The sequence below is a fragment of the Dendropsophus ebraccatus genome, chromosome 10 (assembly GCF_027789765.1).
Source record: "Dendropsophus ebraccatus isolate aDenEbr1 chromosome 10, aDenEbr1.pat, whole genome shotgun sequence".
NCBI lineage: Eukaryota > Metazoa > Chordata > Amphibia > Anura > Hylidae > Dendropsophus > Dendropsophus ebraccatus.
Window position 1 is genome coordinate 58,035,761 of NC_091463.1, and position 144,179 is coordinate 58,179,939.

General features: G+C 43.9%; 3 protein-coding genes across 3 annotated transcripts; 1 reads left to right on the plus strand and 2 right to left on the minus strand.

Moving 5' to 3' along the window:
- Positions 1-324: 324 nt before the first annotated feature.
- Positions 325-7,439, plus strand: NKRF (NFKB repressing factor). Its single transcript, XM_069942851.1, has 3 exons — positions 325-731; positions 3,317-3,438; positions 5,271-7,439. Exons 1-3 carry the CDS (start codon positions 529-531, stop codon positions 7,325-7,327), a joined length of 2,382 nt encoding a protein of 793 aa, XP_069798952.1. The 5' UTR covers positions 325-528; the 3' UTR covers positions 7,328-7,439.
- A 34,978-nt stretch (positions 7,440-42,417) lies between these two features.
- UBE2A (ubiquitin conjugating enzyme E2 A) lies at positions 42,418-63,831 on the minus strand. The gene is made up of 6 exons (XM_069942854.1): positions 63,566-63,831; positions 63,375-63,455; positions 54,725-54,750; positions 45,552-45,641; positions 44,086-44,174; positions 42,418-43,992 (listed from the first exon to the last, which is right to left on the minus strand). Exons 1-6 carry the CDS (start codon positions 63,607-63,609, stop codon positions 43,864-43,866), a joined length of 459 nt encoding a protein of 152 aa, XP_069798955.1. The 5' UTR covers positions 63,610-63,831; the 3' UTR covers positions 42,418-43,863.
- A 16,933-nt stretch (positions 63,832-80,764) lies between these two features.
- Positions 80,765-119,838, minus strand: LOC138802608 (uncharacterized). The gene is made up of 20 exons (XM_069986094.1): positions 119,638-119,838; positions 116,586-116,646; positions 112,875-113,097; positions 111,993-112,126; positions 109,973-110,156; positions 109,087-109,133; positions 107,872-107,975; positions 106,901-107,005; positions 105,517-105,639; positions 101,746-101,856; positions 100,162-100,272; positions 99,149-99,269; positions 97,344-97,411; positions 93,959-94,073; positions 93,266-93,327; positions 92,962-93,175; positions 90,866-90,902; positions 85,801-85,982; positions 82,759-82,856; positions 80,765-81,369 (listed from the first exon to the last, which is right to left on the minus strand). The coding sequence occupies exons 1-20, from the start codon at positions 119,806-119,808 to the stop codon at positions 81,298-81,300; spliced, it is 2,343 nt and encodes a 780-aa protein (XP_069842195.1). The 5' UTR covers positions 119,809-119,838; the 3' UTR covers positions 80,765-81,297.
- Positions 119,839-144,179: the final 24,341 nt, after the last annotated feature.

Consider the following 144,179-nt stretch of genomic DNA (forward strand, 5'->3'; position numbering starts at 1 on the left):
ATATATATATATATATATACACACAACAATAGCATCACTTGGTCGTGAAAGGAGGGGGGGGGCCCAAGTTGGCCTCTCGCACCAGGGCCCAGGAGACATTAGCTACGCCCCTGCTAGAAGCTGTGTAGTGTAGATGTGAAATCACCATGGCAAATATCTGCGATTGTAACGAAACCCCTGCTGTAAAGAGTTCCATGGCCAGAAGACGCAGTGGCTGCATGTTAGTAGGCTCTGCCCCCTCCAGGCATAGCATGGCAGGATTCTGGAGGAATGACCGCTAGGCGTCGCTGTGGCCTTAGAGCGCCGGGAACACAGAGTGACAGATCCGCTCTCTATGGTTCCTGTGGTGCTCTGCACGCGGTCCCTCTCTATGGTTCGCTCACGGTTCCGCATGAGACGTCAGAGCTGCTCGGTAACATCCTCTATGTGTCCCGGTGTGTATCTGTGAGCAGCTCGGGGCCCGACCGCCAGGGGCCGCTGCGGCTCCGTCCGTACAGAGGGCGTCAATCCTCCTGTGAGGGCCCGGCCATGGCCACTGCATGCAGGGAAGCGCCCGGTGAGGGGTCCCCGGTGTCCCTGGAGGATTTCCGTCAGTACCACGAGAATGACAAGCAGTGGGCCTGTCGGAGGGAGTTCCTGGCCCGGCACATGCATGCCTATCCCGGCCGCAGGATGGACCAGCTCATCGCCCTGTCCGTGGTGTGGAGCAACATTGTCTTCATAGGGAACCGGTGAGTGCGGCGCACGTGTATGCCCGGTGCCATGTCCGGTGTATGAGGGGGTGCCTGCTGTACCCGGTGCCATGTCCGGTGTATAGGGGTGCCTGCTGTACCCGGTGCCATGTCCGGTGTATGAGGGGGTGCCTGCTGTGCCCGGTGCCATGTCCGGTGTATAGGGGTGCCTGCTGTACCCGGTGCCATGTCCGGTGTATGAGGGGGTGCCTGCTGTGCCCGGTGCCATGTCCGGTGTATAGGGGTGCCTGCTGTACCCGGTGCCATGTCCGGTGTATAGGGGTGCCTGCTGTACCCGGTGCCATGTCCGGTGTATAGGGGTGCCTGCTGTACCCGGTGCCATGTCCGGTGTATGAGGGGGTGCCTGCTGTGCCCGGTGCCATGTCCGGTGTATGAGGGGGTGCCTGCTGTACCCGGTGCCATGTCCGGTGTATGAGGGGGTGCCTGCTGTACCCGGTGCCATGTCCGGTGTATAGGGGTGCCTGCTGTACCCGGTGCCATGTCCGGTGTATGAGGGGGTGCCTGCTGTGCCCGGTGCCATGTCCGGTGTATAGGGGTGCCTGCTGTACCCGGTGCCATGTCCGGTGTATGAGGGGGTGCCTGCTGTGCCCGGTGCCATGTCCGGTGTATGAGGGGGTGCCTGCCATGCCATGTCCGGTGTATGGGGGGTGCCTGCCGTGCCATGTCCGGTGTATGGGGGGTGCCTGCTGTGCCATGTTCGGTGCATGAGGGGATGCCTGCTGTGCCTGGTGCTATGTCCTGTGTATGAGAGGGTGCCATCTTTGCCACGTCCGGTGTATGAAGGGGCTGCCTGCCGTGCCATGTCCGGTGTATGGGGGGTGCCTGCCGTGCCATGTCCGGTGTATGGGGGGTGCCTGCCGTGCCATGTCCGGTGTATGGGGGGTGCCTGCCGTGCCATGTCCGGTGTATGGGGGGTGCCTGCCGTGCCATGTCCGGTGTATGGGGGGTGCCTGCCGTGCCATGTCCGGTGTATGGGGGGTGCCTGCCGTGCCATGTCCGGTGTATGGGGGGTGCCTGCCGTGCCATGTCCGGTGTATGGGGGGTGCCTGCCGTGCCATGTCCGGTGTATGGGGGGTGCCTGCCGTGCCATGTCCGGTGTATGGGGGGTGCCTGCCGTGCCATGTCCGGTGTATGGGGGGTGCCTGCCGTGCCATGTCCGGTGTATGGGGGGTGCCTGCCGTGCCATGTCCGGTGTATGGGGGGTGCCTGCCGTGCCATGTCCGGTGTATGGGGGGTGCCTGCCGTGCCATGTCCGGTGTATGGGGGGTGCCTGCCGTGCCATGTCCGGTGTATGGGGGGTGCCTGCCGTGCCATGTCCGGTGTATGGGGGGTGCCTGCCGTGCCATGTCTGGTGTATGGGAGGGTGCCTGCTGTGCCATGTCCGGTGTATGGGGGGTGCCTGCCGTGCCATGTCCGGTGTATTTGGGGGGGGGGGGGGTGCCTGCCGTGCCATGTCTGGTGTATGGGAGGGTGCCTGCTGTGCCATGTCCGGTTTATAGGGGTGCCTGCTGTGCCCAGTGCCATGTCCGCTGTATGGGAGGGTGCCTGCTGGGCCCAGTGGCATCTCCGGTGTATGGGGAAGCCTGCTGTGTCCAGTGCCATCTGATGTGCCCAGTGGCATGCCTGGTGTATGAGGGGTGCTTGCTGTGCTGCCCCCCTCACAGGTCATCTCTGGGTGGTCCCTACGCATAGTAATGATGGGTGATGAATTACATAGAGAAGTAAACACCAGGGTTACAGCTCGCTGTCTGGACATTGGGACCTCGGTTAGTCAGGATCCGTGCGGTTCTGGCAGTCAGGATCCGTGCGGTTCTGGCAGTCAGGATCCGTGCGGTTCTGGCAGTCAGGATCCGTGCGGTTCTGGCAGTCAGGATCCGTGCGGTTCTGGCAGTCAGGATCCGTGCGGTTCTGGCAGTCAGGATCCGTGCGGTTCTGGCAGTCAGGATCCGTGCGGTTCTGGCAGTCCTGATACAGTTTTACTGTTGCACACTTTGCTGCTGAAACCCACCATAAAGCAGTAAGGACCACCAGTATCCTCTGTACAACATCCAGCCTTGTGTCAGTATAGAGAGGTCTCGCTGCAGGTGTGAGCAGAGCAATGCGTCTGAGGAACATGAGGAAGTCATTATGTAACATTATAACTAGTGTTGTGTAATAACCTGGGACCTTGGGCCTCCGGGGATTCCTGGAAACCCTTTGGCACTAATAATAGATATGTTTCTGAAAATTCAGCATAGAGGAGAAATTACTATCTGCCTCTTCAGTAGAGTCGCTCTTGTGTCTATGAGTAATGTTTGGTGAATTGGTTATATGTAAGTGTATGCTTAGGCTATCCGTGCCTGTCAGAGCAGCAAGAGCGTGGATTTCCATGTTGACTGTAAGTGGGATACGAGTTGAAGCTGTATTACTGCAGGCGATAAGCCACCAAGCCACCTCACATCCCTCCCTCACTGTATATAGTGGTGGTGGGAGAAATGAGCCAAATGAACGTTTGTCTGACAATAAGTGTATGACTAAGTGTGGTTCAATAAACTCACCTGATATCCCAATGCTTGTGCCCTCAGGTATGGCGAGCAGTTAACACAGAAGGTTCACCAGATGGCTGACGGAATCGAAATTGACATGCCATCTTATGAGCTTGTGCCAGGGGCCAAAGCAACAAAGAGACCTGCCACCTCAGATGCCAGTAAGTCTCCAGTCATTGCCTTTGTATCTGTTGCAGCTTAAAAACCTTGTCACATTGTACATGCAGTCCTGTGTGTGGGCATTGTGTATAGGTCTGTGGAAAGTGATTCCAGTGGGCAGTCCCACTTGGCGATTTGCAAGCTCTCCCTTATGACTTTCCATACAGAGATAGATGCCAGTCACCATTTAGCCCGACTCAAAGTGTGGAAAGCCAAACCAAGCTGCAGCGGCACAGTGCCAGCACTATACGAAGAGCTGAGGCCATAAAAGCTTTACCCGCTACACTGCAAGTGATAATTCCCTAATGTCAAGGATTCATTCTGTTGGAGCATATTAGCTGCCAGACTCCATACTGACGCCTGACAGAAATAACACTTTGTAAGATAAATGAATTATTAAGGCCTGAAGGGGCTATAAATGATAGCTTGTGATTTAGAAATGTTACCAGGAAGAAGTGGTCAGACATTGCTGGTTGCTAAGTGTATTGAAAAAATAAATAAAAGACTGGAATCTGCCATTAGGATGCAGACAGTGTGTACGAGGGACCAGGAGAAGGTGTTATTGATTGTGGTTATCCCTTGCTGTACATGTGTCCTTTCAGATACAGACAGGGATGACTGGAACAGTAAGGGCTCAGGTATGAGTAGATTCAAATGTATTTCTCCTCCATAAGGTAACCTAGTGAGACAACAATAACACTTGAAGCTGTATGTCCTCTGGGGTCATGCACTCCTGGCTAAAACTCCAGCCAAACTTAAAGGGGTTTTCACACTCAGGAAATTGCTGACTGTGGTGCCCCCACTGGACCAAGGCCTCTCTGGGTTTTTTTTCCTCTGGACAGAGAAGTGTCATCTTGTTGATTGGGAAAGTGCAGCAATACCAGACATAGGGAGGCATTTATTAAGTCTGGCGTTTTTTACGCCGGACGTAAAAATGCCCCCGCAGCTCCGGCGCTACGGAGATTTATGTAGAGGCGGACTGCCTCTACATAAATCCCGTGTGCGCCGTTGCGCACCGCCGAAAACCTACGCCAGCTGAGGACTGGAGTAGGTTTTCGGCGTACATTTTGGCGGAACGGTTGATAAATCGCGCGGACTCTGAGTCTGCACCCTCCGTTCTGCCCACTTTCCGCCCCCTGGCGTACTCGGCGGAGAGTGCCGATTTGCGAATATTTTATTCGCAAATCGGCCATTTGCGTATAAAAAAATACGCAAATCGTCACTTTACGCCGAAAATCATCCGTTCGCCGGATGATACATGTGGCCCATAGTGTCTGATGAAGCCGTACTGTGGTGCTGCCCATTTGTCCCAGTGCTCAGCTCCCTACTGATCACCAACTGATTGCATTAGACATCACTGGTGTGGTTGGGTATACAGGGATAAAAGGACAATGGACGTCAGCTTAGCAGTCCAACCTCTGAGCCCCCCCAGGGATCTCTACAATGGCACTCTGTGTTTTGAAAAAAGACGCAAGTTGGCACATGACCCACCATTCCATTCATTCTATGGAGCTGCTTGCACTTGGCTATCTCTGGCGGTTCCATAGAGAATGAAAGGAGTGGTTTGTCATGCATCAACCTGTGGGCCCCATTCCAAACGAAGGTGTTTGGATGCCGTTCTAGAGATCCCCAGGGGCCCAGAGGTCGGACCCTCGCAATCTCATACCTGTTGATAGGGGACCAAGTAAAAATAACTCTGCAAACCCCTTTAAGCACAGTGATCAATCTTTCTATCATCATGTCCCCAGTTTGTAGTTACATTAAAATATTGAGAACATTGTTAAAGCTTCCAAATATATATGTATGCTTATATATTTTTTTTTTCCACTTGCAGCTGAACCACCCCAAAAGAAGAAGTTTGGCCCCCGTCCACGTTTTGCACCTGTACACTTTGTAGTGAGCACAATAGAGGATGACAAGCAGTTTCAAAGAACAGAAAAAGCAAAGAATGACACAAGCAATGAGGAAAAAACTTTGCTGCCCCATAATTCCAGCGTATCATCCCCTTTTAGTGACCACTCAGAAGGAGAGAAATCATTCAAAATGGAGCTGAATTGCAGCCCTTACGTATATGACCCATACATGGGCGACGAACAAAGCAAAGGTGACTGCACTAACTTCATGACCAAAGTGGAGCAGGATTATTCTGCCAAGTTTGAGTCCCATTATTCAAATGTGTCCAGAGATTTCCGTTCTAACGTCCTAGATGCGTGGAAGGACAAAAACACTCAGGGGAGAAAAGGCATTGGTTTTGTAAAACCACCAAAAAGACCTGGTAAACCTTCAAAGGAAATTGTGTCAAGTTTTCTGGGTCGTACACAGACACAGACTTTGGATAAACCCAGTTTTATTAGCCATCTTTCTGGCATTGTGAAACAAAATATGCAGAATCCTCAATTGATATCTGGCAGCACACGAATAAACTATACCCACATGTTATCCCAGTCTGTTCAGGCATGCAAGACAAATCCAGAATATATCTATGTTTCTCTTAAGGAAATACCTCCAAGCATTTTCCCTAGACCTAAGAACATCCCCTCAGATGGCTTTGCTTGTGAAGTCCGTTGCCAAGATGTTTACTTAGCTACTGGCTATTCGTGGACCAGAATAGGGGCTCGAGACAAAGCGGCTGAGATGGCCATACAGCTCTTGTTAAAGCCTATGGTTAAAGTCATATCTGCAAAGCGAAGGTTTGGTAGTAGTTATCGTGAGGACCTGGTGGCGTGTTCAAGTGACTCACCGAGGACTGAATTCCCACCCGCTCTGAAACAAGACAATGGACATGTGAACGACAGCCTCCTGGCAGGCCAGCAGAGTTCTGAGACAATAAGGGGTGCGTCAACTAAACCATGGACGGAATTTATTCTCACGGAAAATGCATGTGATGCAATAGGCATTTTGAACAATTCTGCCACTTTAAATAAAATGACGGTAGAATATAAGTATGAATTCATGCCCAGTCACACATGGCGATGCAGTGTATATGTGCAAGACCATTGTGTAGCTGAGGCATACGGAAATAAGAAGACCAGCAAACATGCTGCAGCTGAACAGGCTGTTAAGGTCTTTAAGAGTTTACAGCCTAACCAGCAGAGACCCGACTGCACCAGGTCCTCAGGCAACGGTGCCATAACCTCTCTAAAAGACATTGTGATCTGCGAGAATGGTGGCAGCCCTGTCTGCATACTGAATGCTACTGCCCAGTTCAACAAGGTATCTGTGGAATATGTATTTGAGAGAATGGCAGGAGTTAACTGGAAGTGTCAGGTCTTCATTGAGCAAGAGCTTGTAGCAGAAGCCATTGGCATTAAGAAGACTGTAAAGCATGAGGCCGCAGATGCAGCTTTGATGGCCTTAAAGAAGACCCAACCAGTAATTGTCAACAATCTGAAGAAGAGCCCAACAGTAGACGCCATTTCTCGAAACCAGATCAGAGGCTTGTCGAATGAAGAGGCGTTCAAAAAGCAAATCAAAGAGGACAATATCGGAAACCAGCTTCTAAGGAAGATGGGGTGGACTGGTGGAGGACTGGGCAAAGGAGGAGAAGGAATTGCAGAGCCCATATCTGTAAAGGAACAGTTTAGTCGTGAAGGTCTTGGCTTAACAACCACTAACCAAAAGATCACAAAGAGAGACATTGAAAATATTATCGGCAACTATGCGGGGTCTGACAGTCAGGATGATCTGAAGTTTTCTAGAGAACTGAGTAATGAAGAAAGAAAACACATACATCAGATAGCTCAGAAGTATGGCCTCAAGAGCAAGTCTTATGGACAAGGCAACCAGAGGTTTTTGGTAGTTAGCAGAAAACGAAATCGAGAGGATCTCATATACCAGTTACGACAAGAAGGCCAGGTCGGCTCCTACGCTCTAGTTATGCCCAATCAGTGACGGCGAGAGATATTTTGTTAAGGTGTTATTTATTCACAGCACTGTTGTTAGGTTGTCCTTTTTGTGTTACAACTAAATAAATAGTGTTTTTACCCTAGTTTACTGTTCTAAACCTAAGCAGAGTATATTTATATTGGATAGTGCAAGACTACTGTAACATAAGATGAACACTAGGCATAAACTCTTCCGTTCAAAGTATTTACAATGGAAACGAGGCAGGTTTATGATAGCTGTCCATGGTAATCGGAGCACAACCTTATATTTTATTTTTTTTAAGGGAATGTGTCGCCTAGATTTTTATTTTTTTTGCAGGCTGTACCAACAGATCAATGCAGTACATAAGTAGTACTTCAGTATCTGTATGAGCAATTAAATGATTGCTCACACAAGTTCCCTGAGGGGGACCAAAAAAAAGTGTATACACATTTTAAAATGTTTTTAAAAATATGAATCCCTCCTGTAACTCAAATCATCCCCATCTTCTTTTTCTTTATATGCAGATATGGCACCAATAAAAACTACAGATCACAGTGCAAAAATATTAGCTCTTACATGTACCTGCAGACTGAAAAATAAGTTATAAGGATCAGAATGTGACAGTTTTAAGCAGATTTATCTATTTTAAGTTTTCATTTTTTTTAGGTAGTAAGATAAAAGGTACTGACCTAACAAATATAGGTAACATGTCAGTATTACCACATAGTAAACAATGCAAAACTAGATTTCAAAAGTAATTACAAAGTACAACTGGTCCCACAAAAAACAAGCTCTTTTATGGTTCTGTATATGGGGAAAAATAAAGGTTAGGGCACATTCTCCGATCTTTAGTGCACTCTGTAGCTGCGGACAGGACTATTGATGTGCACCAGTGCTGCAACCACAGGCTACACAATGGCTTGTCTTTTATTTTGCGGCACAGATCACAGCCCTAACACAGATTTGTAACACTCAAGAATGAGTGCACGGGGCCATGGAAATCAATGGGTCTGCTCTTAGAAGGCAACAAGGAAAAAAACTGTTAAAACTATAATTCGCTTTGGAATTAAGGGGTTAATTGGTCAGGGCTGGCATCCGAGCTGGAACTGTAGCTAAACCGACTGAGGCCGCATTCATACGTTCCGTGTTCCGCACAGGACACAAACGTGAAAGGCCTGTACCGTAGTCTGTCCCCCGCACGGCAGCATCTCTGACATGCTGCTGGGAGCGGGGAAACTGTACGAGTATGCGCCGCACTGTAATGGCAGAGCCGCGTGGCACATATCCGTATAGTTCCCCCTCTTCCAGCAGCATGTCAGAGATTCTGCTGTGCGGGGGACAGACTCCAGTACAGGCCTTCCACACGGAATGCGTGAACGCGGCCTTAGGGCCCTATTCCATAGGGCAATTATTGTTTAGATAATCGTTAAATTATTCATATTGAAGCGATACTCGTTCGGTTAAATAGCAGTTAATGATTAAACGACGAACGAGAAATCGTTAATCGTTAATCGCTTAATAGGACCTGGACTTAATTTTATCGTTGCTCGTTCGCAAATCGTTCGCAGTAGTGATGAACGGAATAGCAACGACAAGACGACTTCAAAAACGATCATAAGTAACGATCATCGTTCCATGTAGATGAGTGAATGATTTCAGGTCTTTCGCAATAGCTGTCGTTTGAGATCGTTTATTGTTAACGATTATGCAAACGATAATCGTCCCGTGGAATAGGGCCCTTACTCTTTAGGTCCAGAAAAACTCCATCTGGCTTCTGAACTCAGTCAGTGCCCAACAAAGGTGCCAGTTCACTATAGGAGAGGTAAGGGACCATTCATACCTCACCAGAAAAGAGGGGATTATCCTCTAACATCGTTATCTATTTATCAATACATAGAGCAGCTGGGGGATGTGCACTCCAGCTGGATTACATACTGAACGGAGTTTAGATCATGAGGCACGTTCAGGAGTCAGTGCACTGTCCAGTCCCCCTGAAGGGGGTACTGTTACCAAAGGCAGTGGTGGAAGGCTTGCTGGGGGCCTACCCAATGTGCCCAGCAAAACACTATGTTGCATTTTTGGATATCATTAGCCCATAGCTGCACCAGGATGTTACTGAACGTCCTGGTGCCGCTATGGGAGTTCAGAGGGGGGGGTCGCGCGCCGCATGTAGCCCGGGATCGCGGCTATTAGCGGGCACGGTCCGATCGCCGTGCCCGCTAATTAAGTACTTAGAAGCAGCTGTCAAAGTTGACAGCTGCTTCTAAATACTTGCTCATCTCCATACCTGGTGGTCTAGTGGGGGGATCGCCCCCCCTCCCCGCGGCGCGATTGCGCGGGGGGGGGGGGGGGCGATCCCCGCATCCATCCCGGGCCGGGGTCTGCATTCTATTGCTTTCGGCTGCAGCAGCCGAAAGCAATACAACACTGATCTCATGGATTCATGCAGTATAACTATATCAGAGTGCATATATTAGAAGTCCCCCAGGGGGCTTCTAGAATGTGTAAAGTAAAAGAAAAATTTATTTTTAATAACACAAAGCCCCCTCCCCTAATAAAAGTGTGAATCACCCCCCTTTCCCCATTTTATAAATAAAAATAAACAAGCAAACATGTTTGCTATCGCCCCGTGCGTAATCGCCCGAACTATTAATCTATCACATTACTGATCTCACACGGTAAACTGGGTAAGCGTAAAAAAAATCCCAAAGTGCGAAATTGCACATTTTTGGTCGCATCAAATCCAGAATAATTGTAATAAAAAGCGATCAAAAAGTCGTATATGCGCAATAAAGGTACCAATAGAAAGATCACATCATGGCGCAAGAAATGACACCTTACACAGCCCCATAGACCAAAGGATAAAAGCGCTATAAGCCTGGGAATGGAGCGATTTTAAGGAACATATATTTTCTTTAAAAGGTTTTAATTTTTTACAAGCCATCAAATCAAATAAAAGTCATACATGTTACATATCATGGTAATCGTAACAACTTAAGGAACATATATAACAAGTCAGTTTTACCCTAGGGCGAACCCCCCCTCCCCCCCAAATAAAAAAAAAATAATTCTTCAATTTCACCACACATATAATTTTTTTCTGGTTTCCCGGCACATTTTAGGCAAAAATTAAATCTGCCATAGCAAAGTACAATTAGTTGCGCAACAAATAAGGGCTCATTTGGGTCTCTAGGTGGAAAAATACAGGCGCTATGGCCTTATATACGCAAGGAGGAAGAAACGAAAGCGCAAAAATGAAAACTGGCTGTGTCCCCTAAGGGTTAAGGCACGATGCAGCAGTACATTACTTTTTTTTTTTGTTGTTGTTAAGCCTATGGCTTCATAAACAAGGCCTATGGGGAGCTACTTGTCTTATTATGGACCAAACTGCTGGGGAGATATACCTGTCTAATTAGAGCCTAACTAAGCAATGGGGCAATGTGTCTGAATAAAATGTTTCTATATTTGGTGTCTGTTGTTTCTGCCATTTTACTGTCACCGTATGACTTGCACAGCAAAGGACCCCACTGAGGCGCTCTCATCCAAGGGCCCACAAAAACATGTCGCCTTTTTATCTTTTTTTTTTTTTTTTAATTATTTGAACTATGTACTGAAATATGTTCTTTTATTGTAATCTATTTCTATTTTCTGATTGTAATTTTTTTCAATGCCATCTTGCTGGCATCTCGTCTGAGCTATTTTACAGTAGTGTTAATAATTAGAATTTTGCTTTTAGTTCATTGGGCTTGCTGTAAAGCATAAAAAGGGCTTTTGGGCATGCTCAGTGACCTTTTATAGAGGTTATCTTACTTATTGTGTGTACCTCTACCTGTCACTGCACTCCTGTCTGTGGATAAGGACACAGCTGAGAAATGATCTGTACAGAATAGGAAGTCTCAGCAGTTGTTTTGGGCTTAGTGGCCAGAATGGAACGGGGCTCCAACACCTATGTCAGACAAATGTGCAGTCGGCTCTGTAAAGCCTTCCAGGTCTATATGTCTATAGCTAAAACCTCCAAGAATAGGCAGATATTCATGCAGTGACCTGTTTACTTTGCGCCTAATGCGCTCATGAAAGAAAAAACTTTAGTTGGACGAGAATAACCGTGGTACTGTTTGAGAAAAAATAAAAACAGCATCTGGAAAAGGGCATTTAAAAACAGTGAAATCTCTTTTCATGTCCCAAAGTAGGTCAATCATTTTTATTTTACCTAGATCATTGCTGCCTATGTGCAATATGATCGCATTAGGAGTGGGGCCATACAGTCATCATCTTTTTTTATTTCAACTATAACTCTTTACCACCTCATACCTCCAATTCCCAACCACAAACAACTTGGGGCAAAACGTTTTCACCATAAATTCTTCTTGCCGCCCTGTTTTGTGACCAATAAATAAAAGAATGGCCGACTATCCACACTACCAATGGAGAACCTGAAAGATAAAATTATAGCACATGATGAGGTCTAATGTAAAGTTTGAATCTGTTAGACTTCCATTGGCCTATATGTTTAATAGAACAATCATCCAGGCCCATGCACGCCGCCTCTGTGGTGGCACCCACCCTAAAAGAATGTGTAGAGAAATCAGAATGTACTAATCTGTCAGAGAATCTTCCTGTGTAAATGGACCCTTAGACAGCTACTGCCGGGTCAGCTGGTATGAGGGTGTGGTAGCTGAGTGGGTCCAGGGTCACTTGGGCACTTGTCACAGTAGCCTTGGACAGTTTGAGGCCCCGCCAGCAGAGACAGGTTTAGCCCAAGTGTAGGTGCAGGTGTGCAAAAATAAGCCAGAGTCCAACACTTGAAAAGCAGAACAGTTTATTTGGTCCTGGGGGCAGGCAGGGTTCTGGGTGGTCTGGTGTTCTCCCTGCAGCATCGGTGGCTGGCTGGCCTGATGTTACTGGCAACACAGCCACGTGCGTGCTCTTTCCTTCAATTTTTTTCTTTGTTTTCGCCTTTTCCTTTTCTTTAACCAGCAGCGAACCCGTCTGATTTTGTTCGGTTTTGATCTTTTGTTTCTGGCGAATTCCCCTTTTCCAGTCCACGGCTCGCAATCAAATGCCATTATTGTTTGCTCTATGAGGACCTCATCCTCCTCCATTTTTTTGCTGGATTGTGGAGATGATATCACTGCCGCTTATGATACACAATACCCTCAAACTCAAAATGTCTCACTGCCGAAGGGTAAAATAAAACTTAACGTTTAATAAACTTCAGTTAAAATTGTTCACCCAAATGATACAATTCATGAACACAAACCCACACCAAGAAAATCAAAAAAGAAAAAGATATATATACACACAGTTATGACCTCATTGTCAGACTGTGACATGTGACATCGTGCCTGTACGGTGACCGGACTTACTTCACCACGACCTTGTGTATACAAGAGGAAAGAAAAAAAAAACACTATGGATGACGGTTCCTAGTCCTATTAGTGACATGGTAATAAGGGACTCAGGGCAGGTAAGCAGAGGGCGTGTAGGGCATCTAGGGTTGGCGTGCCTAATCAGCCCTAGATCTCGTAGCCTGCCCTAGGCGGAGTTAACGTCCTTAAAAGGACGCCCCCGCACCTGATCCTAAGCCTAACTCCTCGTTCTACCCCTAAGTTAGGAGGCTAACTGTCTCACTGTTGGTCCCTGAGCTGACTAGTTCCACTAGTTACCACGTCACTAATAGGACTAGGAAGCGCCATCCATAGTGTCTCTTTTCTTTCCTCTTGTATACACAAGGTCGTGGTGAAGTAAGTCCGGTCACCGTACTGGCACCATGTCACAGTCTGACAATGAGGTCATAACTGTGTGTATATATATCTTTTTCTTTTTTGATTTTCTTGGTGTGGGTTTGTGTTCATGAATTGTATCATTTGGGTGAACAATTTTAACTGAAGTTTAATAAACGTTAAGTTTTATTTTACCCTTCGGCAGTGGATTGTGGAGATGTCAATAATTTTGGAGGGTTTAGTGATGGTCGTCTCCTCCTCCTTTATGATGTTATCCAAACGTCCATCCTCTCGTTTTTTTTTTTCCTTTTCTGCTGGGACTTCTGTAATGTAAAAGAGAAGACATCTGTGTTATGAGCCTCAACCTGCTGCTCCATAGACAGAATACAGCTAACAAGGGTCAACACTCAGTATAACACGAACAGAAGGTTAAATGTTGGTACCCTCCATTATCCAATAGCATTTTTTTTCTTTCAAATCAAATGGTTAAAGTAAGTCATATAGATTTGTAATTTACCTCTATTTCAAATCTGCAGTCTTTCAGTACTTATTAGCTGCTGTATGTCTTGCACAGAGTGGTGTATTCTTTCCAGGGTGACACAGTGTTCTCTGCCTCTACCTCTGTCTATGTCAGCAACTGTCTAGAGCAGAAGAGGTTTTTTTTAATGGAAATTTGCTACTGTTCTCAACAGTTCCTGACACAGACATAGGTGGCAGCAGAAAGCACTGTGTCACACTGAAAAGAAAAAAAATTCCTGTGTGACATACAGCAGCTGATAAGTACTGGAAGACCAGAGATTATTTTACAAATAATTTACAAATCTGTACAACTTTCTGACGCCAACTGATTTGAAAGAAAAAAATGCCAGAGTACCCCTTTAATACACATCCTCCCCCTTTATGATATAGTAATAATTACCTGGTTTATGGACAATTCTGTGTTTTCTGGCCTCTTGAGATAACAATGCTGGAACCAATAAATAGCACTATGAAATAAAGTAAACTATTTAGATAAACTTATATAGATGCCACAATTCATCCTTATTATCTGTATATAGCTTGGTTGCAATAATTAGAGACTGGAAGGAATACAGAGCTTCCTGCAGGACATCCAGCAGCTGATAAGTACTGGAAGGCTGGAGATTATTAAATAGAAGTATTCTCCAAAGCTTTAGAACTTTCTGACACCAGTTGAAAAAATTCCCATCCCCCTCAAGGCTTCATGTCTGGCTTTGTAGCAAAGATCCCATAAGCTCAGAGCAGTCTGTAGTGAGAGAATATAAGCAGCAGGAACTTACCAGAAGATGATGATAGCCAAAGCCAGGACTGAAGCAGCTCCTAGCCCGATAAGGACTCCGCCTGATAATAAGGACAGATATTCATGGATTATTATTATTATTATTATTATTATTATTATTATTATCTATTTGTATATGAACGTCATAGTGGAAGTGACTACTCACTGTAATGGCCGCCAGCCTGTTGGGTGGGATCCTCCATCCCTGAGGTCACTGTCCAGAAAGGAAAACACAGACATTAGATACATAAATGTAATTTCCAGTTTAAGAATAAAGTTCACCCAGTAAGAAGCCATTTGTGTTACTATCATAGTACTAAACCATCCCCAATGTTACTAATAGTGAGGTCACGATACCAAAATTTTGAGTTCGATACCGATACTAACTTTTTTATTTCGATACTCAATACCGGTTCGATACTTAGTAAAGTATAAAAAAAAAACGAAAAAAACACGGGTAGAAATATAGTCACTAGTCATTATCATTAATACAATTCTGCTCTTCCAAATAGCCTGATCACTAAAACAGCTCTGCTATACCAAGCGATAAGACAGCTCTGCTGCACCACCCATCACTAAGACAGCTCTGCTATACCAAGCGATAAGACAGCTCTGCTGCACCACCCATCACTAAGACAGCTCTGCTGCACCACCCATCACTGAGACAGCTCTGCTGCACCACTCATCACTAAGACAGCTCTGCTGCACCACCCATCACTAAGACAGCTCTGCTGCACCACCCACCACTAAGACAGCTCTGCTGCACCACCCATCACTAAGACAGCTCTGCTGCACCACCCATCACTGAGACAGCTCTGCTATACCAAGCGATAAGACAGCTCTGCTGCACCACCCATCACTAAGACAGCTCTGCTGCACCACCCATCACTAAGACAGCTCTGCTGCACCACCCATCACTAAGACAGCTCTGCTGCACCACCCATCACTAAGACAGCTCTGCTGCACCACCCACCACTAAGACAGCTCTGCTGCACCACACTCCACTAAGACAGCGCTGCTGCACCACACTCCACTAAGACAGCTCTGCTGCACCACCCATCACTAAGACAGCTCTGCTGCACCACCCATCACTAAGATAGCTCTGCTGCACCAGTTACCAAGATTGCGGAGGAAGAGAAGAGGAGGTTACACAGGATCCCACACACTACAGCCGATCTTATCTGCTCCTCTCAGCCCCGGCCACCTCCCCCACCTGCCAGCCGTCTGGATCCTCACATGTGCTGCACTTCCCCCGGCCTCCTCTCCCGGATCTCACAGACCCCCGCTCTCCCTCTTCATCCTCCCCACCTCCAGCCTTCTCCGTCGTCCTCTCTCCGTGACCTCCCGCTCTCCCTCTCCAGCCGCTCTCCTCTGATAGTAGTATCGATATTTCGGTGCATCGTGCATCCCTAGTTACTAACACTTCAGCATAATAAACAGTCATGTTGAGGACATGTTCTCTGTGCGGCCAATTGTATTTGTAATAACCTTCATTGTAATAAATGGGTTCTGTTTCATGATACCTAGCTATTTTGTGTATAGATGATCCACTTATACCAGTGTTAGGTGAGATATATTTAGTGACAAGTGTTACTTATATTTCCCTTTATTACTGAAGGCAAAATCAATACATGTAGTTCATCAATTTCACTACATATATGTATAATGCACAGACAATTTGCTATAATTCCACATAGTTAGTGGAGTATATGAGAAGCACTATTTTAGAAAGTTTTGGGCCAGGTGGGGTAGTGTATCTGTGTGTGAGGGGGGTGTCAGGTGGGGTTGTGAACTTGTGGGGGTGGTCAGGTTGGGTTGTGTGTCTGTGGGGGGGTCAGGTGGGGTAGTGTCTCTGTCGGGGGGGGGGGCAAGTGGGGTAGTGGATCTGTGTGGGGGGTCAGGTGGGGTAGTGGATCTGTGTGTGGGGGGGACGGTCAGGTGGGATAGTGGATCTGTGTGTGGGGGGGGCGGTCAGGTGGGGTTGTGAACTTGGGGTGGTCAGGTTGGGTTGTGTGTCTGTGGGGGGGTCAGGTGGGGTAGTGTCTCTGTCGGGGGGGGCAAGTGGGGTAGTGGATCTGTGTGTGTGTGGGGGGGTCAGGTGGGGTAGTGGATCTGTGTGTGGGGGGGACGGTCGGGTGGGGTAGTGGATCTGTGTTTGGGGGGGGGCGGTCAGGTGGGGTAGTGGATCTGTGTGTGTGGGGGGGGGGGGGTCAGGTGGGGTAGTGGATCTGTGTGGGGGGGGCAGTCAGGTGGGGTAGTGGATCTGTGTGGGGGGGGGGCAGTCAGGTGGGGTAGTGTGTGTGTGGGTCAGGCAGGGCCGGACTGGGACTTAAAACCAGCCCTGGCACACAAACCCCACATACTATATCCTTCCCCATATGTCATAGATAGCGCTGTACTATACATGCTGTAGCAAATTCTGCTTCGATTGCCAATGTCCATCTCTACACTCTAAAATATGTGAACACATAACTATAAAGATGCGTCATCCACTATGGATCCCACATTGTGTATTTATGTATCTGTTTCAACTGATTAAATTAGCAACATCAAGTCCGCAATGGATTAGGTATGAACATGCCCTTAAAGGGAACCTGTGAGGTCCATACCAGGTGCAGAGCTGTAGATCCTGGCATACAGCTGTGGCAGGGGCGTAGCTAGGGGTTCAGCCTAGGGGGGGCGAGTGAGTCTGAGTGGGCCCCCAACCATTGTTACCCATAGGAAACCTCAGCAGGTGACAAGGATTTCTGAATAATAAAGAGCATATTCTTTTCCATTTCTTATAGTGAATAAGGATAAAGAGCAGTGTAAGAGGCTTCTACATCTAACATATAGAACCACAAAAAATGTAAAAGGGCTTAACATATGCCACATATGAACAGTGCCACTTGAAAATGGCGGCTACCCCGTCGAAACGTTGTGCTATGCTGTGCTGCACTTGTTAAATGTCTTGCTCTTTTTGAACAATAAATTGCCACATTTTTCACGCTACTGGTGTGCCGCTGATCATCGTGTATCTTATCTATCTATCTATCTATCTCCTATCTATCTATCTATCTATCTATCTATCTATCTATCTATCTATCTCCTATCTATCTATCTATCTCCTATCTATCTCCTATCTATCTATCTCCTATCTATCTCCTATCTATCTATCTATCTATCTCCTATCTATCTATCTATCTATCTATCTATCTATCTATCTATCTCCTATCTATCTATCTATCTATCTATCTATCTATCTATCTGTCTATCTCCTATCTATCTCCTATCTATCTATCTATCTATCTCCTATCTATCTATCTATCTATCTATCTATCTATCTATCTATCTATCTATCTATCTATGTATACATAGCTAACACACAAACAAATCGCAGCACTCGGTACAATCCAGGTGGGTGCCAGCAAGAGTACCAGGATCCTCTAAGAAAGAAGATTGTCCGGCTCCAGATATCCAGTCCCATAAAAGCAAACTTTTTTTTGAAGATGAAACAGATACTCCTAGTCCAAAGGATCGACATGTTTCAGGCTACATGCCCTTTAAACTTCAAGTTTAAGGGCATGTAGCCCGAAACATGTCAATCCTTTGGACTAGGAGTATCTGTTTCATCTTCAAATAAAAGTTTGCTTTTATGGGACTGGATATCTGGAGCCGGACAATCTTCTTTCTTCGTCTTTGCATTTGCTGTGTGCCGTGCAGCTGTCCCGTGCACCATCCAGGCTTCCCAGCGGAGGTTCAGTGAGCTGCCTTACTTTTACCCCATTTGATACCTTGATCCTCTGGTGCTTGGCTGAATATATGACAAATCGTAGCGGCACTCCAGATGCTTCAGGGAAGATAAAGGTGATTTATTTATTCCATAAACAGAAACAACACAGCAGCAACGTTTCAGTCCTATCAGTAAGGACTTTTTTGAAGCTTGAAAAAAGTCCTTACTGATAGGACTGAAACGTCGCTGCTGTGTTGTTTTTGTTTATGGAATAAATAAATCACCTTTATCTTCACTGAAGCATCTGGAGTGCCGCTACTATTTGTCATATATCTGTATCTATCTATCTATCTATCTATCTATCTATCTATCTATCCATCTTCTATCTATCTATCTATCTATCTATCTTCTATCTATCTTCTATCTATCTGTCTGTCTGTCTGTCTATCTATCTATATTTCTATCATCTATCTCTTATCTATCTATCTCCTATCCAGGGCTGTTTCTAGAGGCGGGCGGGCCGGGCGACCGCACAGGGCGCCGGCAGCTAGGGGCACTGGTGTAACCCCTACACCGCCCGCCCGCCCCATCATCTGCCCCTCCAGCCGCCCCATCATCTGCCCCTCCGTCTCTGAACCCATCACCTGCTCAGACTGAAGGCGCCGCCCACCCGCAGCTCTGCTCAGCTTGTGGTTGGAGGCTGCATTCTGCCTCCGGCCACAAGGGGCTGCTCTCTCCCCTCAGAGCTCAGGCACACGATGACGTCACTCCTGTGCTTGTGCTCAGAGCCGGGAGAGAAGACGCGGGACGCAGGTGAGTATGACTATTTTTGTTTTATACAGAAAGCCTGCAAAGGTGGGAAGGGGTCAGAACAACAGGGGAGATGCCTACATGGGGGGGGGGGGAATCTAACAGGGGAGATGCCTACATGGGGGGGGGGACCTAACTGGGGGGATGTTTACAAAGGGGGGAGGGGGATCTAACATGGGGAGATGGCTACATAGTAGGAATCTAAAAAGGGAGATGCCTACATAGGGGGGGGGGGGATCTAACAGGGGAGATGCCTACATTCGGGGGGGGGGAATCTAACAGGGGAGATGGCTACATAGGGGGGAGATCTAACAGGGGAGATGCTTACAAAGAGGGGAGGGGGATCTAACAGGGGAGATGGCTACATAGGGCCGGGGTATCTAACAGGGGAGATGCCTACATAGGGGGGGAGATCTAACAGGGGGGATGCTTACAAAGGGGGGAGGGGAATCTAACAGGAGATGCCTACATGGGGGGGGGGGGGGATCTAACAGGGGAGATGCCTACATGGGGGGGGGGGATCTAACAGGGGAGATGCCTACATGGGGGGGGGGGAACTAACTGGGGAGATGTTTACAAAGGGGGAGGGGGATCTAACACGGGGAGATGGCTACATAGTAGGGATCTAACAAGGGAGATGCCTACATAGGGGGGGGGATCTAACAGGGGAGATGCCTACATGGGGGGGGGGATCTAACAGGGGAGATGGCTATATAGGGGGGATCTAACAGGGGAAATGCCTACATAGGGGGGGGGGGGCGAATCTAACAGGGGAGATGGCTACATAGGGGGGATCTAACAGGGGAGATGGCTACATAGGGGAAATCGAAAAGGGGGTGGCTGCACAGGGGGGTAAAACTAACAGGGGAGATGCTTACAAAGAGGGGAGGGGGATCTAACAGGGGAGATGGCTACATAGGGCCGGGGTATCTAACAGGGGAGATGCCTACATAGGGGGGGAGATCTAACAGGGGGGATGCTTACAAAGGGGGGAGGGGAATCTAACAGGAGATGACTACATGGGGGGGGGATCTAACAGGGGAGATGCCTACATGGGGGGGGGATCTAACAGGGGAGATGCCTACATGGGGGGGGGGGGACCTAACTGGGGAGATGTTTACAAAGGGGGGAGGGGGATCTAACACGGGGAGATGGCTACATAGTAGGGATCTAACAAGGGAGATGCCTACATAGGGGGGGGGGGATCTAACAGGGGAGATGCCTACATGGGGGGGGATCTAACAGGGGAGATGGCTATATAGGGGGGATCTAACAGGGGAAATGCCTACATAGGGGGGGGGGGTCTAACAGGGGAGATGCCTACATGGGGGGGGGCGAATCTAACAGGGGAGATGGCTACATAGGGGGGATCTAACAGGGGAGATGGCTACATAGGGGAAATCGAAAAGGGGGTGGCTGCACAGGGGGGTAAAACTAACAGGGGAGATGGCTGAAAAGGGGGGATCTAACAGGGGAGATGGCTACATAGGGGGAATCTAATAGTGGAGTGGCCTACATAGGGGGAATCTAACAGGGGGATGGCTACATAGGGGGAATCTAACAGGAGATGACTACATAGGGGGATCTAACGGGAGATGGCTACATAGGGGGAATCTAACAGGGGAGATGGCTACATAGGGGGAATCTAACAGGGGAGATGGCTACATAGGGGGGATCTAACACTGGAGATGGCTACATAGGGGGGATCTAACACTGGAGATGGCTACATAGGGGGAATCTATCTAACAGGGGGATGGCTACATAGGGGGAATCTAACAGGGGGATAGCTAAATAGGGGGAATCTAACAGTGGAGGGGAAACGCGTCGGATGACCTGTGGAATGATTCAAACTGCTGTCTTTGATCTCAGTATCTACCATAATCTATGCTGAACAGACACTGTACAGCCCTGTATTTACACACATTGTACGGACTTATGACCATTACTAACTGATAGGAAGTGACGACAACACCACTCCTAGACTAACTGTTGTGCACTTACCAAAAGAATAGGGACATTTTCCGCTGGGTACTGAGACTGCTTAAGTCCCAGCGGTCTCCTAGAGTGAGGTAGGGTGCAATAGCCACTTCTACTGTGGACATACACCTACCTATTAATCCATATATTGCTCAGTTACTATCTAATATGTATGCTACCTCTCCCTTTAAAGAAAACGAGTCACTGTACATATGAAGCACTGTTATTATTTTTTGTTTACCAAATAAAAATGTATTGCACCATATAACACAGTGTATAGTCTACCACTTATGAGCCTTTGATTGAGTCATTTCCTGTTTGATATACATAAGTGGGGACACTGTAATCACATATTTCTTATCTTTAGGGATCACATATCTTTTCTTAATTTTTGTTTGTCTGTCCAATCGGCTTAACCCCGATATATGTGACCCCCCCCATTATCGATATTAAGTAGGCATGGCGAGTTTCTTGTCGGCAGGGATCGAGACAGATAAATGGGCAGAGGAGGCAAACGAGGTCTTCTCAGAGAGGGAGTTAAGTCTACCTATAACCGCAACACCATCCATCCAAAACACGTTCAGGGACCTTCAGAACGCCTATAGGGACAATATCAAATCATATTGGGAGACTAAGTCCCTCGAGAATTACATCTCACACAAAATAGTTCCCCGGGGACTTCGCATCAATATCGTCCCCGCCGATAGGAGCAAGAACCCAGGCCTCCTTAAGAGGTGGGAACAAGAAGCTACTGCTTCGTCAATAAGGTTCATGAACCTCCTCCTGGATGACGAGCGCATAACCCTAGACAAATCTACCAAGAAATTAGAGGGACATATACAAACAGCCCTGACGTTTAAAGATAACCCAGAATTTACCAAAAGGGAAACAGAATTACAACAACACGTAGACCAGTACAAAAACAAGATCAAGGACAGGAAACACAAACAATTCGTCAGGGACCTTGCAGTATTCAAAGAGGGCAAGGCCTACACATTTCTCCACACCACATCTAATCCAGAGATTGAGACGGACGTATCTTCATCTGACACTGACACGTCCTCATCAGGGAGATCCAGAAGGAAAAACAGAAGAAACTTTAGCCGATCACCGTACAGTACACGACAGAGGGCAAGAGGGGAATGGCAACCACCACCACAAAGCCAAACATATGGACGAGGAAGGGGACGAGGGAGGTACAACACTTACCAAGACAGACAACACTTCAACAACGCATCCCAGGGTACCCAACCCACCACAACTACCTCCGTAGCATCATCATCATCACTGCATACAGCCTCCTCCGCCCAAGAATCAACTGCTACTCCCTCCCCCTCTTTTTTAGCGAGGGGGGTGCCCACAGCGGGCACCTTTTAGGACCACCCAATGGATCCACATCTCCCAACGAACAGATTCACTCCTCCAACCAAATTATCAACCTATCACATCGCACACTAACTAGCGCTGAAGAATCATTACTCATGAAGGGCCTGTCCTTTGTGCCAACAAATAATTTCAAGGTGTTCGACTGGGTGAAAGACATACACCTCTTCGCCCGGAAATTAAAATGGAAGAAATTCTTTGCACTAAATGAGGCCAGAAAATGCCTCGAACTGGGAATACTACCAGAAGACCTTCCTGGGGTAACCACACTCTCCAGTCTCCTGGATGAAAACGAGAGGGAACGAGGCCTGGGACCCTTCTCCACTTGCCAACCTAAGTCCAGAAGGATGCCACCTGTGAGTGATCAAGACAGCATTGACATCTTTATTAGGGTAGTGACACAAGAACTTGAACAACTAGCACAGAATCCATGGTCACAGAAAGCTAACCTTAGTAGGGAAGAACATCTAGCAATGAAGAAATTACAGGACGATCGGACCATCGTAATTAACCTCTTAAGGACATAGGACGTACCGGTACGTCCTATGTCCTCATTAGCACTTCAAAGCGGGGCCGCGCGTTTCCCTGGTGTCTAGTGGGGGAGATCGCTCCTCCGGGACCTTGTCCCGGAGGAGCGATCTCCGTTACTGATGCCGGCCGGGGACGCGTCCAAGATGGCGCCGTCCTCGGCTCGGCACTCGTTTACTTCCGGCTGCAGCAGCCGAAAGCAAACGAGTGCCGATCTCATGGATCTCTGCAGCATATCTATGCTGCAGAGATCTCAATGAGAGATCACAGTGTATATACTAGAAGTCCCCCAGGGGGGCTTCTAGTATATGTGTAAAAAAAAAAAAAACGTGTTGTTAATAGTAAAAATCCCCCTCCCCTAATAAAAGTCTGAATCACCCCCCTTTCCCCAGGTTTTAAATAAAAGTAAACAAATAAATAAATAAATAAACATGTTTGCTATCGCCGCGTGCGTAATCGCCCGAACTATTAATTAATCACATTCCTGATCTCGTACGGTAAACGTCGTCAGCGCAAAAAAAATCCCAAAGTGCAAAATTGCGCATTTTTGGTCGCATCAAATCCAGAAAAAATGTAATAAAAAGCGATCAAAAAGTCATATATGCGCAATCAAGGTACCGATAGAAAGATCACATCATGGCGCAAAAAATGACACCTCGCACAGCCCCATAGACCAAAGGATAAAAGCGCTATAAGCCTGGGAATGGAGCGATTTTAAGGAATGTATATTGGTTAACAACGGTTTGAATTTTTTACAGGCCATCAGATACAATATAAGTTATACATGTTACATATCGTTTTAATCGTAACGACTTGAGGAACATGCATAACAAGTCAGTTTTACCCCAGGGCGAATGGCGTAAAAACACATTTCCCCCAAATAAAAGAAATGCGTTTTTTTTTTCAATTTCACCACACTTTGAATTTTTTTCTGGTTTCGCAGTGTACTTTATGCAAAAATTCAGCCTGTAATTGCAAAGTACAATTAGTGACGCAAGAAATAAGGGGTCATGTGGGTTTCTAGGTGGAAAAATGCAAGTGCTATGACCTTTTAAACACAAGGAGGAAAAACCGAAAACGTAAAAACGAAAATGGGCCATGTCCTTAAAGGGTTAAACCAGCCGACAAAGGGGGCAATCTGGTCATCATGGACCATAACATCTATCGGGACATGTGCCAGATGGTTCTGAGAGACAGAGATGGGTACAAACTCCTGGACTCGGATACCACAGACCTTTTCAGAAAGCAATTAAAAACTATACTGGATGACGCTTTGGCAACGGGCATTATCGACAAAAAGGAATATGCGTTCCTACTACCCACAGCCCCCCGGGTTGCAACATTCTATGGACTACCGAAAGTCCACAAAGGCCTCCACCCCCTCAAATGCCGCCCCATCGTGGCAGGCATTGATAACCTCACACAAAATCTCGGGATATATGTGGATGAGATTCTAAGACCTCTGGTCATAAGTATCCCATCATACATCCGCGACACCATGGACCTCCTGGCGAAACTGGCGGATATCACAACAAAGAAGGAGTGGTACCTTGGAAGTATCGATGTTGAAGCTCTATATAGCTCTATCCCACACTCAAGGGGTCTTCAAGCGGTAGGACACTATCTCCAGACCAGAAGTGTCCATCTCACCAACCACAATGATTTCGTCATTCGCATCTTGGAATGGATTCTCACCCATAACTACTTCCTCTTCAACAACGGGGTGTACCACCAGCTCAGGGGCACAGCGATGGGGAGCCCTATGGCCCCCTCGTACGCTAATCTGTTCCTGGGCTGGTGGGAGGATACCACGGTCTTTAGTGACAAAACCAATACCACCCTTACATCGAATTCTGGGGACGCTATATCGACGATGTTCTCATCCTGTGGTCTGGCACACCCGCCGACTTCAATAGATTCATCAAGGACCTGAACGAGAACGAAATTGGCCTCCGGTTTACATCCGAAATTAACAAGGATCAGATCTGCTTTCTGGACACCATCATAAAGATACAGGACACCGTCATCTCCACAGAAGCCTACCGGAAGCCCACAGCGGGAAACAGCTTGTTGAAGTGGGAAAGTCACCATCCTCTCAACCTTAAGACCGGAATCCCGAAGGGGCAATACCTCCGTATTAGGCGTAACTGCAGTACAACACAATCCTTTGAAAAAGAGGCCAAAGCACTCCAAAGAAGGTTCAAGGAGAGAGGCTATCCTAACTACACTCTCTCAAAGGCGTACCAGATAGCGAAACAAAGCGACCGTCAGGATCTTCTGGTACCCAGGAACAAGGACACCCAAGATGGAACCAATGACCTTAGAATCATAGGGACATATGACAACGCGGCACCACAGGTGAGATCCATCCTAGAAAGAGCATGGCCGATCCTGAGAACGGACCCCCATCTCACCTCGGTAATCCCCAGCCGCCCCCAAGTCACCTACAGAAGAGGACGAAATCTAGGTGACCTTATCACCAACAGTCACTACGTCCCTCCGGTCTCCAAACCTACCACCTGGCTGGACACCCGCATAACCGGCACCTATAGGTGTGGGGACTGCAAAGCATGTCACTATATATCAGTGTCGAAGACATTCTGCTCTGGCTCCAACCCCACAATTTACAAGAATAGGTGCTTTGCGAACTGTAAAACCCAACGCGTTATCTATCTGGCCACATGCGAATGTCCGAAATCCTATGTGGGAAAAACTATAAGGGAATTCAGACGTAGAATCCCCTCCGAACGAAGATGTTCGGAGGGGAGACCATGATAACAAACTCCTGAGAAAAGAAACGGAGTGGATTTACCGCTTAAAGACCTTGGAACCAAGCGGTCTAAATGACCAGATCCTGTTCACACACTTTATCTAAGGATATTCATCCCTTTTCACTATACCCTTGGGCAATCAATCTCATCACATTCCCTAACCGCTTGCCCCGATACAGCACCCTCTGTGACAGAGCACCTCTACTCCTCCTATGTCCTACCTTCTCCACCCTACCTTATGTTAATACCTTGTTTCACATTTTACCTATGTATGATCTCATACTCGCCTGACCAGAAGTATCCCCATCATCCTATAATAGCATCGTTATGTCTAAAACACAACTAGTCTCATCCATACTGGTTGTGCATCTTACACATTCATCTTTCCCCCCCCCCCCCCCCCCCCTTTTGCTTCATTTACTATCTCCCCCCCCTATTGTAAACCCTGTAGTATACTTAACATCTATCAGCTCATTTGATCCATGATTAATCTTGCCCCAACATCCTCCAGCCTACTCCATCCATCCTATATACCTTATTAAAATGACAGATCCTATCCTTCTCCATATTCCCACTTCCCTGTATTCACATCCACATCGCAAACTAAGGGCAGTTTAGAGGTGTGGGCAAGTATCCTCAATCCCCGCATTGCGCATGCGCGGATTCGGCGGAGACAAGACGCACTGACGTCATCACGTCAGCGCGTCCCCTCCACGCCCACACAGCCATGCGTTCTTTAGGACGCGCCGGCCGGCGGTCCCATCAGACGCACATCGGCTATCAGAAGCGCTACATCGGGACTTCCCTCTTCATCAAAACGTGAGTGGTACATCTCCCCTCTTACAACATTGCCCCAGGATTTCTCCCACAGGAGGTCTGATGGTTCATATATGTGTCCACATTTAGGAGGGTCTCCACGTGGCCGGGCTGCTCATCCAACAATCATATTGGAGGGACTCATTATATACCCACGTCTCAGGTATGCGTATTGCACTCACATAATCTCTATACCTACAGACCCATACGCACCTTTAATGACCACCAGGATGGGATCTGTGTTTTTTTTTTTTTTTTTTTTTTTATAGGCACCCGCATCTATACTGATTTGGGGGAATACCTTGCTACCCCATACCGGCATACATCTCCAGTGGCTTAATGACGCCATTAATCATCCTGTCCTATCATCCACATTAATGTTATTGGATCTCTGCATGGAGCTACTACATGGAGCTGACATACATGAGAGGTAGCACTTTTCAATATTTAATATTTTTCTAAACATCTATTTATGACAACACAACAGGGTACTGATACACTGTATATACTTACTTTCACTAGATCTGCTACACGGCTGACCATCCACAAACGAAACATCCCTGATGAACCCAATTATTCCTACCAATAAAAAAAGGGGGAAACGCGTCGGATGACCTGTGGAATGATTCAAACTGCTGTCTTTGATCTCAGTATCTACCATAATCTATGCTGAACAGACACTGTACAGCCCTGTATTTACACACATTGTACGGACTTATGACCATTACTAACTGATAGGAAGTGACGACAACACCACTCCTAGACTAACTGTTGTGCACTTACCAAAAGAATAGGGACATTTTCCGCTGGGTACTGAGACTGCTTAAGTCCCAGCGGTCTCCTAGAGTGAGGTAGGGTGCAATAGCCACTTCTACTGTGGACATACACCTACCTATTAATCCATATATTGCTCAGTTACTATCTAATATGTATGCTACCTCTCCCTTTAAAGAAAACGAGTCACTGTACATATGAAGCACTGTTATTATTTTTTGTTTACCAAATAAAAATGTATTGCACCATATAACACAGTGTATAGTCTACCACTTATGAGCCTTTGATTGAGTCATTTCCTGTTTGATATACATAAGTGGGGACACTGTAATCACATATTTCTTATCTTTAGGGATCACATATCTTTTCTTAATTTTTAACAGTGGAGATGGCAACATAGGGGAAATCTAACAGTGGAGATGGCTACATAGGGGGGATCTAACAGTGGAGATGGCTACATAGGGGGGATCTAACACTGGAGATGGCTACATAGGGGGAATCTAACAGGGGGATGGCTACATAGGGGGAATCTAACAGGGGGATAGCTAAATAGGTGGGGGGCTCTAACGGGAGATGGCTGCATAGGGGGATCTATCAGGGGAGATGGCTGCATAGGGGGAATCTAACAGTGGAGATGGCTACATGGGGCAATCTAACAGGGGAGATGACTACATAGGGGGATCTAACAGGGGAGATGCCTACAAAGGGGGGGGGGAATCTAACGGGAGATGCCTACAAAGGGGGGGGAATCTAACAGGGGAGATGGCTACATAGGGGGGATCTAACAGGGCAGATGCCTACAAAGGGGGGGGGGATCTAACAGGGGAGATGCCTACAAAGGGGGGGGGGTCTAACAGGGGAGATGCCTACATAGGGGGGAATCTAACAGGGAAGATGCCCACATGGGGGGGGGGGGGGGATCTAACAGGGAAGATGGCTGCATAGGGGGGATCTAACAGGGGAGATGGCTACATAGGGGGGGATCTAACAGGGAAGATGGCTGCATAGGGGGGATCTAACAGGGGAGATGGCTACATAGGGGGGATCTAACAGTGGAGATGGCTGCATAGGGGGGATCTAACAGGGGAGATGGCTACATAGGGGGGGATCTAACAGGGGAGATGGCTGCATGGGGGGGGCTAACAGGGGAGATGGGTGAAAAGGGGGGCTCTAACAGGGGAGATGGCTGCATAGGGGCAATCTAACTGGAGATGCTACATAGGTGGAATCTAACAGGGGAGATGGCTGCATAGGGGAAATCTAACAGTGGAGATGGCTACATAGGGGGGATCTAACGGGATATGGCTACATAGGGGGGATCTAACAGGGGAGATGGCTACATAGGGGGGATCTAACATTTTAGGTCTGTGGCATACATTTTTGGGGATACAGGTTAATGAATTTATTTCAGGGTCTGTGGATTCCATTTAATCAGGAGTCTAGGATAATTTATTTAGGAGTGGGGACAGATCCTATGTAATGGTTCTGTATTCTACCTGTGACTGGCTGACCACTGCTGTATTCTCTTCTTCAGGCTATGTTCACACTACGTATATTTGAGGCTGTATGTTTGAGGCTGTATAGCAACCAAAACAAGGAGTGGATTGAAAACACAGAAAGGCTCTGTTCACATAATGTTGTAATTGAGTGGATGGCCGTCATTTAATGGCAAATATTTGCTGTTATTTTAAAAGAACGGCTGTTGTATTGAAATAATGGAAGTTATTTACTGTTATATGGCGGCCATCCACTCAATTACAACATTATGTGAACAGATCCTTTCTGTGTTTTCAATCCACTCCTGGTTTTGGTTGCTATGAGGACCTGACATGAGGACCAAATACAGCCTCAAATATACATAGTTTGAACCCAGCCTATATAGTCTGCAGGGTGTAATACTCTTTAGTATCTGTGTACACTGCCTATCTGATATCACTGCTGTATACTCTTCTAAAGTCTGTGTGGTGTAATACTTTGCAGCATCTGTGTACGCCTGCTATCTAATATCACTGCTATATATTCTTCTATAGTCTGCGGGGAGTAATACTTCACATATGTAAGAAGATGATGTGACATGAGTAAAGCTAAAAAAAATTTCTGCTCGACATAGTTGGTGCAATAGGTGTGTGTGTGCGGGGGGAGATATATGTGGGCTGGTGGGGTTTGTGTGCCAGGGCTGCTTTTCAGCCCAGTCCGACCCTGCACATACCTACTGACTTTTGGCACATGACACAAAAAAGTGGAAGTTGTTGAAAAAGTGCGGAGCCTGAGATGTTTGTCTGGCAGGTTCAGAAGAGACGAATTGTTGCTGCAAGAAATCATCCTGGTAGTCCGGGCCAGAAGGAGAGGAAAAAGAAAGTGATCCCTCAGATCAAAGAAGACGTCACCTGTGAGTCACTGAATGACTTTTTTGCCACAAGTTGAAAAGGGTTGAATAACACTGCTGTATGTCATAATACACACACTGCTTCTCCCTAGCAACAAACGCACCCCCACCCCACCCCCGACATCACTTAAAACACATATAAAAAAGGTGTCAGCAGTAAGGTATTTTACCCATAGCAATTTTTCCATATGGGAGTATGTCTATAAGGTGCACAGAATCTCGTACTGCCCTAGTGTTGCCTCAGTTTCATTCAACATATAGGCAGCCAAAACCAAATGGCCATTATAACATTTAGAGCTTATTGCACCTACCCATGTTGTCCGACACCACACAAGCCGTTCCTACGTACGTTTCGCTGTTGCACGCTTCCTCGGGGAACTCCCTATCTATCTATCTCCTATCTATCTATCTATCTATCTATCTATCTATCTATCTATCTATCTATCTATCTCTTATGGTGCTTTTACACAGGCAGATTTATCTGACCAATTTTGGAAGCCAAAGTCAGGAATGGACTTGAAAAGACAGTGAATCTCAGTCTTACCTTTATGACCTGTACCCTGTTTATAGTCTGTTCCTGGCTTTGGCTTCAGAAATCTGTCAGATAAATCTCTCTGTGTAAACGCACCATCAGATAGATAAGAGATAGATAGATAGATATCTTCTATCTATCTCTTATTTATCTATATATCTATCATCTATCTATCTCTTATTTATCCATATATCTATCACCTATCTATCTATCTATCTATCTATCTCCTATCTATCTATCTATCTATCTATCTATCTATCTATCTATCAATCAATCATCTATTTATCTGTCTGTCTGTCTATCTATCTATCTCTTATCCAGGGGCGTAACTAGAAATGGCTGGGCCCCATAGCAAACTTTTGATTGGGCCCCCCCCCCCCGCCCCCTCTCGATCGACCACTACGCCATCAACACACTCAGCTCTACACAGGTCCTGTACACCATATAAATTACAGTACAGTTATATCAGGTGACTTACAGGGGACGTCTTCTCTGATCGGAGTTCTTCCCTTTTCATTTTCTTCCCCATCTCCTTCTCCGAGCCACAAATCCACAGAATCTGCCAGAAAAACATATTAGTCTCCTCACACTGGCACCATCCTCATCTCTCTATACTGCACATCTGCATTGGCCCCTTTACACCCTCATTTAGTGGGAAGGCTGACTCTATGTGATCCCATTTTATTATATGGCCCTCCTCTCTGTCGCCCCTCCTTATAAATAGCCCCCTTATGTTGCCCCCCTTATAGAAGCCCCCCATGCTGTCCCCCTTATAGATGCCCCCCATGTTGCCCCCCCCTATAGATGGCCCCTCCTATGTTGTCCTCTTATAGATGGCCCCCTCTCCCCCTATATTGTCCCTTTATAGATGTTCCCCTCTCCCCCAATGTTGTCCCTTTATAATATCCCTCTCCCCTATGTTGTCCCCTTATAGATGGCCCCCTCTCCCCCTATGTTGCCCCCCCTTATAGATGCCCCTCTCCCCCCCTTCCTTATAGATGGCCCTCTCTCCCCCCCTCCCTTATAGATGCCCCCTTCTCCCTCCCTTATAGATGTCCCCCTGTCCCCCCCTTCCTTATAGATGGCCCTCTCTCCCCCCTTCCTTATAGATGCCCCCTTCTCCCTCCCTTATAGATGTCCCCCTCTCCCCCCCCTTCCTTATAGATGTCCCCCTCTCCCCCTCCCTTATAGATGTCCCCATCTCTCCCCTTCCTTATAGATGCCCTCCTCTCCCCCCCTTCCTTATAGATGCCCTCCTCTCCCCCCCTTCCTTATAGATGTCCCCCTCCCCCCCCCCCTTCCTTATAGATGCCCTCCTCTCCCCCCCCCTTCCTTATAGATGTCCCCCTCTCCCCCCTTCCTTATAGATGCCCTCCTTTCCCCCCCTTCCTTATAGATGCCCTCCTCTCCCCCCCTTCCTTATAGATGCCCTCCTCTCCCCCCCTTCCTTATAGATGCCCTCCTCTCCCCCCTTCCTTATAGATGCCCTCTTCTCCCCCCCTTCCGTATAGATGTCCCCCTCTCCCCCCTTCCTTATAGATGCCCTCTTCTCCCCATCCCCCTTATAGATGCCCCCTTCTCTCTCCTTCCCAAACTCACCTTACAACGCGCTCCCCCGTTGAGCCTTTTTCCTGTCAGTCCCCCGTCTGATGCGCGGCTGCCGGGGGTGTCGCGTCCTATCCCCGACAGCGCGCGTATCATAGAGCTCTCTGTGGGCTTGTGCTGCGGGCACGACTTCTGGCACACAGAGAGCTGTATGATACGCGCGCTGCCGGGGATAGGACGCGACACCCCCGGCAGCAGCGCATCAGACGGGGGACTGACAGGAGCGCTGTCGGTCGGTCCCGTGCTCCTCCTGGCCCAGTGACTCCTTTTCCCTATGGTTGAGGAAAGGAGTCGCCGGGTCAGGAGGAGCACGGGACCCGCGTCACGGGCCCCCTGATGCAGCGGGGCCCCGTAGCAGCCGCTATGGCTGCTACGGCGGTAGTTCCGCCAGTGGTCTTATCTATCTAGCTGATAAGTATGGGGAGACTTGAGATTTTTAAACAGAGGTAATTTACAAATCTATATAAGTTTCTGAAACCAGTTAATTTCAAAAATAAAAATTGCTGGATTACTCCTTTAACTTACTTTAGCATAAGGTGTATAGATACCTGCAATTACAACTCCATGATGGTGCAGGTACAGCAAGGGGGTCAAATGTGTTGGGGGCGCTTGTGAAAATGTGCAGGGGCTAAGCAGTAGAGGGAGGGAGAGCGTTCACCATGATAGGAGCTCTATAAAGGGCCACAAGTTAGCATGGCCTCTGACAGAGTGTGGGTGCTGCATGAAGCTAGGGATCAGAGTGGATGTGGGGGGCCTTTGGCTTTATGACCCACAAGAGTGACCCACCTTTCCCCCGCTACAGCATGATCCATGCAGACCTGCACTGATTAGTGGCCGTGTGTCTCCTATCCCGGCCACAATTGTGTTGCCCTACCAGCAATGGCAAAAGGGAGGGAAAAGACTCCAAGCGCTCTGACAGGGAAAGGGAGCTGAACTCATTGGAAGTGGCACTATTGGGGCACAGGTGCAGGGCAGTATCTAGGTCATTTTGGCAACAGGGAAGGAAGGGGGGCTTTCATCAAGATTGGGGTTACTAGGAAGAAGTGGTGTGTGTATTACAGCATAGAGCGGTGCAGAGCCCCTACCAAATAATGTTCTACCAAATACAAAAACATCATTCAGTGACTGACAGGAGGCGGCTTCTTTGCATGAATTGCAGGTGATGTTTTTGATATTCAAGGTTGTTCACTTTTCCTTTGGTCTCCATCTGGCTCCGGCCATCATAAAGACTTCTCCGACCATGACTTGTCTCCACAGGATCTGCTAGAGAGACATTTTAGGCTTCTCACTCCATCAATATCCTCATCTCTAGACAAACTCTCCTGTAGTGTATCCCCCTCTATGCAGCCTCTGTGTAGCCTCTGTGGTATTGCCCCCCTCTCTAGAGTGTAGGCTTCTCTATTGTATTGCCCCCCTGTGTAGTACACTCTTCCCTCTTCTGTTTAGTACAGACCCATGTGCAGTCTCCATCATATTGAGTACTATTGCTGGAAAAGCTGGGTGACCTCCATCATACTGACTACAGGATACTGGGAAAGAAGGTGACCTCCATTGTACAGAATACAAGATGATGGGAAAGCTTGGTGACCTCCAATATGCTAAATACAAGATTCTGGAAAGCTGTGTGACCTCCATCTTACTGAGTACAAGATGCTGGAAAGCTGGGTGACCTCCATTACACTGACATACAGGATGCTGGGAAAGCTGTGTGACCTCCATTACACTGACATAGAGGATGCTGGGAAAGCTGGGTGACCTCCATGACACTGACGACAGGATACTGGGAAAGCTGGGTGACCTCCATTATGCTTACTACTATACAAGATACTGGGAAAGTTGGGTGACCTCCATGACACACTGACTACAGCAAGGATGTCACAGTATTACACGGTATAATATATATATTATATATATATAATATGTTTATTATATATATATAATAAACAGAGTTCCGCTGCACTCCTTCAGTGAAAAAATCCAAAAGTGTTTATACCATATCAAAAAAGTTTACATGCTGCAACTCCCAATCCAATCAGTAAAAATCCGCAATGGAGTGCACTCTGCAGGTCGGTGTGTCAGGGTGCCAGCAGCTGAAGACTGAATCCACTTCTTCCCATAAATAATTCTGCTGCACTCCTTCAGTGAAAAAAGTTTACATGCTACATGTAAACTTTTTTGATATGTAATAAACACCTTTGTATTTTTTTACTGAAGGAGTGCAGCGGAACTCTGTTTATTATTTATGGGAAGACGTGGATTCAGTCTTCAGCTGCTGGCACCCTGACACACCGACCTGCATATATATATATATATATATATATATATATATATATATATATATATATATATTTATATGGCTCCTCATGGTCATTTGGTCACTGATCTATCTCACTGCTGTGTCTGGTCAGTGGTGAGGGTGGGTGGTTGTGTCTGTCTGTCTGTCTGTGTATTGTCACCCCTCACACAGTCCTCACTCCTCACTATGTACCTGACAACTTCCAGCACTCGGAAGCCTCACTCACTCTCAGAGCTGCTGCTGGATGTCTTCACAATCCCTCCCTGGCAGCCATGGACGGTGAGAAAGAGGAGGGGGAGGGGCCAGCAGCAGCAGTGTGTGAGGAAGAAGCAGGCAGAAGAACCAGCCCTGACCGGGCTCGGCCTCCAGCGGCTGAGGGGGCCCCTCAGGAGCAGGGGGCCCGCTATTGCCAGGTGCAGTTGCCTTCTTGGGGGCCCCGGCCACTACAGACATGTGTTAAGGCTGTCTGCAAAAGCAATAGCTTTTGCAGACAGGATTAACTGTCTAAGACCTCAGTGGGCCCCTGCCTGAGTGAGCCCAGGAGCGACCTCCCCCCTTGCCCCCACCTAATTTTGCTACTGAGCTGTGGGGAGATATAAGAGACAGGCTCTTAATTCCAGCGTAAAGGTTTATAATCCTCCTTTTTATTTCAAGCAGAAGTGTCAGAGAGGAGGAGCTGAGCCACAGAAGCGCCTCCTGCCCTGACTGACTGTCATACAGAGCCGCGCTGCAGCTGTCACTGTGGCACTTCAGCTGGTAATAAAAAGGATTAGAGAATTTTACACTGGACTTAAGGTCCTGTCAGTGATATCTCCCTGCACTGCATCCCAGTCATGCCACCCCTGCTTTAGGCACAGCACCATAACAATCTTGCAAGGATCATCGGTTCAGCTGCTTAAATGACAATGTACACAGTCCAATGGTGCATCATTAATACTTACAAGTGCATCTCAATAAATTAGAATATCATCAAAAAAATTTTTTTTAGTAATTTAATTCAAAAAATGAAACACCCAAATTATATAGAGTCATTACAAACAGTGAACTTTTTCTAGTGTTCATTTTTGTTGAGGATTATGGCTTACAGCCAAAGAAAACCCAAAGCTCATTGTCTCAGAAAATTGGATTATTATATGAGACCAACTCTGAAAAAAAAAAAAAAAATGTAAACACAAAAATGTTGGCCAAATGAAAAGTTTATACAGTAAATGCAGTCAAAACTTGGTTGGAGTCTCTTTTGCATGAATGACTGCATCAATGCAGCATGGCATGGAGTCGATCAGGTTGTGGCACTGCAGAGGTGTTATGGAAGCCCAGGTTGCTTTGATGGCAGCCTTCAGCTTATCTGCATTGTTGGGTTTACTGTCTCTCATCTACCTCTTGACCAGACCTGGGCATTGTATGGCCCACATCAGAGCGTCTGTGCTATGAGGCATGTACGAGGCAATGCTGTGCTATGAGGCAATACCAGCAACCTCTACTGCTGCGACCAGGACCTGCAACTACATAGACTGATTGCCCAGAGACTACTGCACCCAACATCTCATGAGTAACCTGCTGTATAGAACATGTAATACTATAGAGTACCCCACTCAACATCTCCTGGGTTAACAACTCCTTGAAAAAGACTTCTTGTCGAAACACGCAGAATCGCGAGTGGTTTTATACTTTGTCATTTTGAATAGGGATGTTCCGAACCTGCCGAGGTTCGGGTTTGTATGAACCCGAACGGTCGGCAGCAGATTCCCGCTGTCTGCCCGCTCCATGGAGCGGGGGGATACAGCGGGAGGAACGCCTGGAAAACTGGGATACAGCCTATGGCTCGGACCATCCCTAATTTTGAATAAAAGAAGAATTTTAAGGAAGCTTTGCTTCATATATCATTTTTTCCCTCATTGTATTATTTTTTCATTTTTAAAAGTGCAATTCCCAATCAAGTCCAAATTAGTATTAAAATTCAGTTTTACTTTTTCCGTATTAAATGTTTTCAAATAATAAAAAGGAACAAGACACTCAACACATTTCGGTTGTGCAGGTGTAAGGCACATATATAGAAATACATCCATTCTTTTCTTTTTAATACAATAATAATAAAGAAATAACTGTATTTCATTTCCAACAGGGGACTTGAAAAATAAGAAAACAAAAACTGTTGGTCTGTAGACAGGTGACTTACCCCTATACCACAGCTCCAACAAAGTTTTGTTTGGAGACTCAACTATATCTGATTGCAGATCAGTCCTCTGAAGGCAGTGTATGTCTGTAATCAACAGGCAGAGACAGTGGCTGACAGCTGAGCCAACAAGAGGCTGGACAGCAGAGATTATTCATGAAGAAGAGGAAGAAGTGGTGAGGCATGCCAGAACTCCTCTTTGACTCTTCATTACAGTCGGAGACCCGAGATAGCACATAATGCACTCCACGGACAAATTACCATAATGGTGCGTTTACACAGGCAGATTTATCTGACAGATTTTGGAAGCCAAAGCCAGGAATGGATTTGAAAAGAGGAGAAACCTCAGTCTTTCCTTTATGACCCGTTCCCTGTTTATGGTCTATTTCTGGTTTTGGCTTAAAAAATCTGTCTGATAAATCTTCCTATGTAAACGCACCATTAGGCAACATGCTCACCAGGGGGCTGCAAACTATAGCACACTGTCGGCACCTCATGGAGGGCCTGGGTGCTGACAGATTCCCTTTTAGGGTGCATTCACACTGAGGAATATGCAAGGAATTGAAGAGGATAGTTTTCTGCTTGAAATTCTTCGCCTACTTAGAATTTAAGCCTCCATTGACTTCTATAGGATTCCTCTAGCAGAAGAATCAGTCCAAAGAATTGACATGTCAATTCTTTGAGCAAAGAGGATCTGCGACTGAAAATCCTGCTCGGAAATTCTGCAGTGTGAACAACAGAGCTGAAATTCCATTGACCACAACAGGACATTGTTCTATTTATATTTTACAGGAGGAATTTCAAGCAGACATTAAGAGAAAATTCATCGTCTATTCCTCAGTGTGAACGCATGTTTGTAAAAACTGTAGAGAAAAGTTAAACGTTTTCATTGGTCTGGATCTGAGTGTTCAGACCTGTACTGATCGATAGAACACACTGCAGTGCATTCTCTCAAAGCTCTGTGTAAGGGGGAAAAAGAAAAAGTCCGTCTCCTTAGACTTCCATTATAAACCAGACAAGAGTTTTTAGGTACGACAGGTACACTTTAAACAGTCTCAATCCTTACAAATGACTTTCCTTCATTTCACCAGTCTTTGTCAGGGATGGGAATCATGCAGGCATTGGAGTTGTGGTTTTGCAACAGCTGGAGGGCTGCATGTTCCCCACCCATGCCTGGTCTAGGTAGTTTCTAACATGCAAATCCTTTCATTTACCAAAAAAAAATTAAATAAAAAGACTCCTTACTCCATAAATACAGTTCCAAAGTCTTGGCCACTAGGTGTCTTCCTTTACGATCTGCTGTCCACTGTGTGTTAGAGGAAATATGTCTCCAAATAACAGCAAGATAAGGCCAGAACATAGGAAGTGAGGGTGGTTTGTATTGCTATGTGGACCTACAAGTTGACACAGTGTCTGCTGAGGCTGATCCAAACTTTTCTAAAAATTTTAATTAATGCTTCCCTCTCACCTCCCATAAAGTTCCTGGCAGCTGTCTCTCGTGTTTTACTAGTGCACTGACTCCTGTATACACACAGGGGGAGATTTATTGAAAGGGTGTAAATTAGGGCTGGGCGATACAGCCAAAAAATAAAATCGATTTTTTTTTTTATAAATCTGGACGATCCTCGATTTAAATCTCAATTTTTTTTTATTTTGCTAAATAAACAAAATTTTTCTCGCAGCGTCAGATACAATTTTAATGATGTTTGAGACAACAACTGTATTGCTTCCCAGTGTAACAGTGCTCCCCTGTGACTGAGGGGATTGGGGCAGCTGGGGGTGACTGTGGGGTACTGGAGATGACTGAGGGGGAGCTGGGAGTGACAGAGGGTGGACTGGAGATGACTGAGGGGGACGGGTACTGGAGATAAATGAGGGGGTGACTTGGGCAGCTGTGGGTGACTGGAGGGGGACCGAGGGGGGGCTCGATTTGACTGGAGCAGGAGTGCACATAGCCCTTCTCTCACCCCGGCACACAGCCCTTCTCTCACCTCCTGGACACACTCAGAGCTCCCCGGTCTCTGGAGGAGGCAGCAGGGACTGCAGCACAGTGTGATTCCTGGAGCTGTACATCTCCAGGACCCGCAGCAACACTATCACCCTGCTGTCTCCTCCAGACACTGGGGAGCTCTAAGTGTGGCTAACAGGGGAGCGGGACGCTGTGCTGGAGGACGCCCGCGCCGCATAACTACGGACTGCCTGCCCCTTGCCTCAGTCCAGCGCTCACCAGCCCCATACTGCCCCTCTCCGGACTGCCTGCCCGACACTGTCGCACGCTGCCTGCCAGTTCCACCCCTCTCGGCCCCGCACCGCCGGCCTGCCCTGCACCTCACCACAGCGCTCGCCAGCCCCATACTACCCCTCTCCGGACTGTCCGCCCACCCGCAATGATTTTTTTGTGAAAATCGTATTTACGATTTTCACAAAAAATCTAACCGATTCAAACACTCTGGGCAAATTAATTCGATTAATCGCCCAGCCCTAACGTAAATATACAGCTGTTGTAAACTGCCCACTGCAGCCAATCACAGCTCAGCTTTCAGCTCTGGTAGAATAAAAGAGGAGCTGTGATTGGTTGCTGTGGGCAGTTTACACCAGGTGAATATTTACACCCTTTCATAAATCTCCCCCCCCAATTGCTTTGGCTTCCTAGCAGCAGGACCAGTCTTAGGGGTGTGCGACCTGTGCACAGGGCGCATCACCCCATCAATCAAAGGGGAGGCGCCAACACCTGGCAAACTGCAGCAAGCACCAGGGCCGGATGCTGCCCCACTCCTTTCACCTATAAGCATGTCTAATGACATGCTTCTAGTTGAAAAGAGTGCCCTGAAAAACACCGCGAGAAGACATTGGCTCCTCATGCTGTCAATCACTCTTGTGATTGCAGGCAGCGTAAAGCCTGCAGTCACATGAGACCACTCTGTCTTATATGGTGGCTGCAGAGGAAGGGGGGGGGGGGGTCTGATATGGGACTGCAGGAGGGAAACTAGGAAGGACTGACTATATGAGGAATGCAGGGGGTGGGGAATGATTAACTGGGACTATTGGGGGCTGCAGGAGGGGGAGTAATACTAAATGGTGACTGCAGGAGGGGGCTGATACTAAGTGGTGGCTGCAGGGGAAAATGGATAGCATATGGGGGCTTTGGGGGGGGGGTGTGAGGGAACTGATACAATATGGGGGCTGCAGGGAGGATCTTAAACTACATGGGGCTGCATTGGGAGCAGCTGATTTCATATAGGGGGCTGTAGGGTAGAAAACTATATAAGGCCTGTGGGGGTGAGGGGTGCTGATACTATATGTGGAGGCTGCATAGGGTGGTAGGTTGTAGAGCTGATATCATGTGGTACTACGAGGGCTGCAGAGAAGTAAGCCTGATACTATATTGGGGGGGGGGGGGGGGTCTATACTATTTTTGGGCTGCAGAGAGTTATTTTTTTTAGTGCAGAGCCACTTGACAATATATGGGCACACCCTGCTTTACCTGATCTTATATGGGGGCTGTAGGGGGAAATAGGGAGGACTGACTATATGATGAATGCAGGGGAGTGATACTAAATGGGGGTTGCAGGGAGGCTGATACTAAATGGGAACTGCAGGAGAGACAACACTATATTGAGACTGCACAAAGATGCCTATAATATATAGGGGCCTTACTACTTCTATATAGGGGTACATAGCATACTGAACTACTACACGGGGGACACAGAGGGGTCTGACTACTATAATGTGCTGGATAAAGGGGCCTATAATGTTTCTCTGGCAGATTCTGAAGAGAGCATTCATGGCCATGAGAAGACTTCAAGATAGCCCAGGATGGAGAGAAAGTGGAAAAACAAATGACTCTAATCAGAGAAGACATCCCCTGTGAGTCACTGAATGTAACTGCATTTTGTTATATGGACTGTAGTAGTCATGGTGTGACTTATCTAGATATTATATAGTGATATAACTAGTAATCGTTTTATGTTTGGCACAATAGCAGTATTGAGGCCATGTGGAATCACTGTGCACTGGTAATATTTATTGGCAATAATGTTTTTAGATAACTGGATGTATTGTGAGGGCACCATCTACCCTAAGGCAGTTCACCGTTTAGTGTAAACTTTTCCTTACACTGCTTTAATTTCTGCTCCCTTAGCACCTTGCAAAGCTAGTGCATCACCAATCCCTTCTGCTTCCATGTGCCATCTCTCGTAGCATACGGGACAATCTATACCACGGTACAGATGGGCCTGTTTGTTATATTTTCACCAGCATTATAGGTCATAGTTGAGAGAAATAGTTGCTGTGAATGGTCCCCTGAAATGTATAAAATTAAAAATAGCTGTGCACCCTGTGGAAGACTTTTTTCCATTTTGAAGTAATAAGGTCTCAGGCGAATCAAAAATCAGTTGACGTACTCCATACCATTATAGTCTATGGCCCTCCATAAACAACCCATGCTTGCCTGCCTGTACTCCCACATGCTTCTCCGGGTCCCTGCTCACTGACAGCCCACTCAGCCAATCATTGCATTGTCCTGCTGCAGCCAGTGACTGACTGAGTGGGCTGTCATGAGGACACAGACTCAAGCAGGAGCGAGACAAGGAAGCATGGGCTGTTTATTTTTAACACCACCATGGCTAAGTGAACAAGGCTGTCACTACATTCTCGCAGAATAAAAATCTGCTGTAAGAATAGAGGGCCATAGACTACAATGGTACTGAGTATCGCAGAGGATTTGTGTGAATCCACCCTTAGACTTTGTTTGTTCCCACGCAGTATTTTACAACCAAATCCAGGAGTGGATTGTATGAACATAGCCTTTCTGCGTTTTCACTGTTGAAACTCCTGGTTTTGGTTGCAAAATACTTAGCAAAAATACTGTTTGGGAACATAGCCTAAATATGTATTCTACAGGGAGGGCAAAAAAAAAAAAAAAAAAATAAAAAATAATAATAAATAAATATATATATATATATATATATATATATATATATATATATATATATACATACATACATACATACATACATACAAATCAATAAATAGCCTAGCCACAGGACACCATCAGTTGGATCAATTAGTGTGCCGACAACAAGGCACTGCTCAACACCCGTGCTAAGTAGAGATCAGAGCTGGAGTCCTAAATCCCTGTGCAAATTCCTGGTTGCCTCAGCTCAGATTGAAGTGGATAGAAGCGGTGTCTGAATTATCCCAATAAAGGTGGCCAACAAGTAAGCCATGCAATTCCAATAGGACAGGTCTAATCTAATGTGTATCCAGACACAAGTGTTCCCCAACAGTAGATGTTGGAGAACATTAGGAATGTTGGATTTCAACAAGAAATAAGCTATCACCAGAGGAGCATGGCAGCGGCTTATTTCTCCTCTCCCTATTGTGAATGCTGTGTTGAGCCTCGTATGCATGAGGGTTGGGACATTCAGGTGTAATAATTGATGAGAAATTGGTCTAAAGACAGACAACTCTCAAAATTACCTGGGAAGATTGACACTGTACACCACTGTCTTTTTAATAGCTGGTACACCTTTGTTAAGTATTTTGTATAATTAGTGAAGCTATTACAATATGGCACTGACTTTCTAAACAGAGGTATTTCCATTCCTTAAAGCTTACGTTAATAAACACTAGTGCTATGCAAGTAACTCTTTTCTTCCCTAAGCCAATGAAGTACTGACCTTAGTAGAACACCCGCTTCCAGGAGATATAGATAGATCCAGCCTGCCATCTTTATATAAATTAGATCCACTTGGCCATCAGTGTGTCAGTGCGATTCGACCATGCACAATAGAATACTTTTAATATTGACTCTGTTCCACATTACATATGAAAGCACTCCATTTTATCTTTACTTCACTGATTAATAAAGTTATTATATGATGTGGGGAATTTATCAATGCCTTTACCAAGAAACGTAAAAAGAAAAAAAGAATTCTGCAAAACACTCATTTTTTGTACAAAAAAAAAAAAAAAAAAAAAAAAAAGCAGGAGTCACTGATAGCCATTGATAAGTTTCCTGCACAGTACTAAAATGTCGTGTGGCCACAATACCAGTTGTGTGGACAGACTTGAGCCAGGTAATAAGAACGTCTACAGACAACCATAGAAAAACAGCCAAAAAAGTTAGTTGTCAAACAGCTCATTTCTAGACTTAATTGTTCCCTGGATTCATCATGAGATACGAATGTTTGTAGTTTCAAAGAAGTTCAGAAACTTCCCGACCACTGACACATGTAGGTGTAAACAAGTAACAATGTGCCAGCCCATCAGAGAGAAAAAGAAGATCCCATAATTAGAGTAGGAAAGCTATAGGCCATGACATTACAGATCGGTTACTTTTTTTTTTATTTACAAGTTTAGGATGTACAGTTTTACATGGGTTACTTGTATAAAGTGAAAATATCAGAACTTGCTCTTTTAGTAGAACTAAACTGAATTAGAAAGCAAAATGGAGGACAAACTTTTTTGTACACTCATCAAACTCCATAACAATCTATGAATCTGCTCAATGCGACTCTGCTATGTTATGTAGGGCGCTCACACAGGGGCATCCTCTATGCACACACTACAGACAGTGGACCTTTCATTTCAGTGTTAGATTTTTATCACAAAAGAGTGATCATGTGTTCTTACTCACTTTACAAGGGCTTCTCAAACCTTGGAAACACTTGCCTTCCATTACTGATTAGACGCAAAAACACACTAGAGATTCATCTACACTGGAATAAAAGCAGTTGTCCAATCAGATTCCAGCTCTCATTTTGCAGGTTATTTGGAAAATAAAAGCAGCAACACGATTTGTTACTGTAGGCAGCTCCACCTTTCCCCTTGCAATAGTTCAAAAAAAACTACCTTTAAGATCACCTCCAACATGTATCAAGCACGACCACATAAGACTATGGTAAGACTAAAGGAAATCTGACAGGTCTATAACTTATTAAAGCCAGTGTCGAGGAGGTGTTGCCATTCTGCAGCATGCAAACCTGCATGCATCCTCCCTTCTCCAGCCCTCCCTACTTTGCTTCCAGCACTGAGCCCTGTATGTCAGCCAAGGAAGGAAGGAAGGGGAGAGAGGCTTGCATGCTGCAGCTCAGCAACAGCTCTTTGACAATTGATCTCTAAGCATGATATAGAGCGGACAGATTCCCTTTCATAGCCTTGTGCAAGACAGCAGCATGAAAACAGCTGCCCATGTAGTGAGTTTTTTAAGGGGAGGGAAAAAAAATAAAATTATTTCACCAATTAAGGAAATGGTAACAAACAAGCCTGTTTCAGATCTACAGAGTGGGGACAGAACAGAACACTACTGAATTAAGAACAATGTTTTACCCAACCAGCAAAACCATAATGAGAAGATCATTTAAAATATAAAGCAAGATAAAACCGAGAAAAAAAAAAATAGCATGCACATGAGCAGTGTTACTAGTCCATTGCCTGTGTCTGTTGGCAGACATGTCACTCCTTATTCAGCAGACACACAGACGGTGGTTGATGCTCTTGTTTAAGCTACAACAGTAAGTGACTGGATCAAAGAGAGAAACCTTTTGCAAGTAACCCATGTATGGTACATTTGTTTTCAACACGAATGCTCTCAGGTGTCCGAGGGGGGAGGGAGAAAAGCTTCAGCTGGGGCTAAGGAAGTCAGTGACAGCACAACAGCCATTTTGCAGTTGATGTAAATGTAAAGATTCTAGCAAGAGGAAGATCACTCAAACACTTCATATATATATATATGGTTCCTCTTGATCAGAGTGTTCATGTACAAGGACCAGTGTCAACAGTCACGCCAACTCTGTTCCACTATTGCGGAAACCCTTTTTTCATATTCACGCTTGTTTTCTTGGTAGAGTTGAGCTGCCTGGCTGTTCGCCGGACTGTTTGGATTTGGTTCATCCAGCAATGACTACAAAAGAGGAAGAAATAAAAAAGGAGAATTTTACATTGTGTGCCTTAGTATAAATATGTAAGGTATGCCATCCACACCAACTACACCTACCTGTATAGAGGTTAAAATTGAAGAAACATCATATGTTGGACTCCATCGATTCTGAAGAATGTCCAAACATATACTGCCATCAGCATATACTAAGGGGAAAGTAAAAGCACAAAAAGTAAGAAATGGATAGTCATTGCCAGGTCATTATGCTAGCAACATTTTGGCACCCTCCTTGCACTTTTGTTTCTAAAAAAGGTTAAGCCAACAGTTCTAGTAGGACATTTCAAGGATATAACGGAATTACTACTGAATCTGGACAGAAATTTTTAGTTAAATGATTGTTTTAGAATAGCAGGGCCATATTCAAACACGATGCCCCAATATAAAACTCTTATGTGAAACTGATTGCCCCATCTTATTGTATGTGATCTATTTTTTTTTTTTAAATATCTATTCAAAGATTAGCATACCTGTCCACTTACCAGAAGCATAATACCAAGTACAAGTATACCCCAATGTAGCAGAGACGGGAAACTGCATTGTCATGGTTTGGTGCTGTGGACACTGCTTTGTACCTCTACCACATATCCTTATTACACCCCATGTATCCATAAACTTATAGTGCTTTTATCTTTGCTGGTGGCCAAATGCTTGTGATCCTCAATTTGTGATTTCCCCAATCTCTTGCAGCATTCTCCATACATATGCACGGCTCAGCTCGGTCATGCATGTATAAGAATTCTAGCACCAGTAACATCCCCTAAGAATATAACAGGTTTGGCCAATGTTTAAGGGAAATATTCAAAGACTAAAAATCATAACTGATTTTTCCCCCAGAAGCATTTTTCCCATCATACCCCTTATCCCCATGATGATGCAACAGCATTTGTAGTGAAACATTGTGTGTGTGTGTGTGGGGGGGGGGGGGGGGTAGGGAGAGAAAGGGGACAGCTTTAACTTATGTTTTATTACAGCTCAGTTCCACCTTTGCATACGTAGCAAAAGATTGTCAGTAATATTCCCACTGCTGACTGGAAAAGGCACTGACTGTACAACTACTACATGCAGATGTGGACCCTTGGCTGGGGCTATAACTAGCGACTATGTTAAAATAGAAGTTTTCTTTTTCAAGTTGGTGAATGGGAAATATAGTACTAATTGCTATATGGTAAATTATCAATACATAATACTACACACAACTCTGACTAATGTGGAGCTGTTTTTAGAAGAAAGCAGCTATGTTTTTATAATCTTGGATAACACCTTTAAACTGATGTGTAAGGTCAGCATAGGAAATTACATATTTGGCCTTTCTATCCCTTTTCCTAACAAATTATCGGACCATGAACGGGTAACCTCAGATGTTTCAGCAACCTCACAACTAGTGCTTATATACAGATGAATTTCTGACAGTAGACAGTGGTCACTGTGACATTTCCCTACCATTCAGTGCATTTGGGCAGCTCATTTATACAGTCAGCTACAGAACCCCATAATGTGGAAAGGGATCCTTAGGCAGCACTTACCATTGGGATGAAACATTTTTGATACAAATCGAACTGTGGGTGGTTTATTTGGATATTCTTCTGTGAATTCTATTGTGAGTTTAAATGTTCCTGCAAAGAACAGAAAAATAAATAGCTTTAGGCAACACAGATACATACAACATACATAGGCATGTGTTATTTGCAATGTTACCATGGCAACTAGAAAATCCTTCTTGAAGATGTCTTACAAGACCTGTTTGCACTCATTATCACCTCAGAAGCAATGGTCAGTATCATAACCGGCACCACAGAACATGGCCGTGTGATACACACCAGGTCAATGGGTCACCCAATAACTAGTAGCTATGACATGGAGAATCATATTAGACGCAATTCCAATATAAAGCTATTAGAGCCATTACAAGTGGGAACATAAGAGGATATGTAGGCTCACCAGGCTTGTCTGTATAAGTAAAGAACTGTAAGGGCCCTTGCACACTGAGGAAATTGTGCGGATAAGCTACGGTGGACTGTGCGTGCTCCCGCTTGACTATCCGCCCGTCCCATTGATTCCATTCTATGGCTGGCCAAAGTAGTGACAGGTCACTTCTTTGGGAGGATGATTGAATCTGCCGGGCAATAGAATAAAGTCTATGGGACTGGCGGAATGTCAAGCAGAGCGCAGGGGGGAGAGCGTCGGCAAGTGTGCAAGGGCCCTTTAGGTAGAAAAAAAATTGTGGAGCATCTTCCCTGAGAACTGTGCATTGTACTATTCCTCCAAGACGTTTATGAACTGACAGCTGTCAACTGATGGGGCTGTGCGATTGGTCCCTATAGGACGCTCCCTTTTGATAAGTAGAATAGTAACACCCAGTTGTCAATGCATATTTAGAGCAACATTCTAAATGGCATACCACATGATTCTAAGCATAGATGGCCCATGTGGAATTCACTGAGAGACAACGGCCCCTCTGAGGTGGTAAGAACAAGAAACATACGCGCTGAAGCTGCCCTGTATAGCAGTATGCCGACATGTGACACCCTGATGTAAGGACACACACAACCACATCTGTCCTGTCAGCATGTCCAGTCTGCAGCACAGCTTTGTTGTTCCATAGCTAACATCCCCTGTGGACTATGTATGCACGCACCATCAGGCCACTATAGGCCCAGCTTCACACAGGGCATTCCTCATACAATGGTAAGAAATAGAAATGTACAAGAACATTTCACTAAAAAACTAAATGTTATAAATGCTCATATACCGGAAGAGGTTAGAGTCTGGGTAATACTTAAACCATAAAGGGGTTATTCAGGATTAGAAAAAGCACAGCTACTTTCTTTCAAAAACAGCAAAACCCCTGTCTCCAGGTTACGTGTGGTATTACAATTCAGCGTATTTACTTCTATGGAACTGAGCTACAAAAAAGACAAAAAAAACAAACACCCAAACTGAAGAGAAGATTGGTGCTGTTTCTAGACAGCAGATATTTTTTGAAGTCTGGATAACCCCATTGAAGAAGCACTTTTCTGCCCACATGAGGCACACTTATTCCTGCAGTGTCATCGGATTCATCCCAGCTGCATCTGAATATTTTATTATTACAGCTGAGTCACCGGACCCCCAGTCTGACAGAAAATACACACCCTTCTGTTCAACAGTAAGTGGACTGTCCTGTGCAGCTTTCTGTAAACTACAGGATTCTATCATCACTTGGCAAAACTATCCTTGCATCTCAGCCCCCTCCCTCGTCCTAACTGTACTCCTCAAACCCTGAAGTGTAGAGCGCTGTAAGGGTAACCTATCACACCCTGAAGTGTAGAGCGCTGTAAGGGTAACCTATCACACCCTGAAGTGTAGAGCGCTGTAAGGGTAACCTATCACACCCTGAAGTGTAGAGCGCTCTAAGGGTAACCTATCACACCCTGAAGTGTAGAGCGCTGTAAGGGTAACCTATCACACCCTGAAGTGTAGAGCGCTGTAAGGGTAACCTATCACACCCTGAAGTGTAGAGCGCTGTAAGGGTAACCTATCACACCCTGAAGTGTAGAGCGCTGTAAGGGTAACCTATCACACCCTGAAGTGTAGAGCGCTGTAAGGGTAACCTATCACACCCTGAAGTGTAGAGCGCTGTAAGGGTAACCTATCACACCCTGAAGTGTAGAGCGCTGTAAGGGTAACCTATCACACCCTGAAGTGTAGAGCGCTGTAAGGGTAACCTATCACACCCTGAAGTGTAGAGCGCTGTAAGGGTAACCTATCACACCCTGAAGTGTAGAGCGCTGTAAGGGTAACCTATCACACCCTGAAGTGTAGAGCGCTCTAAGGGTAACCTATCACACCCTGAAGTGTAGAGCGCTGTAAGGGTAACCTATCACACCCTGAAGTGTAGAGCGCTGTAAGGGTAACCTATCACACCCTGAAGTGTAGAGCGCTGTAAGGGTAACCTATCACACCCTGAAGTGTAGAGCGCTGTAAGGGTAACCTATCACACCCTGAAGTGTAGAGCGCTGTAAGGGTAACCTATCACACCCTGAAGTGTAGAGCGCTGTAAGGGTAACCTATCACACCCTGAAGTGTAGAGCGCTGTAAGGGTAACCTATCACACCCTGAAGTGTAGAGCGCTGTAAGGGTAACCTATCACACCCTGAAGTGTAGAGCGCTGTAAGGGTAACCTATCACACCCTGAAGTGTAGAGCGCTGTAAGGGTAACCTATCACACCCTGAAGTGTAGAGCGCTGTAAGGGTAACCTATCACACCCTGAAGTGTAGAGCGCTCTAAGGGTAACCTATCACACCCTGAAGTGTAGAGCGCTCTAAGGGTAACCTATCACACCCTGAAGTGTAGAGCGCTCTAAGGGTAACCTATCACACCCTGAAGGTGCATCTTAAAGGAATACATTGATACACTATATTGCCAGTTATAATGTCTTTCTACATTAGCATTCAAAATGCATTCCCAATACAGTGGAAACCATGGCTCCATTTCTCCCCCAATAGCCATGCAATGTTGCTGATAATCCTGGCAACATTGCATGATTATTTGAAGGGGGGGTTCTGAAACCAAAAAGGCCTGTACTTGCCACAGAAATCAAGAGCTCAGTTTTTATTATATCAAAGCTTGTAAAAAGATGAAATCTGAGCTGTGATTAGTTGCCATGCAAAAATCTAACAGGAAGGCTGTCACGTCAAGGACCATACACTCACAGAGGCAGTAGAGAGCCCAGTAAAAAACTACGGTAGCTGGGCATATGACAGGCTAGGCTGCAGTCTATTCTTAGACTGAAAATATGTTTGGGTATAAGGAGCTGAAATGGATCCTCTGGTCAGTGTAATTGCTGCTTTCTATAATATGACAACATATGGCACAGACACCCACACAGGAGGAGAGAATGGACTGAAGGTACAAATGTCACACGCATTAGCTGTGACTCCCATATATTGTGTCTTCATTTTATAGCACTGAAGATAAGGTGTTACTGGAGAAGTCTCCTGTAGACTGTCAGCTTACAGCTATATACTTTGCACTCATCTACCTCAATAATGAAATTATTACACAGCACAGGAACTATTTGTACACGTTGCAGGAACAGTTCCTGTAAATGCCAAAATAAACACCCAATATGCCGTGTGCTTCATGTAGGACATTTGCTCTTTCATTTTCCTTACATCAATGGAATATATTAGTGTTCACTACAGAGCATTAGCTTATATAATGGAGACCCACAACCTGTGTAGTCCGAGTGGCTACTTATTGTAGACTTTAGTGTTTAAGGAGAACTCTGGGTCTATTGCAGCTATAGGGAAGAGGGGCAGAGCGGTGAATGAAGCATATTACAAAGTTATATAACTTTGTAATGTGTTTCAATTACCATAAAAAAGGTTATGATCAATAGTAAAGCACATGCTCATGGCAGCCAGTCAGAGGAGTTATTTCATTTTATTACCTGTTCTAAATCCATTAAACCTGAATCAACTCCATAAGTTAAGGTGCACTTATTTTCAGATGAGTGAAGTCAGCCAGCACCCCAACTTCTGATCAGAGTGAACACACTGGGGGAGATCTATCAAACATGGTGTAAAGTGAAACTGGCTCAGAATCTACCTTTTATTCCTCACAGATTCTTGGGAAAAGGAGAGGTGGAATCTGATCCAGTTTCGTTTTACACCATGTCTGATAAATCTCCCCCACTGAGTGCAAGGAAAAGAGGCCATCTTAGGCCCCATTCACACGTCCGTGTCAGTTTTTACTGTCAGGAAATCCTGATCAGGAGACCTCAAATGTCATCAGGATAGTATCAGGATTTCCTGACAGTAATCCGTTTTTACCATCAGGAAACCATCAGGAAAAACCTTCAGGATTTCCTGATGAGATGGTCTAGTATGCCAACATAAATCACAGGTACCCACACAACCCCTAGTGTACCTGGATGGCCACAGGCTGCAGAACTACAACTCCCATCATGGCCTGCCAGCAGAGCCATGATGGGAGTTGTACTTCTGCAACCTGGATGGCCACAGGCTGCAGAACTACAACTCCCATCATGGCCTGTCAGCAGAGCCATGATGGGAGTTGTACTTCTGCAACCTGGATGGCCACAGGCTGCAGAACTACAACTCCCATCATGGCCTGTCAGCAGAGCCATGATGGGAGTTGTACTTCTGCAACCTGGATGGCCACAGTCTGCAGAACTACAACTCCCATCATGGCCTGTCAGCAGAGCCATGATGGGAGTTGTACTTCTGCAACCTGGATGGCCACAGTCTGCAGAACTACAACTCCCATTATGGCCTGCCAGCAGAGCCATGATGGGAGTTGTACTTCTGCAACCTGGATGGCCACAGTCTGCAGAACTACAACTCCCATTATGGCCTGCCAGCAGAGCCATGATGGGAGTTGTACTTCTGCAACCTGGATGGCCACAGTCTGCAGAACTACAACTCCCATTATGGCCTGCCAGCAGAGCCATGATGGGAGTTGTACTTCTGCAACCTGGATGGCCACAGTCTGCAGAACTACAACTCCCATCATGGCCTGTCAGCAGAGCCATGATGGGAGTTGTACTTCTGCAACCTGGATGGCCACAGGCTGCAGAACTACAACTCCCATCATGGCCTGTCAGCAGAGCCATGATGGGAGTTGTACTTCTGCAACCTGGATGGCCACAGGCTGCAGAACTACAACTCCCATCATGGCCTGGCAACTCCATCAGAGCATGGTGGGAGTAGTAGTCCTAAAGGGGTAATCTCACCTGTCCTGGATCCTGCTCTGTCCGGGCAGCGAGGTTGAGGTCCGGGCAGAGTGCAGTGCAGAGATCCGGGCGGCGGCAGCGGTCGGAGGTCCGGAGCATGCGGCGGGCCGGTGGTGAGTTTCCGGGAGGGGGGGGTGCGGGCGATCGGAGCGGGCGGGCAATCGGAGCGGGCGGGCGGGCTGGCGAGCGGAGCGGGCGGGTGGGTGATCGGAGCGGGCGGGCAGGCTGGCGATCGGAGCGGGCGGGTGGGCGATCGGAGCGGGCGGGTGAGCGGAGCGGGCGGGCGGGCGGTCGGTCGGCCCCGTGGTGAGGTCCTGGCTCTCTACCATTCCGGAATCACGGGCACTTTCCTGATATACATCAGGAAAATGCCCGTGATTCCGGCGCTCCCATAGACTTCTATGGGGGCGTCCGTGCCGGATTTCCGGACGAAAATAGGACAGGATCTAAAAAATCCGGTCCTATTTTCCGGAACGGACACCCTTCCGGAAAAATCCGGAAGGGTGTCCGTGTCCAATGTTAGCCTATGAGTCCGGAAATCCGTCCGGATTTCCTGATAGGAAATCCGGACAGATTTTCCGGACGTGTGAAGGGGGCCTTACACAAAGATATACATCACAGACAGATGTATGTGGCTCTCGCTCCTAATAATTCGGTTAAGGTGTTTCAGCCCCACTCATTACAATCAAGCACACAGTCCAGCACTCTACCTAGACAAGCAATGTTAAAGGTAATCTGTTGGCTTTAATTCACTATCCAGACTGTTAGGTCAAGGAGACACATGGCACCTTTTACATACCCAGCGTGCTATCAGGATGCAAAAAAATGTTTTTATTCTCTGGTACAAAGAGTCAAAGAAACGTTCTCAAACTCCTGATCTGCTGCAAACTGGAATACCTCCTTTCTCCACCTGCCTACATGATTGACACCTGGAAGATTGAGTCCCAGCAGAGTCAGGTATGGTAAGTGGAGTAAGGTGGTGTTATAGATTGCTGCACCCCCAGAAGTTTGGAAAAGCCTCTTTGACTCTTTTTACTATAGAAAAAAATGCATTTGACTACATTCTAGAGGCACAGGTGATTATTTGAAAGGTACAATGTGTCCCCTTGCTCTAACAGCAATCTAACAGTGTCAGTGGTCTGCACCATGAATTGTAGTTGACAGATTCCCTTTAAAGGGGTTATCAAGGCTTAAAAATGCATGTCCGCTTTTCTTTAGAAACAGCACCTCTCCTGTCCTCCGTTTAAGGCTACGTTCACACAGAGCAAAAGGAGCGGATTACGCAAGGAAATATTTCCGCCTGAAATCAACTGACGCTGAATTCCGAGCAGAATATAAGCAGAATGCAAGCAGAATCCCTGCGTATTCTGCTAGGAAAGTGTTCAGCTCGTAATCAGCTCTTGACAAATTCAGCGCAGAATACTCGAGGAATCCGCGCTGAATCCGCATGCATTCAGCGCTGAAATTCAGCGAGTATTTGGTGAGTAAACTAGACTATACCAGAACATATACTAGAATCCTCCTCCCCCCCCTTTTCCCCATTTCCGCGCTGATTCAGCGAGTAATTTCCGCTTGTATTCCGCTTGTATTCCGCTTGTATTCCGCGCTGAATCCGCGCTGAATCCGCGCTGAAACAGAAAATCAGAGCCCCATTGATTTGTATAGGCTTCCGCTAGCGGAAGAATGAACATGTTCATTCTTCTGGCGGAAAGCGGATTAGTTCAGTGCGGAAATTCCACTGTGTGAACTGCAGAGCAGAATTTCCATTCAACACAATGGAAATTAGCTCTGCACCTATTTTAACGGCTGAAATTTCAGCGCTGATTCAGCGCAGAAATTCAGCTGCTTTTGCTCAGTGGGAACGAGCCCTAAAAGAGTGGCTTTGCAGTTCAGTTCAGTTCCACTGAATGGAATTGGATAGCAATACCACACAACCTGGGACAGGGGTGGCACGGTTTTTGAAAGAAAGTAATAGCTGTGCCTTTTATAACCTTGGATAACTCATTTAAAGGGGTAAAGTGGCGCTAAACATTTATTCACAAAATAACACACATTACAGAGTTATACAACTTTGTAATGTGTGTTATGTATGTGAATGGCCCCCTTCCCTGTGTTCCCCCCCCACCCAAGCTAGACCCGGAAGTGTGGTGCATTATACTTACCACATTCGTGTCGCCCCCCTGCCGCCATCTTGTGAAAATGACGTCATCTTCGGGAGGCCGGCCGAACTGCTCCAGCCGTCCCTCATGCCGGCCTCCCTCTGCCGCGTCATAACTGATGACGCGGCAAAGGGGGGCTGGCATGAGGGACGGCTGGAGCGGTAAGTATAATGCACCACACTTACGGGTCTAGCATGGGTGAGTGGGAACACTGGGAAGGGGGCCATTCACATACATTACATAGTCGTATAAGTTTGTAATGTGTGTTATTTTGTGAATGTTTAGCGCCGCACTACCCCTTTAAGGTTCTTTTACATGTGCCAAATATCAGCCAGGTTTGTGTAAAAGAGGCAGTGATCAGATGATCACTTTAGTGCAGCCTTTTTTATAATGGTTATCAGCCGCACATTATCAGGTAAACATCCCCTGTTTTCACAGGATGATGATGGACTTAAGGGCCACACAAACAATTCTGAGAACTCACTGACATTCAGGGACTTTTATGCAATGCTCACAGGTGATGGAAATACTGCTGATTTTCCCATCCAGATTTGCAAAAGGGAAATACAGTATCAGCAAAGTGGATGATATTTAAACAAACCTCACCCATGTGCTATGGATTTTTTTTTTGTGCAGAGATTGATCCATAGGGCAAAGACCATAAAGTGATGTGGACATGTCGCTGTGAAGATCTTTCTAGAAATTTCCTAAATGTGGCATTGTGGTAAGGTGCTACTTTTACCACAGCTCTGAATATTTTGAACTGCTTAGTCAACCAAGTGTCATTACTGTGAGGAGAAAGCAACATGCAGCACACTGTGGCAACCCTTCTAGTTCTCGGCATGTCCTATAGAGATGCCAATACACTGGAATACAAAACATGTAAAGCGTGAGCGCACACTGGATAAATAATAAATTAAGGAAAAGGAGTGCTAGCTCTTCAGAATAGCCAAGACAAACCAAAAAACAATCCTGAAGAAAAAGAATGCTCAGCACATCCAAAAATTATACCCAAAATATACTTTATTACATATTGACAGATAAAAACACATAAGTTTTTAATGCTGTATACAGCTTTTTCTAACTCCGAGGAGGGAGACCAAAATAAGTGTACCCTCCAACCGAGATCCTCCACATGAATCTAGCATGTATAGAAAGTCCGATATCCCTGACTAATAACAATAAGTGTACAATACATGCATAAATACTGGTAAAAAAAGGAAACACATGAAGATCAAGCATTCACAAGGTAACTGAACAAATGCAGTATCGTACAATCCAAAGGATGTAAAAAGTGGAGGGATGAGAGTGACCCCGGTGTATACCCTTCCCCACGAGTTCCGTCAGCAAGACTGACTTCATGAAGATACTGCATTTGTTCAGTTACCTTGTGAATGCATGATCTTCATATGTTATTTCATTTTTTACCAGTATTTATGCATGTATTGTACACTTATATGTTATTAGTGAGGGATATCGGACTTTCTATACATGCTAGATTCATGTGGAGGATCTCGGTTGGAGGGTAGACTTATTTTGATCTCCCTCCTCGGAGTTAGTTTTTAATGCTGTAAACAGCTTTTTTTTTGTTTGTTTGTTTTTACCTGTCAATATGTAATAAAGTATATTTTGGGTGTAATTTTTGGATGTGCCGAGCATTCTTTTTCTTCAGGCTTGTTTTTTGGTTTGTCATTACACTGGAATACAACATGCTGACACTGTACAGACTTTATTATTAGAAAATTAAGCAGACAGGTAGCTTGTGTTAAACATTAAATAGGGGGTACTCCATGTACTCACCATCTTCAAATGGCGTTCCTTCTGGTCTGTTGGGGAGAAAAGGGGAAAGATTAGAATATGACAGAATCTGTGTTGTCACGATACCAGAATTTTGAGTTCGATACCAATACCAACTTTTTTTTTTTCAATGCTCGATACCAATTCGATACGTAATAAATTTTATTTAAAAAAACCCCACAAGAATAGAGATGCGCCCGTACGGACCATATTATTTTAAAACTAAATTTTGCCTTATTTAAAATAAATGTTCTTTAAAAAATTGCCCTATTCTCACTCCTAACACTTTTTTATCTTTTAGCCTGCATGGCTATGGGGCAATCTGTAGTTTTATTTAGTAGCACGTTTTTATGTGGTCCGCTTGCACCATTTACCGTGCGTCATCAGGAAGGTGATAATCTTATAATATGCACAATAACACTTCAGCTATCAGGGGGGATGATGGGAACTGTAGTCATGTGATACACCCTTTAGCTATCAGGGGGATGATGGGAACTGTAGTCATGTGATACACCCTTTAGCTATCAGGGGGATGATGGGAACTGTAGTCATGTGATACACCCTTTAGCTATCAGGGGGATGATGGGAACTGTAGTCATGTGATACACCTTTTAGCTATCAGGGGGATGATGGGAACTGTAGTCATGTGATACACCCTTTAGCTATCAGGGGGATGATGGGAACTGTAGTCATGTGATACACCCTTTAGCTATCAGGGGGATGATGGGAACTGTAGTCATGTGATACACCCTTTAGCTATCAGGGGGATGATGGGAACTGTAGTCATGTGATACACCTTTTAGCTATCAGGGGGATGATGGGAACTGTAGTCATGTGATACACCCTTTAGCTATCAGGGGGATGATGGGAACTGTAGTCATGTAACACACTTCAGCTATCAGGGGGATGATGGGAACTGTAGTCATGTAATACACTTCAGCTATCAGGGATGATGGGAACTGTAGTCATGTAATACACTTCAGCTATCAGGGATGATGGGAACTGTAGTCATGTAATACACTTCAGCTATCAGGGATGATGGGGGCTGTAGTCATGTAACACACTTCAGCTATCAGGGATGATGGGGGCTGTAGTCATGTAACACTTCAGCTATCAGGGATGATGGGGGCTGTAGTCATGTAATACACTTCAGCTATCAGGGATGATGGGAACTGTAGTCATGTAATACACTTCAGCTATCAGGGATGATGGGGGTTGTAGTTGCACTATTCCAGCTGGATTCGGGCGGCAGAGTAATGTGCAGGCTACCGCCCCCCTCCCCCTTCCCAGTTGCAGCCAGGCCGACCTTTTGCTCACCCCCCACATTGCTGATGCCGGCCCGGGAGTGTCCTGACGGCTCCCACCTCACAGCCACCCACCTCCTGTCAGATCTCCTCCTCGCCTCCCCCACCTCCAGCCTTCTCCCCCGGACGGTGCAGCTCTCAGCCTCTCTCTTCCCTCTCCTGCCGCCGACGCGGCTCTGTAATGCTATACTGACCCGGGACCCCGCGGCGATGTGAGAGGCAGGAACGGCCGGCGGCAGCAGCATGGTGCGCGGAAGATCGGTGTCCCAGGTCTGTGTTTGCAGGGGTGGCACATAGAGAACATGACAGGCGCTCAGGTAGCCGCCTGTCATGTTCTCTGCACTATACTCTGTTAAACTACGCTATTTTGTAGTTTAACAAAGTATCGATACCAGGAAATCCTGGTACCGAACCGTTTTTTTGCCCCGAAAATCGATAGTAGTATCGATTTTTCGGTGCATCGTGCATCCCTATGACAGATACAAGGATTTACTCGATTTATATTTCTGATGACAATTTTAGGCAAGGATAAATGTATGTAGATTTTCCAGCGAAGGACCCCCATTTCCATACACACACAACCATTTATAGGAGCCCCATCCAATTATAATTCTGAGCTATGGGAGATTAAAGTATTTGCTACCCAATACTGATCTTTTAACAACCTAATTTTTTTCTTCCTCTCTTATGCAGTAATGACTGAGGCTGGGATACCACCTGCACTGAAACGTGTACTCCTGTTGCAGGTTCCATCAAATGCCAGTTGCATGTAACGTGTTACTCTATTTTGTCTGATAAAATGCATGACACCATGTTGGAAACCTGACAGACCCAAGGCAAGGCAATGGGGTCTCCATTAGATAATGACAGAACAGAATACATGGCACGGGTGTATAGCAGTTACATTTTATATAAGTATGTAGCATGATGGATAAACTCCTGATTCGCATAGCCACAAAGTAATGTGAACAAGTAAGAAATTCTGGACTGCTATCTAGAAGCATTTCCTGCAGAACACCAAGAGCTGCAGGTTACGGTTAATGAATCCTTCTGTATTGTCACATACAGACACTAACAGATAAGGAACAGTAAGGGGGGGGAGGGGGCAGGAACTAATAATTAGTAAACATGTCACCCTCGCCATATGATGCCTACCACAATCCTGCAGGTACAGTAAGCATGCAAGCATATGGGGAAGTCAGGACTGATAAGATGATAGCCGACATCTTATGTATTAAGGGACTTCTCTATTTTAGAACAAGTATACAGTGAGGCTAGTGGATTTGTTAGGTGTAGCCTTTCAAACACATTTGTCGTTGCTCAGAATTTATGCAAAGTCTCAGCTCCTAGCATAAAGGGGAGGCTTCTAGTGCTTTAAAAGAAAAGAATCAGGGGATAGTCACACATTCCGAGCACACTATTACAGAACAGTAGCACAACATTTTAAACAGTTTTGGTAAAAAAATACAGATATACTCCTATATACTGAAGTTATCTAAAAGTAGTATCACTCACATAGTGAAAAGTTAACTTTATTAAAGGAGAAGCCCAGGCTCTGACTGCCAGGAGGAGATGGCTAAACATAGCGTGCACCTACCTCCCCGGCTCCAGCGCCGGGGCCTGCTACGGCAGTTGACTGGCAGAGCGGGCCTGACACGTCATGACCCAGGTTCCCGTTCTTTTAAGGAAGTGGCCAAGAAGCCAGGACCCGGAGCAGAGGACAGTGGACCCCAGAGCTGGAAGCAGGTGCATGTTATGTTCATCCACCTTCCTGGCTCAGGCACAGACCTCTCCTTTCCAAGTAAATTAATAAATCAGGACAGGTTAAAGAGGAAGCTTCTAACCTGCAGATAGTTTCCCTTTTTTTTTGGGTGGGGGGGGGGATTTTTTAAAGTTAATGGTAAATTGATTCTAACAGATGGCATACAACTGCATCCATTTTTCCATAAAAATGATATGTTAGACAGCAGAAACACAGTGTGAACCTAGCCTAAATCTGAAGGGTATCCATCTCAGACAGTGCCCTTATTCTCCAAACCATGCCACAATGCTCTAAACTACAAAGCCAGTTCTGTTTTACAGACCTCACCCTACTATACCCATGTACCATGTAGTGCACCTGCACATCAGGCATTTAACATATCACTAGTCTTAAGTGATGTGATATAGAGCCACCGTATGTAGTACATATATAATTATTACATCCAATCACAGGACAGGAGTTAATATAAAAAATAGGACTGATCTAATTTAATACTATAAGTGAAGAGACATTGTCAATATATTACTTATATTGTGAGTAGTAGCCATAGCTTATAATAAGCTGCTTGACTTTTAGCACTTTGTTTCACTTCGACATTATTTTTCTAGACAGGTGTGGTGCCTTTACTAAGAAAAAAAAAAGTCTGAACCTAGACCAGCCCTTTAATGTTCCCGTTTCATACTGTTATGCTGTTATGTAGTCAGGTGCTTTCTTTCTATGGGATCTGCTTGAATACATTCAGGCTGTTGCCCAGAAACAAGTGTTAGAGAAAGTTTTACTACAGGAATTTTATCAGCCAAGTTTTTCAGACCACAGCCCCACAGAGTGCTAAACTACAGGTACACAGAGCAGATAGCGCCACCCACAGGCAGCCCCACATATTTGGCCACTCTAAGCAAACAGCACAGATCAGACCTCCAGTATAAATCCCACATCCTGCATCTGCCAAACACTCAATAGTTTATTTGGATGTCTGGAGGAGGGCATCATTACTGTGAGATCAATACCAGCCTGGAGCAAATACAGACACAAGAACCAGCGGTAAAGTGCACAAAGGCTCTGGCATCATAAAACCACAATTTTGGCGGGACAGGCCATTTGCTGACAAACACTGAGTGGCTCTATTCTTTCATATAACAGAATACTGGCAGTACTAGAAATGACTGATATAACATGTGATCTGTAGTGATTTACATGTACAACTCCAAGACTTGATCCAGTCAGGGAAAAGCAGAAAACCCCTTTGGAAAATATTTTTCATTGTTCTTCTGACCAGATTCTATTTCTGGATAGAAACATGACTGAATAAAGAGTCTTAATCCCACCCAGTTCACTTCTCTAGCACAATGGGGCGCCAGAACACATAGGATAACACAGAACAATGCTTATGTATCCCCAGTAGCACGTGCACTACACACCAGTGTATGAAGCATGATGTGTAATAGACGGCCATATAAACAGGAAGGTTACTCATGAATTCCAACAAGGGCACTGAAAATTTTGTGAAGTTTAGTGATGAGTACGATGACCACTTCATCAACAGGAATGGCCAATGAGTGTAAGCAGTGGTTACCTTATTTTATGATCAAAATAATGGACAGTAAGACGACCCTGGCTGCCGGGAAAGCTTCAGGAAAATGTCAGAGGTGGCGGAAGTCCCCGAAGCCTCTGCCATTCCCCCAAACCTCCCCCTGCAGCCTATGAGACGTCTGACAGCCCGGGAGAGCTTCGGGGACCTCCGGTGCAGGCAGTGTGTCTGTATCACGCTGCCTGCGTCGGGAACATGAGGGGAGATGCGCGGCTGCCGGGAACGGGTGACAGGTGAGTTTTTTGTTTTGTTTTTTTTGATAGCGGTCACCACAAACAAGATGGCCCCCGACCTCTGAAAAGATTTTTGGAGGTTAAAAAGTTGTCTTATACGCCAGAAAAAACTGTAAATGTAAAGGGGCTCCAGATTTAACTTGCTGGCTGCTGCATAAGTATCACTCATTTTCTATATAGTCTCAGGCCTAGTTACACAACAGATTGTTCCCAGATTCCATGATAAATCTGTTGCTATGCATTTGCATGGTTATAAACCACAAACACTATAGTATAGTCATGCAGTCTCATACTTTGTGCCAACATACATTCAATAGGAGGCTGGACGTAGTGGACATAATTTGTGACTAGCCTAAAGAGTCACTGTCATTTGTGCATACTTTTAAACACGATATGTGAAAGAGAGTTATAGCCAGATGAAGCGCATGGCCAAGAGCTTCATTACCCAATCGCCAGCTGTCCTGACTGATAGCAAGAGACTGGCTCATAGTCTGTGTAACCATTCACCTGCTATCAGTAGAATTGGGTGGCCAGCTAAGGAATTGAGCTATAACTCTAGCAGGTCTCAGGACAGAACTGCGGGCTGGGGAATTGATCTATATATCGTTGCAGGTCTCAGGACAGAGTACCTATAAAACTTTTGACATGTCTGGGCAACATGTGGATAATCCATAATAATGAAATATAATAAGAAGTACCCGTGTTCTGCACCTCACCTGCCCTATTGATGCTGCTTGTATATTGTGACAAGCTTGTAACCATGTGACACTGAATTTCTTTTCCCCTTTTTTCACAGGTCTAGCAGATTAGGGGGATTTTTCAAAGTCTTGGAAAATCCTTTAAATGTTTATATCTACTCTAAGAACAATTTACATTTGTATCAGAGACTGAACTAAGGTAGTACTTGGAATCTTAAGAGATTATAGGACACAGAAGGTATCATATGGCAGCAATCCAGAAGCATCCTAAATGGGAACACTAGATGAAACAAACTGGATTTATTGCACCTAGGGTTCCATCCAGGAGCCCATAGCCTGAAAAAAAAACACACACACAAAAAATGGCATTGGACCTATATGTGTTCTGAAACAGTTGCTCCTAAAAAAACAAAAAAAAACAAATCCTGCATGGGATGGTTATTGATCTAGCACATATACTGCAGCCAACAACCAAGTGTATGTGAACTCAGCTCTACAAATGAGGACTGTATAAAGCATGTCATGGCACACCAAAAAACAAAGGTCAACTAGAACACTGATATACTTTGCTGAGCAACCTATGCCTTTTCTTAGATTGTTATGTATATGGGAATTATGTATATGGGAATTATGATTTATAGGTGTTCGCCACTAAAAGCATCACACATTTTGTGTGTGATCGCTGTGGGTCCATTGGGAGCTCCACCAATCCAGAGGATGGAGACTTTCACACATCCGTTGTTCTGTCCACAATTGCAGACAGAACATGGAACCAATGTTATCCTATGGCCCCGTTCTCACATCCGTACATGTATACGGGGCAGTGATCCGTGCCTCAAAAAAACTGACATGTTGTAATGTGGCCGTTTTTTTGTGGCACGGATCGCTAGGGTAATGATGTGTGAACGTAAAGCTCCGTGAAGCACTACGGATGTGTGAATGAGGCCTAACAAGTGCCCTTTGTGAATGAAGCAGTAGTACGCATGTGTGGTTATCACTCTATGGGATTTATAGACATGGCTAAACCCAACCTGTCAGTCCAATAAGAAGTGGTCCCAGTAGCATACCACAATGAGCACTGAGAAACTTTCGTTCTCTGCATAAGTGGTGATCCTAGTGGTCAGACCCATACAAGTGTAAAGTATATCTGTCATCCAGAAATTTACTACTAAACCCAGGGCGCCATTTAATGAGAACAGTCATTCAGAGGCATCGTCTGTATGATTTTATCGTATTACATGTAACAGTGTCAGTTGTTTAATATCAACTATACAGGTGACTGAATAGATTGGGGTTTTCTATAATCTCATCAGTGCACATACAATACCTGTCTGTGTGTACGTCCTGTGTGGTTTTGGCCACTGTCAGGGTGGCATTACACGGGCCGATGGGGGCCCGATAATACCTCTAAAGGAGCGCCGATCTGCTAGATCGGCGCTCGTTTACTGGGCCTATTACACTTGCGGATAATTGTTTAACAAGGGCAGCATTGGCCATTGATACCAATGTCCTTGCAGCCTTTACTTAAACTGTATACATACCTATCCAGGTTGCAGGGGTCCTCTTCCTCTGTGCTTCTCCCTGGGTCCCGTGCGCTCCAGCCTCACAGCAGCTTGTCTCAGCTGACAGGCTGCTCAGCCAATTACTGGCCGCGGCGGTCCCGGCCTGTGGTTGGCTGAGCGGCCTGTCAGCTGAGACAGGCCGCTGTGAAGCTGGAGTGCGTGGGACCCGGTGAGAAGCTCAGACGAATAGGAGCCCTGCAACCTGGATAGGTATGTATTCTTTTCATATCGTCGGCCACGCACCGCTATTACACGTAGCGATGTGCGGTCGGCGCCCGACGATTATAGGTTAGAACCTATATCAATGATTAGCCAATGGCAACGATCATCGGCTGTCTTTATAACACAAAACGACAATCGGCCAGATAGGGTTGATTCGGCCGATTATCGTTCCGTGTAATAGTACCCTCTGTCTGTAGGGGGATACAGCTGTGGCACCATTATGGTCTGAACAGACTATATGGTTATGGCCACCGGTAAACTGCAGAGGTATACAGCCACAGCACCATTACTGTCTGTACATCCTATGTGGCTATAGCCACTGTCAGCCTAAATACAGCTACGGCACCATTACTGTCTGTACATCCTATGTGGTAACAGCCACTGTCAGCCTGTATACAGCTATGGCACCATTACTGTCTGTTTATCTTTTGTGGTTACAGCCAGTCAGTATGGATACAAAGCTATGGCACCATTACTGTTTGTATATCCTCTCTCCGCCAGTATAGCTACGGCACCATTACTGTCTGTATATCCTCTCTCCGCCAGTATAGCTACGGCACCATTACTGTCTGTATATCCTCTCTCCGCCAGTATAGCTACGGCACCATTACTGTCTGTATATCCTCTCTCCGCCAGTATAGCTACGGCACCATTACTGTCTGTATATCCTCTCTCCGCCAGTATAGCTAAGGCACCATTACTGTCTGTATATCCTCTCCGCCAGTAGGAATATACAGCTATGGGACCATTACTGTCTGTGCATCCTACATGGCTATAGTCACTGTTCACCTGTGGGGATATACAGCTATGGCACCATTACTGTCTGTATATCCTCTCTCCGCCAGTATAGCTACGGCACCATTACTGTGTGTTTATCTTTTGTGGTTACAGCCAGTCAGTATGGATACAAAGCTATGGCACCATTACTGTTTGTATATCCTCTCTCCGCCAGTATGTATATACAACTACGGCACCATTACTGTCTGTGTATACAGCTTTGGCACCATTAGTATATATATATATATATATATATATATATATATATATATATATATATATATATATATATATATAAAATTTATAAATATAAAAATGGGTCAGGTTGTCACTATGGTGTCCTCCATGCTATGATGGATGATGATGGACCCTCCCCAGCAGGTGTGCCCCGGCCTCCCTCAGGGTGACAGCCCTGGCCCCTGCCCCGCACAGCGGCCATTACCTGGAGGTCTCCCCCGTGACCAGGCAGTGGTTGGGGTCCCCCACATGGGAGGGGCGGAGCCTTACCCGAATATAACTGCATTCCACACCATGATGTTGTTCTCGGAGGGGGCGCCACTCACTCCTGCGGGGGGATCCTCTTGAAGCCTGTGGAGACATCCGGGGACACAGCATGAGTTTGGGGTGACACAAGCACAGCCTCCCCCGCCCCCGGCTCACTCCTCACACGGAGACGCCATTATATAGTCCCCACTTACCTTTTAAAATCTCTCATGAGGCGCCGTCTCGCTGGAGTTGACATTTGTCGTTGTTTCCGGAAATAAATAGAATAGAGGCTGTGAAAATACCGGGAGGGGGAAGTAAACTCGACCTTTTCGCCGGACTCTAGCCGCCCCTCGCCCGAAATATGCCGGAAATCTGCCCCGGTAACCAAAAAGAAGGCGCAGCAAGGCCGGCGGCAGGAGCCTAACCTCTCTTCCGGGAGCTGCCGACCCTGGCGGAGGGATCTATGATTGCACGGCAACAGAAAGAAAAACAAGTCCTGCGCTTCGGGCGAAACCATTTTGGACAGGAGTGGTCTATTTTTACATAATGAGCGTCTGAATATTCAAGCAAAGCTTTGACAGCTGCGTATTCATAATAACATACGAAAAATAGTTTTACGATGATTGAAATATCAATAAGAGTGACATGGTAAGTAAAATAATAAGGTAATATCGATTAAAACACCATATCCCCTGTTGCACGTTTGGTACCATCCACATAGTGTTGTCATCTAAACAGCTGCTCCACCAGTATGACGTCATTCGTCACCGCCCATCGAGAATGATTTACGTTTTGTCTCTGTGCAGACCGTGACGTTTTCTGTTCCTTTTATCCTGTGTACTATCTATACACTGAAATAAACCTAAATACCAGATCTCTTGTGTATTTCTACCAGTCATTCAATCATGAGAAGAACACAAATAAGATAAAAGAGCTGAAGCATCATGTTCTCCTATCTCTAATAACCTGAAATATTTTTACTAGACCCTATAAGATATGTTCGAGGAAATTTAACTGTGAAATTACACTTCACGCATATGTTACAGCCTTGGGCCATGTTCACATGGGTATAATACGGCTGCATTCTTATGATCAGATAAGCAGAACAAGCCATTGGCTTCATCAGGACCCAATACACTTTATACTAATGTGTGGGAAGTTGTGATAGGTGCCAGAATCATATGATGGGTCCAGCACAGCCGCCATATTTGGTTTACCATTTTAATGACAACAGAAATATGGAAATGCCAGTGTCAGAATGTTTTCTTACACAACTATACAGTATATTAATCTGCTCAGCTCCTCCTGCTTTATAAGGGTATGTTCACACTGAGGAATTAAAGAGGAACGGTTTCTGCTTGAAATTCCACACCTAGGGTGGGTTCACACTGAGGAGATAAATTCTGCGGATTTCCGTCACCTGTATGCACGCACGGCCGCGCGCCTTTCCGGCGGCTCCATAGACACCATTCTATGGGCCGGCTGACTCCGCATTCCGCCGAAAGAACTGACGTGTTGATTCTTTCGGCAGAATGCAGAATTTGCCCGTGCATAGAATGGCGTCCATGGAGCCGGCGGAAAGGCGCGCGGCCAACCACGCGTACAGGCGACAGAATTCCGCAGAATTTATCCGCAAGAATTCCTCAGTGTGAACCCACCCCTATTCTGCTCTGGCAGAATAGGAGCAGAATTCAAGAGGATTGCAAGCAGAATTCAAGCCCCACTGCCATTTATAGGGTTCCTCTAGCAGTGGAATCGGCCCAAAGAATTGAAATGTCAATTCTTCAAGCGGAAAGCGGATCTGTGGTAGAAGATGCCGCACAGAGATTCTGCCGTATGAACAACAGAGCACAAATCCAATTAAACACTATGGGACAATGCTGTGTTCATATTTTAGGGGCTGAAGCGGAATCAGCGGCTAATTTCATGCAAACTCTGAAATTCCGTGCCCATGCCTGCAGATTGGACTGCAACTTCAAAGTGACAGGGTCCCTTTAAGCTTCCAGCCATGGTTGCAATTAGGGATGGTCCGAACCGGCCAAGGTTCGGGTTCGTATGAACTTGAACGCTCGGCATCAGATTCCCGCTGTCTGCCCGCTCTGTGCAGTGGGTGGATACAGCGGGAGGACCGCCTGGAAAACTGGGATACAGCCTATGGCTATGGCTGTATCCCAGTTTTCCAGGCGGTCCTCCCGCTGTATCCACCCTCTCCACGAAGCGGGCAGACAGCGGGAATCATTACTGAGAGTTCGGGTTGGTACGAACCTGAACCGAACTCGGTTCGGACCATTCCTAGTTGCAATAAGGGCCCTATTACACAGAGCAATACTTGGCTGAATCAGGCTTATTCCGCAGATCATCGCTCCATGTAATAAAGACAATGATCAGCCTATAAAAAAGGATCATTGGCTGATTGTATCTTTTGGTCCGGACCTAAAATCATGGACTATGTGTAATAGTGTTAAAAAATAAATAAATAAACTTATACATAATTCTCTGTGCTCCCTGATGTCCTGCTAGCTGTGACCCACTCCCCACAGTGACAGGCGGCTCAGCCAATCACAGGCTGCCACATTGTCCCAGGGATTGGCTGAAAGGCTTTTCACTTCAGACACTGCAGGGAGCAGGATAAAGCTAGCAGGACATCAGGGAGCACAGGGCCCTTTAACCCCCTGCCGCCCGCAGCCCACAGCATAGATTACCTGCTTGTCGCCACGGCTGCATGTGAGGCTCCCGGCTCCCATCGATGCCGCTCAGTCAGTCAGTGCTGACGTGCACTGATTGGCTGATGGGTACCAACGGAAACTGGGAGCCTCACAAGCAGTCGCTGTGCCGAGCAGGTAATGTATGCTGCTGGGGGTTAAAGGGGCCGGGTTACATACTCGCAATGAATAATCAAAATGAAAATTCACACTACCACGAAGTGGATTTCGCTGCAAACTCGCAGCATGAAATCCGCTGCGGATCCGGTACGTGTGAAGGCACCCTTAAACTATGTTCAAAAATTGCAGTTTCATTGCAGCACTGTTGCGCTACTGCGGCATTTACATGAAAACACTGAGGTACTGTGACAGTACTGTAATGAAATTACGAAAACACGAACGCAGACGAAACCAATATCCATATGATGTTAATAATCCGATAATCCTTTTTACATCGCGTGGCTATTGGGGAGTAGACAGGGGTGTGGTTTCTATGTTTGAAATGTGTTCGGAATGTGGTAACACAGCCTTAACACAGCCAGAGAATTTGAAGGTGAAATTAGAGTCAGGTACATTCAGTCTATGAGATGACAATCAGGTGTGAATGGGTGACCTGTTTTATTTAAATAACAGGGATCTATTAAACACATGTTTCTTGAAGTGTATCATGACACAGACCACTATTACCCTCCCCAGGGGTGGTCAATCAACAGAGACCAGGCCAAGAGCAAAGTTTATAATAGTCCACAACCTCACAATAGAGATGAATGAATCTACAGCTGTGGGCTGCTCTGCTCCGTGCCACTCCTCCCTGGGTGCTGGAAAAAGATGGATCTAGTCCTGGGAACTGGGCGAAGTTTTTTCAGGACAGGATCCATCTTTTCCCAGCACCCAGAGAGGAGCAGCAGGGAGTGGAGCAGACTTCAAAGCGGACAGCCTGATGAGCATAATGCAGATAGGAACCCTAGTCACAAAGCAACCCAAGATAGCCTAAAGGCCTTTCTCACATTATCTAATGTCATTGTTAGTGAGTCCACCATAAGAAGCACAGAACAAAGGAGGGCATGGCAGGACTGCAAGGAGAAAGTCACTGCTCTCCAAAAAGAGCATTGCTGCAGTCTGTTAAAGGAGAAGTCCGGCCAAAATTAATTTTTGATATGTTGTTACTTATGAAAAGTTATACAAATTTCTAATGTACATTAATTATGGGAAATGCACATATAGAGCTATTTCCCTTAATTTAGTAGATCAGGAAGTGTTAGAAATATCTCTGAAGAAGTGACGTCACGACCCAGGGTGTAATTCCTATGGAGTGTCCAGCAGGGGGCGCTCTCTATATAGAAGTCTATGGGACTTTATTGTTTCTATGGGTTTCTATGTAATGTAATGTAGTGTACAGTGCTTTATTGAATGAATACATCTATGGAATACTTTGGGGAGCAAGTGTCCTTGCTCCCCAAAGTATTGCATAAATGTATTCATTCAATACATTCAATACACAGTAAGCCCGCCGATCCGCCGCATTCCCGCCGATCCGCCACACGCTGATCCGCCGCATTCCCGCCGATCCGGACCATATACATTGAACTACAGCTCCCATCATCTGCTTATAGTATGAACAGGTGATGGGAGCTGTAGCTGGGTAATGGATATGACATGCCGCCGGGCGCAGGGGGGAGCCGCTCAGTACACAGCAGCTCTCCCCCCTCCTCCTCCTCCTTCCGTGATCACTTCCGCCTATAGCACTGCTTAGTCCCTGCCTGGCCGCCGCTCTCCGCTCTCCCCCCCATACATACCGGCTCCCGATGCATCCTGGTGTCCGCGCTGATGCCGGGAGCCGGTATATGTGAGCGGAGAGCGGCGGCCAGGCAGGGACTCAGCATTGGTATAGGCGGAAGTTATCCCGGAAGGAGGAGGAGGAGGGGGGAGCGCTCCTGTGTACTGAGCGGCTCCCCCCTGCGCCCGGCGGCATGTCATATCCATTACCCAGCTACAGCTCCCATCACCTGTTCATACTAGAAGCAGATGATGGGAGCTGTAGTTCAATGTATATGGTCCGGATCGGCGGGAATGCGGCGGATCAGCGTGTGGCGGATCGGCGGGAATGCGGCGGAAATTCGGCGGAAATGCGGCGGATCGGCGGGCTTACTGTGTATTGAATGTATTGAATGAATACATTTATGCAATACTTTGGGGAGCAAGGACACTTGCTCCCCAAAGTATTCCATAGATGTATTCATTCAATAAAGCACTGTACACTACATTACATTACATAGAAACCCATAGAAACAATAAAGTCCCATAGACTTCTATATAGAGAGCGCCCCCTGCTGGACACTCCATAGGAATTACACCCTGGGTCGTGACGTCACTTCTTCAGAGATATTTCTAACACTTCCTGATCTAATAAATTAAGGGAAATAGCAGTATATGTGCATTTCCCATAATTAATGTACATTAGAAATTTGTATAACTTTTCATAAGTAACAACATATCAAAAATTAATTTTGGCCGGACTTCTCCTTTAAAGATCACCTGGTTACGCAAGAGAGCCATAGGAAACCACATACAGTATGTAAAACACAGAAGTAGTTGTATCAAGGTTTGGGCATGTTTTGCTGTATCAGGGCCTGGATGAATAATGAATTATGCCAGAAAAGGAAAATGCCAGGACATCTGTCTGAGCTTAATAGAAAGTAGGTCATGCAGCAAGACAACATTTGGCATTCCAACGGTTTGGCCAAGTTAAAGTCCTGACTAGAGATGAGCGAATTGACAGCAATAAGGAAGCAAAGCGATTAGTTATCTTGGCAATCTACTCATCAGCCTGCTGCCACTTAACTGCCGCTCCTCCCTGGGTACTGGGAAAAGCTAAATTTAGTAATGGGAATCTGGGAGACATTTCCCATAACTGGATCCAACTTTTCCCAGTACCCGGGGAGGAGCCTCATAAAATGGCACTCAGTTAAAAGGCAGCAGGCTCATTGCACTTTGCTTTGTTATTACTGTAAATTTGCTTATCTCTAGTCCGGTCATAGACTTTTGCTATACTTGACAAAGGAGAAGCTGTTTTGTACAAAATTTTGCTGTGCGTGAACATAGCCTCAGTCAACAATTACCAGTACACATATTCACATATTTTTGCCACTCATAGATATGTAATACTTGATAATTTAAATAAATCAATGACCAATAAATAAATGACCAAGTCTAAATATGATGACGTTTCAGGTCAGATTTATGCAGAAATATTTTAAGCGTCACTGTATGAATAATATAAGCATTGCCCCTTTAGCAAAAAAATATTTGCATCTTTGACAGGTTATGGCGTGTTTTCTTCCTCATCCCCTGAGTTTGCATGTATTTGTATGTCTCCCGTTTCTACATACTGGGTTTCGTATTTCTACAGGCATGTTCTAAGTGTAGACTAGTGTGACCCTTTATACTTGTACCTTTAGAGGTTGCACAACACATCTACAGCATGGACAGTAATGACTGTAATGTACAAAATACAGATATTTCTTTGCAGTATACATTGCATAACCTGTAAAGTTCAGGCTCTGATGTTCATGGCCTATAATAAGGGTAGCTTATATAAGCCATGGTCTGTTTTGTGGTGTAAGGATTTCAGGTTAAATTACAGGGTCTGATGATAAATGAGTAATGAAGAGGTGCTCTCCACCTGCTCCTCAGTCCACTAAGACTGACAGATGGACACACCGCTACCATTGTATTCAGACAGCATATGCTTCTAATCTGATTGTCTTTTTGGAATCGGATCTTTTTTTATTAACCCACAGTGCTGTCAGCGAGTCACATCACAGTCATCAGTATTACCCACCCCCACCACCCTCCAAGCAAGTCCAGATATTTTCCATGCTAAATATGGAAACATGACATAAACTTGACACTAGTGGCACAGTGACATACAAATGGCAAGCATTCCCAAAGAGATACTACCACATGTATTATACTACCCTAAGCATATTAGTGCATATGTGTACAGCTTTCTATCCAACCACTTTTTCCACATTTATACAGCCTTTTATATTCAGTCTTTTGTATTCATTAAAGCGGCTCTGTACCCACAATCTGCCCCCCCCCCCCCCAAACCGCTTGTACCTTCAGATAGCTGCTTTTAATCCAAGATCTGTCCTGAGGTCCATTCAGCAGGTGATGCAGTTATTGTCCTAAAAAAACAACTCTTAGGGTACCTTCACACGTACTGGATCCACAGCGGATTTCACGTTTCGTGTTTGCAGCGAAATCCTGGTAGTGTGAAATTGAATGGGTCACATACCCGCGGCGGAATTTTCATTTCGCTGTCAGTATGTGACCTGGCCCCTTTAACCCTTCGCCGCCCGAAGCCCACTGCCCCCAGCCCGGAGCATACATTACCTGCTCGGTGTCGTGGCTGTGTGTGAGGCTCCCCTCGCTTAGCCAAGCACGGCAGCCCTGATTGGCTGATAGGGACCGACGGGAGCCAGGAGGCTCACACACAGCCACGGTGCAGAGCAGGTAATGTATGCTCCGGGCCAGGGTCTGCGGTCTGCGGGGGGGGGGGGGGGGGGGTTAAAGCTTACATATCCGAAGTGGAATGAAAGCTCTGCTGCGGATATGTAACGCCATAGACCTTCACACTACCAGGATCCGCAGCGGATTTCGTGTCAAACTCGCAGCGTGAAAGCCGCTGCGGATCCAGTACGTGTGAAGCTACCCTTTAACTTGCTGCCCTGTGTCAAATTGGCGTGACCTAGAGTGTGTATGCATTAGGCTGGCACAACCTCTTTGTCCCTCCTCCCAGCCCTCTTCATCATTAGGAACGCCCCAGGCAGGTATTCTCCTATTCATCAGCTATGTGAACAATGCACATGGGCTGGATCGTTAAGACACCTGTGCAGTGTTCAGGCAAGTGAGGAATAGAAGAAATTCCTCCAGGGCCATTTCTAATGGTAAAGAGGGTGGGGAGGAGGGACGGAGAAGCGGTGCAAGGTTAGGGCATAGACACTCTAGGCTACGCCAATTTTTATTTATTTTTTATCAATTCTTTATTTAGGTTTTGAAAAACAGACAGAGACAAAAAGAAAACTGTCGCTCACAAAGTGACATTAGTTGTACAACCACGGTATCTGCATAATAAGGTTATGGTATGCTCAATCGTTCTCCAGTATTCTGCAATAAGCGGGCACGTCCACCAGATGTAGAACATTGTGCCATTGTGTCAGCTTGGCACCTCCAACATGTAGGCCACGCCAATTTGGCACAGGGCTGCAAGTTAAAAAGTTGTTTTTTAGGACAATAACTGCATCAGGTATTTAACTAAGGGTCCATTTACACAGAAAGGATATCTGACATATTATCTGCCAAAGATTTGAAGCCAAAGCCAGGAATGGATTTGAAAAGAGAAGAAATCTCAGGCTTTCCTATATGTCCTGGTCTCTATTTATAGTCTGTTCCTGGTTTTGGCTTTGGATTATCTGTCAGATAATCTTTCTGTGTAAATGGACCCTAACAGTGGAATTCAAATGGCATTAAGATGCCTTCATTGGTGGTCTGGTGGACTGATTGGCTTCCAGCCATGTGAACTGGGAAGCTAATCTGTTACATCACATTTAGAAAAATGTAAAAAAAAAATCAAAAAGTTGCATATAGTATATACAAGTGAGAAACAGATAAAAAGTAGTAATCATGGCGCAAAAAATGACCCAGCAAATAGCCCCACAGACCAAAGAATAAAATGTTATAAGGATCAGAATACAGCAATTTATCAATTTTGAAAAAGTGAAAAAACTTTTCAAGGTAGTAAAATAAAATAAATGGTATATAAATGGGGTATTGTTGCAATTGTACTGACTTGAGGCACATAGATAACACCCCAGTTTTACTACACGGTAAACCCCCCCCACGGTAAATCCCCCCCGCTTTTATAGGTCTTTAGGTAAAATGCACTATGGGCTTTTAAACAAGAAGGAAAGAACAGTGCCACAATTTTAAAGATAGGTGCCCTTCAATATACAGAGTTACCTACAGTAAATAGAACTGTCTCCGCATAGGTAGAGCTGCCCTCCTATTAGGGAGTGCCCCCCCCCCCCATAGGTAGAGCTGTCTCCAAGTAGGTAGAGTGGACCCCTCAGAAGCTACTGTGCTCCCAAGTAGGTGGAGTGCCCCCCCCCATACTAAGTGTAGGTACAGTGCCCCCTGAGTACATGCTGGTGATTTGCTTTGTGCTTATTTCTAAGTACAATATTACAATAGTAAGTTCTGTGTAGTTGGTTTATTTCTAGCCCACCTGCCATATTACTTGTTGCTCCACTCCACTGTGGGGACATTTGTGTTCTTATGGTGGCCCTATGGTTGGCCTCCTTTTTAATTGTCTTTAATCTTCTTTTATTAATAAAGATTTGTATGATTTATTGAATACTTAGTGTGCAACCTTTTTGTTTAGCTTAGTCGCTTTTCTTTTCTTTGTTAATTCGTTACTTTTTTGCAGTACCCATCACTATTCTCTGTGTTTTGAGCTTAGACAGAGAGATTTATCTGACAGATTTTTAAAGCCAAAGCCAGGAACAGACTATAAACAGGGAACAGGTCATAAAGGAAAGACTGAGAATTCTCCTCTTCTCAAATCCATTCCAGACTTTGGTTTAAAAACTCTGTCAAATAAATCTCCGTGTAAACAAACCCTTACACGGGCTAGGCTGCATTCCCACGTTCCGTGATCCTGACGGATCACGAACGTGGAATGCATGTACCGGAGTCCCCCCGCGCCCGGACAGCATCTGTAATTAGATGCTGGGAGCGGGGGAGACTGTATTCATAAGCGCCGCGCTGTCCAGGCGCGGGGGGACTCCGGTACATGCATTCCACGTCCGTGATCCGTCAGGATCACGGAACGTGGGAATGCAGCCTAACAGCCAACAGTCTGTCATCTGTCAGTTTAAAGGCCCTATTCCACGAAGCAATTATCGTCCATATTTGGCAGATTATCGGCCACTACGGGAGATGATCGCTTCATGTAATAAAAGGCAACAATCAGCCAACATGCACGATGTCGGCTGATTGTTGGCTTTCAATGTCTTTCAACCTGTTGAAAGGCAAACGACCATGATAGCAACGATCCGTGTAATAGGAGCAGCAGACTGACGCTATCTTCTATGGGCTGCCCGGACGATCTGAAGATCCCACTCTTACCTGCTTGCTGTTGGCGTGAGTGGAAGCAAGCAGCAAGCTATCGCTCATCTGGTTGGTGTTCGCTTGCTGTGAAGATCGGGCTGCGATGCGGCAGGCCCATAATGCAGTTTTTTTTATATCTGCCTGTAAATATTAACTGTATATATGGGCCAAAAGTTCCCTTCTAGTATGTGCTGTACCAATGAAGCAATACTCCTACACTGTGTGCATTAGACATACTCCATCTGCTCCACACTGTGGACATAATCTAATTGCCTTCATTACCATCAGTGGCATCATGTTGTTTGTGAAGATATCTTAGGGCTTTTAGACAAGCCGATTGTAACACAATAGCAGGGGCCAAGGCTGGTGATTGTTGCTTGGTTAATAGCCCTTTACACACCTCAACTATCTTGCAGTCAAGACTGCACAAACAATCACTGGGGTCATTCATGCAGCCCTTCACTTTTATCATTGTTGGACGCACATCCCTAGTATACACAGGATACACAAGAGGGGAGATTTATCAAACATGGTGTAAAGTGAAACTGGCTCAGTTGCCCCTAGCAACCAGATTCCATCTTTCATTTTCCAAAGAGTCTGTGAGGAATGAAAGGTGGAATCTGATTGGTTGCTAGGGGCAACTGAGACAGTTTCATTTTACACCATTTTGATAAATCTCCCCCAAGATGTGTGGCCAGCCAATGATGATTTTTTAGCCTGCTTATATAATGCAATTAGGTGAAGAATGAGCGCTTGTTCATTTGTCAGCTGATTGTTCTGTCTATCACACAGGGCTGTATTACAAACCCATGGTTTGTTATGTGGAAAATTGGTGTCATGGTAGATTTTACAGAGATTAACCCTTTGAGGACCAGGCCCAAAATGACCCAGTGGACTGCGCTTCCGTTTTTCCCTCCTCCCCTTCTAAGAGCTCCAGCACTTTCAGTTTTCTATCTACAAGCCATGTAAGGGCTTGTTTGTTACAGGAATAGTTGTACTTTGTAATGGCGTCTTTCATTTTACCATAACATGTATGACGGAATCCCAAATATATTATTTATGAAGATATAAATAGGTGAAATCGTAAAAAAGAATGCAATATCGTAACGTTTGGGAGGTTCCTGTGTCTACGTAATGCACTATATGGTAAAAGCGACATGATACTATTACTCTATAGGTCAGTCCGAACACAACCACATGCAGGTTTACACAGATTCTCTAATGTTATATATTTTTTTTAATGAAATCCTTTTTATTTGGCAATTAATTATTAATAAAATGGGCCTATTGTGACGCTTATAATGGTTTTATTTTTTTTACCTACAGGGCTGTATGGGGTGTAATTTTTTCCGCCATGATCTCTAGTTTTTATTAATACCATATTTGTGAAGATCGGACTTTTTGATCACTTTTTATAATTTTTTTTTTTATATATAATGTAACATAAAATCGGTAATCTGCACACTTTTTTCCCTCTTTTCGTGTACGCCGTTCACCGTTCACAATGACGCTTGTTATATTTTAATAGATCGGACAATTACGCACGCTACGGTTTTTTATATGTTTATTTATTTATTTTTATATGTTTTATTTATATAATGGGATAGGGGGGGTGATTTCAGCTTTTATTGGGGGAGGGGCTTTGGGGTAGTGTAATAGTGTTTTTAACTTTTATTTTTTTACACATTTGAAGTCCCTTTGGGGGACTTATACATACACTTGTTTGATTTTTTCACTGATCACTGCTATGCCATAGGCATAGCATTAATCAGTGTTATCGGCGCTCTGCTCATTGAGCCTGCCTGTGCAGGCTCAGTGAAGCAGATCGCCGATCGGACCGCACAGAGGCAGGTGAGAGACCTCCGGGGGTCCCGATCGGTAAGTGACAGGAGACTCCCCCTGTCACTTACACTTAAACACAGCGGGCGCGGCGTTTAAGGAGTTAATGACACGCTGCAGCGCGATTGCTGCAGAGTGTCATTAACGGTGAGGCGCCGGCTGCTGATTGCAGCCGAGCCCCACCTGCTATGATGTGCGCTCCGTACAGAAACACAGAACAGAACAAAACCCACCAAAACAAAATGGATTTTTGGTAGTTTCAAAACTGGGATAGATAGGTAAGTATACTCCAGCGGGAGGGCACTTTTTTGCAGGGACGTCCACTCACCTCTCCGGTTCCAACGGTGGGTCCCGCATCGTGGCGCTCTGGTGCCCAGTTCCCGGCCACTACCTGGTGTCTGACACGGGCCCAAGACGTGACGTCTCAGGTCCGCTCAGCCAGTCAGTGAAGGAGGCGGGATCCGTTTCAAGTCCGCTCAGATCCCGCCTCTGTCACTGACTGGCTGAGCGGACCTGAGATGTATCGTCTTGGGCCCGCGTCAGACACCAGGAAGCGGCCGGGAACCGGAGCGTCCCAGCAAAAAAGTGCCCCCCCCGCTGGAGTACTGCTTTAAATGTCTTTATTTGAACCCTGTGATTGTGCATGTTTATTCTCTAATGAAGGGTTTATTAAAAGAAATAAAAAACATCATTGACATTATATCTGACTTGCACTTGTTTCCTTTTTTCTGGTAGATCTGAAGAACTGATATGTGGATGAGTACTATGTGCAGTTATGTCTGTTCACACGGGATGCTTATCAGTGTTAGGTAAGAAGTCAGCCGGTTCAGACTGGACTCTGTGACCTGTTTGTTCTGCAGTTGTCCCGTCTTTCCTATGCTCTTATCACTCATAGTTCACATGGTGAGGCTGTTACCCTTTGTTCTAGCACATGTACCAATTCTGTCGTTTTTTTCTTAAAGGGGAATAGATGAAAAATACATATACACATATAAAAACGGAAACATCAGGCTTATCAGGTCCATGAGTTGGGATCTCCTCTGACTGCCAAAATTAAGTACATTCATGAGGACCATGCCATTAGGCTTCTAGACTGGAGATTTTTATATTTTCAGGTTATGATGGGATTTTTTTCTATTGTCTTTCATAGTTTTGGAACAGTGTAAGAGCAGCCTGTAATAAATCCCTCTTCTAGAACTAAAATAGGTTGCACACTCAGACCCAATAGTTATACCATTGATTGACACCATATTCACCTTTAAATTAGTCTAAGGCTATGTTGCTACAACTGGAAAATTATAACCTTTTTTCTGGACAGCCATCATTTTAGCGCCAAAATATGGGCGTTTCAATTTACATAATTGCCTTTCGTTTACATAATTAAAGTCTTAATTACATAGTAACATAGTAAACAAGGTTGAAAGAAGACAAGAGTCCATCAGGTCCAACCTAGGAAAATCCTACTGTGTTGATCCAGGAAGGCGAAAAACCCCTATGGGGCAGAAGACAAACGCCCCACCACAGGGAGAAACTCCCCCCCCCCCCTCCCCCGACTGCAATGGCAACCAGAACAATCCCCGGACCAACGTATCACCAGAAATCTAATGCCCATAACTTGTAATATTATATTTTTCAAGAAAATCATCCAGGCCTCCCTTGAACTTATTTAATGAATCAGCCATGACAACATCATGTGGCAGAGAGTTCCACAGTCTTACCGCTCGTACAGTAAAGAACCCGCGTCGATGCTGATGATGAAATCTTCTTTCCTCTAGACGTAGAGGATGCCCCCTTGTCATTGTTACAGACCTAGGAGTAAAAAGACCACTACAAAAATCTCTGTACTGTCCATTCATATATTTGTACATTGTGATCAGATCGCCCCTAAGACGTCTTTTTTCTAGCGTAAATAACCCCAAGCGTGATAACCTGTCCTGGTACTGTAACCCACCCATTCCCTTAATGACCTTTGTTGCCCTCCTCTGCACCCGCTCTAGTTCAGCTGTGTCCTTCTTATATACCGGTGCCCAAAACTGTACACAGTATTCCATGTGTGGTCTGACCAGTGATTTATAAAGAGGCAAAACTATGTTCTCATCTTTAGCATCTATACCTCTTTTGATGCACCCCATTATTTTATTAGCCTTGGCAGCTGCTGCCTGGCACTGATCACTAAAGTTGAGTTTACTGTCCACCAATACCCCCAGGTCCTTTTCGGAAGTAGTTTTACCCAGTGTTTTATTATTTAGCACATAACTGTACTTATTATTTCTATGGCCCAAATGCATAACCTTACATTTATCCACATTAAACTTCATTTGCCATTTCTCCGCCCAAGCCTCTAGCTTCTCCAAATCCCTCTGTAATATGATATTATCCTCCTCTGTACTGATTACTTTACCCAGTTTAGTATCATCTGCAAAAATGGAGATTCTACTCTGTAGCCCCTCTACAAGATCATTAATAAAAATATTAAAAAGAAGTGGACCCAACACTGACCCCTGTGGTACCCCACTAGTAACTAAAACCCAATCTGAATATGTTCCATCAATGACCACCCTCTGTTTTCTATCACACAACCAGTTACTTACCCATTTGCATACGTTTTCCCCGAGTCCCAGTATCCTCATTTTGTAGACCAACCTTTCATGCGGCACAGTATCAAATGCCTTTGAAAAGTCCAGATACACAACATCCACAGCCTCCCCCAGGTCCAGTCTATAACTTACCTCTTCATAGAAGCCGATCAGATTAGTCTGACAGGACCGATCCCTCATAAATCCATGCTGGTGCTGCGTCATAAGATTATTTTCATTAAGATACACCAGTATAGCATCTCTTACAATCCCCTCAAATACTTTACCTACTATAGATGTTAGACTTACAGGCCTGTAGTTTCCAGGATCACTCCTTGACCCCTTCTTGAATATTGGTACCACATTAGCTATGCGCCAGTCCTGTGGAAGAATCCCTGTCGTAATAGAATCTTTAAATAATAGGAATAACGGTCTGTCCAACACAGTATTTAATTCTTGCAAAACTCTAGGATGGATACCTTCTGGGCCCGGTGACTTATGGATTTTAATGTTTTTAAGGCGTTTCCCCACTTCTTGTTGTGTTAGGCAGGTGAGATTTATGGGAGGATTAACATTATCCCTAGTCATGTCGTCTGTTATGGGATTCTCCTCTGTGAATACAGTAGAGAAGAATGTATTTAGTAGATTGGCCTTTTCCTCTTCCCCCTCCACCATTACACCCAGATTATTTTTGAGGGGACCAACATTTTCGGTTTTAAGTCTTTTGTTATTTATATAAGTGAAGAACATTTTGGGATTTGTTTTACTTTCTGTGGCTATCCTTCTTTCTGTTGCTATTTTTGCTTCTTTTATTTGCGTTTTACACATTCTATTCTTCTGTCTATAGTTGCTCAATGCTTCCCCACTACCTTCTTGTTTTAGTAGTCTGAATGCTTGTTTCTTATCATTTATTGCACCCCTTACAGCTGTAGTTAACCACATTGGATTTCTCTTATTTCTACTACGTTTATTCCCATATGGTATGTGTCGTTCACACGATTTACCCAGGATGCTCTTAAATATGTCCCATTTCTCTTGTGTACTTTTATTTCTGAAGGCATTGTCCCAGTCTATGTTCCCAAGGTCCTCTCTTAGTTTTTGGAAATTAGCCTTCCTGAAATGTAATGTTTTTGTAGCCCCTCTGCTAATCATTTTATTGAAGGATAATTGAAAACTTACTATGTTATGGTCACTATTACCTAGGTGACCCCCCACCTCTATTTTTGATATTCTGTCGGGCCTATTGGTTAAGATCAGGTCCAGAAGGGCCCCCCCTCTTGTTGGTTCCTCTACTAGTTGGGAAAGGTAATTATCTTTTACTATTTCCAAAAACACGCTTCCCTTCCTGGAGCTGCAGGTTTCTGCTTTCCAGTTGATATTTGGGTAGTTAAAGTCCCCCATAATAATGACTTCCCCATGCTTCGCTGCCGCATCTATTTGTCTTATAAGAAGATTTTCTGATTCTTCCACTATACTTGGAGGTTTATAACTCACTCCTATAAGAATTTTATTATTCTTCGTCCCTCCCCTTATTTCTACCCAAAGAGACTCCACATTATCATCACATATATCCTCCCGCAGAATAGGCTTAAGGCATGATTTAACATATAGACAGACCCCTCCCCCTTTCTTATTTTTACGGTCATTTCTGAATAGACTATAACCCTGGATATTAACGGCCCAGTCATAGGTCTCGTCCAGCCATGTCTCGCTTATCCCCACTATATCATATTTCTCTTCAACCATTATGAGTTCTAATTCCTCAGCTTTATTAGTGAGGCTTCGAGCATTAGTATACATACATTTAATATATTTGTCCATATTCCCTTTCCTTTTATCACTAGTGACTATTCTAACCCCTCCCGCCGCTCCACCCCCAGTTCCATAATCTAGGCCCAGCTCTCCATCTACTCTGTCTTTACTTACTATATTGTAGTTGCCCTCCCCCCCGGTCCCTAGTTTAAACACTCCTCCAACCTCTTAGCCATCTTCTCCCCCAGCACGGCTGCACCCTCCCCATTGAGATGCAGCCCGTCCCTACCGTAGAGCCTGTAACCGACCGAGAAGTCGGCCCAGTTCTCCATGAACCCAAACCCCTCTATCCTACACCAGCTCTTGAGCCACTTATTTACCTCCCTAATCTCCCGCTGTCTCTCAGGTGTGGCTCGTGGTACAGGTAATATTTCGGAAAAAATCACCTTGGAGGTCCTAGTTTTAAGCTTCCTGCCTAAGTCCCTGAAATCATTTTTAAGGACCCGCCACCTACCTCTAACTTTATCATTGGTGCCAATGTGCACCATGACTGCTGGGTCATCGCCAGCCCCTCCCAGTAATCTGTCAGCCCGATCCGCGATGTGACGAACTCGAGCACCAGGAAGGCAACACACTGTTCGACGATCCCGGTCTTTGTGACAGATTGCCCTGTCTGTCCCCCTAATAATTGAGTCCCCCACTACCAGTACCTGCCTGGCCTGCCCTGAACTCCTGTTTCCCACCTTACTGGAGCAGACACCCCCCTGGCTTTCAGAGGCAGTGTCCTGCTGCAGCAATGCCACCCCTGAATCAACATCCCCCTCTGCAATTTGGTCTAGATTAGCTGTATGGGCTGTGCCATGGCATTACCACTTAGGGTGCCTTCACACGTACCGTATCGCTGCTTTTTTAACACTGCGTCTTTATCGCTGCGTGTTTGGTGCGATTTTTACATGCGAGTTTTGATTTTCACATGATTTTCAGCAATAAAAACGCAGTGATAAATACGCAGCGTTAAAAACGCAGCGATACGGTACGTGTGAAGGCACCCTAAAGGAGAAGTCCGCTGATTTTTAAACTTCGTCAGCTGGCAGGGGCAGGGGGGAACATAATAAACAAACACTACTTACCTCTCCCTGTACCCCAAAAGCGCTGTGTCACAGGCTCCGGGACCCCAGCCAGAGCCATTTTGCCCCGTGTTCCAATGTCGTCAAGACTCCACAATGTCCGTGCAGCCCTGCTTTAAAAGTGTAAAAAAAAAAAATTCCTGTCTGCTGTTTGCAGCCACTGGGGGAACTGCAGAGCCCACCTTACCCCATTATGTTCCATACCATACCCTTCAGCTGATACAAATCAAACGATGGACAACTTTGCTGATGTAAAAGTTTTATTTCTTCACATCGATAAATTAGTAAAATATTGCAGCATTGCCCCAAGAATACACTTTGTTCTCTTATTAAAAAAATAAAACAGATTTTATTATATGTAAACTTTCAATGTAAACAGTTTAGTGTGATCTAAGGGGTTCTAAGGAGTGTTAGTACTTCATGAATGAAGTGATGAGTCATTTACTAAGACCAGCATGCCAGTCTTCAATGTATGGTGGTACATCAGATTTATTATTAGTCACACACCCCAAAGTAAACAAAGACAGCAAATAAAATCTACTCTAACTATGAGTAGGTGTAGATTTGCACTACAATTTGAACAGCATTCTCACATTAACAATTTGCTTACACTTTCCTTGACATATGGAGAGAAAAAGTTGAACATTTTGGCACAAAAACAGTATATTGAAAAAATAGTGGTTTTTCTAAACCTCAAAAGTGGTGATTTCTCAATTGATTTAGAAATCAATTGTTGAATCTTCCCTACACCCTCCATGTAGTAGAGTGCCTCTACTCAATGTACTGTCACAGGATTAAAGACGCTGCCTTCATCAGTGATGATCTTTGTAAGATCCTCCAGCAACCTCTGAAAAATTAAGAAATAAAACCAATGTAAGCTCAATACACACATATTAAACTTGCATCTTCATGTGTTATGCCAGCAGTTTGAATATTCCTACAAGCATCTTGCCTAAATAGGAATAGGGCCACCAGGCAAGAAAACTTCTATGTGTCCATCTGTCTACTGCAACCACTGTGACCTCAAAAGGTCCATAGCAGAAGGACAGTAGTATAGGTTGCCTTGCCTAAGGATTGATTTATACAGGCCATGATTGGGTGGAGCAAGCAACGATTGATGACATAACAAGTGAATCAGTCGTTTAAAACATGATCACATAAGCCCATGCATACTGCATTGTAGAGAAATAATCATTTAACAGTCTTTCATCCCTCAACAGTTATTATGTTGCATTATGTTGGCACCATATCCCAGTTGACTGAATGTTTTTTCTCAATCATCGATGAACCTAAATGAAACATAAAGGGTTTGTGTGGGTCCAACTGCTGGGACACCCACAATCATAAGAACAGAGGTCAGTTGTCTCCTCAATAAATGGAGTGGCAGCGTTCGAGTTCACCCACTGCACTATTCATTCTTTATAGGGCTTCTAAAGATTTCCGAACACTGAATTTGGCACTGAATGTTTGGTAGTCTAATAGACAGTGAATGGAGCAGTGGACATGCATGCACTCTGCTATTTCATTTAGCCAGAGCACTCCTTTCTATGGATCAATGTGTCCTAGTGGTCAGACTTGCCAACTATCAGCTAGTTATTCCTTTTCATGTAGATAGGGGACATAAGATTTCCTACAAAGTCCTGCAAAGGAAATAAAAAAAAAAAAAGACCATGGAATTGGGTCCTGTCCTGGAGATGGAAGCTAAGAAGATACCTATTGGAAGCCTATTCCAGAACCAAATTCAAAATAGATGTACAGTGCTGCACGATATTCATTTCTAAAAGAAAAACTAAAACACTGGAGGCACCCTTAGGGAAGGGTGCCTTCACACAAAGCGAATTGCACCAGATTTCATGATGCAAGTTTGCATCATGTCATTTTTATCCCACTGTGAGTATGTAAATGCCGGCCCCCTTAAACGATGTCGGCCGGGGGTATACATTACCGCTCGCAGCGTTAAATCCACTGAAGATCAGTTACGTGTGAATCCACCCTTAAAAATGTTTGGACCTCTTTGTTAGCAAGTAAACAAAGCTACTGAACAAAATTCTATGTTTAAGAAGTATATGAACAAATATTTACATGGTCTGTGAGGAAATATTGCATGTAAACACCCTCAAATGAAAGAATTTAAGAGTACAGTTTAGTAAAGGTCGGCACAAGGGCTATATATGTTTGTTGGAATGAACATTGCGGTAACTACTCTGTTCATAATACCATTTCTACAGTTACTCACATATATTGTTTCTTTGTTTGCGACTGGATCTTGTAAAGCCTGATGGGATGCCTTCAAATTCTTCATAATCCATTTTTTGAAAACAAAGTTCAGCGATCCTGCAGGAGTTTAGGTTAAAAAAAAATTGTAATTATAAGTCCTTGACTCTTCTTTAAAGTGTTCCTGTCATTTGAAAAAACCTTTGACATGTCACAAAAACTTCTAAAAAGTTTTGATTAATAGGAGTTTAGGTGATCAGACCCTCACTTCAGGAGAGAGGTTCCATAAAATTGCTATAGAATCTTCTGCAGTGAGGCAGAAAGAGCAGTAAGCTGAGTAGTAAAGCACTAAGCAATGCGCTTCTCATGGCCATTTAAACTTTTGAAATGTCTCTGTGACATGTCAAAAGGTTTTTCATATACACAAAGAAAAAAAGGAACCATAGGGTATATAAGTGAGGCGCACACCTACAGTAGTTTATAAGATAGCTTTATTATCACCGGCTACAGAAATTAAAAACACTTAAAATTGCCAAACGGCATTTTAGGGGGTTGCCGTTTGGTGATTTTAAGTGTTTTTAATTTCTGTAGCCGGTGATAATAAAGCTATCTTATAAACTACTGTAGGTGTGCGCCTCACTTATATACCCTATGGTTCCCTCTTTTCTTTGTGTTTTCGCAATTTACTCATAGAGCAGGGGGCGGCACTCTAATTTTGAATATTTTATTATTTGGTTTACATTCTTTTGGTGGTTTCCACCTTTTCTATAATTTTTTCTATAATTTTTTTCTATAATTTTTTCTATAGTTTTTTCATTTTTTCATCTGTAAATAGGCATATTGCAAAAGTTTTGATTAGTCAGAATCTCACTGCTGAGCAGAGAACTAGTGTTAGCAGTGTTAGCGAGCAGTAGTGCATTTCACTCCCTGGGTTCTTCGTCCATCTGCTCCATTATAAATCTGAAGGACCACTGGACAGAAATTATTGACAGCAAGGAAGTGAAGTACGCTTCCCCACTCATTCTTCTGATCAGACCTGAAAGACCTGCTGTTTGTGACAACAGCCTTAAAGAAGACGGGGGGTGACAGGTTTCCTTTAAGCTACTGTATTTTCCGGCGTATAATACGACTTTTTAACCCAAAAAAATCGGGGGACGTCTTATACGCCGAGTACAGTCGCCGCATACATTGAGGAAGCTAAAAATGGTCCCATCCCCACCGTATGCGTTGACACCTATAAAAAAAACAAACTGTTAACTCACCTGTGACCCGTTCCCAGCAGTCGCGTGTCTCCCGTCCCATTCCCGGCGCAGGCAGTGTGACGCGCACTGTCTGCGCCAGAGATCCCCAAAGCTCTTCTGGGCAGCCGAGCCTCTCATCGGGGAGGCTCGGAGACGCTCGGCTGTCGGGAGAGCTTTGGGAGATTGACGGGAGTCCCGAAGCCTCTCTCATTCTCCGGAAGCTCTCCCGGCAGCCGAGCGTCTCCAAGCCTCTCCGATGAGATGCTAGGCTGCCTGGGAGAGCTTCGGGGATCTCCGGCACAGACAGTGCACGTCACACTTACTGCAGCAGGAACAGGAGACATGCGGCTGCTGGGAATGGATGACAGGTGAGTAACTGTTTGTTAACATTTTCCAGTGTATAAGGCGAACCCCTGACAATCTTCTTGAAAGTCAGGGGTCATCTTATAAGGCTCCACAGACCCCTCTTTTGCATATTTAAATTTATAGGGGGCAATGCATCAATGGAGACTCTTCAGTAAGTACTCCATTTGATTTTTTATCGCTGGTCTCCCTGAGCTCAGCGATTGCTGTGTTTTGTTGGTCTATTTTTCATTGCCCCTGTTAGCCAGAATCCTACTCCACACTGACGAGGGGCAACTACCCTGAAACGGCCGTCTTTGGATGGATGCCTGCCTTGGTAAACCCTTGTCATGTCGCAATACTCGCCACAGAGTTAGACTTTGACGCAAAAAGGGGCCACCCTGGTATTTCCCTATTTATGTTCCAATACTCGCAACAGAGTGGGACTTAAGGGGCTACGTATCAGGGTGGTTTGGTGATCTCCCCACTGGGAGTCACCACCTTGACAATAGGCTTTCCTCTCCTGGAGGGATATTTGGCTATTCCTGTGTTTTGAGACTCGTAACTGAGGCTCCACAGACCCCTCTTTTGCATATTTAAATTTATAGGGGCCAATGCATCAATGGAGACTCTTCAGTGAGTACTCCATTTGATTTTTTGTCCCTGGTCTCCCTGAGCTCAGCGATTGCTGTGTTTTGTTGGTCATCTTATAAGCCCAGTCGCCTTATACGCCGGAAAACACGGTATGTTCCGACTAGGTAAAAATGACAGCTGTTCTAATTGGATAGCCAAAATTTAACTGCAAATAATGGCCTCTATTATATAACAGGTGTTGTTTGTATAATAATGGCCGTTGTTATAACGTAATAGACGTTTTTTGTCATTTTTACAAAGAGGGAACATACTGGGTTCCCACTGCGTTTTTGCAATCTGCTCCCCCCCCCCTTTAAAAAAAATAAATAAATAAATAGATGAAATAAAATGATGCATTTGTGTGCATCTGTTTTAATCAGTTTTTCCATTGACTTCCATTATAGAAAAAAGGATCAAAACGGATCAGTTTTTTTCGACTTCATTTTTGTGTCTGTAAAAAAAAAAAAAAACGGATCAAAGGATCAAAATGGTTCCTTTTTTTTTTTTAAATAATGGAAGTCAATAGAAAAACAGATGGAAATGGATGTACACAAATGCATCCATTTTTTTTTCTTCCGTTTTTTTCTTAAACAAACGGATTCAAATAAAAAGAATTGCCAAAATGCAGTGTGAACCCAGCCTTAGGCTATGTATATTTTTTTGCTGTTTGAGGCCAGTTTACAGCCGTTATTTTCTAATTACACCAGTCATTTGTACAATAACGGCTGTTATTATGGAATAATGTCCGTTATTTGTCCTCAAATGGCCCAAAAAATACATTCTAGGAATATAGCTTTATGGTAATATTTTGCGATAATAATATAACTTATAATTCTGGTGCAACGTACCTCGAACTTTATTTTCTAAGAGTCCTAGTGCCTTGGACTGTAGGAGATATGGTGGCAGCTGTAGTGGGCGTATTTCAGACATCAGCAGATCAGCAACTAGATTCAAGTACCAAATAATCTTTTCCTCTGCGTATATGTTTGCAATGCTGTTTAGTATAGACTTACTCTGGTTCTTCAGAAGGCTTAAAAGAAAATAAGAAATGTGAATTCTAAAGTTGTGAAAAATGAAGGTAGAAATTGAGTAAGCTATTAATACATACAAATGACGACACGGGAATTGTAATCGAAAACCAGACATGTAAACAACACCAATCTCTAAAAGTGATGTATAAACCGTGAGCATACTTAGGGGCCAGTTCATTGACCGGACTGAAGGTTTCCATGGTGACTGCTTATATTTTTCTAAAGGTTTTTCTGAATCCTTCAAGACATATAGAAGATCAGAAGCATCTTCAACTTCCCAGCATCTGCAACTGATACTGAGGTGTTTGCAAAGAATTTTTGTTTCTTCTGCTTTATAAGATTAAAGGAAGCTAACAGCAGGTTAGAAGACTCCAACCTGCTGTCATGTTTCCATAGAGCACGGAATGCTGAGAATGATGGCAGTTTTCTTACCTTTATCCTCAGCAGTGTTTTCGTTAAATTTTCACTTTATTACCATATTTTCCAGGGTATAAGATGTCTGGGCGTATAAGACGACCCCTGACTTTTAAGAAGATTTTTAGGGGTGCGTCTTATACGCCAGAAAATGTTAACCCCTGCCTGACTGCAGCAGGGTTTACTAGCTGGAGCCCTGCTGCGGTCAGGCAGGGGTTAACTGAAGTTGGGGAAAAAAAACCCCACAACAATCAACTCACCTGTCACCCATTCCTGACAGCCATGCATCTCCCGCCATGTTCCAGGCGCAGGCAGTGTGATGCAGAGACACTGCCTGTGCCGGAGGTCCCTGAATCCTTTCCGGCAGACGAGCGTCTCCTCGGAGCTCGGCTGCCGGGAGGGCTCGGGAGAATGACAGAGACTTCGGGGACTTTCGGCGCCTCTATCATTCCCCCGAAGGTCTCCCAGCAGCCGAGCATCTCCGAGCTTCTCCAATGAGACGCTCGGCTGCCGGGAGATCATCGGGGACCTCCAGCATAGGCAGTGACTGTGCATTACACTGCCTGCGCTGGGAACATGACGGGAGACGCGCGACTGCTGGGAATGGGTCACAGGTGAGTTGAACTGTTTGTTTTTTTTATAACGGTTGCCGCATTCGGTGGGGATGCGGTCGTTTCTTAGCTACCCCACCACATGCGGAGACCATACCCAACATATAAGACAACTCGAGGTTAAAAAGTCATCCTATATGCTGGAAAATACAGTAGGTAATTTAGGTGGTTTGGTGCAATGAAGCTGGGACTACACTTCCCTCAGTGCACCGATCTGCCCCTCCTCATGATTATTTCTTTGGTGCTCTGTATAGATGAGTGCCGGAGTGACGTCACATCACAGCAGAGCGTCACCTCAATATTCATAAAGGGGTGATGCCCCCGGTGTACAAATGTAACAAAAATGTCAATGAGAATTATGGTAACAAAACAACCTTCATTCTCAAGGTCCCTGGCCCTATAGGAAAACAACAGCAGGTTGCATTTATTCTATTTGCTTTTGTACAATCTGGAAAAATCCTTCACATAGCTATCTGTCCAACTACAGATATGATGTACACTGCTGCACTAGTGTTATACATCTACTCCCTGCCTTCCTTCTTTCAGTCTTGGATGTAGCAGAAGGAAGGGAGAAGTGGATGCACTGGACAGATCAGAGCGTGAAGATGGATTTAAAGTGTCATTGTCATTATAACTTTAAAAACCTAAATCAACAGTAGAGGTGATATAAAGCAAATTTGCAATATACATTCATTATTTTTGTTGTTGTTATCATTCTGTAAAACAAAGCTGAACCAGTCTCCTGAAGGCAGATTTTCTGACTTGTGCTGATTTAAAAAAAAAAAAAAGAGACTAAACCCGGAAATTCCGGCCAGTGCAGAGAGTCATGGCTCAATGTGTCCATCAATCACATGACTGTTTTATCTCTGTGAGCGGTCAGATGGCCTGGGATACACGGGACTTCCTGTGTTTAGTCTCTTTGAAAAAAAGTCAGAAAACACAGTTTTTTCCTTGATAACTAAAAAAAATAAAATAATGAATGTATATTGCACACTTACTTTATATCACATCCACTGTTGATTTAGATTTTGAATTATATAACAGGGACATTTTAAGAACCTATTAAATGGAAAGATTATTTGCCAAATCAGGCAAATATCTCCCCGTGTAAAAGAGAAAGTGATTAGCCGATGAGCGATAAAATGCTTGCTCATTGGCTGATCGTGCTCTTTAAACATCTTACTAGATAATCTCTGATTATTAAGCCATGTTATAGGCTCTGTAAGCGAGCATTGATTTAGCAGGTCGGGCAGTCTAATACAGCCTTAGGAACCTTTTAGACGTACAGACGTACAATGTACACAATGTAATGCTTGTTTACAGAGCCTTTACATGGCTCAATGATTGTTCAGGCAGGGCCACACAAATGATTGCTGGATTGTTAGTACAGCCCTTTACTTTTATCATTGTCACCCTCACATCCCGTTTACACAGAATGATGTGCGGCCTACTAACGATAATTCCTAGGTCCGCATTAACGTTACACTCTGCCGACAAACAAGCATTTTCTCATTTGTTGATCAATGAGCCTTTTATACAGGTCAGTTACAGCCAATAATCGACCCATGTAAAAAAGGGCCTTAAATCAACCAAGTCTTCAATGAGAGCAGATCACACAGCTGGTACAGTACCATTTAGCATCGCTGGCCCGCTTTTCCTCATGAATATTGGGCACAGCAGTGACTCCAGTCCTCATAACTACTGAGTGCTAGATGAATATACATTAGGAGGAGTTAGCCGATGGGGCAAATCGGTATCGGTAGAGGGCAGTAGTCCTGTCCCCAGCGCACCAAACCACATCATTTGCCTTCAAGATTTTACCAAAAATGGTGCTGAGGATCAAGGTAAAAGACCTTTCTCATTAGCACCCTATGCGCTTTGGGAATATAACAGGTTAGATGCTTCTAGCCTCCACTTAAGTTCTATTCAAGTAAAGCCCCTATTACACAGGGCGATCAGTGGGAGCAAGCAAGCGCTGACCTGTTAGGTCAGTGCTCGCTTGGTCCTCATTCTTCGCTTGCTGCCAGCGCTATAACACACACACCAACAGTAAACGGGTATGCGCAGGGAATTGTGTGAGGGGGAGGGGGGCTCCCAGGATGATCTTTAGGTCATCTAGGGAGCCCATAGGAGATAGTGGTGATCTACTGCTGCCACTCCTTTTACACGGAGCAACAGCAGCAGATTGTTGCTATAGTTTTTGTTAGCCTTTCAACATGTTGAAAGATGTTGAGAGACAACAATCAGCCGACATCATGCATGTCAACTGATCATTGCCTCTTATTACAGGAAGCGATTTTATTGGCAGTAGTGGCCAATAATCGGCCAAATACTGTAATAGGGCCTTAACATAGAGCTCATCATAATAAACTCATGTTGCTACCCTTTTCTAGAGAGGGTATCATTAACCAAAAATAACCAATGAGAGAGTGACAGTATTGTTCCACTTATGATTAATCAGCCTGCAGACATACAATAGAAGCAGGTAGAAAAATAGCCTCTGATGATTTTTTTTATTGTCAGGGCACCCACTAGATAAACCTGTGGGAGTTAATGACTGGGTAGGCTTTGTAGCTATTTAGAAAGATTGACACAACAAAAACAGAGGATTAAAGAAAAGTAAAGTGATTAACTATCTGTCAGACACCTAAGGATTCTGTAGCATCCTGGAACAAAGCATCATAAAGAAACCAGGAGGAAAAACAAGTCTTTAAAGGGTTATTCCCATCTTAACTAACATAGTTAAACCCATAGGACATGTTAAGAGTTTACACTACATTTTTCCTATATGTTTAACTGATCTGTTTTTTAAGGGAAAAAGTATAATAATGGATCTGTTAACAGATACATTATATAGTATAGATAAACGGATACCAAGGTATGGCATTTAATTGAAAATTAATTCAAAAACGTGGTCAACCTCATTTTTTTGTCCGGTAATAAAACAGATGCATTGGTATAGTGTTCTTTTCTCTTGTGCACCTGTCTCAAAAGTTTTTTATTCCAGGTTAATTGGTGATGAAGTATGCTCTAAGGTTTCACCACTAGATGTCAGTATTTCTTTTATATGTATGCTCTTATGTATTGCACAGCTGAAGTTAGCAATGGGTTACTGTTTTATGTGTACCATCTGTTTTATGTGTACCATATCTTTTTCTTTATTTCTTTGCACACATTCCTCTCCACCACTCACAGGGTAGATTACACATCCACTGTTGGAAGTTACTTGGTGGCAGGAGGTGTAGCGTCAGTTCTTACCCAGATTCTCGTGGGAGAAGGACACACAGAGCAGACGTTACTGCTGTAGCCAAGCCTGGGCCTTGCTCTGCGAGGACTCTCGTCCGGGGCAAGTCTAGTTAAGTTGGTCTACTGAACACACATGTATGCAGATGCAACTAAAGACACTGACTGAGGCACCATCCGTAGAAGGCCTGACCTGAAGTCCCGTCCCCCCCTCCTCTGCGCACAGCATCACCTGTCATTATGTTGCTGGCAGCAAGGAAACTGTTTGAACGTTGGCAGCACTGTAATGAAGCAACCAGGCGGCTGCTTCATTACAGTGCCGCAAATATTTAAAGACTTTGCCAGCTTCCCGCAGCACATTGACAGATGATCATGATGTGCGCGAGGTGGGGGGACGGGACTCCATGTCAGGCCTTCCATGGAAGGGCAAGGCAAGGAACAGGGAACATGTGAAACAAGAAAAGTGTATATAAGGCCTAAGGCCTTAGGCCTCTTTTGGACTGAAAGTCAGCATAAAAAATAGTGCCCCTAACAAAGCCTCTGTTGCTCATGTGAACATAGCCTTATACATATTTGTGTAGATGCATTCAATAAATGACTGAGAATATGCTTACCCAATCTTGTGCAGGTAATAAATACCTGATGTACCACCTGAAATGAGTAATAAATATTGGTCAGATTTATTCATAAACAAATACTATGTCTATGTGCTATCATGCTATCTGTATTGTTATGAAGCTTTTTTGGATTCCTTGTCATGTTATAACGATGATAAAATGTAAAATGGGCGCTGTGACGCTACAATGGTTGTTAACTATTATGCCCCAGCTCAAATAAAAATATATTTAAAAAAATAAAGACAAATACTATGTCTGCAACACAAAAATTACATTGCAAAACTGTTAGTAAATTCCAAAACATTATGGGCAAATATGCTATATTAATGAAGTCCCTGTAGCAGTTTTATAACAAATATGAATGTGTCTGGGAAAAGTGGACGAAGCATCAGAGATGCACCAGTATTAATACTTGTCTGCTATCGAGCAGGTAACATAAAATGAGTATGACTTGTTAGTAGATTGAGACACTAAATTGAAGTAAAAAAAAATCTACCCCAAAGAAATATTATTCTCAGTTTTTATGAGCTGTGATCAGGATCTCCCACAACAGACACAGTCTCTATGTGCCCTATTACATGGAGCGATTATTGTGCAAAAACCTGCCAATACAATTGATTGCTAGTAACGATTCTAACATTATTAAATTCACTGATTGCTGTTAGGTCATTTTTGTGGTCGTTATTTGGTCGCTAATCGTTTGCGGCAAGCTTTTAGATTGGCGATTGATCATTTTGGCAGGTTTTTGCACGATAATCGCTCAACGCAATAGGGCCTTAAAGTGACACTGTCACCCCCTTTTTGCATTATGACTTCTCTACACAGGTGTAAAGGGTACATTTTGAAGTTTTAATACCTTGCTTTATATCATACATCATGGTGCTTGTTTCAGTAAAAAGCAATCTTTTATCATTTTTGGATCGTGCTACCTGGGTAAGGATTCACGGCCGCGGCGCCACTTAGCTCCACCCACATTGCCACCATAGGCCTGCCCCACTGTGAATTCATTGGCACATAGGCCCCGCCCCCTCGACGGCCATTAGTATGGGCCGACTTAGATGAGGTGGGGCCTAGACCTTTAGGCCAGCCCGATCCAATGCCTGTCGAGGGATGTAGCCTAAATGGCTATGACATCACAGAGGGGCGGGGTCTATGCCTGGGTTGTGGGCTAGGCTAAGTGGCCTATCCCCGCCTAGGTGACACAATCCACAGATCATAAAAGATCACTTTTAGCTGAAACAAGCAGCATGACGTATAATATAAAATAAGGTATGAAAACTGCTAAATTTACTCTTTACACCTGTGTAGAGAAGTCATAATGCAAAAAAAGGGTGACAGTGCTGTCAGTTTCCAGGTTACAAGCAGTGTATACTTACCACACTGCTTGTGATCCAGCATATGGCTCCTTCAGTCCTCTGCCCGCAGGCTGTATCTTTAGGCCCCGCTCCCTCTGGCTGTCAATCACCCTGAAGATACAGCCAGAGGACTGGAGAGGCCAGGCACCAGATCACAAGCTGCTTGGTAAGTATAGACTACTTCTGATATGGAAACTGACAGCACAGATATATGTATATCCATGCTGTCGGTTTTCCTTTATGGTCATTGGCCTTACATTCACTGTTTACAAAGGAAGATGTTTGGCCAATGACAATCAATTTTAAAGGCTACTTTAAAAAGATCAGCCAAGGATCGGGCATTTTGCCTGTCCTTAGCTGATCGCTGTCACTTTTACATGGGCCAATTCATCCAAAGGAACGTTTCTTGCAATGCTCCTGGCTGATAATCTGCCATTGTAAAAAAGCACTTATTTGTGGAATGCTCCATTACTGGGACCTCCACCTAGGATGAGAACAGGGGACTCTGCTACTTTTATCATACATTAAAGGAGAGGCAGAGTGCATGTCCAACTGGCGATCCATTCAAAAGGGTAGACACAGAAATGGTGATTGGTCGACTCCCCCCATTCATCAAGCATGGGAACACCCCTTTATATATGCCATTAGATCTTTCAGGCATTTACTATGAGCCCAGCTACCACGTTTGCACAATGAAATGTATGTGTTATATGTTAGAACAGTTTACATGCAATGTACCTGCTAAAACCTCATCAATTAATTTATACACCACATCCAGCAGAGTCTCCTGTAGTTCCTTCTTCTGTTCTTCAATAGTTTGTGTAATGTTCTGACTGCTCCAATCTAACCCTTTCTGAGGCAAAGGCTGCGGATGTGAGTCCATGACATTGGGAGACTGATATTGAATGTTGGAAAAGCCGCCTCTTCTGTCTGCATTCTGACTTGGAAATTCCTAAAAAAATAAACGGGATTAAAACTCAACCTACATTTCCATAGAGACAAATCTGAAATGGGTCAGAAATGACCATACATCCTGCCGTACCTCTTCCGCTGTTACACTGCTGCTGGACACCTTGTCTTGCTCAATGTGAGAAGCACTTTGACCTGTCGAAAAATATAAAAGGTGAGATTAATTGCTTTACTGTGTTCTCTCTCTGTTTATTAGAAGGAAAGCAGTAGCAAATCACATCTTAGTCACACGAAGAAAATTTTTTGTGACTGCTTTTGTGCTGTTAAAATAAAATAGCCAAATGACAGAAATTGCAAGCTGGTTACAGTCGCTAGCATCTAGCATTGAGATCAGTGGTGGCAAAGTGAGTAACTTGCGAAAAAAAGATGGATTTTCTTGTGACTGTCACAACGAGACACCGTTATGTACGCCACTGTGATCACGTCATGTGACCACAGTCACTGTACAGCCCTAGGCTGTTGCCCAGGAGAAAGTTTTAATTTTCCATAGATCTTCAAAAGGTTCTCCAGTCAATAGTACTTGACTCGAAATCCACATCTGTGATACCTGTGTTGCTGTGCAGTCCAGCTCCTTTCTGGATCTTTGTGACCTCACCAATATACCAATATATAATGTGCTCTTCAAAGCTGGTAGGTGGCAACACAGCTACCTGTAGAAACCAAGCAATGGTGCTATGCTCCATCCATCTTACCTCAGGAGAACATGGGCTAAACATTATAAGACATGGTAATTGACAAACTACACAACCAAGTAAAGAAAACTTACATTTTTTATTTTTTTTCCCTAATCGTGGAAATTTTAAGCCATCAGCTTGATAACAGTCCTTGGGATCACTTTCCTTGGCAGAAGAGTCTACTATGGATTCTTCATCTTTTCTGGACTGTTCATAAAGAAAAACAAGATGGTTCATTTTTGGTTTTGAAAGTTACATTATTTCAAAACATAAGATGTGGGTATGTGGTAGGTGGGAGATGGCAGGTTACAGGGGCTGGAAGGCAGGACTGTTGTTTCCTGCTCTTTAGGAACCACACCACCCGCTCCAAATATTTGTATAATAGGTTTCAGGTACCTGATGTTACCAGATTGTAACCTAGATGGTAAGGGCTTATTCCCATGTTTCGTGAAGCATGGATGGCACGGATAGGGAAGCCCTGTAGTGGAGTCTTTCCCCGCACAGCATGATGTATCAATATCAAGCCGGGAGCGGGGAAAGTGTTTGAATACTGTATGACATATTGTATAGCATTGTAATAACACAGCCACGTGACATGATATTGATACATCATACAGCGCATGGAAACACTCCACTACAGGGCTTCTCTGTCCATGCCATTCATGTTTAACGGAGTGCCCATTCCTCTGCCCGATATATGCACTTATCTTCTAGATTGGTGCTAGTTTACCAAGCCTATTACATGGCTTGGTATCGAGCAGCACAAGCGATTGCTTGAACATTCCTGCAACCTTATACTTCAATCATTTGTTTCTGTACATGGTGGAGGACAGGTGTGGTGCTGTTTTTCCAAAAAAGTAGCTGTGCTTTTTTTTATCCTGGATAATGCTGGTTTCACATATGGCAGTTTTATGAAATACCTGCCACTGCAGTTTTTGTGCCAAAACCAGAAGTGGATCCAATAGGAAAGAGAAGTAAAAGTCCGCCCTTTATATTTTCCATCCATTTGAATCCACTTCTGCCTTTGACACAAAAACTGTGGTGGCAGTTTTCCAAAAAACTGCCATGTGTGATTCCAGAATAAGCCCTTTTACTTGTGCAGCTGCTTGATGGGTACAACTTCTCAATAAACAGAGGTTCCAAACTTGTAGACATTGGTTGAACAGAAGAACAGTGGCTGATGATTTCCCCTTGTCTACTTTCTGGCTTGCGCTGTTCTAACCTCTGGAGCTCTGTCTCTCTCTCTTTCTCCCTTACAGGGGATGTAACGGCTGGGTATAGTGGATTTGCTGTACCTGCCCAAGTGATGGTATTAAGTAGTCTTACCAGTAAGTGGAGCCTAGGGGGCCGCTGGTCTTCACCAGAGCCCCCACAAGGCAGGGTGGGCTTGCTGCATCAGGAAACTCCCAGGTCACCCCTGGCGCGACTAGCTTGCGTATGCAGCACCTACAACCAGCGTGCATGTGCCTAGGGAGGCGTAGAGACAGCAGAAGGCAGGAGCAGGACATGTGAAAGGGGAGACCAGGGGTCAGGACCAGCAGAGGACATGTCCCAACTCCCAGAATGTGGTGCTGGCCACAGCGGGAGCTGGTGGAGCGGTAGGGAGGCAGCTATGCCTGCAGCCGGAGGTACGGGTCACACCTATAGCCGTAAGAGTACCTACTCCCCTTCAGCTTCCCCCTGTTTCTCGCCTGCAAAAACCTTTTGACTAAATCCCGGTCCAGGATATTGGTCTCAGGCTCCCATGGCCTCTCTTCCAGACCAAATCCCTCCCTGTCAATCAGGAAAAAACGTCTTCCCTGAACAGTCTTCATAGCAAAGATTTCCTTTACAGAATAGACATCAGTGGTATCTGCTTGCGGAGAAAGGGACATAATCTTCTCAGAAGAATGGTTGAGTACTACTGGTTTTAGAAGAGAGACATGGAACTTTGCAGAGAGCCAGACCTTTTTTCCAAGCGAGAAGGTTACAGGGGGTCTGTGTGGAACTTCATACATGCAGAGGCACGTAACAAAAATTGGCGAGAATCCTTTCAGATGGACTCAAGGTCACAGTTTCACTGACACCGGGAGGCCCATCCACCAACGAAGAATGACCCAATTTAGAATCTTTTTCCAGAGTACTGGATGCATGACTATCTTTCTCAGCAGCCACAATAATCAAGCGTTCAGGTGGTATGTGACAAAGCACAGATTCTTGGCCCAAGACGTCAGAAGTGTGGGACAAAGCATCAGCTTTGATGTTCTTCTCAGCTGGCCAGAAATGGTTGTGGAAATTAAACTGAGAGAAGAAGAGGGACAACCTAGCTTGTCTGGGGTTAAGGCGTTGAGCGGATTAAAGATACAGAAGATTCTAGTGGTCAGTATAGATGTTGACCGGATGAGGCGCCCCACCCAGAAGGTGACGCCATTCTTCTAAAGCCAACTTGATTGCAAATAGTTTCCAGTCACCAATGGTGTAATTTCTTTCAGCTGGAGAAAAGGTTTTGGATAAAAAGCCACAGGTTCTGGTCTTGCCCCTAGAATACTTTTATGTAAGGACTCCCCCAGCACTAACTGAGGAAGTGTCAACCTCCAAGGAAAAAGGCTTTGTAGAATCAGGACGAGTCAGGATGGGGGCCGAGGCGAAGGTAGACTTTAGACTAGCAAAAGCTTTTTCTGCTTTTGGTGGCCATTGCTTTGGGTTTCCATCCATTCAGGTAAGTGCTACAATTGGCAAAATTAAAGAGGAGAAAGCAGCCAAGGTGAAGTGAAGTACAGAGTCAAGAGACAGGTCTGGGGTCGGGGATAGGCAGACAGGTCAGGGCAGGCGTCAGACAAGAACCGAGTCAGGAAACCAAGCAAGGGAACTTGTACACTGAAACAGACAGACTAGGAACACTTTCTCTCTAGGCTAAGAGCACTAAGATCTGGCAACAAAACTAGGAAGAGGCTGGATTTTATTAGCGAAAAGGGTAGACACTAAACAAATAATTGGGACCCTCTTACTTTAAATCTCAGGGAGGCAGGGACGCGAGCGCTGGCAGAGACAGCAGGAGGCAGAAATAGGGAGAGGGGGGATTGGAAGACGGGGTCAGCAGAGGACATATGTTCCGACTCCCAGAATACCGCGCCAGCAACAGCGGGAGCCAGAGGAGCAGCAGGGAGATGGCTGTGCCCATGGCACTGGATGCAGGTCACAGCTGCAGCCACAGCGGCAGATCTCTATCCATCAGCTACCCCTCTTTCTCTTGAACTTTTCTCTAGGTACCCAGCATCAATGAGTCTCCAAACTCAACAACCTGTGTGACGGCACATATACTGGGTGTGCCTTATTACCATGCAAACTGGAAAAAAAATACAGTACAAAAAGATTGAAGACTGTTCTGGAGGTAATGCGTCCCTACTTATATTCTAATACATTTATCATATTAGTATGAATGATGACATAGCAAACAATTTTTTTAAGTTTCATCAAAAGAGATAAAAGGTAATTTACCTTGTCTCTGTTAGAACTAACACCAAGTGCATTGTGAAGGTCTGAGGATAAAGAGCTCGGATCTATGTCTAAAGAAAGATAAGAAATTAGTTAGCCTGCTGTCTCATACAGGTCCTTAAAGATAGCAGAAAGGAACCTGTGTTAAGGTCCTCATACACCTTCAGGCTATGTTCACACAGCGTATATGTCCGGCCGCATATTTTTGCGGCCGGATATATACGCGGTAAACTCCGGCCGGAGATTTACGCTACTTGCGGCCGGCTACGTACGGAGCGCGAACTTACGCCCGCAGTCTACTTACGCATCCCGAGCGCCCTATGTAGCGATCTGACAGCGGTCTTTTACTTTGAAATCTTCGCCTAGCCCCGGACACCCCACAGAACCTTTTGGATCGGCACAAAAAGATGGCAAAATTAAGAAATCACCACTAAGTATGGGACCGCATGTTACGCTACGGGCGTAAGTTACGGCATTTTCGTCCTCAAACAATGGTCTGGTTCATTTTTTACGGCGCCGCGTACGATCCTCGCGTAAGTTCTTACGCAGTGTAAACTGTGCCGCCGTATATCGTATACTTTCCATTGTACGCAAACTACGTAAGTCTCCGTCCGCTTATTCACAGAACGCGCTACGTCCGGAGACTTACGTAGTGTGAACATAGCCTCGAGAACTAATGGGCAAATGATGGCTCAGACGTCAGTTATCTCTCCTGACTGGCTCCCTCCTTTCCAATACACTGGCACAGCCGATTTTTCCTGTGTTCTCTATGGGGAGGGAAGGGGTAAGCTGCAACAAAAGAGCTCTTGCTGCAGTTTATCTCTCCCAAAATAAAGAGGTTGGCAGGTGATTTTCCATCATGGCCAATACATATCTCCACCGACATCATCTGTCGGTGGACGATTGGGAGAGCCCCTTACACCTTGATGGCTGAACCCAGCGCAAGTTATGCTATACATTTTACACTTGTGAGAGTTGTTTGCTGCATAGTAGATGTGACAGATATGTAAGATGATTTGCTAGGGGTAGCCAAATGAGGTTTGGCTGGATAAAAATCTAATAACCCCCAAATTAGTACCTTTTATGGGAAAGATTATAGTAAATATTGTCAGGGGATAGTTGAGCAGTTTCTGAAGCCTGGATTACCAAACAGATGTGACAATCCAGCCAGAGGTTTGTCATGCCACGTTTGATGGCAGTAGATGCTACCTATTATTGTAAATTAAAGAGGTTTTCCAACTAAAACTTACTTGTCCCCTATCCACAGGGAACAAGAAAGTTTTAATTGGAAAACCCCTTTAAAAATATTGTTTGGCTCATCTTTTGTCAGTTATCTTGTTGAAATTTACCTGGACTCATAAACATGACAGTGCCATGACCATGACAGTTCTAACGCTTACAGAGGAAACAGAGGCCATTGAAGTGAATGTACCATCAGTATTACCCATGTATAGAAACAATGCTGGCACAGGGAAGCCAATGCGGCAGTCGTTTTTTTGAACCGCCAGTCCACCCCTCTATGACACGGCTCTGTTAGAATCAATGGAGCAGCGTCATAGAGGGGCGGGGGGTTCCTCCCACTGGGGACAGGCTGGCCCGCCTCCAGTGCTTCACCCCTGGCCCAGTACCTGTTATTAGAATGGCGTCGTACACAGGAACCGCACCGGCAACATTCTACACATGGGTAATACCCAATGGTACATTCGCTTTAAGATGTAAAGGAGAATTGGGGTTATGGTAAGAATAGGGCGGTCTATAGAACAGGATATGAGGGGATGTTACGATTATTAGGATAATAAATTACTAACCATTGTTGAATTGTTCCTCTTCGTTTTGTGTATTCAGGGTTCTGTACCCAAGTCCACAGTCATTAGATTCCATTTCACTACTACCAGAGTCTTTAGTGGATTCATCATCTGTGTGTTCCTCCTGAGATTTTAATAAATGAACAAACAAACACACAACTTGAGGACAGAAGTGGCTCTGTCTGTGGAAGATAGCAGCTATGTTTTTGTAATGCTGAATAATTACTTTAACGGTTTAGGTTTCGAAATAGCAAAATAGCACCACTCCATGGGCTGTATCTGGTTTTACAGCTCAGTACCTTCTACCAAATCGCATTACCAAGTTCCCAACATTCACAGAGATTTTGATAAAAGGATACTGTTAAGACCTTCATTCTTTGCTATCCACCCCTTTATGTCACAAACAATTGTAATTTTTGCACTTTTATTTTTTTCCTCCTCGTGTTTTAAAGGCCAAATCCATATGAGGTCTTTTTTTTTTGCAACACCAATTGTACTTATAATGACACTTGATTTTCCCATAAAACATACTGTTTTATGCAAATTTGCTAATTTGAAGTTGAAATTCAGGTGGGTTTTGTGTTTATGCTGTTTGCCATGGGGTAAAACTGACATGTTATCGATATTCCTTCTATTCTATAAGTCAGTACGATTACAACAATATGCAATTTGTGATTCAAAGATGTGACCAAAAATATGTGACTTTGCACTTTGGCGAGCTTTTGCACTTATGTCACTTACCGTGCAAGATCGGAAAAGTAATAATTTAATCATTTGGGCGATTCTGCATGCATCAATACCAAATTGAAAATTAATAAAGAGCAATCAAAACATCCCATCTACAGAAATATGGTAACAATTAAAACTAGTGATTGTGACGCAAAAAAATAAAACTTCAAACAGCCCTGTAGACAGACTCTTTGGAAAATGAAAGGTGGAATCTGATTGGTTTCCAGGGGCAACTGTGCCAGTTTCACTTTACACCATGTTTGATGAATCTCCCCCATTATACTTACATCACTTGGATCACATTTTAGATGTTCTCTAATATCATCTTCATTCCTGAATGGCGAGAAGAAAAATGCAGCTTTTGTTTCGCTGCGTGTTTTGACCAAATTCACCAGTACCTTAAAAGGAAATTAAAAAAAAAAGTGTAAACTATAAACGTTTTACACAAAGAAAATGGAAAAAAAAAGGTACAAATAGCATCAATGAACATCTATGAAAATGCCTAGTGATAATGAAAGTGTCATATTGTTGTGCACTGCACTCACCATTCTGATATTTATTCTTTAAACCTCAGATAAAGTGTCACTGTTGTTATAACTTTCAAAATCCAAATTAAGGGGATGTGAAATAAAACAAGTTTGCAATTGACATTCTTTTTTTAGTTATTATGTTTTGAGAGCTATACTTATCCAATATCCAGGTACAGTCTCCTGAAGGCAGAATTTTAGTCTTGTGCTGGTTGAAAAAAAGAGACTAAACACAGAAGTCCCGGTCATCTAAGCGCTCATAGAGAAGGCAGTCATTTGATTGATGGACACATTTAACCGTGACTCTCTACTGCCCGGGATTTCATGTGTTTAGCTCCTTTTTTTAACCAGCACAAGACTAAAAAGCTGCCTTCAGGAGGCTGGACCTGGATACAAGTATAACTTTGTTTTATAACATAACAAGAAAAATGATTTATGTAAATTGCAAAATCACTGTTGATTTAGGTTTTGAAAGTTATAATGACAGTGACAAATTTTTATTTTTCTCACTTTTTACTTACAGAGCAAAAACATTTTCTCTTTATTTAAACTTGTGCTTCATTTGGTTCTGCAGTCTCTTCGGTTTGCGGTTAGAGTTCTATTTTTTATCTACACTTGTACACAGCCTATATATTTCTCCTATACAGACTTCACCTGTTCTGCTTTTTCCTTCCAGCTTGTGTGAGCTACCCTCTAAGATTCTTATGCCCCATTAACAACTTTAGTAAACCACTGCCCCTTCCTATGTCTAATGGCCGTATTACACTGGACGATTATATTTCGAAAAATCGTTAGATCGTTCAGATTTAAACGATAATCGTTTTGTGTAATAGCAGGCAACGATTAAACGACCAACTAGAAATGGTTGATTGTTTGATAGAATCTGGACCTGCTTTCACCATTTGATCTTCCCAAATCGTTTGAACATTGGTGTAATAACATGTTGTTTGGTCGTTCCCTGGTCTATCAGCCAGGAAAAGACAAGCGCAAGAACGACCGTAAGGAACAATCATCGTCCGGTGTAATAAAGTGAAAGATTTAAAATTGTTTGTCAAAGCAGTTGTTTCAGATCGTTTATCGTTAATCAATAATCACCAAAAAAATTGTCCAGTGTAATACCACCCTAACACTGAGAAAGCAAAAAGTCTTTCTGACTGATTTATCTTGCAGCTAAATGGTGAGAACTATTTAATAAGGACCATATAGAAAGTTGCTGTATTTTGCATTCGGGAAATCAACAATAATAAAAAAATACTGTAGCAAAGTATCCATAGCCTTTGACTATAAATAGACACCCATGATAACTGAGATGGTATTTTTTATCGACATTCTAAACTCACTCACATTTATAAAGTCATCTGGAGTTATGCCAATTGAGTGGAAAAACTCTTCCTCAGCATCAGGGGGTCCTTCTGCAGTGTCTTGCTTTGTAAATTTTATGAAATCGGAATAGTCCTGAAAAAAACCCAAAACAAAGCATATACATTTGTTTTCTCTAATGTAAATAATTGTACTTACAGACACCAATAGGCTATGTATTAAATAACTTGTTTTGTTTAATATGTATTACATACTAATTTTCAATGTCTCCATATGAGGTTTTCCGAATGTGGAACTGTTAACACTATGTAAAACCATCTGAAAAAAATTATTTTAAGTGAACTACCCCCTAGACCCTTGGCTGCATTTGTCCTTACTTGTTGGCAGCACAGTGGGTCAGTGGTTAGTGATGTGGCAGAAGTATTAACATATAACATTATTGATCATATACTGCAAACCGTGTAGATGAAAAAAATCCAAATGCCTAATTTGTGAATTTTTGCTGAAAGAAAAATAGAAAAAAATATGAATAAAAAGATCAAAAAGTCCAATCCAGACCAAAGTGGTATTCGTGTAAAGTACAGACCAAAGTAAATTTTTGCAAAAAAAATAAGCCCTTATATTGCTTGGGAAAAAAAAAGCGTTCTGGATTTTAGAATGCGAGGAGCGAAAAACAAAAGTAAAAATTGCTTTGTTCCCTAAGGGTTAATGATTTGGAACAAGGGGGGTTGTTTTTATTCTAAGTGACGTTGCATATTATTTTTACCAGCCCACCAGTGGGAAACTCACATTCAAGCACCAACAAATACTTTTCAACCCAAACAAGCTGAGAAACATATGGGTGGGCTTTTTTCACTCTCCTTTTTAGTCAATATACTACTGAACAAAACTTCAATCACCATAGAAACTATTAGGCTATGTTCACACTACGTAAAAGTACGTCCGTTGTTGCTGATGGCAACAACGGCCGTACTTTTACCGCGGTGGAACAATGCCTGTTGTTCTATGGGATCCCAGACGGAGCGTACATACATCGTGTGCGCTCCGGTCGGCATCCCATACGCCGCCGCAAACAACTGACATGTCAGTTCAGTGAATTCATGACATGACATGACAATTCAGTGAATTCAGTGAATTCCGGCCGCAGAAAGGCCTGTCAGTCCACACAGTGAAGCGAGCGGCTCCGGCCGCTTGCTTTACTGTGGGCTATGGGAAGCTCTGATGCGGGCGCGCACTAATGCGCCCGCATCAGAGCTCTTCCGCCGGAAAGATCACCCGGCCGGTACTTATGTACCGGTCAAGATGATCCGGTGTGTGAACATAGCCTCAAAATGTAAGTTTAGTTCTATACAACTACAGGTTTCTGAGTGTTGTAGTCATAATATAAACTGTGACTATGACTGTATTGTGGCCAAGCAAAACAGCCTTTTTAGGAAACGGAGAAATCTAAGTGACATCTGTATTGAGAGGGGAAGTTATGTTATGGTTGGCACACACCTTTTACAGAGATAAAGCCATTAGAAATGGAAAGGAAGACTAAAAGACTTATATTTTCATTTACAGTTGTGCTTAAAAGTTTACATACCACAGCAGAATTTTTGCTTTCTTGTACCTTTTTCAGAGAATATGAATGATAACAACACAAAAACGTTTTCTCCACCCATGGTTAGTGATTGGGTGATGCCATTTATTGTCAAACTACTGTGTGTTTTCTCTTTTTAAATCATAATGACAACCAAAAACATCTAAATGACCCTGATGAAAAGTTTACATACTCCAGTTCTTGCCTCCTCTTACATTAATGACAGCTTGAAGTCTTTTGTGGTAGTTGTGGATAAGGGCCCTATTCCCCAGGACGATTATAGTTCGATAAACAATCCAAACGATAAACAATCCAAACGATCGCTTTTGCGAAAGACCTGAAATTGTTCACCCATTTACATAGAACGATAATCGTTACTTATGATCGTTCTTGCAGTCGTCTTGTCGTCGCTATTGCGTTCGTCACTACCGCGAACAACCGAACGACCTCTTTTTCAAAGCGAACGATTTGCGAACGAGCAACGATAAAAATAGGTCCAGGTCTTATTAAACGATCAACGATTTCTCGTTCGGGCGTTAATTGTTAACTGCTATTCAACCGAACAATTATTGTTTAGATTCCAACGATTTAACGATAATCTGAACAATAATCGTCCCGTGGAATAGGGCCCTAAGGCTCTTTATTTTTTCAGATGGTAAAGCTGCCCATTCTTCTTTGTAATACGGTATCAGGGTCATTTGAATGTTTTTGGTTTTCATTATGATTTAAAAAGAGAGAGCACAGTAGTTTGACAATAAATGGCATCATCCAACCACTAACTATGAGTGGAAAAACTTTTTGTGTGTTATTGTTCATATTCTCTGAAAAAAGGACAAGAAAGCAAAAATTCTGCCGGGGCATGTAAACCTTTTTAGCACACCTGTATACAGTGGTCCCTCAACATGCCATATTAATTGGTTCCAGGACGACCATTGTATGTTGAGACCAAAACTCTATGGAAAACTGGTAATTGGTTCTAAATCCCTCAAAATTAGAAAAAAAATGAAAGTTTAAAGGAAAATAACCAGATAACGTATATGGATACAGCAAGTCCTTACATACAACAGTCAGATAGAGCTCCAAGAGACTCTAAATTTCTTTCTATGTAGAGGACTGGATCATTTTCTGGTCCCAGGGTCCCAAAAAACCCTCACCTGATTCCCAAAGGTGCAACTCATCCTGGCCCAGGTAAAGAGCAGTACAGGACATGTAGTATCACACTATACTGTAGGGAGGACATACCACACAGTCAACCAGTGCATGTACTTCACCAACACTGGGGTGTTACCAGTAAAATGGCCACTTTCATTGGTCGATCAGCTGTGTTGTTTTTTTTTTACATGTACCGCAGATCCTGCCTGTCTGTAGCATTGTATGATGAGTCTGTTTTCAAATTACGATGGTCCAAAAAGGAACATTGTATGTTGAAAATAATGTATCTTGAGGCCATTGTCAGTTGAGGGAACACTGTATGTGACTTAGGGTCCTATTCCACCGGACGATTATCGTTTGCATAATCGTTAAAGATTAACGATCTCAAACGACCGCTATTGCAAAAGACCTGAAAACGTTCACTCATTTCCATGGAACGATAATCATTACTTATGATCGTAATTGCGATTGTTTTTCTTCGCTATTTATTCGCTATTGTGTTCGTATCTATTGCGAACGACCGAACGATGTCTTATTCAATGCTAACGATTTGCGAACGTTTTGCGAACGAGCAACGATAAAAATAGGTCAAGGTCTTATAAAGCGATCAACGATTTCTCGTTCGGTCGTTAATCGTTAACTGCATTTCAACCGAACAATTATCGTTTAAATTCGAACGATTTAACAATAATCTGAACGATAATCGTCCGGTGGAATAGGGCCCTTATTCCTCATGCACATCATCTAATCAAGCACATAGACTCCTACAGGGAATTCTTACAGTTTAAAAACATATGGCGTTAGTGGTACATGACAATGAATAAACTTAATTCATAACCACATAAACATACAGAATAAGGCCGGGTTGACACTACATAAAAACAAGGACATATTTCATACTAAAAGCCGTAGTTGCGCAAACAACGCCCGTTATTTTCAAAATAACGGCCGTTGTTTCTACAACTACGGCCGTTAGTATGAAATACGGCCGTGTTTTTTACGTAGTGTGAACATAGCCTAATACTTTTTAAAAATCTAGTACGAAATAAAAACAGTGTTACCTGACAGACTTTCTCATACATATCTTTAAAGTCATTAACACGTCTTTTGGTCTTCCAGAGTTCATAATCTGGTGCACTCTTGTCATACACAGAAATCTCATATATACCTTCTTCCTTGAGTATCTAAATAAACATAGAAATAAATTGTATGTGTTTTCATATGCTACTATAACATTAACATATGAAAAGTACAATTTGTTTTATAGAGAATTTTATTCTAAATTGCTCGAGTCATAGAGTCACTGTCGTATTTTTTTTTTTTTTGCAGAAATCAATAGTCCAGGCGATTTTAAGAAACTTTGTAATTGGGTTTATTAGCCAAGTCTGCCATTATCTGCATGTAAAAAGCCTTTTCCCAGGTCCCCCCCTCCTTCCTCTTTTTCATCCACTCTGAAAAATCTGAAAATTGTGACTTGTTGCAGGAGACGTACCCTGTCTGCTCTAGGGAGAGGGGAGGGGGGAGGAGGAAGGAGGGAGTTAGCCGGCAGCAGAAAGCAGATAACAGAGGATTACAGGCACGGAGCTGGGTGACAGCTGTAATCCGAGCTCAGACAGGTCACTGGTGATGGTCAGTAGAGATATCCCGTGAGGGATTTGTAGATTAACTCTTTGTTGTCCTGTTTTGGTCTTTTCTTTAGCTCTCTCCATAGGAGAACAATGAAGACAGGGGGGAGAGTTTCAAACTGCTTTTTCATGATAAAAATGCATTTTTCGGATAATAAACCCAATTACAAAGTTTCTTAAAATCGCTGGACTATTGATTTCTGCAAAAAAAAAATTCACGACAGTGACACTTTAAATTCCAAAAGTATTAAAAAAACCATCCATTGCATTTGACATTATTTATTTTAAAGCCCCCCCCCCCTCATGTTTAAAAAGGTGATTACCATCACAGGTTCTATTTATTCTGACAGTATGGTTTATGGTTTGTGTGTGCATCCGTTTTGATCCGTTTTACCATTGAATTCTATTATAGAAAAAACGGATCAAAACGATTTTTTTAACAGACACAAAAATGAGGTCGACTACGTTTTTGTGCATTTAAAAAAAAACGGATCCATTTTTATCCTTTTTTTTGTATAATGGAATCCAATGGAAAAACGGATCAAAACGGATGCACACACGCATTCGTTTTTCATCCGCTTTTTGCAAAAAACCAATTGTAAAAACATAGTGTAAACCCAGCCTTATTGAGTTCAAGCCAAACTTAATAGGATAGGGAATAAAAAGCTGAGCAGTGGGGTCCTGTAATTGTTCCTGGAAAGAGCGGTGCTCACTGTTTGTACACAGCGAGCACACCATTCTTTCTCTTTAGAACATAAAGGAGCTTCCTTGGACATTAGTACAGGTTGAATCTGATAAATTACCCCAAATTTTCACATACTTTAAAGACTCTCGCATCCCAGTCATTCTGTTGCCACATCTGAAGTGAAGTGTTAATAATTAATTTTATAGGATTCTCGTCCTCTTCATCGTCATCTATGGAGCCCTGGTAATAAATAAATAAACACATTTAACAATTTGAAATCTCTATAACATGAGGAATATTGAAGGGGTCTTCAGAGCTGTCTTTATCTTCTAGTCATAAAACTGAAGCTACTGTACCGCTACACCTTAGGGACCCTTGCTGTACTGGTACGGCATGTGTCCTTAAGGGGTTAAGCAAAAAAGTCATAGGGCCACATCACAGTAAATATTTCATTTATATAGTATGTTAAAAACTTGCTTGTTCTCAAGGAGTAAGGGATGGGCTGCGAATTCCTGTCCCTTTTGCTCTTTATATAAGTTTCAGATAGTAAAGTGTTTTCCCCATTATCCCATTGATAAGTATTTTATGCTATCAAGAATTGAAAATGAATGCTAATAAACTTCTCTCGTGCTTATAGGGGTTATCGAGCGCTACAAAAACATGGCCACTTTTCCCCCTCTCTTGTCTCCAGTTCAGGTGTAGTTTGCAATTAAGCTCCATTTACTTCAGTGGAACTGAGTTTGAAACCTCACCCAATCTGGAGACAAGAGAGTGGGAACAGTGGCCATGTTTTTGTAGCACTGGATAATCCCTTTAAAGCAAAATTTAAAAAATATAAATAAATAAAATGAAAAATTCTAGTAGTATTTTAAAATGAAAATGTAAGACATACATAAAAAAAACATGGGTGGGAGATTTATCAAACTGGTGTAAATTAGAATTGGCTTAGTTGCCCCTAGCAACCAATCAGATTCCACCTTTCCTTTTTCAAAGAATCTGTGAGGAATGAAAAGTGGAATCTGATTTGTTGCTCGGGGCAACTGAGACAATTCTACTTTAGACCAGTTTGATAAATCTCCCCCATAGTTTCTGCTTTAGCTACTTACCATATCAACATCATCACCATCACTGCTATGCGTGGATGCACACGACCGGAATTTAATCCCATTCCCAGATTTTGACTTTTTTAGTCTTAAACGTTTAACCAATCCTAAAATAAAGTAGAACATTAACAAAAAATGATATCTTGTTCTCAGTATGATCATCTACACTTGGGGGCTATGTTCACACTACGTATATTTCAGTCAGTATTGTGGTCCTCATATTGCAACCAAAACCAGGAGTGGATTAAAAACACAGAAAGGATCTGTTCACACAATGGTGAAATTGAGTGGATGGCCGCCATATAACAGTAAATAACTGCCATTATTTCAATATAACAGCCGTTGTTTTAAAATAACAGCAAATATTTGCCATTAAATGGCGGCCATCCACTCAATTTCAACATTGTGTGAACAGATCCTTTCTGTGTTTTTAATCCACTCCTGGTTTTGGTTGCAATATGAGGACCACAATACTGACTGAAATATACGTAGTGTGAACCCAGCCTAAGTAAAGAGGTTGTCTGGCATTTTTTAACATACTGCTGCTGAGGCATATAAAACAATAAACATGTTATGCTTACCGCTCCCTCAGTGTCCTCCTCTGGTGGTCCCCTCTAAGTGCAGAGCCTGCACTTGCAAAATGAACTCGTCTTGGGAGTGACAGCCGCTCAGCCAATTACTGACCACGGGGCTGTCCTGTCTCAGTTAGTGATTGGCTGAGCGGGCTGTCACTACAATCAGCGGAGGACACCAGCTACACCAGAAGTGGACACCACAGGAGCGCGGAGAGATATATGAGAGTATAAAGTGTTTATTGTTTTATAAGCACCTAGCAGCAAAATGTTAAAAAATGACAGACAACCACTTTAAGTGTGATATAAGGCGGATTTAAAAGAAGTGGATCTTGTAAACCTCTTTTCTAGATAAAACAAATCGTGTGTAATTACAAGGGGCCTTCTGCTCTTCTGGGAATCTGATACAAACACATAACCTAAGCCATGTCTCTCAGACATTCAAAACTACTTAGGCCTCTTGTTTCGAAACATGCATGGTGTAAGTCATGGGAGACAATCTGCTCAGCCAATACAAATGAAACATCTTGATCTTTTTAGTATTTTCTGATATGCCAATGGAAAGGGTTGTCTATGTGTGTACTGGAATGAGAATCATTTATGCATTCAGTCATATCATATGCTGTACAATTAAGAGTTCCTTTACCTTTACATTTCTCTTTGACGCCCTTCTTTTCTTTCTTTTCTGTCTTCCTAGAATAAATAGAAGCATAAGGGGATGTGCCCATGTGAGTCTATGGGACCGACAGAACTTCAAGCGGAGGCCGCATGGCGGAATCCACTTGAAGTCTCCGCGCGTTTTTCACAGTGTGCACATACCCTACCAACAAAATGGTAAGATCAAGATGTTTAAATTATAGCATCACAGGGAAGGTTTATTAGACTTAGTATATCAACACCGATCTGTCGGGTCTACTACGGACCCTATCTAACTGTAGTGTAGGATGGTGGCTACTGAGCTCAGGGATAAACTGTTCTCTACTATTTGATTCTGTGTTTTCATGCTACTAGGACTCATAGATAGTGTTTATATGCTACTAGGACTCATAGATAGAGCCTGTGAGAGCCTGTGTGTCTTGCTTCCTACACCTGCATAGTGTGATTGGCAGATTATCCGGGATTCTCTAATATGTTCTCTGTAGCACAGAGCAAAGCAGCTATAGTAAAATTATTTTCACTATGGTCACCTGTGAGAAGATTGTGCATCCAGTGCACCTATTTTATTGACAAGTCTACACAATTAGTGGGGATAACTCCCCAATATGTATAAGGAGCAGCGTGGTTGGACCACACTACTGGGCATGTGTGACCACTGGCACTGAGTATATTAGGTGGACTTAAAAATAGAAATATCCTGACACAGTAACACATTTTTAATTTGTCTAATTTAAAAAATTTTATGTTTTGGTAATCTGATGTACTTAATTGAGGACAACACGTACAGTAACGGTCATAGTACACATGATATACCCATAATGTGCTCTGCCTTCCTGTTATTGTAGAGGTTTGGAACTGACTGCTATCATTATTACCTGGATGCAATATTATCGCTTTCCATCATTGTATGAGATTCATCTGGTCTATTGCCATTAATATTTTTTTCACATTTGCCAGAATCCTCTTTCTGCTTGGCGTCCGGCTTATCATCCAAGGCCTCCACTATTGCTTCATTTATATTTTTAAATTCAGAATAATAGTTGATCATTAGTTCCAAGACTGCAAAAAAAATTGTTTTAAAAAGTTAAAATCACTAGATTTTTCAGTTTTTGGTGACTAAGGCAGGACAGTGCTAAGGCCAGTAAATGACTGAGCGAGCTGTTACTGCAGAGACGAGTCAGCCTCAGTAGTAGCGGCCTAAGCTACTTGTCTGCTAGCTACCAGGGGGAATGAGTACGTGGGGGTCTATCTAACTGGAGGAATGCCTATATGTGGGGCTAGCTCCAGGAAAAATTACTACATTTGGGGCTATCTAACAGGAAGAATGCCTAAATGTGGGCTATCTAGCTGGGGGAACGCCTGCTTAGAGACTAGGGGGATTATTACCAGGGGAAATTCCTACATTGGGAGGGGGGTGGGGACTACAAGGGGAGATGCTTAAAATTGGGGATGCTGTCTCCTGGGGAGGGGTTGGTAACTAACAGTGGATTACTTATAGGGGGATGCCTAAATTGGGGCATACTATCTACTGGGGGTATCTACCAAGGGGATTACCTATAGAGGGATGCTTAGATTAAAAATACCACATACTTCAGGGCTTACTATTTGGGGAGTGGGGGGGTGGGGTTACCTACAGCGAAATGCCTACCTACAGGGGTGAGGGGGATGAAACAGCTACATGGAGTACATTATCTACTGGAGGGTATACCTGTACAGTTATATCAGGGGGACAGAGGGGGCTTATCTATTATATAAGGGTACAGATGGAGGCTTTTTACAATGTGAGAGCATAAAGGGGGGGGGGCAGAAAATGGCCACTGTTACAGTGTGCAGCAATGAAGACTTTGTATAGAGGTGGGGATGGTGCTGGAGCAAAGATTCTAAACTGTTTGTTTGCAGATTCTCTGGCATCACCAGGAGAAGTGTTCATAATGACTGGGCCAGATGGAGAACAAAAGGAAAAGTAAGCAACACTGATTAGAGAACATGCCCCCTGTGAGTCACTGGATGTAACTGCACTGTAATTACTTATAAGGTATGCAGAGTCTGTGTATCATTGTTATCTATCTCTATATAGGCCAGTGTATAGGAGGATATACTGGTCTTTGTATAGTGGATGTTATTTAGTAATGGTATGGTGGTACGATCCTGGTGGTGCTCACTGTGTGGTGATAAATAACATGTTTCTTACATATTGGTATTATTACCTTGGTAATACTGGATTTGGTTAGTAATAGTGCAATGGTATGATATGAATCCAATTCTGGATTTTGCCATATTTTCTGGTGCAGAAAATCTGCAGCATGTGGTGCTACCCTATGATTGTGTGGACAGCAATGGGAGAAGTGTTTGGGCGTGGCTGCTGAATATAAATATCCGTCTTTGCTCTCAGCAAAGGTTGGGAGTAGGGATGATCCGAACCGAGTTCGGTTCGGGTTCGTATGAACCCGAACCCTCAGCAATGATTCCCGCTGTCTGCCCGCTCCGTGGAGCGGGCGGATCCAGCGGGAGGACCGCCTGGAAAACTGGGATATAGCCACAGCCATAGGCTGTATCCCAGTTTTCCAGGCGTTACTCCCGCTGGATCCGCCCGCTCCACGGAGCGGGCAGACAGCGGGAATCATTACTGAGGGTTCGGGTTGTATCCCAGTTTTCCAGGCGTTACTCCCGCTGGATCCGCCCGCTCCACGGAGCGGGCAGACAGCGGGAATCTGCTGCCGAGCGTTCGGGTTCATAAGAAACCCGAACCTCGGCAGGTTCGGACCATCTCTAATTGGGAGGTATGCTTTACCCCTTTGTGGCTGAACTGATTAGAGCACAAAAACAATGGGAGATATTTTTTGTGCTTTATCCCTTTTTCTATTCCTTAGGATTAACATGGAAAACATTTCTTACCATTCACTGATAGAATTTCAGTTAAGAAGACATATATAAGCGGGGGTCTTTGCATTGATTCTGGAAGCCAATAATCTAGAAGACATTTGACGTTTTTTCTAATAAAATCAACCTCTTCTTGACGTGTTTTAAATCTGTTAAATGTTTAAAAAGATATTTAATATTTTGTAAACACAAACTAAAATGAATAAACTTTATTGGATATATATGATATTAATATACTAAGGGGGCCGCAATTCAAAGAAAAGCCAAAAAACAACAACAAAAAACAACTATGGCTCTCCACTGGTCACACTGTCTGTCTCTTCTGAGTTGGACTTGCCTCAGCAGATATGAGTGGGCTATTACTTCTGAGACTAGTCAGTTTCAGGAGTATCAGCTAGTATGACTAGTGGTGTGGCGGAAGTCATACCAGGGGGAGCCCCTGGGACAAAGGTAGGTAAGAATGCATTGTTTTATTTTAATTGCAACCTCAGCAAAATATTTTAAAAAACCAGGCCCCAGAATACTCCCTTACCAACAACCTTATCTACTTAATGCCAGCAATATGGAGAAGTTGCCCAACCAATCATGTTCCAGTAGCTAAACAATTTTTTTTTCAGATTTTTTTTATTTCTTCACTTTGCAGGAGCCATGTCTTTTACTATTTTTATACAGAGCCATATGGTCTTGGACTTTTTTATTGTACTTTTTATTTTACAGTACCATGTAATGTCATGAAAAACAACAACAAAAAATGTTAGATGAAATTGGAAAAATGCAATTGTTTTATTCCGTTCTTCCAACATTTATTTCAACATGAGGTAAGAAAGTTACATGGGGAAACAAGGCATAATCTCAGCAATTTGTGATTACTTATATGTGACCGATATTTCTTCTTACCTGTAAGTCACTTCCTTTCCTTTCTTGTTTATAAAATGAGCAGTTAAATCAGAAGCAATGGATATAACTATTTTATATTCTTCAAAGAGGCGAGCTTTGCGTTTTATATTAAAGAAGACATTCTGTATCAAGGAGTTAATCTCTTTATACAGAGGCTGATTCTGTATTTCCCCAGGTGGACTGTGCCAAACTGAGACAAACTTCTTGTAAATGGCCTCCGACACTGTAAACAAACAGCAAAAAAGTAGTAAGATGAGTATTGACTATTGCAGGGGCCTTCATCAAGACTACTGCTTTGTCATCTATTATTTTTATGACTGGTATTGGTAGCTATTTGTCTTCTAAACCATTAAAATACTAAAATACAACCATTAGGAGTCAATTTTAGAATTAAAGGAGTTGTAGTTTACTTCTATTAAAAAAATCTCAAGTCTTCCCATACTTATCAACTGCTGTAGCAGGAAATGTTTTATTTTCAGTCTGACACTGCTCTCTGCTGACATCTCTGGCTGAGACAGGAACTCTGTCTCCGTTTTCTATGAATCCCCATAGAAAATCTCTCCTGTTCTGGACAGTTCCTGTCTCGGCCAGAGATGTCAGCAGAGAGCACTGTGTTAGGCTGAAAATAAAACAACATTTCCTGCATGACATACAGCAGCTAATAAGTATGGGAAGACTTGAGACTTTTTAATAGAAGTAAATTACAAATTTATATAACTTTCTGACACCAGTTGATTTGAAAGAAAAAGATTTTCGCTGGACAAGCCCTTTAAAGAGGCCCATATAATGGCCAAAGCATCATCCTCAGTTGCACCTCAGTTGGGGGCTCAATAAACCCAAAAGTATGTAGTTTTACAAAGAATGTTTTACAATAAATAAATAAATCAATAAACCCAGAAGTATGTAGTTTTACAAAGAATGTTTTACGAAGAATATAGTTTTACAGGAAAAAATGCTATGTCTTCGATTTATCGAAATGTGTAGAATAGAAACTGGCATAAACTGCCTCGAAGCAAGCAATCACAGCATAACTTTCATTTTAGTAGAGCTAAAAAAAAGTCAGCTGGAATCAGTTGCTGGGCCAGTTTATACAAGTTTCTATTTAACTCAGTTTCATAACTCTGAGCGAGTTTACAGGAAATCAGGATATTTTTCATACTATACACTTGACATCTTTTCATGATAAAAAAAAATAAGACAACGGTGCCATTTGGTTGCAATTGAGTTTTTTAGTGTTCAACTCATTCTGGTTATTTGTCCATTAAATGATTGTAAATAACACCTAAAGCATACCTGTCAGCCTTCTAAACCAGTATAATACTAAAATACAACCATTAGGAATAAATTCTGGAATTAAAGAGGCCCATATAATCTTTCGGAGCAGCATCCTCAGTTGCACCTTACCAACAACTTGTTTAAAGGGGTTATCCATCGCTACAAAAACATGGCCACTTTCTTCCAGAGACAGCCCCACTCAGTTCCATTGAAGTGAATGGAGCTTAATTGCAAACCACACCTGAACTGGAGTCAAGAGTCGTGTTGTCTCTGAAAGAAAGTGGCCATGTTTTTGTACCACTGGATAACCCCTTTAAGCCCCTCAACAGTCACATCCACCTCTTGGTTTGAGAAGCACTGGTTTACAACACCTATATTTTTATGTGCAATGGGGTACCATCAGGTACATTCCTTTTTTTTTTTTTTTTTACATGAGCGGATCAGCGATGAAGCGGGGGTCCCAGTGGCGCAGTCCTTTTTTTAAAATGCCGCCTGGTACCCGTACTTGGTGCCGGTGTTCCAGCTCTATATACTGGGATAGCGCTCGCTTGCCCCAGTGTGATGATATTCCCTCCCCACTGTGCTCCATTAGGCCAGTGTGCGACAAAAGAACAGCATAAAGCACGAGTACTATGCCACCAGGATCCCTGAGCTGGTGCTGATCGGCCCCTATAAAAAAATAAAATGAACAATGTACCCGATGTAACATTTGCTTTAAAGGAATACAGAAATGATTGAGATTAAGATCATTTGTGAGGCCCAGCCTGCAATACAACTGATCTGAATGGGGGATCAATAAACCAAACAATACAAGAATGTAGTTTTACAGGAAAAAACGCTATGACTTAGATTTATCGAACTATGTAAAATAGAAACTGGTGTAAACTGCCCACAGCAACCAATCACAGCATAACTTTCATTTTAGTAGAGCTAAAAAAGAAGTCCACTGGGATCAGTTGCTGGGCCAGTTTATAAAAGTTTAAATTTAACTCAGTTTCATAACTCTCGGTGAGTTTACAGGAAATCAGGATATTTTTCACACTATTGGTGCCATTTGGTTGCAATTGAGTTTTTTAGTGTTCAACTCATTCTGGTTATTTGTCCATTAAATGAATGTAAATTACACTTAAAAAAAGTGGATATGTATCTAAAGTTTTTATGTATTGGGGTCTGAATGTTTAGACCCTGACGCCTGACAGATTAGAACAAAATGCCGGGAAAAGTACACTTAGTGCATTCTTTCCCGACTCCATGTTACATGACCCCAATGGACTCTGATTCCAAGTCTATAGGGCCATCCAGGTCTCATAGACACAGAACAGACGGCAGGTACGCTTTAAATGAGTATTCCCACCTGGCACTGGGGTCCCCTCTGGCCTGTTTAAAGCTGCCAGATGTGATTGGGAAGCCAAAAACAGCCGAGGTGAATGTTTTGCAAAATTTGCATAACTCCCAAAGCCCTCAATATAAACATAGATGCAGGTTTCAGAGGTCTGATACACATTTAGGCTGGGTTCACACTACGTATACTTCAGTCAGTATTGTGGTCCTCATATTGCAACCAAAACCAGGAGTGGATGAAAAACACAGAAAGGATCTGTCCACACAATGTTGAAATTGAGTGGATGGCCGCCATATAACAGTAAATAACGGCCATTATTTCAATATAACAGCCGTTGTTTTAAAATAACAGCAAATATTTGCCATTAAATGGCGGCCATCCACTCATTTTAAACATTGTGTGAACAGATCGTTTCTGAGTTTTTAATCCACTCCTGGTTTTGGTTGCAATATGAGGACCACAATACTGACTGAAATATATACGTAGTGTGAACCCAGCCTTAGAGGACATTTATAGCATATGCTGATATACCATAAATTGCATTTACAACACAGTTTAATGTAGCTAAATTTAAAGCAAAAAGTCAGAAGCCCCTCTTGTAAGTTTCTAATTCACAATAATAAGACCATTCAAGGAGAAGCTCTGGGTTTTTACAGATGCCTTGGATATAGGACTAACCTACCAATCCTGCACATCATCCACTATGACCGGGGGTGAAGCATTGGAGGCCCCCAGTGGGAGGAAAACCCTGCTCATTTATGACGCCGCTCCATTAGAATTGATGGAGCTGCATCATTGAGGGGTGGGTTTTTTTCTCCCACTTAGAGTGGGCCGACCCACCCCCAGTGCTTCACCCCCCGCCGTTGCCTGTGAATAGAACAGCGCTGTACACGGGACGTACACGCGCTGTACACAGGAACCAGGCTGCAGTTCAAAAAAAGCACCCCTGCACCAGCTTCCCTGCACCGGAGCTGTTCTATCCATGGGAAAAACTATAAAACCTGGTGGTGCATTCGCTTTAAGTTTTGTCTCGTTGCTACACAATTATGCAATTTTATAAGAAGATGAGGCAAATGTTTGCAAAGGTAAAATACCTTTCTCCAGAGAATTTTGCAGGTCACCAGCCAAAACAAAGTCAACGGTGTCTTCTCCTTCCTGTATGAACAATTTTTATATCAATTAGATTGCAAAAAAAAAAAAAGTTCAACAATTGGGCAACTTTTAAATGTCATCTTACATTTGGCATATTCAATATCTAATGTTATTTATTTTGTCAGTTTTGCTTTATTCATTCTCAACAGGAATGCAGAAGAAGCCAAGCACTGTAGCTATCTTTAGCAGTCCCATAGACAGAAGAAGCTAAGCACTGTGGTTATCGTTAGCAGTCCCATAGACAGAAGAAGCCAAGCACTGTGGTTATCGTTAGCAGTCCCATAGACAGAAGAAGCCAAGTACTGTAGCTATCTTTAGCAGTCCCATAAACAGAAGCCAAGCACTGTAGCTATCTTTAGCAGTCCCAAAGACAGAATAAGCCAAGCACTGTAGTTATCGTTAGCAGTCCCATAGACAGAAGAAGCCAAGCACTGTGGTTATCGTTAGCAGTCCCATAGACAGAAGAAGCCGAGTACTGTAGCTATCTTTAGCAGTCCCATAGACAGAAGCCAAGCACTGTAGCTATCTTTAGCAGTCCCATAGACAGAAGAAGCCAAGCACTGTAGCTATCTTTAGCAGTCCCATAGACAGAAGAAGCCAAGCACTGTAGCTATCTTTAGCAGTCCCATAGACAGAAGAAGCCAAGCACTGTGGTTATCGTTAGCAGTCCCATAGACAGAAGAAGCCAAGCACTGTGGTTATCGTTAGCAGTCCCATAGACAGAAGAAGCCAAGTACTGTAGCTATCTTTAGCAGTCCCATAGACAGAAGAAGCCAAGCACTGTAGCTATCTTTAGCAGTCCCATAGACAGAAGAAGCCAAGCACTGTAGCTATCTTTAGCAGTCCCATAGACAGAAGAAGCCAAGCACTGTAGCTATCTTTAGCAGTCCCATAGACAGAAGCCAAGCACTGTAGCTATCTTTAGCAGTCCTATAGACAGAAGAAGCCGAGCACTGTAGCTATCTTTAGCAGTCCCATAGACAGAAGGCAAGCACTGTAGCTATCTTTAGCAGTCCCATAGACAGAAGCCAAGCACTGTAGCTATCTTTAGCAGTCCCATAGACAGAAGCCAAGCCCTGTAGCTCTCTTTAGCAGTCCCATAGACAGAAGCCAAGCACTGTAGCTATCGTTAGCAGTCCCATAGACAGAAAAAGCCAAGCACTGTAGCTATCTTTAGCAGTCCCATAGACAGAAGCCAAGCACTGTAGCTATCTTTAGCAGTCCTATAGACAGAAGAAGCCAAGCACTGTAGCTATCTTTAGCAGTCCCATAGACAGAAGAAGCCAAGCACTGTAGCTATCTTTAGCAGTCCCATAGACAGAAGAAGCCAAGCACTGTGGGTATCTTTAGCAGTCCTATAGACAGAAGAAGCCCAGCACTGTAGCTATCTTTAGCAGTCCCATAGACAGAAGAAGCCAAGCACTGTAGCTATCTTTAGCAGTCCCATAGACAGAAGAAGCCAAGCACTGTGGGTATCTTTAGCAGTCCTATAGACAGAAGAAGCCCAGCACTGTAGCTATCTTTAGCAGTCCCATAGACAGAAGAAGCCAAGCACTGTAGCTATCTTTAGCAGTCCCATAGACAGAAGAAGCCAAGCACTGTGGGTATCTTTAGCAGTCCTATAGACAGAAGAAGCCCAGCACTGTAGCTATCTTTAGCAGTCCCATAGACAATAAATAGCATGGTAGTTGAGTGCACTGCCACACATTTTAGACAGTGTCTATGGCAGCAAAACCCCTTTAATTTTAAGTCCATTTACTGAAGTTCTGTCTTATATTTCAATCATTTGTTTGTAAACATGCACTTAAACAATAAATGTGAGCCACTAATTTTTTCACACCATTGGGCTGTTTCCAAAAACATAGTGCAAGTCCAATACCATTTGCACCATTCTGGTGGTGACTATGTAGAAATAGTAAAGATTTGCTGCCTACAATATCAGCTCAAATGAATATACAGTAGTCACTCAAGTGTTAATTGGTTCAGGAATTATTTGGTCCAAGAATAGATTTTTTATAATTGACTTGGGGTCTATTAAAACTTTGCTACTTCAATAGCTTTCCTGCATGTGATTCCACAATGAACAGACTGTGAACAGCTGAATGGTGAGTGCCATACACTTTATTCATAAGGCCAATAACACACATACTGGAATTGCAGCGGATTTCACGCTGTGAGCTCCGCATGGAAATCTGAAATTTTATCTTAATTTATGGCAAAAAAAAAATAATCAAGGACTCCTATCAAAGCAGACAAAGGAAGTAGGTTAAAGGGGTATTCTGGAGAGAAAAATTCAAATCAACTTGTGTCAGAAAGTTATAAAGATTTGTAAATCACTTTTATTTAATAATCTTAAGCCTTCAAGTACATATCAGCTGCTGTATGCCCTACAGGAAGTGTTAGATTCTTTCCAGTCTGACACAGTGCTCTTTGCTGCCACTTTTGTCTATGGTAGGAACTGTCCAGAGCAGTAGCAAATCCCTATAAAAAAAACCTCTCCTGCTCTGGACAGTTCCTGTCACAGACAGAGGTAGCAGCAGAGAGTACTGTGTTAGACTGGGAAGAACACACCGCTTCCTGCAGGACATACAGTAGCTGATAATTACTGGAAGGTTTGAGATTTTTAAATAGAAGTAATTATAAATCTGTATAACTTTCTGGCACCAGTTGATTAAAAATCAATTATTTTTCTATACAGTACCCATATAACCCTGTGACCCAGAACTCCACATCCATTTAACTATGAGCAAGTCTGTACAAGCCCTCAGCAGAAGGTATCAGTTTACTCTGTTTGTACAGTAAACAGAATGGGGCTGGGTTCACACCATAGTATTTAGTCAGTTTTTTATAGCTAAAACTAGTATTGGAAGGATATAGCACCATATTATAGACTTCTCGCTTCAGATTTCCATCAGCCCTTCTCTAACACACACAGTAGAGTAATATAAGAACACACTAACAGCTGTGCTACACTAACAGCTGTGCTGCACTTACCCTTATGTTTGGTGTTCTTCTCACTGTCTGTACATTATCCTCGGTCATTTCCTGAGGTGTGCTGTCCAGACGACGCCGTTGCTCAGTTCCATTCCCGCCAAATAGCAGAATATTCAGAAGTACATTGTAGAGAAAAGTGTAAAGTGTCCTCATCCATTCAACGAGGAACATTGCTGTGCTGTACACAGGAAGAAAGTTGCTTTATTTTTGAAAGTGCTATGTCACCACTAGAAGGTGGTACTAGACTGACGTAATCTAGCAAAAGTTGTTGGGCAAGTCTTAACTCTTTCCTTTCCTGCCGACCAGCAGCAGGGTCTTGAATGGCCAATATAACCTCTTAAACACCGAACCTGTTTTAGCTGTAATTTAAACAGGCTTGTGACATGTAATAGAGACAGTGATCACTAGAACCAGTGGGGAGACGTGTTCAGCTGAGTTGTCACTGCATAAGATATAGGCTATATATTTATAGACAGTGTCTCCTGCCGCACACAGCCAGATGAGGAAAGAAGTCCTTGTTCTAGTGATTGTCGGCTTCTGAGCATCCAGACCTCGATCAATCAAGAAATATAGCATGTCTCTCTGACACGTCAAAAGTAGTTTGTTTTTTTAAAATGATAGTAACACTTTTAAATATCTGCTATGTATGACTATATGGCTGTGTTCCCACACCATCTGTTTTTTTTAGATATATGGCTGTCATATGGCCATTACAAAAGTCGTACTTTTACACGGAGCGATAATTCGCCCGATCGCACGATTAACGATTTAGAATGAACAATGTTTTTTCCATAACAATTAGCGTTTACACAGAATGATACATCGTACGGAAAAATCGCTTTGCGATCGTTTTGCAATCACTTAAGCCTATCTCATACATAGGTGAAATCGTTGAAAGACTGTTTACATGGAATGATCTGCGAATTTTTTGCGAACGATCAACGACGATTTGAGAAGTTGCTGAAAGATCAAAATGAACGATTTCTCGCTCGTCGCTTGATCGTTCGCTGCGTTTACACGTACAATTATCGTTCGAAGTTGACCGTTATCGTGCAAATTCGAATGATAAATCGTTCCGTGTAAAACCATCATTAGGGTCCTATTACACAAAGCGATTTTTAATGATAAACGATCGAAAATGAGATTGTTTATGGATGACCTGAAATCGTTTACCATATTATACAGAACGATAGTTGTTATTAACGTTTGTACTACGTTCGTTTACTCCACCTAATCCCAGCAAAATGGACAAAGTGCAAGTACACTGAACGATTAGAGAACGAATGTGGAATTACAGCGAACGGTTAACAATGAATGAATAGAGTCCGATCTAAATCAACGATCAATGACACACGAACGATTTTTCGTTCATTGCCTGCAATTACACAGGACGATTATCGTTTAAATTCGAACGATATAATGATATATAGGATAATCGTCACGTGTAATGGTCCGTTTACACAAAGCAATAATTCGACCAATCGATTGTTTAACGATTTGAAGCAACAATTTGGTTTTTATAACGATCAGCGTTTAGACAAATAAATCGTTAGAAAAATCGTTATTGCGATAGTTTTTAAGATCACTTAAGCCCATCTCACACATAGGGTGATTCCTTGAAAGACTGTTTACACGAAGCGATCTGCGAATTTTTTGCGAACAACCAACGACAATTTGAGAACATGTTGAAATATCACAATGAACGATTTCTTGCTCATCGCTTGATCGTTCACTGTGAGCCGATTATTAAGTTGCATAAATTTGTAATGTGTGTTATTTAGTGAATTATTTTTAAATGCCGCACTACCCCTTTAAATGAGGATGCATGCCATCCTCACTTAACCACCTGGGAGCCACATTGTTCAGTCTGGCACACAAAGGGTTAAGTATGGATGCCATGCATCCATACTTAAAGGGAACCAATCACGCAGAAAATCAATGTAAAGCTAAGGATATAAGGGGGATTATCATTGGTGGCAGTGGGGGGGTTAATCGTTGGTGTCAGTGGGGACCTGCAAATAAAATCATTGATGGCAGTGGGGACCTGCAAATAAAATCATTGATGGCAGTGGGGACCTGCAAATAAAATCATTGGTGGCAGTGGGGACCTGCAAATAAAATCATTGGTGGCAGTGGGGACCTGCAAATAAAATCATTGGTGGCAGTGGGGACCTGCAAATAAAATCATTGGTGGCAGTGGGGACCTGCAAATAAAATCATTGGTGGCAGTGGGGACCTGCAAATAAAATCATTGGTGGCAGTGAAGACCTGCAAATAAAATCATTGGTGACAGGGAGAGTTTGCAAAGCAATCATTGGTGGCAGTAAAGAAAGAACTGATGAGGAATACCAAATTTCTGCAGAAAGAGGAATTGAGGTGAGCCCAGCAGGTGAAACACAGCCTCCAGCGACGATCTCCGGCGCTAAGTGAGTTTGAGGCTATGTCCGTCATGCGCAGTACGGCGGGAGACGACGCTGACGTACTGCGCATGCGCGGGTTCCCGAAGACGTCGGCGCGGCCGCGACGCGGAACGCAAGCCGCAGGATGATGTCACTGGACCGCAAGCCTCCGAATCACGCCCCTCTGGGCGTGATTACAGCCCCGGACCGTGACTACATACGCCCCCGGACCGTGACTACATACGCCCCCGGACCGTGACTACATACGCCCACCTTGACTACATACGCCCACCTTGACTACTTACCAAAAATTTACATACAGCGCATGACCTGAACAAAGTAAGAATACTGTCTAATTGAGGGGGGCACAGAGGTTACAGGGGCATATTTGGGAAGTGTGCTGGGTGATCTACCAGCACGTATCCTTAGCTTTACATTGATTTTCTGCGTGATTGGTTCCCTTTAACCCCTTGTGTTGCAGACTTTAAGTAGCATCTGCCAATATGCTGAATACTGTTAGGTGCAGAACACCTGTCATAATGATGGGTGTTTTGCTCCTGGCCTTTTTCTGTGTGTTTTTCCCTTTTGTTTTTCAGATATCAGTATCCTGTGGATTATGTCAGGTCCGGTGAACTATGTTCATGATCTGTGTTTTTTCTTTAAAGGGGAACTCCGGATAAGAAAAACTTGTTTTCTATTAAAAGTACATTAAAAGTTATATAGATGTGTCTATACAATGTATTACTGTATCTGTGCGGTTCTGCCACACTGGTAGCTGATAGAAATCCAGGAAGTGAAAAAAAATGGCCCCTGTGCCAATTCACATTGTCTCCTGCTCCTGCTGCTATTCCCCTTAGGAGACAAATCTTCCATGCCTCTGTCTTACATTGTGTGTGTTTGCTGAGATCAGGCTGATGATGCAGACAGGAGGCAGGACGTGATCTCACAGGAGGCTTGGCTGGATCCCCCAATCTCCTGAGTGATCCACCATCTCTGAATGGCCATATGCAGATGCAGCACTAATTTTATTGATTGAGATGGGTGGGGGACTGTGATGGTCAGCTGAGGGAAAGCATTGCATTCTGGGAACTGCTGAACCAGGAAGGACAGAAACACAAAACAGAACAACCCCCCCAAACAAATGGATGTTTCGTAGTTTAAAAACTGGGATAGACAAGTAAGTAATGCTATATGCTTCTGCAGAAGTTTCATTTTTTTAACCTCTACCCGGAGTTCCCCTTTAATAAAATAGTTGAAGAAGGGTATAGGGCGTTTTTTTTTTTTTTTTAATAAAAGACTATACTGACTATAATTACAGTGGTACCTTGGTTTAAGAGTAACTTAGTTTAAGAGCGTTTTGGTTTAAGAGCTCACAGTTTTTCAAAATTGTGACTAGGTTGCATTGTTTTGGTTTAGGAGCTCCCTGTACTGGGTGGGAGGGGAAGTGGGGGAGGGGCATGGTCTGCACAGTGGGGTCTACAGCCCTATACTCTGACCCAGGAAGTCTCCCTCACCTTCCAAATAATAGCAGATCCACTTCAGGCTGGGGCTTACATCAGGGGACAGGATTGTGGAGGTAATCTCTCCATAGCTGTAATGTTTGAATTACAAACATTAACACCTAAAGGATTAAACGTAGAGTATAAAGTCAGCAGTGGTATGTACAGGTGATCTGACTTTCCATTGGTATCCCTTGGACAGTGTTCACACTAATACTGGTGTTTAAAATCTGTGAAACACTTAATACCTATATTCTCTCTTTTTTTACTGCAGCATGGTGGACCGTGAGCTCACTTGAATAACAAGAGGAAACACGTAGATGCATTTACAACATATTCCAACTACAGCAGGATACAGTGGCGGCAACATATATAATACGGTCTGGAGTGACCATCCGGCGTGGAAGGGGTGGAAGATTACCAGGAACAGTGCACACCGGCACACATTCGTGCGTCGGAAGTGGACGGAACTTGGTTACAGTACCGACGATGATCCTATATGGTGAGACGATGTTACTGCCCCCCTGAGCCGGTGTAAGGTACTTAGAATGCACAAACATCTTATGCCGCCCCGAATCCGGAGAGGAACCGACAGCTGGACCTCACTGGTATGCCTATTCTGGCAGAAAAAGTATTCTGCCAATGTGAACTACGTCTAAACTCTTGTGGAGCAGTGAGCTCGTGGGACCACGCAATGAATTAAAACTATTTGTTTATGTTGAATTTATATCTACCTATAAATGGACTTTAACCCCTTAAGGACAGAGCCTGAAATGGCCTTAATGACAGAGACAAATTTTATGAATATGACCAGTGTCACTTTATTCATTAATAACTTCGGGATGCTTTTACCTATCCGGCTGATTCTGAGATTGTTTTCTCGTGACATATTGTACTTTACATTTCTGGTAAATTGGAGTCGATAATCATAACAAATCTTTATGAAAAAAACCCAAATAATGTGAAAAAATGTGAAAAACTGCATTTTTCCAACTTTGAAACTTTTTTGCGTATACAGAAAGTGGTTATACCACATAAATTATATATTAAATAGCATTAGCAACATGTCTACTTTATGTTGGCGGCATTTATTAAACGATCTTTAATTTTTTTTAGACAATAGGAAGCTTAAAACATTAGCAGCAAATTTCCAAATTTTCAGTAAAATTTCAAAATCAGATATTTTTAGGGACCTGTTCAGGTTCAAAGTGTATTTGAGGGGCCTGTATGTTAGAAAGCCCCACAAAGCACCCCATTTCAGAAACTGCACCCCCCACACTCTGCAAAAGCATATCCAGAAAGTGTTTTAACCCTTTAGGGGAGTCACAGAAATAAAAGCTAAGTGTGTAAGAAATTTGAAAATTTTAATTTTCTGTGCAGAGATTTTATTGTAATCCAATATTTTTCATAATTATAAACCTATTACCAGAGAAATGCACCCTAATAATTATTGCCCCGTTTCTGCAGTTTACAGAAATACCCCATATGTGGCCCTATTGCGCTATTTGACGCAACCACAAGCCTCAGATACAAAGGAGCGCCTAGTGAATTTCAACGCCTCCGTTATATTTGGTCATTTCTGACTGTACCACTTCAGGTTGGCAGAGGCTCTGGGGTGCCAAAACCTAAAAAACACCCCTAAAGGGACACCATTTAGAAAACTAGACCCCTCAAGGAATGTAACAAGGGGTGCGGTGAGCATTTGGACCCCACAGGTGCTTCACAGATTTTCCGAACAATATGGCGTGAAAAAAGAAAAATTTATTTTTTACACTAAACCGTTGTTCTAGCCTTCAATTTTTCATTTTCTTAAAGGGATAAGAGGAAAAAAAAGACACAAAATGTGTAGCGCAGTTTCTCCCGAGTACGGAAATACCCCACATGTGGCGATAAAGTGCCAAGGGGGCGCAGGACGAGCCTCCAAAGGGAAGGAGCACCAATTGGCTTTTGGAAGCTGAATTTCACTGGAAAGGATTTCAAGGGCCATGTCGCATTTACAGAGCCCTCGTGCTGCCAAGACACTGGAAACCCCCCACAAGTGATTCCATTCTGGAAACTACACCCCTCAAGGAATCTAACAAGGGGTTCAGTGAGCATATGGACCCCACTGGTGACGGGCACAAATGTGGAACAATGTGACGTGAAAGGGAAAAATTTCATTTTTTCACTTTCATGGCACAAATGTGCCCGTCATCAAGGGGTTCATATCCTCACTGCACCCCTTGTTAGATTCCCTGAGGGGTGTAGTTTCCAGAATGGGGTCACTTGTGGGGGGTTTCCAGTGTTTTGGCAGCACGAGGGCTCTGTAAATGCGACATGGCGTTCATCATCCATTCTAGCCAAATCCAACCTCCAAAATCCAAATGGCGCTCCTTCCCTTCGGAGGCTTGCCCTGCGCCCACATGGCGCTTTATGTCCACATGTGGGGTATTTACGGACTCGGGGGAAATTGCTCTACACATATTGTGTGTTTTTTTCTCTTTTAACCCCTTGTGAAAATGATAAATTCAAGGCTAAACCAACATTATAGTGTAAAAAATGTAATATTTCATTTTCACGCCACATTGTTCCACATTTGTGTCCGTCACCAGTGGGGTCCATATGCTCACTACACCCCTTGTTACATTCCTTGAGGGGTGCAGTTTCCATAATGGGGTCACTTGTGGGGGGTTTCAACTGTCTTGGCAACACAGAGGCCTTTTGAATGCAACATGGCCCCTCAAAATCCATTCCATCCAAATCCAGCCTTCAAAAACGAAATGGCGCTCCTTCCCTTCGGAGGCTTGCCCTGCGCCCACATGGCGCTTTATGTCCACATGTGGGGTATTTACGGACTCGGGGGAAATTGCTCTACACATATTGTGTGTTTTTTTCTCTTTTAACCCCTTGTGAAAATGATAAATTCAAGGCTAAACCAACATTATAGTGTAAAAAATGTAATATTTCATTTTCACGCCACATTGTTCCACATTTGTGCCCGTCACCAGTGGGGTCCATATGCTCACTACACCCCTTGTTACATTCCTTGAGGGGTGTAGTTTCCATAATGGGGTCACTTGTGGGGGGGTTCAACTGTCTTGGCAACACAGAGGCCTTTTGAATGCAACATGGCCCCTTAAAATCCATTCCATCCAAATCCAGCCTTCAAAAACCAAATGGCGCTCCTTCCCTTCGGAGGCTTACCCTGCGCCCACATGGCGCTTTATGTCCACATGTGGGGTATTTCCGTACTCAGGGGAAATTGCTCTACACATTTAGTGTTTTTTTTTATCTTTTAGCCCCTTGTGAAAATGAAAAAATCATGACAAGATTAATGATTTAGAGTAAAAATTTTACAAAAATTACACTAAATGTTGGTCTAGCCTTGATTTTTTCCATTTCCACAAGGGGTTAAAAAAGAAAATTAACACAAAACGTGTAGGGTAGTTTCCCCTGAGTACGAAAATACCCCACATGTGGACATAATGTGCCATATGGGCACAGGGCAAGCCACCAAAGGGACAGAGCGCCATTTAGAGGCTGGAATGGAGGATGGAGGCCATGTCGCAATTACAAAGCTCCTGTGCTGCCAGGTCAGTAGAAACCCCCGACAAGTGACCCCATTCTGGAAACTACACCCCATAAGGAATCTAACAAGGGGTGCAGTGAGCATATGGACCCCACTGGTGACAGGCACTTACGTAAAACATGTGCCGAGAAAATAAAAAATACCATTTTTTTCATTTTCACGTCCCAAATGTGGCCGTCACCAGGGGGCCATATCCCCGCTGCCCCCCTTGTTAGATTCCTTATGGGGTGTAGTTTCCAGAATGGGGTCACTTGTGGGGGGTTTCTACTGTCCTGGCAGCACAGAGGCTTTGTAATTGCATCATGGCATCCTCTAATGGGAATGGCGGCCATACCTATTTAGCTGGGGAAAAGGGACAATTCTAATTTATTTGGGGGTATTAGGCCAATTATTAGTTTATAAGGTTGGAAATGACAGGTGTCCATCAAATTCAACCTGTGTTGATCCAGAGGAAGGCAAAAACCCTCGTAAGGCAGACGACAGTAGCCTCATCACAGGGGAAAAATTCCTTCCCGACTCCATAATGGCGATCAGAATAATCCCTGGACCAACGTGACCCCTGAAATAGGAATAAGGGACAGAATTTAGATAATGTAGAACTCCAGTGACGTGTGGTGCGCCTTGGAGCGATCCAGTATGCAGAGGCCTGGGGGATCAGGACAGGTGTCACACTGGTAAATGTTGTCCTTCCTGATCCCCCTGTTACCCCACACTCTGCACTTCTTCTGGGGTCTCCCTTTCTCCAGTGTGGGGGACGTCACCTGGAAAATGTTGCCCTGGTGCGATACGGGGTCCTTCATATCCAGAAGCGCTGGGTCCGCTCCATGGCTGCTAAATATTAGGGCGCTATTACTGCTTCTGATATTTTCGTATCGTGCCGCAAGCTACAGGGCAGCGAGGGAGCGGAAGAGGGGGTGCTGGTATAAAAGTTATCCCCGTACAGGTGGTGACCTTTATCCAGCAGTGGGAAGATCAGTTCCCGGACGATCTTTCCACTTGTTCCGAGGATGGGGGGGGGGGGCATCTGGGGGCATCTGGGGCTGGATTCGGGTGTCCCTTCATACACTCTAAGGGTATGTGCACACTGCGGAATCGCGACAGATAACCCTTCGTGCATTCCACAGTTGGCACCTGCCGGCGGAGTGATGCAGGCGCGCGTCTCCGTCCGTGTCATAGACTCCATTCTATGCACGGGCGGATTCCGCTCTCCGTCCAACGTGTTCATTCTTTGGACGGACGACGGAATCCGCCCATGCATAACATGGAGTCTTTGACACGGGTGGAGACGCGCGCCCGCATCAGTCCGCCGGCGGGTGCCAGCTGCGGAATGCACAAAGGGTTATCCTTCGCCATTCCGCAGTGTGCACGTACCCCAAATCTGTAAGTGTACCCTGAGGTACTCTCACAGAGTTAGTAGAATTTCACTCCATACCGCCATCTCTTATTGGGACGGTACTGGCGGAAAAGACGTGTCTGGGGGGCAGCGTACGCTACGCTACCCCCAGACACGTTACTGGATGATGAGGATGAATGGAGGAAAGAAGGATCCCCCCATTCATCCTCACTGGCTGTTTCGGTGTCGGAGGCAACAATAGCGTATGCGTCCGATACCGAAAACACCCTGGGGGCCATCTTTATATGGGGACTAGTATATGGGGTATGTAGTGGTGTAGTGTCAAACTTTATTCAATGTAATGTAGTGTTTTTTACGTGTTTTTTTTACAGTAAGTATAAAAAAAAACCTACGCCAACAAAGGCGTTGCTGATAAATGCCGCACTTATGCGCGACACTTATAAGCAGACCGTGGCAGTAGAATACAGAAAAAAAACACCCTACGCCAAAAAGGAGGAGTTGCTGATTAGCAGCGCACTTTCGTGCGATGCTGATCAACACTCAGCGGCGATAGGGTGCGGAAAATAGAAAAAAAATAATTTGGAAAAAAAAAAAAAAAACTTTTTCTATATTCTGAATATCCCTGTAGCTGCTGATAAGTGTATTACACATATCAGCCGCTAGGGGGCAGCAGAGCGCAAAATCCGGAAATTGACGAGGCTGGAGCCGAAAATAGCCGAGAGAAGACGACGGGGACCGCCGGAAAGACCCGAAGACCGAACGTAATGACGGAGGACGCCGCGAACCCGGAAGCCGCCGATCAGGAGCCCGGGACAGGTGAGTAATGTACAAATACCTGCTCAGGACCCCTCCGCTACCTAGCTGAGGGGTCCAGGGCAGGTATTTATTATTTTGTGGGACTCTGATCGCCGTGCCACCGGCCCGATCGCCGTGAACAGCCGGCCGGCCGTTCACGGCGATCGGCCCGGTGGCACGGCGATCAACATTACTTTTTACAGTAATGGCGGTCGGCGCCGTCCTCGGACAGCACCGACCGCCATTTTTTTCCGGGTCATCGGGTCACCGATGACCCGGAAAGGTTCCGATCGCCACTATTGGCTGATCTGAATTGATTAGCCAATAGCGGCGATCGTAAGCACGGGGGGTGTTAACCACCCCCCGTGCCGTGAAGCTATGATGGCCTGCTATGATTTATAGCAGGCCATCTTCCCCGACCGCTGTGTGTGAACACGCAGCGATCGGGGAAACATCGGGCGTAAATTTACGCCCTGATGCGCTAAGTACCAGGGCGCGAGGGCGTAAGTTTACGCCCGATGTCGTTAAGGGGTTAATATACCTTATGGGATGTACCTTCCCCATAATTTTCAAGCTACTATGGACACTCACTGGACACTTTTATTCGCATACACTGCGATCCTATGTGGTGATAAGGGGTTAATGTGCACTTGGCTCTACACAGCTGCTGAGCTTCTAATTGTTTTCTCACAACCAGTGAATGTTTTGTTGAATTTGTAACACATCTATATAAAGTTGTAATTGTTTCACAATGTCACGCTTGAAAATGATGACGTGAGGTCATCGAAAAGCCGCATTTACTCACATGTTGTGAACTTATTTTTTTGATGGGATAAACCACTTTTTGCACGTACTATTTGGAGTGCTGCAGACTATTTTATATAGCTGTAACTAGAGATGAGCGAACCTCGAGCATGCTCGAGTCGATCCGAACCCGACCTTTCGGCATTTGATTAGCGGTGGCTGCTGAAGTTGGATAAAGCCCTAAGGCTATGTGGAAAACATGGATATAGTCATTGGCTGTATCCATGTTTTCCAGACAACCTTAGAGCTTTATCCAACTTCAGCAGCCGCCACTAATCAAATGCCGAACGATCGGGCTCAGATGGACTCGAACCCAAACCCGGTTCGCTCATCTCTAGCTGTAACCGCTCTCTCCCCAGAGAGTGCTGCTATACTGTGCCCACATCTGCCCTGCTCATTCCTTCATGCTCCCTGCTGTCTCTGTCAACCCTTGTGTTTCCCATCCTCTCCATTACAGTACAGTAACTTATCATTTATAATATCAAATATTCTGCTGTTTCTGAATGTTTGTTTCATCCATTTTACATGTTATTCAGAATAATAAATCATTATTTTTGGGGTACCAATTGTCTGCATTTCTATTATTTCTTATGGGAAAATTTGCTTTGGTTTAAGAGTGGATTTGGATTACAAGTGCGGCCCCAGAACGAATTATGCTCGTAATCCAAGGCACCACTGTATATTACCTGAGAAATACTAAGGCCTAGTTTACATATTCAGGCCAGGTTCAGACTATGTAAGTGTGCGGCTATATTTGCGGCTGTAATTGTGCGGCGGTATTTTTGGTGGTTCATGCATACGCTGGAAAGTATAGGATATACGGCTGCACAGTGCACACTATGTATGAATCTACGGCCCGATCGTAAACGGACCCGTAAAAAATGAACAAGACCATTGTTTGCGGCTGGAAACGCGACCGTGGATTGACAGGCGGTCCGTACGGAGTACTTCAAAAATAGCCGGCAATGATGCCGAATGCCGATGCCTCTAATAGTTAATATATTAAATTAATAAAACACATTTTCTTTGTAATAAAGTCCCTTTCGTTGGTCAATAATTTAATTCTAACGAATCCATCATTTTGCAATTAAATATACTGTTAAAATAAATAGATATATAAATAAATGTATATTTATATATATATTTATTTTTTGACAGTATATTTAATTGCACAATGATGGATTCGTTAGAATTAAATTATTGAACAACGAAACTGAATTTATTTAATCGAAAATGTGTTTTATTAATTAAATATTAATTAGTACAGGAAGCTCCATAAGCCGTTAATTCATATTGCCGGCAAAAGAGCATTCTGTACTAATCATCACTTTACTTTAATGAAAACATCAAATGTTTCTTCTAATTATGTTATCACAATAGCATTATTAGAAGAAACATTTAGAATTATATGTGCGCTCAGCTGATTGGCTGATCGGCTGAGCGAACATATAATGAGCCGGTCCGCAGCACAGTGACTTCATTGTGCTGCGGACCAGCGAAGAGGACACATCGGGGTGAGTATAGAGCTCTCCCCACCCCCTCCCCAGCACTGCACCCCTCCCAGCAAGGAAGGGGGGGTCAGTTAACCCCTTCCTTGCTGGGATGGGTGCAGTCTGACATCCGTCTGGCCCCCAAGGGGTTAAGGGGGATGCAATACACCCTCCCTTAACCCCTTGGGGGCCAGACTGTAAGCAGCGATCTGTAAAGATGCTGCATACTGTAAGGTGCACAACACCGCTCACAATGATGGGTGTTGTGCTCCTGTTTGTGTGTTTTTTGTGTGTTTCTCCCTTTTTGTTTTTCAGATATCGGTATCCTGGGGATTACGTCGGATTCCGTGGACTACGTCGATGACCAGCGTTTTTTTTTTTTTAATAAAATGGTCAATGAGGGGTGTGGGGGTGTTTTTATTTGAATTAAAAAAAAATTTAACTTGTGTCTTGTCTTTATTTCTTTACTTTATAGACTTAGTAGTGGAAGCCGTCTAATAGACGGAATCCATTACTAAGTTGGGGCCTAGTGTTAGCCGGTATAAAATGGCTAACACTAACCCCCTATTATTACCCCAGTACCCAATGCCACCAGGGGTACTGGGAAGAGCCGGGTGCCAGTGGTCCCGGAGCGTCAAAATTGGCGCTCCTGGACCGGGCGGCAGCAGGCTGGTAAGATTTAGGCTGGGGAGGGCCTAAACCAATGGCTCTTCCCACCCTGGTGTTACCAGGCTGCTGTCGTTTGGTTTTTAACCCGGCTGGTTATAAAAATAGGGGGGACCCTATGCGTTTTTTTTAATTATTTATTTATTTTAAAAAAAACACGCATAGGGTCCCCCCTATTTGTATAACCAGCCGGGTTAAAAACCAAACGACAGCAGCCTGGTAACACCAGGGTGGGAAGAGTCATTGGTTTAGGCCCTCCCCAGCCTAAATCTTACCAGCCTGCTGCCGCCCGGTCCAGGAGCGCCAATTTTGACGCTCCGGGACCACTGGCACCCGGCTCTTCCCAGTACCCCTGGTGGCATTGGGTACTGGGGTAATAATGGGGGGTTAGTGTTAGCCATTTTATACCGGCTAACACTAGGCCCCAACTTAGTAATGGATTCCGTCTATTAGACGGCTTCCACTACTAAGTCTATAAAGTAAAGAAATAAGGACAAGACACAAGTTAAGAAAAAATTTTATTCAAATAAAAACACCCCCACACCCCTCATTGACCATTTTATAAAAAAAACAACAACAAACAACCGCTGGTCATCGACGTAGTCCACGGAATCCGACGTAATCCACAGGATACCGATATCTGGAAAAAAAAAGGGAGAAACACACAAAAAACACACAAACAGGAGCACAACACCCATCATTGTGAGCGGTGTTGTGCACCTTACAGTATGCAGCATCTTTACAGATCGCTGCTTACAGTCTGGCCCCCAAGGGGTTAAGGGAGGATGTATTGCATCCCCCTTAACCCCTTGGGGGCCAGACTGATGTCAGACTGCACCCATCCCAGCAAGGAAGGGGTTAAGTGACCCCCCCTTCCTTGCTGGGAGGGGTGCAGTGCTGGGGAGGGGGTGGGGAGAGCTCTATACTCACCCCGATGTGTCCTCTTCGCTGGTCCGCAGCACAATGAAGTGACTGTACTGCGGACCGGCTCATTATATGTGCGCTCAGCCGATCAGCCAATCAGCTGGGCGCACATATAATTCTAAATGTTTCTTCTAATAATGCTATTGTGATAACATAATTAGAAGAAACATTTGATGTTTTCATTAAAGTAAAGTGATGATTAGTACAGAATGCTCTTTTGCCGGCAATATGAATTAACGGCTTATGGAGCTTCCTGTACTAATTAATATTTAATTAATAAAACACATTTTCGATTAAATAAATTCAGTTTCGTTGTTCAATAATTTAATTCTAACGAATCCATCATTTTGCAATTAAATATACTGTCAAAAAATAAATATATATATATATATAAATATACATTTATTTATATATATATTTATTTTAGCAGTATATTTATTATTTGCAAAATGATGGATTCGTTTAAATTTAATTATTGAACAACGAAAGGCACTTTATTACAACGAAAATGTGTTTTATTATTTTAATATATTAACCATGAGAGACATCGGCATTAGTGCAGAGGATCGCAAACCCCGGTAATAGCAATTCATGTAAACTGTGTTCCCTGCTTTCCCAGATGCATCCAGAGGTGTTTACATCACTTTCTTAAGATTTTATTTGTTATTTTTAGTTGAACCAGATTTCAAAGTAAATGACCGTATGTTTTGAGCCGCATGTCTATTTTTTCCCACGGCCGTAGTTTCATCCGCACATTTACAGCCGCATAAAAAATACAGCCGCACAGTTACATAGTGTGAACCTAGCCCAAGGCTGGGTTCACACACAGTATATTTCAGGCAGTATTTGGTCCTCATGTCAGGTCTTCATAGCAACCAAAACCAGGAGTGGATTGAAAACACAGAAAGGCTCTGTCCACATAATGTAGTAATTGAGTGGATGGCCGTCATTTAATGGCAAATATTTGCTGTTATTTTAACCGCTTAGCGACCCATGACGTATCTGGTACGTCATGGTGCCGCGGGACCCCGCTCTGAACGGCACCGATCCCAGCTGCAATCTGCAGCCGGGCAGTGCCTCTATTAGCCGGCGCGGGTCCCGTTGCCGTGCCAGCTAATTAAGCACTTCAATGCAGCTGTCAAACCTGACAGCTGCATTGAAGTGCTTTGTAAACAACATCCCTGGTGTCTAGTGGGACGGATCTCCCCCCCGCGATGCGATCGCGGGGGGGGGGAGATCCGTTCTTCTGCCCGTGCCGGGCCTCCGCGTCGCACTGACGCTGATCCCGGCTTGGCAATAGATTGCTATGGCCTGCAGCAGGCCATAGCAATCTATGACCGATTACAATGATCTTTGCTGTGTATATACACAGCATTGATCTCTATCAGAGATCAGTGCTGTTTATATACAAGTCCCCCAGGGGGATTCTAGTTTATGTAAAAAAAAAGTAAAAAAGTGTTTTTATTAATAAAAAATCCCCTCCCCTAATAAAAGTCCAAATCACCCCCCTTTTCCCATTTTATAAATATAAATTATTAAATAAACAAATAAATAAACATATTTGGTATCGCCGCACACGTAATCGCCCGAACTATTAATTAATCCCATTCCTGATCTCGCACGGTAAACGGCGTCAGCGCAAAAAAATTCCAAAGTGCAAAATTGCGCATTTTTGGCATCAGTTGTCATCAGGTTTCCAATCCTTTTTTAGGTAAAAACCATCAGTTGCCATACGTTTATTTAATTAGTTGTCAAGAGTTTTTTTTCCTATACAGCATATAGGGTGCCATCGATATAGGGGGTAGCAGCATTACAGGGGGGCATCTATATAGGGGGCAGCAGAACACGGGAGCCCTCTACTCTGGGCAGCAGGACATGGGGACATCTCTTATAGCAGGGATAGGGAACCTTGGCTCTCCAGCTATTGCAAAACTACAACTCCCATCATGCCTGGATATCCCAGACATGATGGAAGTTGTAGTTTTGCAACAGCTGGAGAGCCAAGGCTCCCTACCCCTGTCCTAAAGGGTATAGAGGAGCTGGTGGGCTGCCCATCCTGCGAGGGGGCCACTCTGCCAAGAGCAAAGGTCACAAGGGTTAATAGGGGGGCAGGAACAGGGACAGCTCTTCTTGGAGCACTGGAAGATGCATAATGCATGCGTCTGTACATGGCATGCCACTGGCGCTCGATAGACTTTAATGGATGCGGTGCCGGATGAGGAAGCTAACTGCACGTCAGAACGCTGCTTGCATCGGTCAGTCCAGTGGTCCGGCGGCAAATTTGTGAGAACGCATCATCTAAACAGTCCCATTGAAAACAATAGGATCAGTTCACAGATGCGTTTCCCTCCGGTGCTTTTCTACCTCACTGGAGGGAAACGCCGCCGGATCGCCGGATATATGTAAACTAGGCCTTAGGAAATCCTAAAAACATGAACAGTTGGGGGTACTTGAGGACTGAAGTTGGAGAACACTGTTTTAGGACATATGGTGGATGTAAAAAGTGTGCACATCTCAGATCAAGAAAAAGTACTTCAGCTTTATTTCCACCTTCAGTGCGACCCATAAAATGTACAATTCCACTGAAGAAAAACTGAAGTCATTTAGAGGGGGGAATAAAACTAACAAGCCTAAAATTGTTGCATAAAGCGTGAATAACCTTTGATAATTGAGGATGTAGTTGTGTTTAGAATTAGTCAATCACCTTTAAACTCATAATAGACCTGTAGCAGGCAGGCATTGGTCAGTGACTGGATCACCCACCTCTACCTGCACTGTCCTATTTATAAAGATGGCCAGACCATAGTAACAGCAAAGCGCTTTGCCTCTCTGCCTTTTGTCTCCAACCCTCTCCTCTTGCAAGCAGGGTGCTCACTCCGCTATAATTTAATTGCTGTCCAGTCGCCCTTCATTGCGCTAACGCAATGAAACTCCAACATGTGCGAACATACCCTAAGTGGCTGCCATCTTTAAAGGGATTCTGTTTACCTCCATATAAAGTTCAGTGGCTTTAATAGAAGTTTCCTGACATTTTCTCATTTGCATTTTACAGCAAAAGCATCTGTAATTAAGTCATTATAGTGATAATGCGCTGACTCTGGGTCCGCTTAATTTATCATTTTTCTGACCAAAAATGATAAAGAAACCTATGCCAGCTCTGAGCTGGCGTATGATTCCTTGGTGCACACACTGGTGCGCAGGGGATTTATGTAGAGGCAGTGCGGTTCTACATAAATCAGAGTACTGTCCGTGCTGCGGGGACATTTTTAAGCCGCAGAAAATGCTGGACCTAATAAATGTCCCCCATTGTGTTAACATAGCCTTACAGCATTTGTTCTGTCGTGAAAATGACATGTAGGCTATGTTCACACTACATCTCTTTATTGTGTGAACCTTTCTCTCCTTGTCCGTATCTCTTTATTAGCCTTTTACTGTCGTCATTCTGCACAGCTGTTATTTTGATGGCAAAATTTGCATAATACACATGTACAGTGGTGCCTTGGATTACGAGCATAATTCGTTCCGGGACCGTGCTTGTAATCCAAATCCACTCTTAAAGCAAAGCAAATTTTCCCATAAGAAATCATAGTAATGTAGACAATTGGTTCCACACCCCAAAAATAAGGATTTATTATTCTGAATAACATGTAAAACAAATGAAACAAACATTCAGAAACAGCAGAATATGTGATATTATAAGTTACTGTACAGTAATGGAGAGGATGGGAAACACAAGGGCTGACAGAGACTACAGGGAGCCTGAAGGAATGATCAGGGCAGATGTGGGCACATGCATGCAGCGCTCTCTGTCCGGGGAGAGAGGGGTTACAGCTATGGAGAGATTACCTCCACAGTCCTGTCCCCTGATGTAAGCCCCAGCCTAAAGTGGATCTGCTATGATTTGGAAGGTGAGGGAGACTTCCTGGGTCAGAGTACAGTGCTGTAGTCCCCGCTATGCAGACCATGCAACTCGCCCACCCCCGACCTACAGGGAGCTCTTAAACCAAAGCAATGCTCTTAAACTAAGTCATAATTTTTAAAAACTGTGAGCTCTTAAACCAAAACACTCTTAAACCAAGTTACTCTTAAACCAAGGTACCACTGTATTTTCGTCTCAAAAAGACAGATGTATTCTGAATAAAAAAGCATGTTGTGTGAAAATAGCGGTGGATTAATCAAAATCAGAAATGGGACTGACAGGGCTAAATTGTAATGGGAGGATTTGCACAGCTTCTGTGTTTTCAACCCACCCTTGGTTTTGGTAAAAAAAAAAGACTTACGGAAATACTATGTGTGAACATAGCCTAATAGTTCTGACATTTATAACGCTGATACATTATATGTATTGGTATTTTTTTTTACCAAGTTGGCTTTTTTAAATCCACTTCTGGTGGAGCTCTAAAAAACCCACACTTTTTAAATCCTTTTTCTGTAATGTAATCTTCAATGCAGAAAATACTGTAGGTTTCGGATTTTCTCCGCTGCTCTTTCTCCACTGATGGTGCATTTGAGGTCTAGCTAGACATTACAATTTGGTGTAATTCCCACCGGTTAGATTATGTAATCTGTAATCTCTCCACTAGAGGTCAGTCAACTCAAACGTTAGATAGCGCTGTCTGATAGGAAACATAAGGTAAAAGCTTAGAGGTGGAGCTGAATCTAGAGAAAGCGTTTCCTTACTACAGATCAGACCATAAATGGAAATCCAGCTGGAGACACTAGGGAGGGTGACCTGGAGTCATGTGATTACTACAGTGCTGGGTTTCCTGGTGACATTCACTATAGTAAGGTCATATCCACCATTCCTACTGCAAGTCTATGCAAAGATTCACCTAGACAGTTTATCTAAAATGCATTAGTGACGTAATGTTTGTAATGTACGTCACGTGGGATGTTTATGATGTTAACTATAGCTACTGGCTGCTGTAATGTTACAGATTTCTATTTGGGATTTTATCAATGGGAGAGTGATGCCCTGCTTACAGGTTGGGTATGTTTTACAGAATTTCATGTTCTGCGATCTGCACTGAAAATCTGCACTAAAGGCTATGTTTACACAACGCTTTTTCAGCTCCGTTTAAAATGATGTCTGTTATTTTGAGTCTAAAATAACGGACGTTATTTAGCAGCCTGGCCTTCCCTTAGTGCAATGACGGGTGTTGGTACATTATTCTACTTTGGGGTTACTAATTGGACTTTGGGGGCGGCTTAATTGAAAAGTCCATTGAATTTAATAGTAAAAATGGAAAAAGAACGGTGGAAAAAGGAAAACTGTGTGTGAACTAATAAAAAACCTCCGCTGTTTGCAAAAGACGTTTGAAAATAATGATCATGTTCATTATTTTGACGTCCGCGGTAAAAACGTCTGTTATTCAATACATTGTGTGCATTGGATGTCCGTCTTCCCATTGACTTCAATGCATTGCCATTGCAGTCAGTTAAATCGCGTCGAAAACGGACGTTATTTTAAATATCAAAATCGGCCGCCTTTTCTTTATTTTTGACGTTGTGTGAACATAGCCATATACAGTACAATGCAGAATGGGCTATTAAAAGAAACTCATGCACTTATATCTAACCAGCTCTACCATGGATTCTGCACCAGCTGCAGGTGGATGTGCACTACAGTCTGCAAATAAACAATATTAGCATTGTGGATATTGGTGCACATATCTTGGTTAGTTCAGCCTCATATTTCCATGCAGCATGTGTCCTAAGGGATTATCTCATCAGGACAACGTCCATCCATACGGCTCAGGTGTATGAACATTATTATGGGGTGTCCTGATAGGAGGGCCCCTAGCTGGAGCACTGGCGACCTAAGGGGTGAATACAGTTTTTTTTATTCATGTTTTTTTTGTGTATATTTATTTAACCTCTAAACCCTTTTGATTGAGAAAGAGGATGTTTAGGAAAGGGAGACTGAAGAAAATGTGACCTACATGACCTTGATGACCCCATTGAAAGGGGCCCTTCAGTCTGTCCTATGTCCTGCTATGATACCTGCATGTTTGTACACAGTCTCTCTCTAGATCTCTGTCCACAGATGGGGCCAGTCTTGACAGGATTTTGCAGACTCTTGCCCATGGACTGCAGTAGGGAAAACAAGGCCATCCAACAGGGACAACTTCTCTTGTCTGATCCCTAAATCTCTCTCTCTTCTCTATTGAAGTACTGTGTATGGGGGAGACAACCATGTAGGTTCATGCAGGACTGAGAATTAGAGAGCTTTGAAAAAAAATGTTTCATCTGCCTTTTGGGATCAGGGGAATTACCTCCCATGGACCTGCATTCGTCTTTATAACAATATGGAGGCTGAAATAGGGATCAGTAGGGCTCAGCATTTCAGCCTCTGTACTCTTTCAGGGTACGTTCACACTACAGATTCTGCGCAGAGAACTTCCTGCGGATTCCGACACTCGCTCCAGCTTGAATCATGTCAATTCTTTGGGTGGACGGCGGAATCCGCCTGAGCATGGAATAGAGTCTATGGGACGGGCGGAGATTCAAGCGGGAAAACGCGGGGGTGAGCGGTGGAAACCGCAGGAAGTTCTCTGTGCAGATTCCGTAGTGTGAACGTACCCTTATGCAGCACCCTTAAAGGGGTTATCCAGGAAAAATCATTTTCTTTTAAATCAACTGGTTTCAGAAATTTATATAGATATGTAATTTACTTCTGTTTAAAAATCTCAAATCTTCCCATACTTATCAGCTGCTGTATGTCCTGCAATAAGTGGTGTATTGTTTTCAGTCTGACACAGTGCTTTCTGCTGACATGTCTGTCCAAGACAGGAACTGTCTAGAGCAGGAAACGTTTTCTATAGGGATTTACTGCTGCTTTGAACAATTCCATTTTCAGACAGAGATGTCAGCAGAGAGGACTGTGTCAGACTGAAAAGAAAACATTTCCTGCAGGACATACAGCAGCTGATAAGTACTGAAAGACTTGAGATTTTTAAATAGAAGTAAATTAAAAATCTATATAACTTTCTGAAACCAGTTGATTTGACAAGGATTTTGCTGGATAACCCCTTTAATAGAATTTTTTTTTATAGTTCTTTGTTCCCACTATGTCTTTTTATGCAAAATAAGGGGCCAAATTTTACAATGACAGCTGTCAATAATAATCAGCATTTATGGCTTTCATTATTAAACAACGACCATTATTTTGCCTGGTATTCTCTGCCATGCACTGCAAGGCTCTGCCGCCCCTCATGAGGCTCTTCTCCCTGCTCCAAGTGTCAGCACTGTGTTATGTAATAGCAGTCTGTCACCCATCACCATGTGTATACGTAACAGTTTAATGCCTCATTTCCAACCTCCAACCAACAACCCTCAAATACTGGTAAGGCCTTTTATGAGTAAGACGCTATTATTAACTATTACATTTCCATTGTTGCTTTCAGTCTACATAGTAACTACCCGGGTCGCGCAGAAATAGTTAAATAAGATTGACAAAATAGGAGAGATTTATGAAAGGGTGTAAATATACAACTGTCCACAGCAGCCAATCACAGCTCAGCTTTCAGCTCTGGTAGAATAAAAGCTGAGCTGTGATTGGTTGCTGTGGGCAGTTTACACCAGGTGTATATTTACACTCTTTCATAAATCTCCCCCAATAAGTCTGGATCCATTTCTGTTACTAAATCTCCCCAGTGGATGAAACTTTGTTGCGGATTTGTTGCTCATTTTTAGATGCAGATTATGGTGCAGAATACATAAAATTTATCCACAAAACTAAGGATTTATTGTGGATTTTGACCTTTCAGATGAAGTCAGTGGAGAATATCCCCAGCACATTTTTAATCCAAATTGATATGCTGCAGTTATAAAAAAAAAAAAAAAATTACTTAATAAAACATGGTGTTGCCAATATACACAGCAAATCGCTGTTAGGCTATGATCACACATAGTATTTCCGTCAGTCTTTTTTCAACCAAAACCAGGAATAGGTGAAAAACACAGAAACTGGGCAAATCTTTCCAATATAAATTTGACCTGTCTGTTCCATTCCTGATTTTGGTTGAAAAAAGACTGACCAAAAGACTGACAGAAATAATATGTGTGAACATAGCCTTATAATGCATGCATTCTTTTTAAAGCGAATCTGTCACACTTTGACCGTCAACCAAGCTAGCAGCACCCATGGATAGAAAGCAATAAAAGCATTAAGAAAATACCTTTGTTATCTGTGTCTGTATTTTTATTTTCAAAGTAAACCACCTTTATTAGGGCTGTGAATAGTGTCAAGGAGGCGGGGCCTAACATTCCCTGGGCCCTAGCAAGTTAGAAGTCATGAGTAAAGTATAAAGTTTATTATTTTACAGTTAAGGCAAAGACTGTACAGGCATCATTAACAATATATATATAGATATATATATATATAGATATATATATTATATATACAGCCCTTTCTGCAAGATTATCGAGCCGTGTAATAGGTTCAGTGAGCGAATGGCGCTTACACTACTCATTGGGTAATACAGCGCTAAGTAGAGATGAGGGAACCTGGAGCATGCTCGAGTCCATCCGAACCCGATCGTTCGGCATTTGATTAGCGGTGGCTGCTGAAGTTGGATAAATCCCTAAGGTTGTCTGGAAAACATGGATACAGCCAATGACTATATCCATGTTTTCCACATAGCCTTAGGGCTTTATCCAACTTCAGCAGCCACCGCTAATCAAATGCCAAAAGTTCGGTTCGAATGGACTTGAGCATGCTCCAGGTTCGCTCATCTCTAGTGCTAAGTGTAAAAAATCTGTATGGAAATGCAGTCCAGTTTTAAAATCCACATGCTAATTTATGTTGTGAATACACTGCAGATTTGTTGAAGATTTTCTTATTGACAACATTTTATTGCACCAAATTTTGCCATGGACATGCTGTGGGTCCACAGCAAAACCCACATCTGTGGATTTTAAAAGGGTTATCCATTGAAAATCTTTTTCTTTCAAATCAACTGTTTTCAGAAAGTTATATAGATTTGTAATTTACTTCTATTTAAAAATCTCGAATCTTCCTATACTTATCAGCTGATGTATGTCCTGCAGGAAATGTTGTTTTATTTTCAGTCTGACACAGTGCTTTCTGCTGCCACCTCTGTCTGTGCTAGAAACTCCAGAGCAGGTGGGGTTTTCTATGAGGATTTGCTTCTGCTCTGGACAGTTACTGTCTCAGACAGAGATGTCAGCAGAGAGCACTGTGTTAGACTGAAAAGAAAACATTTCCTGCAGGACATACAGCAGTTGATAAGTATGGGAAGACTTGACATTTTTAAATAGAAGTAAATTACAAATCTATATAACTTTTATACACCAGTTGATTTGAAGAAAAAAGTTTTTTGCTGGATAAACCCTGCTTCACAGAAGCGTATTATGCATCAGTATGAGGGTAAATTCCCACCTAAAACTACACTACATTGGTGATATATGTCTGCATACTGACAGAGCAGTATGTCAATTAAAAATAACTGGCTTGTCATAGAGACATGTCAAAAGTCTGTGACCCCCACCAATCAATGGAACAAACAAGGGGGAATTCTGAGCTAAGTGCTTCTCTCTCTTTCCTCGTCTTGTCTCTCTGCAGGAGATGGGTTCTATAGAAAGTCTATGGAGCCTGTCCCCGGCATTGAAGTGATGGAGAGGAGAGAAAGTGCACAGCCGCATGCCTGTTCCCACTCATTCTAGTGATCGGTGGGGTTCACAGTACTCAGACCACGACCAGTCAAAATATTTCACGTGTCTCTATGACACGTCAAAAAATTACAGTAACGCCTTTAAGTGTACTTTCTCAGTGGAATCCCCTGTATTTCACAATCATATAGTAGCATGCACTGTATATATCATGCTATACAGCTCATATATAAGCACTGACTGTTACTTTACTGCAGCATAAATATAGTTTTACGTGGCTGACATTCAGCTCAACGGCCACTCACACATACACTGACGGCTAAGTCATGCTGCATGAGAACTGGTGTTCATTAAGACTCTGCACTCAGGCTCAATGAGGAGGGGCCCAAAGCACAGGACCCGCTATCCCCTCCAGTTATTAAGATGATTTAAGGGGGACCCGTCACCTTAAAATAAGCAGACTCTCAGCCGCTTCTAAATAATGCTGATGTTTCTTTCTGCTAATACGTATGCTGTAAGATTCCCAGGCAGATGATGATTTACTCGTCAAGCAACTTTTTTTTTTACTTTTTGTCATATGACAAATACAGGAAGCGATCCTACTCGTGTCCTACCATGTGAATGGATAAAAAGCTGCTTGTTATAAGTATAGTGCACTCCTGCATAATTTGTATTGCAAGACAGTCAATATTTCAGGTTGGGTTGGTAAGTTATTATGGAGCCACATGGCAAATTTTGAAATGGGAACCACCTAATCACACTCACCTATCTAGTAATTTTTGGCAATATGCTGTCATTATTATGGATACAGTCAGTGGCGGATCAAATGTACCCTGGGCTGTCCACCCAACCTGCCCCCCCCCCCCCCCCGGGTCAATCCTCCCAAACCACCCCGCAGCCGCGTATCAGCCGGGGACAGTAAGAGACAGACTCTTGTGACCGCCGCAAGCAAAACAATGCTTGCGGTCACAAGAGAGTGCAGTGGTGGTGGTGGTGGGGGGGGGGGGGCGTGGCATGGGCCCCCCGGAGTCTTGGGCCCCGGGCGGCCGCCCAAACCGCCCACATTATAATCCGCCACTGGATACAGTGGTACCTTGGTTTAAGAGTAATTTGGATTGACAGCGTTTTGCTTATAGTTTTTCAAAATTGTAACTTGGCGTAGGAGCATTGCTTTGGTTTAATAGCTCCATGCATTGGGTGGGAGACGGAGTGGGGGAGGGGTATGGTCTGAATAGTGGGGTCTACAGCACTGTACTTTGACCCAGGAAGTCTCACCTTTCAAATCATAGCAGATCCACTTCAGGCTCAGCCTTGTATCAGGGGACAGGACTTTAGAGGGAATCTCTCCATAGCTGTAACCCCGCTTTCCCTGGACAGAGAGTGCTGCTATACTGTGCTCACCCTATAACC

Coding starts and splice junctions, on each gene's coding strand:
- UBE2A (XM_069942854.1), bottom strand. CDS start 63,609: ATGTCAACTCCAGCGAGACGGCGCCTCATGAGAGATTTTAAAAG. Junction 63,456..63,565: donor CTCATGAGAGATTTTAAAAG/GTAAGTGGGGAC, acceptor ATGTCTCCACAG/GCTTCAAGAGGATCCCCCCG. Junction 45,642..54,724: donor AGGAACGCCATTTGAAGATG/GTGAGTACATGG, acceptor TGTTCTTTGCAG/GAACATTTAAACTCACAATA.
- NKRF (XM_069942851.1), top strand. CDS start 529: ATGGCCACTGCATGCAGGGAAGCGCCCGGTGAGGGGTCCCCGGTGTCC. Junction 732..3,316: donor ATTGTCTTCATAGGGAACCG/GTGAGTGCGGCG, acceptor TTGTGCCCTCAG/GTATGGCGAGCAGTTAACAC. Junction 3,439..5,270: donor ACCTGCCACCTCAGATGCCA/GTAAGTCTCCAG, acceptor TTCCACTTGCAG/CTGAACCACCCCAAAAGAAG.
- LOC138802608 (XM_069986094.1), bottom strand. CDS start 119,808: ATGTTCCTCGTTGAATGGATGAGGACACTTTACACTTTTCTCTACAAT. Junction 116,647..119,637: donor GAAGAACACCAAACATAAGG/GTAAGTGCAGCA, acceptor TTGTTCATACAG/GAAGGAGAAGACACCGTTGA. Junction 110,157..111,992: donor TGAAATTCTATCAGTGAATG/GTAAGAAATGTT, acceptor TTTTTTTTGCAG/TCTTGGAACTAATGATCAAC.